The sequence below is a fragment of the Rhinolophus sinicus genome, chromosome 14 (genome assembly GCF_057876585.1).
Source record: "Rhinolophus sinicus isolate RSI-liver-muscle chromosome 14, RSI-T2T, whole genome shotgun sequence".
Classification (NCBI taxonomy): Eukaryota; Metazoa; Chordata; class Mammalia; order Chiroptera; family Rhinolophidae; genus Rhinolophus; species Rhinolophus sinicus.
The window spans coordinates 173,187,086-173,330,302 of record NC_142514.1 but is presented as its reverse complement, the minus strand read 5'-3'; the positions used below and the strand labels follow the sequence as shown (position 1 = coordinate 173,330,302).

The window sequence follows — 143,217 nt, the reverse complement described above, 5'->3', positions numbered from 1 at the left end:
TCCACCTCCTGGGGGGCGGGCACAGAGTGTGTGTGTGTGTCGGGGTGTGTGTGTGGGGGTGAGAGAGGAGAGCAGAAGTCATATTTGCATTCAAATCGCTTGCTCCAGAACTCCTGCAGCCCTCATACTGTGGGAGGTGTGGGGAGGGAGGAGGGGGACAAAGGGAATGGAGGCTCTAGGTTGGGGGGGGCACTGAGCAGACAGCTGGTGCTGGGCTGCCTTACAGGAAAAGGGGAGCATCCCAGGGGTGAGGGAGGCAAAGAGCCAGCTACCCTGCCAGGTGGGCACCAGAGGGGCTCTCAGGAAGGGCCCTTGCAAATCAATGACAAATGATGAAAAATGCAGACGGATAAATAACTTAAAAGACCTAGGCTTGCTGGAAATGGTTTCTGATCTCGGCTCGGATGCTGGGCAGCCAGGCTTACAGGCTCTGTTTTGAATCAGGGGCAGTTTGATGGAAACTACTGGTTCCTTTGGGAGGCTTTGAAGGAGGTTCTGCCTCTGTCTTCCTTGTGGGGCTGCTTTTGCCCTGTCCCCGGGAGCCCCTCTCCCCAGTCCCAGCATGAGAAAGGTCACCGGGAGCTCCTCCCATGTAAGCAGGGGAGGTGGAGAGCATGGTTTGGACTTCACTCAGAAAGAGGTTCAGGTTCTAGCTCTGCCACTTAAATTACATATTTTGGGGCAAATCATTTAATCGTGTAGAATCTCATTGGTTATACCTGCCTTGCAGGGACAGTTTGAGAATTCATTGGGACCCTGTACGGGCAGTGCTTGCACACACAGTACCTGCAGAGGAAGTGCTCTAGGGGAGACTAGAGTGAACACTAGGGAAGCTGAGCTGAAATTCTAGGGGAAGGCCACCTGGATTCGCCTTTTAGCTCTACTCAGCCTCTCCACGCTTGTTTCCTCACCTGTAAGATACACTATTGACTGTCCACCTCCTAAGCAGTTAACGTGAGGATTAGGAGGGATGACGCACGTATGGCCTCTCGCAAGCACTAGAGAGATGGTAGCTGTTATTGTTTGTTGTTATTTCATGAGAAGATTGGGATGAAAGATCAAATAATCTAAAATCACCCCTATGTTGGGGGTCTGAGCTGGGGAGGGGGCTGTTGTAGGCTGGACCCCTACTGATGCTGGTCCTTCATCTCTTATGATCTGAGTAAAAAGTGACGTGGGAAGAGGCCCCCACGGTCATGAAATGTTTCCTTGGGTAGGGAGTGGGTGCGGGTCAGTTCAGTCTCGTGGATAAGAACTGGACAGCAGCCTCGGCATCAGACAGCGTGCACCGGCCATGGATCCTAGAATGACTCCTCTCACCGCCGCTGAGCCTCAGTGTCTTCATCGGGAAGGTTCCTCCCAGCATAGCTGTTATGTTTGCCTGTAAAGGACTCAGGGCCTTACATTAGAAAGGGCTCATAAGAAAGGGTAGTTTTTGTTTTTATAATTATTCCTTAGACAAGGTCAGGGTCCTCAGCACCTTGGAGGGAAGGGAAGCAAATCGTCCCTCTTGAATGTGGAGAGAAGACATATGATCAACATCACTAATATCAGGGAAATGCCAGTCAAAACCATAATGAGATATCACTTAACACCTGTTAGGATGTCCTCTATCAAAAAGACAAGAAATAATAAATGCTGGTGAGAATGTGGAGAAAAGGAAAGCTTTATACACTGTTGGTGGGACTGTAACCCTAGTGCAGCCTCTATGGAAAATAATACAGAGCTTTCTCAAAAAATTTTTAAAAGATATAGCAGTTCCCCTTTAGGGTACATACCGTGTTTCCCCAAAAATAAGACCTAGCTGAACAATCAGCTCTAATGAGTTTTCTGGAGTAATTAATATAAGACCCGGTCTTATATTATAGTAAAATAAGACCGGGTCTTATATCAATTTTTGCTCCAAAAGATGCATTAGAGCTGATTGTCCGGCTAGGCCTTATTTTCGGGGAAACACGGTACATAGCCACAGGAAATGAAACCCCTCAAAGACATATCTTCACTCTTATGTTCATTGCAGTATTATTCACAATAGACAAGATGCAGAAACAATCCAAGTGCTCACTGATGGATGAATGGATCAAGAAAATGTGATCTATACCTATATCTATATCTGTATCTATATCTATCTATCTATGCCTCCCCTAACCATTTATATATGTATAATGGAATGTTATTCAGCTTTAAAAGAGAAGGAAATCCTGTCACTGTGACAACTTGGATGAAACTGGAGGGCATTATGCAAAGTGACATGAGCCATACAAAGATAAATACTGCACGGAACTTATAGCTAGGATATTAAACAAAAAAAAAGTTGCACTCATAGAAACAGAGAGTAGAAAAGTGGTTGCCAGGAGCTGGGGAATGGAGGATGTGGGAAGAGGTTGGTAAAAGCGTACAGACTTCAGTCATAGATGAATAAGATCACAGGATCTAAGTAAAACATGATAACTCTCGTTGATAGCACTGCATTGTACAATTTAAATTTCCCAAGAAAGTAGAACTTAACTATTGTCACCAAACAAAGGAGGTGGGGTAAAATGTGGGTGAAAAAAACCAGAAGCATGCGAGGTCATGCTCACGCCCAGTGAACAGACTGCCCCAAAATGCCACGGACAGGAGGAGTCGGCTGACTCTCTGCCCTCCAAGGGCCTGCATTTCCTAGTTGATATCACACATATGGGGCAGGCTGAGTTGCCACAGTGCCTCCCCCAGCCAACTGGATACCCCTGGAGAGCAGGAGACCATGTGTCCCTTTCCCCATCTCCACATCTAAGTCCTGGACTGGTATACAGTCAGTGCTCAATATGGAATTGCACATTTGTGCATGGTGTTGCCATTTACAAAACATATCCACATCTGTTATTAGCTCTCAGTTCTCTAGGATTGGCTTTGCCACCCCAATTTTACCAGCTCACATAGGCCAGAAGACTTGTCAAAGGCCACACAGCTGGTGGAGATCTAACTATGCTCCCATCACCTTTGGATGGTCCTTTAAAATGATAGCTGAAGTGTTTTGTTTTGTTTTTAACCCTTACTGTGTCTCAGACCTCGTGTGTTTTATATCTGTCATCTCACTTAATCCTCATAATAGCTTTGTAAGGAAGTGCTACTATTGTTCCCATTTTACGGGTATAGAAACTGAGGGTCCTGATATAGAATTACTTGCCCTGGGTTACACAGCTACTGGAAGAGAGCCATGACTTAGGAACAGTTCCATTCTTCAGAGCCTTCAGAGCTCATACTCTCAACCATCATCCTCTACTGACCAACACTTTCTTTCCCAACTCCAAAGCCATGTTTGGTGACTACGCAACATGCCTTCCTATAAGACGTCAAGTACTGCATGTCCTTTCACCTCATCCCTCATACAAGGCACGCCAGAAGGAATAGGCAGCGGTGGACACCATGAGCAGAAATTACATGATCAAGGTCAACACAACAGTTAAGCAAAATATCCAAGATTAGGATGAGATTTGTGGGATTCCAGAGTCTGCACGCCCAAATATCACATAATATCATCTCCAATCATATTTAATTTGGTATTTAACCTTATATACGTATATCTGATAGTGAAATACTTATCGTTCTTATAATTCATTAATCTCCCATTTACGGTTCTTACACATAACATTATAATTAAGAATTCATTTGTCGTAGTTAAGGCTAAGGATGCAGTGAGGTGACGTACACAATGCGTAATGCACGGAGATCAGGGAGGGCTCATGTACTTCTGAGTGTCTCTGGAGCAAGAGCTGGGTCTCATTTACCTTTTTAGTTGTGTTTCCTAACACAGTGGTACTTAGGGAATAAAATAAAGGAGTGGAAGAGCTGAACTCCCAACCACATTTTCTGAATTTTCTTTTTCTGATTTCTATGCTCTTTCCTTTGCATCACAACCTCAAGGATCTAGAGTTGCTGGAACGCTGAGTGGTCAAAGGCACAACCCAGGAGAGATGGGAAGTGTCAAGGGACGGACTGTGTACAGCAGGTTGGCAAGCGTGTGGACTCTGGACCCAATTTGCCTGGGTTTAAATTCTTTTTTTCTTTTTTAATTGGGGAATATTGAGAACAGTGTGTTTTTCCAGGACCCATCAGCTGCAAGTCAAGTCATTGTTTTCAATCTAGTTGTGGAGGGTGCAGCTCACTGGCCCATGTGGGAATCGAACCAGCAACCCTGTTGTTCAGAGCTCGCACTCTAACCAACTGAGCCATCTGGCCGCCCGCTGGGTTTAAATTCTGACTCTACCATATATTAGTTATGGGACCTCAGGAAAATTACTTAGTCTCTCCCATCAGTAGGAGGGGTTGCCACAGGCAAGACTTTGGGGATAGAAGTCACCATCTCCTGGGTGAAAGCATCTGGGGCTCCAGTGATGGACAAGGCAGAGGGAGTGGGGGGGGGGGGTGAGGGCAGGGATGTGGGGGTGGGGTGCTGTTTGCAGTCAGCGCCTTAATGCTTCTCTTCCATCAGACTCCCCTTGCGGCCAGCATTGTACTCCTGCCTGGCCAAACGCATAAAGCCTTGTTAATAATGAATAGGACCCCGTCTGCCTTACTTAACACTGAGCTCCAAGCAGATGCACAGCCCTTTATAAATGTTCCAGTCCAGCTGATTAGGCCTCACGGGGCAGGTTCCTGCAGCCAGCCTCTTGTTCCCTGTAATGGAATCATAATGTTAATGTGATTTCAATTAGGGCTGCGTTACAGAACACAGGTGCTGGACTGAGCCTGCAGGCAGGGAGGCCTCCCCAGGGACTCATTTTCCCGGGAAAGGTACCTGTGTTTCCAAGGGCTCTGCCAACCTCAAGAAAAAGCTAGTCAACCCTGCTGAAGGGAAGCTGTGAAAGCAGAGATGAGAGGTATCCAGAACCTTCATTCCCTGCTCTTGGGGGGCTCTAAACCTGTTTCTTATTCAACCTTGACTCGCGGGTAATCCCCTTTTATCGAAGGAAATGTGTTTGGGGGCTCTCCGAGGTCCGAGGTTCGCAGGCTCCAATTTGAGAAATACTGGCCCAAGACCCAAAGTCTAACTCTAGGAAAAAGTCTTCATTGTACACGATCACTGTAAAAGAGAGGCATTGTTTTGATAAATGGCAACCAGCATTTTTTTCTTGATAAAAATAGCTCACATATGAGGAGGGTTTACTACGTCCCAGACATAACTCTTAGTATTTTATGTGTATGAGCTCATTTCTTAGAGTTTATCATCAAAACAAAAACATGAAAACGTTTTTGGAAAGTTTTCAGTTTTTGGAAAATTTGTAAAATTTTTCAGTGTTTGAAAATGTTCACACTTCCAGTCTCCACTTTGAGAAACCTCAACGTGAAACAGCCAGTCCAGATGGGACCTGAAGTCCATGGGGCCAGTTCTCACTCTCCAGATCAGGAAGCAGAGAGTCAGAGGGGGAAGGGACTTGTTCAAGGTCTAGCAAGTCAGGGGCCAAAAAGAGACCAGTACCCAGGTGTCCTGGCTCCCAGCCCAGGTTCCTTCCACCATGCTCTTTGTAAAGAAAATAGAGAAGAATAAAAACCATCCAAAATTCCACCACCCAGAGCTCTCCATTGCTAAGATTCTAGAATATCTTTCCAGTCTTTTTTCTATAAACATATATACACTTAATAGTCTAAAATAGGATAATAATGAATAGACTATTTCATAATCTGGTATTTCCCATACCTAAATATAACACGTGAGCCAGGCAGCACTGGGACATTTATTTCTGAGACCACGTCCTTCTAATGACCCCACAGGCTCAGGGTGGCCTTTCTTGAAAGCCTCACGGTGCCCATGTTCTCCCACAATTCCTCTATTCTAAACATCGAAAACGATTTGCATTTCTCTGATCACCTCTTCTCAATTCATGCCTCCATGCCCTTGCACTCGGCCGTGCCTCCCACTTGTAAAGCCATTCTCTGCCTAGCAAATTCACACTCAGTTCAGGTATTACCTCTACGGTGATGTCTTCCCTGATCTCTCCCTCCTCTTCCCACCCCTCCTCCTCTTTCAGTGCTTCTGCAGGACTTTTATTTAAGTCCTGTTGGAGCATCTATCAATTTGCATTTCTACTGTGCAGAATATGTGTGTGTGTGTGTGTGTGTGTGTGTGTGTGTGTGTGTGTGTGTGTGTGTAATGTTGTCAAGGACATCTTCAATCAAATAAATAAATAAACATCATCGATGCTTCTGGATTCCCTATATTTTCAAAGATCAGTCTCCACTCCGTGGTGAGCACTGGAAGTTAGAGAAATGGTACCTTCTTCATATTTCCAACCTCAGGGAAGTACTTAGGTGATTGTTTCCCTCAGTTTCCTCAATTGTAACATGAGACCCATTGGATAGAGGTGGATTAAATGAGATAAAGCAAGTACAGCAATTAGCACAGCACCTGACACATGATGTCAATAAATAGTGGCCATTGTTGTTCATAGTAGTCTTGTTTTAATTATTGTTAAGCTGATGGTTTTTTGAACAAGGGATATACAGAGTGAGGGAGGGATGACTAAATGAATGGAGGATGGATGGACGGATAGCCTTAGAATGGACGAATGAATGGATGGATGAAAAGTCTATCTTTTCCTTTCATAAGTAAGAAAGGAGACAAGAAAATGACAGGAAGATCAAAAGGTCTTAGTGACTAGAGACAAGACTCAAGGTCTGCTTGTCACCCAAGCCTCTGTCCACAGCCCAAGCCTCAACTAGGTCCCATAACTTAGCTTCTCACTGGCTGCTCCTGGGCCAACTTGAGGTTATGTCCCTGGAGTAAGTAGACTTCCTTTAGAGCATCTGAAGGACCGAATGCTGGGCCACAAAACTGCCCTTGGCTTGAGAGTCTCCGTCAGAGCCTTTGGAAACCCAAGTTCAGCAACTCTGAAGTTGCTCTTTGAGGAACAGAAGCCCTGAGCCCCTCCCCCACTGGCAAAGAAGAGTGAATGGTCATGGCGACCTGAGGGTCTCAAAAACAAATGCCCCTGTGCTGTCCAGCTGGCCCCAGCCTCAGGCTCTGAGGGGCCATCTCAGAAACACCTTAGAGAGGTCTCATAACAATCCCCACCCAGCTGCTTAAACTGGGTTACAGGAAGAATTGGGAGCAGGGTCAGACCCCAGGAAAGGCCTTGGAGGAGGGCCCAGAATCCTGAAGCACCAGCATCAGCAGGGACTCAGGGATCCTTCAGGCCACCCCACCCACTGGACAAATGGAGACACAAAGGCAAGAGAGGGCATTGGATCCCAAGGTGCCCCACGGGCCAATCGATGGCAAAGTAGGGCTGAAATGCAGGTCCCAGGCTCTGGGGTTCTTTCCCATCCTCACTGCCACTAGGCCCGTTATCTATTCCTTGACTGAGTACTGGTACCAGATAGGAGGGCCAGGACTCCCTGAGGCCTCTCAGTGGGACCCTGGCTGGATACCATTTCCTGAGGGCTTATTTATATTGGGAAACAGCTATTCCTTTCCCTGCAACCCCTGTAATGCTCCAGGGCATCAATATCCAGGATTCCTGGATGCCAACAGACCCCCTCCCCGCAGGCCATGAAGCTAATGGAAGAAAGTGGGACAAGTCCGTCTCCGTCATACTAGCCCCTGGTTATTATTTCTGGGACTCTGACCTGAGAAGTGAGCGAGGATGGCATAGTGGTTCCTTGGAGCTGCAGGTGAGGCAGTGCCCAATGGAAATTAACTCATTCTCCCAAAGCCCCCATCCTTAGTGGTGGAGCCACAGTGCCTGGGGTTGGAATCCTGGCTCCTTCCCTTGCCAGCTGTGTGGCCTTCAGCAAGGCACCTCCTTTCTGTCTACATTGCATGGCCTGATGGAGAGGGAAGGGACAAGGGATGACAACAAGGGGTTGCCTACAAGAAAAAAGGAAAATTAGGTGTGTATTGCAGGTGCTAGAAGCCAAGAGTTTTCCAAGAAAGCAGGCGTTTAAAATGGCAGATTAAAGTCCTATTTACTCTGCTCCTTGAACCCAAAGCCCACCGAAAACAATGAATTTGAAAGAGGAAAAAACAAAAAGGGCAAGACCTCCATTTTTTATTAAACCAGAAAGTATGACCTGCTAAATGCTATAAAATACGATCTCAAATAAGAAATAAGACAGAGCCCTGAGGAGGAAGTGGGTATTCCTTGTGGAAGTCACCGTTGAGAGGCCTGCCTGGTGGATGACAGACAGGGTCTAGGCTGAGTTCAGGCCATGGAGGCATCAGGCCCAGTCCAAGGCCACAGGGCAGTGTGGGAGGAGGGACAGAGTTTGCTGACGTGCTACGTCTCCGTGACCAGCTCCAACACCTCCCAGCACTGGGAGACTGCCAGGTGAGGCAGAGAAAGAGGGAGGCAGGTAGAAGTTGCAGATTACACTCGGGAACCCTGCAGCCTAGAGGTCTTTCCTGAGAATCTCGGAAGCCTTAGGGCTGAAAGTAGGGGGTGATGTGCCCCAGGGAAAGAAAATGAAGGATTTAGTAAGAGTGTGTTGGACAGCACAAACCCTAATCACTCTCCCAGATTACCTACTCTGTTCCTTTCAACATCAACCTTCAAGAAATGTCTGGCCTGATTCCAAGATGAATGATAATCACAAAGGAACATCATGCAACTGAAAAAAACAAAAGAGATGAAAAGAGGAAATGGAGGTAAGGAACATAAGCACAAAGCAAAAGAGCTTACATCACAAGAGGCATTATTTAAAAAAAAAAAAATGGAGGGAGAGTTCAAGCACTTAACTCTCCATGGACTCAAAGAGATTGCAGTCTGACCTCTCTGAATGAGTTAAGCGATGTCAAGCGTTCCTTGAAGAGATTGTAAAGCAACACACAGAAAGCGAGTTGGCAGCACTCAGGAAAAAAGTGAAAGCAACAAATAAAGACATTTAGAAATTAAAAAGATGAAATACAACTCAGAATAAACAGAGACATAGGACAGGGAAGAGTACATGGCAAACACCTGGAGAAACACACAAAAATAAATGGCAAGGAACAAACTGTTAATAAAAAAAGTTTGAGTGAATTTGAAGATCTAATCGGCTTTATTAAACAATTCATGAATTGGGCAACATCTCATCTAGCAAGCAAAGATACTACGAGGGGTTATATAAGGTTGAAGGCTTTTCTAGAAAGAATTGTGGGACAAGAAAGTAATCAGCAAGAAAAAAAATGAAAGTTTATTGGAGGAAATAAGAGTTCAGGTGACAATAGCTTCTCATTGGCTGAGCTGTGGAGTTTCCATTGGCTGGGTTTGTTGCTGGGTGAGAGGAAAATCTTCCTTCCTCCTACTGGTGTAGTAAAGTGGCTACAATTCCTTTTCCTCTTCCGGAGTGCAAGGCACATCTCTCCCTGTTGGGGTCTTTAAATGAGCCTCTTCCTTTTAGGGTCAATAAGTAATGTCTTCCTGGTTGGTGTGATTGACACCGAGTGGTAGGGTGTGAGAGCTCCCTCTACAGGCCGTCCAGACTCCCAATTTTAGTTGAGGTTTCCCTTGTTCATTTTCATAAAATAAACATATAGTATATTAGTTCCCTAGGGCTGCTGTAACAAAGTACCACGAACTGGATGGTTTAACACAACAAAATTGATTCCGGACCATCAGCATCAAATGTGATATTCTAATGAGGTTACTGAACTTCAAGTCTAAAGACAGAATCTTATGAGCACCCAAGCAAAAACCTCGAGTTACATGAATGGAGGAACCAGGCTGGCTACAGACTTCTCTCTAGACATGTTCTGTGCCAGGATCAATGGGCAACATCTACAAGGTTCTAAAGGATGAAAATCGAGATCCAAGGAATTTATACCCAGATAGGTTTCCTTCAAATAGAAGGGCCACAGACAGACATTCCCAAGCACCCAAGAATTTAGGGAATAAATGCCTCCTAGTCCTTCTTGAAACACACAAACTATTGGGCAATGAAATCTAGTCAACAAAGGGATTTATTAAAATAAATAGCTCAGAACGGGGAAGCCAGGGTAAACATATTGGTGACAAGCACCACATTCATTTAAATACAGTAATAAAAATCTTTGTGAATTTGAAGTATAGAGCACAATATAACCACTGTAAACATCAACAATAAAATAATAATATGACTAACAAGAGCTGGGAGATGGAGGGGAGAAGGTAGCAGGAACTGTAAATGTGGTAATTTCCTCATTTTTCACAGCAAAAATCAGGAGATATTTGGAATACAGTTGAAAAAAATGTCATTTTCAAAATAACAATTATTCTAATCTCATAATTAATATTTTACCTAAAAGGGACTGTAAGAACTAACATCACTTGCAGTAAAAAAGCCTTTTATCTAAAATTGAGCGATTTCTTCTGTTTCAATTTGCCAATTTATTTTTAAGCATTTTATTTTGAAATAATTTTAGATTTACAGAAAAGTTGCAGAGTGTTCCCCATAGGCCCTTTCCCAACATTTCTTAGGGTTAATATCTTACACAACCATGCCACATTTGTCCAAACTAAGGCACTGCAAGACTATTGCAGTATTGGTACAAGACTATTAATCAAGTATAGACTTTATTAGGATTTCACCCGTTTTCCCACGAATCCCCTTTTTTTGTCTCAGGATCTAATACAGAATAGCACCATACATTTAGTTGTTATGTCTCCTACTCTCCTCCAATCTGTGAGTTTCTCAGTCTTTCCTTGTCATTCATGACCTTGACACTTTCGAAGAGCCTTGGTTGGGCATTTTGTAGAATGCCCCTCAATTTGGGTTTGTCTGATGTTTTCTCATGCTTGACTGAGACTGTAGATTTGAGGGAAGAACACCAAAAAAGCAAAAGTGCCCTTCTTGTATCCTATACCTACTACTGGTGAAATGAACTTTGATCGCTTGGTTAAGGTGAGGTCTACCAGGTTTCTCTGTGAAAAGAAACTGTTTTCCCCTTCCATCTTCTATTTGACAGAAGTGAGTCACTAAGTCCAACCCTTACTAAAAGGGGAGAGGAATTCATCTCCATCTTCGGGAGGGAGGAGTATGAAAGAATTTGCAGACATATATTAAAATCACGATAGTAATTAATAAATATCTTAGGAGAGATACTCTGGGGACATTCATTAGTAGATCTTCCCTGCCGGTAATTATTACACTTGTGTTCTCACGGTAATTTTTCTATTGCCCTCCTTCCGTCTACATTTGTTAGTTGGAATTCTCTATAAGGAAGATGTGTCTCTTCTCCTCCATCTATCTGTTCAGTCAGTAATTTCTTTATGTCAGTATGGACTCATGATTATGTATTTTATTCTTTGGGTGACAAGCAACACTATCATTATTTTATTGCTCAAATTATTCTAGCCTTGGCCATTGGGAGCTTTATCAAGTTGGCTCTAGTCTCTCTCTCTCTCTCTCTCTCTCTCTCTCTCTCTCTCTCTCTCTCTCTCTCCTCTCTCTGTTTTTTCTTAATAAACTTCATATTTTAAAACAGTTTTAGGTTTACAGAAACTTGAGCAGAAAGTACAGAGAGTTCCCATATACTCCATTACACATGCCCTCTCCCCTCCCCGCACAGTTTATTTTATTATTAACATCTCACGTTAGTGTGGTACATTTGTCACAATTGGTGAGTCAATATTGACACAGTATTATTAACTAAAGACAATAGTTTGCATTAGGGTTCACGCTGTGTGTTGTATAATATATTCTATGGGCTTTGACAAAAGCATAGACATGCAGCCACCAGTACAGAATCATACAGAATAGTTTCTGCTCTAAAATTCCCCTTTGCTCCACCTATTCAATCCTTTCTCCCCCTCACCTCAGGCAACCACTGATCATTTTACTGTCTCCACAGTTTTGCCTTTCCCAAGATGTCATATAGTTATAATCATACAGTATGTAGCCTTTTCAGATTTGCTTCTTTGACGAAGCAATATGCGTTTAAAGTTTCTGAAAGTTTCCTTGTGGCTTGATAGCTCTTTTTTTTTCTCTTTTATTGCTGAATAATATTCCATAGCATGGGTATGTCACTGTTTATCCATTCATCTATCTATTCACCTATTGGAACATCTTGGTCATTTCCACATTTTGGCAATTATGCATAATGTTACTGTAAACATTTGTGTGCAGGTTTTTGTGCAGATATAGTTTTCAAACAAATTGGGTAAATGCCTAAGAGCATGATTGCTGGATCATTTGGTAAGACTATGTTTAGCTTTATAAGAAGCTGCCAAGTTGTCTCCCAAAGTGGTTGTAATGTTTTGCGTTCCCACCAGCAATGAATGAGAGTTCCTGCTACTCCACATCCTCACCAACATTTTGTGTTGCACGTTGGATTTTAACCGTTCTAATAGGTGTATGGTGATATCTCATTGTTGTTTTAATTTGCAATTCCCTAATAACTTAGGATGTTGTATATCCTCCTGGTTCTTTTGACACGTTCTTTTCTTTCTTATTTTTGGTCAGCACTTTCTTACTTTCTGGCACAACAAGATGCTCCAGGCTCATCTTATGTTTTCTCTGTTTCAGCCCTAGAATCAGCCATTTCTCTGAGGAGTCCTGGTTCCTTTTATTGGAGAATGGTATTTAGAGATCAAAACCTGGGTGCTGAGTGTGCTTATTGTTACTGGGGTGTCGTTGTCATTGCTTCCAGGTCCTCTCAGCAAACAGAGCTAGGAAATAAATGTCTACACACATACCTGTATTGGTTTCTATATCGCCCTGTGTGTGTATTCTAATAAACATGAGTTCATGCTGATATCTTGACTGCAATCCAGCATTACAGCACTCATTCTAGCCTCCCCTCTTACGTACTTGTGACTTCTTTCTCTGACAGTGAAAAACCTGGCTCTGATAGTCTAGAATATACATATACTTTATTTGTTCGGCCCTAGTGCACATGTAAAGTACTTTTAGGAGGCTAACCTAGACCCCATGAGGAACAAATTAATGAGACTATTGTGTCCCTGTGGGGTTTCCTCTTTAGTTTTAGGTATCCAGTCAAAAAACTGTTGTCAAAGTTATAACACTTAAGTCAGTTCCTTTCTTCCCACTGATGTTTGTTGTTGTTGTTGTTTTTATATTAAAGTCAGGTAAAATTAAATGCAATACTTTATATTTTAAAATAGGATATCTGTTATCCCATATTATTACAGTACACCTCTCTATTTTTCTATTATCTGCCCATCCTTTTATCTGTATGTATACACAAAGCGACATCTGGAATTGTATTAATCAAACGGAAATAACAGTTACTTCTGGGTAATGGGGTTCGGGTGATTTTTTTTACATTATTCAGGTCCATATTCTGTAGTCAATTTTTATAATAAGCATATATATTCTTTTTACAGAAAACATGAAATTGATTTCTAATATGAGGGAAGGAATTCTCAGCAGGTAGGACACTGCTGAGGGGTAAAATGCCTATTGAATTTAGTAGCTAGGAGGTCAGTTTGGAGTCTGATGAGAGAAACCACTTTTGGAAACATGAGGGACGGCAGCCAACCTGGAGAGGTAGAGAAATAAATGGAAGGCATGGACAAGGCAAGGGCGAGTGCTTGCTTGCTGGTTGGGAGGTGAATGGTTCCAAGATACAGTAGGGCACTGAGGGTCTTATAAGGGCCAACTGAGGCTCCTGCCTTTCATTCAATTCAGATGACCAATTCATCCGAAGGGGTGATTTTCTCCTGCTGTCCTGGTGCCAGCAAAGTGAAAGCTGAGAATGAACTCATCTAGGGTTGGAATTGTGCAGGGGGTATGAAAAATAGATGGAAGACAGGAATCAGGAATAAGCAAGAGTGTCATTGAAATGGTGGACCACTGTGAATTCTAAGTTGGATTCGGAAGAGAGAGGAGGTAGAAGACGGTTGCCAGAAAGGAACTGAATAGAGGGTGTAATGGTTAATTTTATGGGTCAACGTGACTGGATCATGGGGTACCTAGAAATTTGGCTAAACATTACTTCTGGATGTATCTGTAAGAGTGTTTCGGGATGGCATTAGCATTTGAATCTGTGAACTGATTAAAGCAGTTTGTCCCCCCAGTGTGGGTGGGCCTCATCCAATCCATTGAAGGCTCTAATAGAACAAAAAGTGGAGGAAGAACTAATTAGGCCCTTGCTGCCTTACAGCTTGAGCTGGGACATCATCTTCTCCTGCCCTCAGGACTCCTGATTCTCAGGCTTTCAGCTCCAGACTGCAATCTACACCATTGGCTCCTCTGGTTCTTAGGCCTTTGGACGTGGATTGAATTACCACTGACTTCCTTGGGCCTGCAGCTTGCAGATGACAGATCATGGGACTTCTCAGCCTCCATAATTGTATGAGCTAATTTTTAAATAATATATTATATATGTGTGTGTGTGTGTGTGTGTGTGTGTGTTATATCCTATTGGGTCAGGGCACTCAAAACCCCAATGAAATTAACGGATAGTTGTAATGGGAATAGTTCATCAGGCAAGATGGAGACCAGGAACCTGAGCCTCCGGGGAGAAGCTGTATGAGCAACACTGCCCATAGGGTAGGGCATTTTTACGTCTGAGGAGGACTTTCTCCTACTGGCTACTGATGATTGTCTGTCAAATGTCAGTCTTCCCTGATCTCTCAACACCAGATATAGGCACCCTTCTCTGCTCCCTGCCTCCCTCAGTCAGGAGCCCTGATCACACAGAATTCTCTTTGTCTCTTCTCCATCTGCCTTTCTGTGCTTTGTTCATCCCTGCGCCCCTAACACCTGGTCTGGCACATTCTGAGGCCCAGAAAACATTTACTAAATGACCCAGTGTAAAATGCAGGGACTGATGGATGGACCCCAGAGTCCAAGGGGACAGTGGAGGAAGTCCAGCACCCTCTCAGCCTCATTATTTTTCCCCCTTTCCAGAAGGTAAAACGGGAGACCAGGGAAGGTAGAAGGTCTCGTCACACAGCAGAGCAGCCCTGGTGACTGAAGGTTCAGCAGAAACAAAATCAAGAAGATCAAGGGTGAGGGTGTGTGTGTGGGGGGTTGCAGCTGGAAGGAAACCCAAGGATCCCTGCTGTGCAATGTGCCAGCCGCTCCCTGGCCTGGGGCAGACTCCTCTCTTCTCCCATCCGTCCCCCTCCATCGGCTACGGGGAGCAAGCCAGCCAGGGGCCGGGGGTGGCTGCCCCAGAATGTTTGGCAGCCTGTTAACTTAATCCTCACCCGGCTGGGGGTGTCTGGGGGCAGCTGGCTGTCACCTTGTTTCCGAAGCAGCTCCGGGCTGCTGGGGAAACAGCTGGATTGGCCCAGCTGTCTTTCCCCCTCCCCCTTCCTCCCTCCCACCCCACAAGCAAAAGGAAAAGGACAATTAAGAGGAAACCCAGAGGCAGGAAGCCAGGGTTGGGGCTGCTCTGGGAAGGGGAGGCACCCTGAGGAAATCCCGGTCAATGAATGTTAATTTTAATGGGAGGTAAAGGGAGAGGGGCTGAGAGCAATCCTGGGGGTGGGAGAGAGGGAGGGGAGAAGAAGCAGGTCTGTGCTCACAGATGGGCTTTTGTGAGCTTCCCAGAGGCTGCCCATCAAGTGAGTAAGTGGCCAAGATGCAGGAGGCAGACAGCAAGGCGAGGTGGCTGGTGCTGAGGCTGCCATCTGGGGGTGGGGGCGGGGGTGGGGTGGGGCTGGGGGGTGAGGAGGCGTGGCACTGATTCCTTCCTCCTTCACTCACACCTCCAACATCCCCTGGGTCCCTATGACATGACTCTATGCTAGAGGCTGGGCAAATGATGACCAGTCAGCCCCGGTTCCCAGCCTGAAGCAAGGGGGAGACCCGCAGCTAGGCAGGCAGTGGTAATGGGCAGGGCAAGCACTGGGCAGCCAGATGCACAGGGGCTGTGGGAGCATGAGAAGGCCCAGGGGCACAGGGTAGGCAACCTTCCCAGGGTTTGCCCACCTCATGGGACCCAGGGTCCTAGGGAAGGAGTACTCTGGGGCCTGTCCTTAATCCCAGGCAATGGATTGGAGGGCAGCCACAGCCTGAGTGCCCAGAAACCTAAGTGGATACTGGGAGCCCCTCCCCCAGCCTCTCTGCCCAGGTGGGTCCCTGTCATCTTTGATGGAACTGAAGGCCTTGCTGATGACCTGCCAGAACCTAACATTGTTCAGGGCAAAACTCACTTCCCTCCCTCCCACTCACTCCCTCATTCAGGCCACAGCTCTTTATTGAGACACTATGGGGGGTTCAGCTCAAAGCTGAAATGCTGCATGTATTTGCTCATTGATTCATTCAGTCATTTAACAAAACTTCATGGAGTATCTTCTCTGTGCCAGGCACCATCCTGGGTACTGGGGATTTACAGTGAACAAAAACAATTAAAAATCCCCGTCCCTGTGGAACATGTTGAGGATAGAAATAATAAAGAAATAAGTAAAATATATAGAATGTCAGGTACTGGCAGGTGTCGTGGAGGAAAACAAGACCAGGGTGGCAGTATCTCAGGGCCTGGGCCTTAGCAGGAGCCCCTACCCACATCTTCTACAATTGCTCCTGTGAACATGAGTGCATGGGCCTCCCCCACATGCACACCTGCTGGAATCAGGCCCCTTGGAGCACAGAGGCCCTGTTTGATTCAGCTAAGAACCCCTCCCAACTCACACAGACACAGATACACAGACACACATACTCCTACCCCACCCTCTGGGGTGCTTTACACATCCCTTAGTCAGTGATTAAGACATATTTGCTAAATAATAAATGAGCGCAAACTCTCGGATCCAGGAAACCAGAGAGCCCGGCTGGGCCCTGCCTGTCTGCAGCTTCCTTGGCCTCCCAAGCTGCCCGCTGCTGCCCGCTGTCTGCTGAGAGGGAGAGAGAGAGACCTTGCGGAGCTGGGGCATGGGGCAGGGAGAGACTGCTGAGCTGGCGGGTCTTGCTGGGGCTGGCCCTGGTTTCTTTTGCAAGTTTCAAGAGGGGGAAAGCCAGCAATGGCTGGGGGGTACTGAAGGGGGAGCTATGTCCCAGGAGGGGATTCTAGAAGCATTGCTCTGGCCTGGGAATGTCTCTGATTCCCATGCTCCCACTGCCTCTAATGGACACCCCACCCACTGTCTGGCAGGGCCTATGAACCCTCGGGGTCCAGACCAGCCAGTCCACATATGCTGAGGTTCAGTAACCTTCAATCATGTCTTATATGGTCTGACCCACCCAGCCCAACGGGGCTGCTCCCATGTTGAACTTGAACTTGACTCTCACAGCCCACATCGGTCCTGGGACGCCTCTCAGGACTCTGGTCACAGGATCATCGAAGGAGGGAACAGATCCCAGGTGAGCGGAGTGTGGGGAACGGGGGATGGGGAAGTGGACTGACCACCACACGTCAGCGCTGAAATGGCTTGTTGAGGGCAAGGCCTAGTTCTGGTGCAGTGAATGTCCCTGCCTACACCTGACCCCCATGGCACTGCTGCCTCCAGGGGCAGGTTAGGTTCAAGACAGAAGCTGTAGGCATCAGGGTTCCAAATCTAGGCCTGGTGGGGGCGGGGAGGAGACGGGAGCAAGGGAGGGGTTCCATCTAGGACAGAGAATTCCCCCCAGCTCTGGAAGGCCCCTCAGGCCTCCACTCACCAATCCAACCATCCATCTATCCATTCATCCATCTATCCATCCTTCTATTCCTCCTTCAAACTGTGCTGCACAATTTGGGGTTTTGTGAACCCAGTAAAAAATTACACAAATAAAAGGGGCTTGTCTGACAAGATTCTCTTTACTAGTCCTTATTTCATAAAAGAAATGGCACTCTTTAATGCCAAAACTGTGAGAGAAAGGCGGGCACGATTTCAAGATAATGGGCAGTGTTTTACATGGAAAACACTGGGCTTTTTGGAAAGCTCATTACACAGTGCATGTTTTTCTTACTTGGTCATGAACCCGTCCTCGCTGACTAGCGCCAGTGGGCAGGATGGTGTTTGGAACAACGTGAAACTAAGGCCCAGAAAGGAGTGACGTATTCGAGGTCCCATGGAAAGTGAGTGGCAGAGTGGAGTCGGAGTCCACGGCTCTTTCCACAACACTGATTTCTCAGAGCTGGACGGGCTCTGAGGGCCTGGTTCATCTGGTCCCTGCTGGAGACTTGGAGGGGTAACTGTGCCTAGAGCCCTGGGGTACAGGAGCACAGAACCCACCTTTTCTCAGCTTCCCACAGTCCCCCACTCCCACGCCAGGCTCCAGGCTGTAGCTTTAAATGCTTGCCGCCTGCCCAACTACCAGTAGTTCCCTCTGGGAACGCTCTGTGCCCTTGGCTGCCAGCATTCTTGGCATGATGATTCTCCAGTGCCAGGAGGGAGGGGGCCACATGTTCCCCATATGTCACCAGGGTGGGAAGTTTACACTGAACAGCTGAACTGGCCTCGCCTCCTCTTTCTTCCCCCAACAGATTTCCCTGCCTCTCTTCTCTTTGTCTTCCTCAAAGGACCTCCTACTCCCGACCCAGGAAGAATTAAAATGGGATGGTTGAGCATTTGCAGGGACCCCAAACTTTCCAAAAAATGTCCACATACATTGGTTTCAATTAAACAAATATGCATACCTACCTTGAAGTCAAACAGACACATACCCCGTGCCAGGATCTGCAGGGACAGGTAAAGGTGAGCTCCTTAGAGGATGACCAGACCTTCATCTTTTCACCCATGTCTCCACCCCATTAGCCATCCATCCATCCATCCATCCATCCATCCATCCATCCATCCATCATCTTTCCATTTCTCCCTCCCTCCCTTCCTCCCTCCCTCCCGCACCCTTTATCCTTCTCTTCATTCATCTCTTTCTCTTTCTACCTTTCCATCTCTTCATCCATCCATTTCTCTATTCCATCGTCTCTCATTTTCTCTATTCCTTCATCCTTCCTTCCATCCCTCCACCCAAACTTCCACCCCTTCACATTTTCTTTCATCCAGCCAGTCATTCATTTTAACCTCTCTCCTCCATCCATCACCCATCTATCTTATCACAGATCCATCCATCCATGCATCCACTCACCAATCCAACCATCCATCTATCCATTCATCCATCCATCCATCCATCCTTCTATTCCTCCTTCAATCTCTCCATCCCTCCATTCCTCCATCCACTTCCCACCCTTCCATCCCTTCGTTCATCCATCTATCTCTCCATTCCTTTGCCCACCCCTTTATTCCTCCTTCCTTCCCTCCCTCCTGTCATCCCTCCCTTCTCCCCTCATCCATCCCTCTACCCCTTTATTCTTCATCTAGTCAAACAGCCCTCTCTCCATCTCCCCCTCATCCCCTTCCATTCCTCCTTCCATTCCTCCATCCCTCCACCCCTCTCTCCACTTGGTGAGAGCTTTCCATGAACCATGCACTACCAGTATGCAGCACACGGTGATATCTCAATAATTGTTCGTTGACTGGACCTAATGGCACCGCTACCTCTGGAGCTTACACCACAGTGAGCACTCTGTCCACAACTAACTCGCTTTCTGCTGAGTCTGCTGTTGGGACTGAGCCTGTGTGGGGGAGGTAGTTGGACAGAAAAGAAATATTAGAAGGACCCTGCTTTCATAAGCACTTACAGTGAGTCATGAGCCTTACCTACCCTCTCTCTTTTTTGCCTCCTACGAGTCCTGAAAGGAAGCTATGATATATTCCCATATTATGACTGAGGACCTGGGCCCAGAGACCCTGGCACAGGAAGGAAATCTGAGACCAGCTCTGCCCTACCATCAGCTCCACTTGTGGGATCAACCGTGCGGTGCCTTTTCTGGCTTTACTGTATATCCCTCCTCCAGCAAACCCTATATTCCACCAAACACAGCCCATACTTGAAGGCTGATTGGTTTTTGTTCCCGCATCTTCCCACAGTCTGGAATCCCCCAGTCTTCTTCTCCACCGGAGAAATCCTGTCCACTCACAGCACTCATCTCCAAAGATACCTTCCCCAGGAGGTCTTCCAAGATTGCCCCCACCTCTATCACCTTCAGCAAGAGGTAATCATTTCCCTGTTCCCACAAAACTTTATTTAGGCACCATTTACACAGATCACATTCTCTGCCTTGCCTGAAGATGTGCTGTGTGAAGGGTTGTGTGTCTGTCTTCTCCCTCTGAGCTTCTTACAGGGGCTGGGGACCTGCTATCTGAGTCACGTTGGTCCACTCCTGAAACCTAACACTAGCACAGGCACCGTGGCAAGCAATAAATGTCATGCACCATCTCATTTAATCCAAACCACCCGTGGAGATGGCTGCCGTTGTTATGCCCATTTTGCAGGTAGAAAAATGAGGCAATTCCCCCAAACTTCCCAGCTGGTAAGCATATGGCCAGAGTTGGAATTCAAGCAGTGGGACACCCCCCAGGGCACTAGCCAGGAGAGCACCCCCTGAGTCAGCAAGGAAGGAGGAGGAATGAGTGGGGGAGGGGAGGAGAAAAAGAATGAAGAGAGCCCAGCTTTTAAGTTTTTTTGGGGGGACCCAGAAACTTGACCTGAACAGATAATGCCATCCCCATGCTAGCGGCCTCTCCTATTTCACAGCCTCCAGACAGTTTTCTGCCCCACGGATCTTGTAGCCTCTGACAGGTAAAAAGAAAAAACAAGGCTGGCTAGAAACGGAGGCTGGCTTCCTTCCTTTGGAGCCTCCTCCCCCTTTGATCCAGAGCAGGAGAAAGGCAAAGTCAGCAGAATCCAACCCTCCGCCCTGCAGCTACCCCTTTCCCACACCCCAGGGGCGGCATACTGTTATGGAGCTGGGAACCCCTGGAAAAAACGGTGTCAGGGATGCCATTCTCAGGAAGGCAGGGAAACCAAGCTCTCAGGCATGGGGATTTCCAAAGTACCCCTCACCCAACGGTGTGTGGTGGCTGGGGCGGGGGTAAGGGGACAGAAGGGAAGTAACTTTCTCAAACCCGTTCGGTGATCAGCCCTTTATGTCTCATTGAGCTTCACAATAACCCTGTGGGAAGGAGTCACTGACCTCCGTTTATAGATGGAAACACTGAGGCTCAGCGAGATTACGCACTGATGAGTGGGGTTGTTGGGATCTGAGCTTTCATGTGTCTTCCTTCCCACCCAGGTGGGGCTGGGTGCAAGCCGCGCTCAGTCACGAACTTCCTAAGTCACTTTGATGCCTGTTCTGGGTCAAGAGGGTCCCAGTGAATCTGCTGGACCATCTCTGAAATTTCTTGAGAGTCCCATGTCACGTCATTTGAGAACTCTAACCCAAAGTAACTCTCGTCCCTGCAGGGGATTCTCCGAGCGATGGTTTTGTACAGGTAACACAGATGACCTGAACAGAACTTCTTGGGGTCAGCCCCTCCAGGCCTTGTCACATGGCATAGAACTCAGGGCCCATGGCCACTGACAGGTGGCTGCAGCGTGACCATCCATGGGGATGCCTGGTACTTAGGATACACCCCGTGAAGGATGAGCAAGATGAAGCGGGGGCTGGACGAAGAAATGTGCCAGGAAGTGGAGGCTAGATTCAGGAGACGTGGCTCATACAAAGCTGTTCAGCCATGCAAGGGATTCAGGCCGGCTTTTCTGGGAGGTGTGACTGAAGTTTGGGGCGGAGGAAGCCCTTATGAAGGGCTCCCAACAAGCTCCAGGCCAGATCGCCACCCTCGCTGGCCTTTTCCCTTGAGGAAACAAGGTATCTCCTGTATTCTTTGCTCAGAAGATATCCTTTGCATTAATCCGAGTTACCTGTAACTCCTGATGATTTATACGTCACTGTTTGGTAGGGGCTGGTCTGCAGCCCAGGTCTCTGTGGAGCCCCGTGGCACAATCCTACCTGTGTGCCTGCACATTCTACTCATAAACCCACTTAGGGGAAAACACAAAACGCTTTCCCTCAATAATCTGTCTGAGAGCAGAAAACGCCCTCCAGCCACAAAGCTCCAATAAACAACTGTTCGACTGGCAGACCCCCAGGTAGGAAAGGGCAGCTGAGCCTGAGCCCGGAAGCAGGGGAGGGAAGAGGAGAATGGGGATGGCAGCCCCTGATCCACCCCAGCTGTTCAAACATCCAGGCCCCCTTCCCTCTTCCTTCCAAAGTCCCGGTCAGCACTCAGGCCTGGATCACGGCCACCCTGGGTCCCTGCAGTAAACCCCTTGCTGAGATTTCCTCTCCTAGACAGAAGGCCTCTCTGTAAACCTCAGAAGCCAGAGGGCCACCAGCTCTGGGGAAGCCACCAGGGCCAGGTGGAGCAGGGAACGGAATAGATGACCCTGCTGAGCTCAGAAGCAAGCAGAGGAAAGGGCATGGGAAGAGGTGAGAGACACAATTATTGGCGGCAGCCAGCACCAACTCCACACACCCTCCCATTCTCACCTCCAGCCATTGTCCACAATGGCCCCTCCTTCTATCTCTTCTCTCTGAGTATCTATATTCTGCCCACTTTCAAGGCCCCCAGTAAAGTGTTTCCAGATGGAAAACATCTCTATCTGTCCTCTGGCTCTGTGGGTGCCTTGTCTCCTGTGGCACTGGTCATTTTCGGCCTTACATGATAGATATTTGGATGAGAGTCATACCTGGCTTCCTGCAGCTCCAGAGGCCAAGATGTGAGTGGAGTCCTGCCATGTGGTCCCCAGAGGATGCCTAACCCAGTACCCCGGGGAGCAGCAAGAGGAAATCACCGGTACTGACTTAGTAACTGTGGACTTGCTAGTACTTTTCTTGCTTCACCTCCTTAATCTCCACACAAACATGGTGAGACAGACCATTCACATTTTATAGATGAGGCAACTCTTATAAACAGTACTGTTTTTATTGTTAACATTTTCTAATTGTTCATCCTGGGACATAGAAACGTATGGATTTTTCTATGTTGATTTTGTACCTAGCAACCTTGCTAAATCCTAATGCTGTATGCATGAATTCCTTTAGGTTGTCCATGAAACAATCACATCATTTGCAAGTAGTTATTATGTTTTCTTTCTTTCCAATATTTATATCCTCTAAGCTTTTAAAATTTTAATTTTATCTTATTTTCTGTCTTACTGTGCTGTCTGGGACCTTCAATAGAATACTGACTAGAAGTGGTGTTAGCAGGCATCTTTGTCTTATGCCCAATTTTAAAGGAGGGCGCAGCTCACAGTGGCCCATATGGGGATCGAGCCAGCAACCTTGGTTTCTTAGCACCATGCTCTAACCAACTGAGCTAACTGGCCACCCGCTAAAGGGAAAGTTTTAAATCATCCCTCAGGCTTTACATTGCTTGCTCTAAAAAGATGCTACTTTACTAGGCTAAAGAAAAATTTCTCCCTCTCCCTAGGTTTCTAAGAGTTGTTTTCATGAATGGAAGTTGAAATTTATTGCATTCTTTTTCTGCATCTCTTGAGATTATTATATAACATCTGTCCTTTGACTTATCTAATGTGGTAGATTACACAGATCTATTTTCCAAAGTCAAACCAACTTTGCATTCCTGGGATAAACTGAACACATCATGATGTGTTGTCATTTTTATTCATTAGAAGATTCAGTTTGCTAATATGTTGTTGTCCGGAGTTTTGTCTCTATATTCATGAGTGAAATAGTTTCCTTTTTCCATCATGTCGGGTCTGGCTTGGATACCAAGGTTTTACTCATCCCATAAAAATGAGCTGGGGATTATGTTTTTTATGAACCCTGGAGTATTTTGTGTAAGATTGGAATGATCTAAAACTTGACTGGTAGAACTTGCCTGGAAAGCTGTCTGAGCTTGGTGTTTTCGATTGTGCAAAGTCGGAAACTTTGGATTCAGTTTCTTTTGTGGCTGTAGGGCTACTCGGGTCAGGGGCCCACATGTACACTTTAGAGGACACCATTTTGCATAGCATTTTTTCTGATGCCAATTTTTAGAATTCATTCATGTCCCATAGTTTTTAATATGTATTTGGAGAAAGCTCATAATATCTTCTGATAATTTTAACAGCTTAGTTGAGGTATAATTGACATAAATTAACGTTACATATGCAAAGCTGATGATTTTGACATATGTATGCAATTGTGAAGCCATGACCACTTTCGTGATAGAATATATCTATCATCTTTCAAAAGTTTCCTCATGCCCCATCTCTCCCCTCCCCTCCAGGTAACTACTGATTTGCTTTATGTCTCTATACACTGGTTTGCATTTTCTAGAATTTTATAAAATGGAATCATACAACACATACTTTATTTTGTCAGCTTCTTTCATTCAGTATAATATTTCGAAGTTCATTTAAGTTGCTGTGTGTATCAATAGTTCATTCCTTTTCGTTGTTGAGTAATACTCCATTATATGCATATACCATTATTTGTTTATCCTTTCACCTTTCAATGGCCATTTGGGTTGCTCCCAGTTTGGGCTACTGGAAATAAAGTTCCATGAACCTTGGTGTACAAATAGTTGAATGAAACATATGCTTTTTTTTCTCCTGGGTAAATAGAAGTGGAATGGCTAGGTTGTATGATTGGTGCATATATTTAACTTTTCAAGAAATTGCCAAATTTTTTCAAAGTGGTGGTACCGTTTTACATTCCCACCAGCAGTGCCTGAGAGTTCTAACCTATCCTCACAGCATTTGGTAGGATCAGTCTTTTTCACTCTAGGAGTTCTAATGATGTATAATGGTATTTCATTATGGTTTTAATTAGCATTTCTCTATTTGGCTAATAATGTTGAGCATCTTTTCATGTGCTCTTTGACATCTATATTGTATATCTTCCTTCGTGAAGTATCTGTACAAATTTTTTGCCCTTTTCTAATTTTTATTTGTTGAGTTTTAAGTGTTCTTTGTGCAATCTGTCGATTCCTCAAAAGATTAAACAAATGACTCGACAATTCTACTCCTAGAGAACAGATGTCCACACATAACATATGAAAAATAAAACATGCTCACACGAAAAGTTGAACAGTCAGGGCGGCCAGTTGGCTCAGCTGGTTAGAGTTCACTGCTCATAACAGAAGGTCACCAGTTCGATTCCCACATGGGCCAGTGAGCTGCACGCCCCCCCCCCCCCACCCCACAACTAGATTGAAGTCCCTCCTTGGATATGTGATTGGCAAATATTTTCTCCCTGATTGTGACCTGATTTTTTAAATTCTCTTAACAGTGTCTTTTAAAGAGCAAAAGGTCTTCATTTTGATGAAGTCCAGTTTTTCAGTTCTTTTCTTTAATGGCTCAAGGTCACACATATCTTCTGTTATGCTTTCTTCCAGAAGTTTCATAATTTTATGTTTTACATTTAGGTCTGTTATCCATTTTGAGTTAATTTTTGTATATGGTGTGAGGTATATGGATCAAAGTTAATTTTTTAAAAATATGGACATCCAATTGTTCCAGCACCATGTGGTGACGAGACTATGGTTATGACTTTGTTCAATTAACATTTCTTAAGTGGAACACAGGGTACTAGATGGTGAGTCAAGTTTCAACAATACGTTGTAAGAGAAATTGAAATAGGGAAGTTTATTACTCACATGTCCTGGAGAAAGTACATCGCGTGTGTAAAGGAGCCACATGGGGATGTCAAGGCAGAATGCAGATTGACTTGAGCCTAATCTTAGGAGGGAAACATTAAGTCTTTCACCATTAAATACAATATTAGTTGTAGGTTTTTTACCCTTTATCATAGGGAGGAAGTTCCCTTCTATTCTATTCTATTCTATTCTATTCCATTCTATTCTATTCTATTCTATTCTATTGCTGAGAATTTTTAGTAGGAATAGTTGTTGGATTTGACAAATGTTTTTATTGCTTCCATTCAGGTGATCAAATGGCTTTTATTTTTTAGTCTGTTAAAATGGTGAATTACATTGATTGATGTTGGAATGATAGGCCAACCTTATGTTCTGTAATGAAACCCTACTTGGTCATGATGCATTATCAATTTAATGGTTGTAATAAAAAAGTCAGATAATAACAAGTATTGGAGAGGATGAGAAGCAATGGGAGCCCTCACATAGTTTGAGTGGGAATGTAAAATGGTGCAGCCGCTTTGGAAAAATCTGTCGATTCCTCAAAAGATTAAACAAATGACTCGACAATTCCACTCCTAGAGAACAAATGTCTACACATAACATATGAAGAATAAAACATGCTCACACGAAAAGTTGAACAGTCAGGGCGGCCGGTTGGCTCAGCTGGTTAGAGTGCAGTGCTTATAACAGAAGGTCCCTGGTTCGATTCCCACATGGGCCAGTGAGCTGCATGCCCCCCCACCCCACAACTAGATTGAAAACAATGACTTGACTAGGAGCTGATGAGTCCTGGAAAAACACACTGTTCCCCAATATTCCAATAAAATTTTTTTTTCCTAAAGTTGAACAGTCATTAACTGCATAACAACATTTTGGTCAATGGTTGACCACATATGTGACGGTGATCTCCTAAGATTATAATGGAGCTGAAAAATTCCTATTGTCTAGTGACTTTGTAGTCGTCATAACATCATTCCTCATGTGTTTGTGGTGATGCTGGTGTAAAATCTGTGCTGCCAGTTGTGTAAAAGTATAGCACATGCAATTGTGTGTACTACGTAATAATAATAATATGCAATTACATTACTAGCTTATGTATTTACTACACTCTATTTTATTGTTGCTTTAGAGTGTACTCTTCCCACTTATACAAAAAGTTTGCTGTACAACAGGATGCCCTGTTACCCCGGCAGCCGTCCCCTACATCTCATCTCGTGTTTACTCTGGCTCTTGAGCGCATCATTTTCTCTTGTGCTGATTCAATCCCGTGTTGTTTTGCACAGTAACGTGCTGCACAGGCCTGCAGCCCAGGAGCAATAGGCTCCACCACGCAGCCTGGGTGTGCAGGGGGCTGGACCATCTAGGTGTGTGTGAGGTGAGTGCACTCTATGATGTTGGTAAAATGATGGAATCGCCTAATAACGGTACATGAATATTCATAGCAGCATAATTTATATCCAAAAAGTAAAAACAGCCCAAGTGTCTTTTGGCTGATGAATGGACAGATAAAATGGATAGATAGTGTTCCATACTGTGGAATATTATGTGGCAAAGAAAAGAAATGAAGTACTGAGACACTACAATGTGGTTAAACCTTGGAAAGATTGTGCTGAATGAAAGAAAGAAGCCAGACACAAAGCACCACATAGTACGTGATTCCATTTAAAGGAAACGTCCAGAATAAGGAAAACTATAGAAATAAAAAAATAGGAAGAAGTGGTTGCCTAAAGCTGAGGAATTTTGAGAGAAATGGGGAGAGACTGCTAATGGGCACAAGAGTATCTTTTTGGAATGATGAAAATGTCCTCAAATTGATAGTTACACAGCTCTGAATAAACTAAAAACCACTGAATTGGACACTTTCAATTGGTGAATGGTGTGGTATATGAATTATGTCTAAATCAAGCTCTATTTTAAAAGTGAAACAAAAAGGCAAACATAAAAACAAACCTAGGCTCAGAGATTTAAAAATAATTAGCTTAGAGCTGGAATTTAATTTTTAATTTAGCTTGAAAATTTTGTCTTCTAACGAGAACAGTTAGTCCATTTATATTGATTGTAATATTTGGGTTTATTCCCACCTTCTTATTGTGTGCTTTCTGCTTGTACAGCTTTTTCTGTTCCTTTTCTTTAGTGCCCCATTTTGAATGAAATGGATTTGATCCTCACTGAAAAATGTAGTAACAGAAGAAAACCAAACAGATCTGTCTGCTTTGAGTTGAGCTGTGCCTTCTCTGTGGAATTCTGCCCACAGGTGCTGTCTTCTGTGACCTGCCTATACCACCAGTGATAAGACGAGGGCCAGATGTCTATGTGTATTGGGTTTCATTCTTCCTTCTACTAGTGAAGCGGTTTTATTTTCTTTATCTATTCTTTCAATTGTTCCCCTTACTATTTTCATATTCTTACTTAGCATAACAAAGCTATGTAAGTTCTACTTTGTTATGTTAGACGCCCCCACATTAGACGTCATTACTGTTATATTATGTAGTCACTGTGTTTTGAATTTAACCACATATTTATCATCTTTGCTCACCATTCTTTCTACATCTCAGGCCTTCCCACTCTGATATATTTTCTCTTCTACCTAGAATACGTTAAAAAAAAAAAAAAAAAAAAAAAAGCTTGATTGAGCTAGAATTCTCATACCATATAATTCATCACTTAAATGGTACAATTCAGTGGGTTTTGGTATAGCCAGGGTTGTGCAGCTGTCATCACAATCAACTTTCCAACATTTTCATCACCCCAATAAGAAACCCTGTAACCCTTAGTAGTCATTCCATATTTCCCTGGAAGTCCCCCAGCCCTAGGTAACCACTAATTTATTTTCTGTCTTTATAGGTTTGCCTATTCTGAACATTTCTCATGAGCTGAATTACACAATACGTGGTTTTCTGTGACGGGTTTCTTTCACTTAGCATAATGTTTTCAAGGTTCCTCACATTGTAGCATGTATTAGTACTTCATTCTTTTTTATCGCCAAATAATGTTCCATTGTACGAATACACCACATTTTTTTTATCCATTCATCAGCTAAAGGATATCTGGGTTGTTTCCATTTTTTTAATGAATAATGCTGCTATGAACATTCATATGTAATTTTTTATATGGATGTATGTTTTCATTTCTCTTGGGTATATACCAAGGAGCAGAATTGCTGGGTCATATGGAAACTCCATGTTTAACATTTTGAGGAACTGCCAGGCTGTTTTCCAACGTGGCTGCTCCATTTTATATTCCTATCAGCCATGTACGAGGGTTCTGAATTCCCCATGTCCTTGCCAATACTTGATATTTTCTTTCCTTCTTTATTTTAATTTTATTACAGCCATCCTAGTGGGTGTGAAGCGGTATCTCATTGTAGTTTTGATTTGCATTTCCTTGATGGCTGATTACGTTGAGCATGTACTTCAGGTATTTATTGGCCATTTGTATATATTCTTTAGAGAAATGTCTATGCCCTTTGCCTATTTTTAAATTGGGTTATTTGTCTTTTTACTATTGAATTGCAAGAATTCTTGATCTATTCTGGACACTGGTTCTTTATCAGGTATATGATTTGCAAATACAGTCTCCCTTGCTGTATTTGTCTTTTCACTTTCTTGATAGTATCCTCTGAAGGACAAAAGTTTTAAAATTTGGTGAAATCTAATTTATCTATCTTTTCCTTTGTTGCTTGTGCTTTAGGTGATGTATCTGCCTAACCCAAGGTCATTATGATTTATACCTATGTTTTCTTCTAAGTGTTTTGTAGTTTTAGCTCTTACATTTAGGTTTTTGATCCATTTTAAGTTGATTTTCAGGTGGTGTAAGGAAGGGTTCCAACTCCATTCTTTTGCATGTGGATATCTAGTTGTCCCAGCACCATTTGTTGAAAAGACTATTTTTTTCCTTCATTGAATTGTCTTGGCATAAATCTAGTTTATTTGGCATAAATCCCTTCTGCATAAATCTAGTTTATTTCTGGATTCTCAATTCTGTCCCATTGATCTATATGTCTACCCTTATGCCAGCACCATATTATCTTTTTAGTAAGTTCTGTAGTAAGTTTTAAAATGAGGACGTGTGAGTCCTCCGACTTTGTTCTTTTTCAAGTTTGTTTTAGCTATTCTTGGTCCCTTAAATTTTTGTATGAATTTTAGGATCCATTAAATTTTAAGATCAGGCCAATTTCTGCAAAATATTCAACTGCAATTTTGATAGAGGTTGCATTGAATTTGTAAGTCAATTTGAAATTTAGCATGATTTTAACAATATGAAATCTTCAAATGAATGAATAAAAGATATATTTAGGTCTTCTTTAATTTAGTTCAACAACATTTTATAGTTTTCGGAGTGCAACTTTTGCCCTTCTTTTGTTAACAGTATTTCTATGTATTTTATTCTTTTTGATGCTATTGTAAGTGGAATTGTGTTCTTAAATCCATTATTTAATTATTCATTGCTAATATATGGAAATATGATTAATTTTTGTACATTGATCTTGTATCTGCAAACTTGCTGAATTTATTTATTAGTTCTAATAGTTTTTTAGTCAATTCCTTAGGTTTTGTACACATGAGAACATGTCATCTGCCAATAAAGATGGTTTACCTTCTTCCTTTCCAATCTGGATGCCTTTAATTTCTTTTTCTTGCCTAATTGCTCTAGCTAGAGCCTGCAGCACAACGTTAAATAGAAGAGGTGAGAGCAGACATCCTGGTCTTGTTCTTGACTTTAGGGGTAATGTCCTTCAGTGAGATCTGTTGGTGGCAAACCCTCTCAGTTTTATCACATCTTTGTTCTTATAAAAATAGATTCATTAGAGAATTCTAGTTAACAACTACTTTATTTTAGCAATATGAACTTCAGATATCCTAAAAATATCATTCTTCTCTGTTCTGAATTGAATCGTTGCTGTTGAGAAGTCAGCCATCTGCTTAAATGCTGTTCCATTGGAGGTGATTTTTTTGTCTCTCTAGCTGCTTACATTCTCTCCCCCCCCCCCACGCTGGTTGACTTTATAGGTATGGATTTCTCTTCCCTTTCAGTGCTTAGGAATGATTGGTTTTTCTGAATGTAAGTTTTGCTATCTTTCAACAATTCTTGAAAATTTTTAGTTATGATCTCTTAAAATATTGCCTCTTTCTTATACTTTCTTGCCTTTCTGTCTAGCATTCTAATTAAACATGTTAGATGCTCATACTCTCTCCTCCACATCTTTTTACTTCTCTGTTAATATTCTCCAACTCTTTTTCTCTTTGAGCTGTAGTCATAGTAATTTCTGCAGCTCTATCTCATGTTTTACTAATTCTGTCTTCAGCTCTTTATAATCTCCTAGTTGGCTTTGAATTCTGCAATTTCAGGGATTATATTTTTTTATTTCTAGAAGTTGTATTTGATTAATTTCCAAATCTAGTTAGTTTATATGGGCTCTTGTTACTTGTCCATATTTTTATGTGAGCTGAGGAACTTCATCTCCAGCTTTACACATGTCTCCATTGTGACTTTATACGTAATCCTGTGTTATTATTTTTTTATGTATATATTTTTAAGGGGTGCAGCTCACAGTGCCCCATGTGGGGATCAAACCGGCAACTTTGTTGATATTAGCACCACGCTCTAACCAACTGAGCTAACTGGCCACCCCAATCCTGTGTTATTTTAATAATAAAAACACCAATGAAAACTTGCAATGTGCATTGTGAAAAGCTAAGGTGAGGTTGGGTAGATAGGGGGTATGTAGCGAGGGTATATTGCATTATTTCCCAAATTTAGTGGACCAAGTACCCTCACTACTGTTAATTTATTCTTTTTTTTTTAATTGGGGAATATTGGGGAACAGTGTGTTTCTCCAGAGCCCATCAGCTCCAAGTCACATCGTTGTCCTTCAATCTAGTTGTGGAGGGAGCAGCTCAGCTCCAAGTCCAGTCACCATTTTCAATCTTTAGTTGCAGGGGGTGCAGCCCACCGTCCCATGTGGGAATTGAACCAGCAACCTTGTTGTTGAGAGCTCATGCTCTAACCAACTGAGCCATCCGGCCGCCCCTGTTAATTTATTCTTGGTGGTTGTGGCATGTGTTGGTGTGTCTCTTAGGAATGAGCATTCTATAGGCAATGAAGATGGACCCAAATTCCCTATCGTAGGGCAGGGTCCTGATGGCATAACCTCATTTAAGCCTCACACTCATCCTCTGAGGCAGGTCTGATTATTATCCTTGTTTTAGAGATGAGGCCCAGGGAGATAAAGGCCCTTGCCTAGGGCCACCCAGCTGGTGAGTGGAGGAGACTGACTGAGTATGCATTTGGTTGGCCGGCTCAGTCTCTGGGACCAGAACTGCTTCAGCCAGGCAGAGCAGCCTCCAGCTGGGGGGAGACGGGGCAGGCTGAGTGTGCTAAGCCTGGAGCTGAGGACCTTCGGGTCTGTCCCAGGGGACAGCCCCCTCCCCCACCCAGGATGTGTCATATTCTCAGGGGCAGCCAAGGGTGAAGGGTAAGCAGGGCCTGGGGTGGGGTGGGACCAGGGAGGGTGACGTCACCCCCACTCTTAGTAATGCTTTGGCAGAGCCTGAAGCTCCCACCTTGGGAGGGAGAGGAAGGAGGAGGGGCAGTGCTGGAGCCAGCAGCTAGGTGGCTGCCAAGTCCATGATCAGGAATGGGCACTCTGCCAGGAGCACCCGAGACCAGGCCTCCTGGGGAGGGGCGCCTCTAGTAGAGGAAAGACATTTTCAGAGTCCTGGGAGGCGACTGTAGAAAGTGGTGTCCACGTCAGATTGAGTGATGTTTGGACCATTTGTCTGTCTGTCTGACTAGCGAGGCCAGTAGCCAGCTGTCCCTTGATCAATGCCCGACCGTCTGATGGCCTAACCATTTATTATTCTCACTGGTTGGTGGACTATAGGATTTACGTGACTGACAGTTGGAGATGTCAGCAGGGACAGGCCAAACCTCTGTCCACTTCTATGAGAGCTTAGGGTACCCTCCCACAGGTGCCTGATGCACCCTCCCCCCCACCGAGCACCCAGGCTCAGGTGGAAAGAAGGGAGGCCAGGTGCTAGAGGGACAAAGTTGAATATGACAATGGCCTGCCCTCAAGGAGCTTGCATCTAGGAGGGGAGATAGAGTCACACCCGTGATGACTGAAACCAGATCCTTGGACAAGTTGGACCACAGAAAACATACATGTGTCAGGTACTCTGGCCAGCTCGGGGGTCCAGGCCCATCCTACCGACCGTAGACACGTCTCCTTCTGCTCATCCCTAGCGGGTAGCAGCCTTTTTTTAAAAAAAAATATTTTATTGGGGAAGGGGAACAGGACTTTATTGGGGAACAGTGTATATTTCCAGGACTTTTTTTATTGGGGAACAGTAGTGTGCTTTTCCCAGGACTCATCAGCTCCATCCAAGGCAAGTTGTTGTCCTTTCAATCTTAGTTGTGGAGGGCGCAGCTCAGCTCCAGGTCCAGTCACAGTTGTTGGTTGCAGGGGGCACAGCCCATCATCCCTTGCGGGAGTCGAACCGGCAACCTTGTGGTTGAGAGGACCAACTGAGCCATCTGGCCACCCGTGAGCTCAGTGGCAGCTCATTGACTTCATTCTAGTTGTGGAGGGCGCAGCTTGTTGGCCCATGTGGGAATCAAACCAGCAGCCCTGTTGCCCAGAGCTAGCGCTCTAACCAACTGAGCCACCCGTCCGCCCCTAGCAGCCTTTTTCTGACCCTTTTTGATTTTCCTGGTGGGAGTCGACTATGTCTAGGCCACTATGTGCCTGAGCCACTAGAGACACAAGTTACCATTGTTTCACGGTCCATGGGAAGCCCCTGACCAAGCCCAAGGGAGGGGCAAGTACTCCCACCTCCCCCTTTGTAAGGGAAGAAATCCAGTACCCTTAGATCTCGCTCCAAAGAAATCCTTTTACAAAATCTCTCACCTTCTGTCTAGCCACCTGACCCTTTAACACCCTCTGCATGGTGTGTCGTTAACCTGCTTTTGGCCCAAACTTCCACTATGACTCTTGTTCCACCATGACCCCCTCCCTGTCCCCAATCATGCTTCTCCTCCAGGATCCCCAGGCCCATAAATGGGACTTCATCATACTCAGCTGCCCTCGCTGGAACCTGGGAGCCTTCTCTGAACCTTGCTCTCTAACACTGATCACCCCCCTTCTCTGTGGACTCACCCGTCTTAGGGCGAGACTTTCCAGGTTTAGCACTGACAGTCCCACACACCCCGGGGAATGCCTCAGTCCCAGGCAGAGCTCAACGGCTGGTCACACCACTCCCTCTGCCCTGCTACAACCGGTCCAGGTCAACGTACCTCTTGTTCATACATCTGGTGTCCCTGCGCCAACTCAAGCCCCTCCAACCCATTCTCCACATAGCAACAGGAGTGATTCTTCAAAGATGTAAATATGATCATGCCCCTCGCCTCTGATTGTCTGCCCCTAATCCTCACTTGCTTGGTCCTCACTCACCTCTCTTCCCTCCTCTCTACCCCGACCCCTAACTCTGCACTTCCTGCCCCAGTCAGGTCCTGGAGGAGCATCTCATACTTCTAGTCCTTACTGCGTGCTGTGTCCCTTCTAGGGCCTGGCTAATACTGCTCGTTTCCATAAAACCCTTGACTGTCAATGATGGTTCTCTGTCTCCTGCACACAAATGTTTCCTGTCTCTCCAAACAGCCTAAACTCTAAAGACATAAACAGGTCTTGTCCTGCCTGGAGCTCTCTGATGGCTGTTGGTGAGTTTCATCTGACCCTGCATAGTAGGAATGACATATGCAGACACACTGGAACTTACCCATTCATTTCTTGAGCACCTTCTGCGTGCCAGGCACTGTGCTAGCCACTCAGGATACAGTGGTGAAGAATCAACAACATCCTTACATACGTTCAGGAGCCCTACAGTGTAGCTGTGGCCACACACACACACACACACACACACACACACACACACACAGAGGCTTGAACAAAGACCTCAGCTTGAAAAAGCTTTCCTGGAAGCTGGACTTCATGAGAACCAAGATCAAGGCCAACACCGAGCAACATGTCCCTCCCATTGCCTTCCCACCCTTTTCAACCCCTCTCCGTGCTCCAGGATATAGTCCGAATGCCTTCACTGAGTTCTAGTCTTAATGCCTATCATGTAACTCTACATGGGCCACTTCTCGTCTGGACCATGATAGAAACAGGGAATGCTGGCCGTTACCAACCCCCTCTCCCTCCACCAGACCTTCAAGAGCCAGGGGGCGCCTCTTCCAAACAAGGCCCATTGGACTCGTCACAGGCCCAGGGCTTTTTCCTGACTGGGCTTACAGTAGAAAGTGCTGCCCCCACCCCATTCTCTTGCAAATAGGGCAGACAGAGGACATCACACATGAGTGTTCTCCAGAGGCATCCTGATTCACAGGACCCTGGATTTAGCACACATGGGGCTGCAGTCACCTTGCTCTGTCTTCTCCAGGTGGTCATTGTGAGGAGGGAGTCGGAGCCCCATGTTTCTGGGCCACCGCTGGCAGCACCCCACACTCACCTCCTCATTTCCAGCTCTCAAGGCTGGCCACCGTGCCGTCTTCTTCAGGAAACCCTCCAGGCTCCTCTCCCCGTTCCTCTCCTCTCAGACAGGAGGACACTCCTGGCTGCAACCCTTTGTGACATGTTGGTAGTGTATCTGCTCCCCTCTTCTGCCGGTTTCCTCTCCAAGCTTTGCTCTAAGCCAGTGTTTCTCAACCTGCCCATGTATCCACACTGACAGAGGTGCTTGTTGAAAGCACAGATTCCCAGAGCCCCTCATACTCAAGGAACCAGAATCTCCACAGGTGGGGCCAGGAAGCTGGGTATGTATGAAGAGGCTCAAGTGATTGTGAAATCAGGCAAGTCTGCGGCACTGCTCAAAAGGGACCACAGCCTGACTCCTTTTCGTCATCACCTTATTTCATCCTGGACTGAGAATAGGGTCCTTTATATTTATCTATTCATTCACTCATGCACTCATTCATTCATTCACTCATTCATTCATTCAACAAATATGTCTTAAATGCCTTTTATGTGTCAGGCATTGTGCTCCAAACTGGGGACAGGGCAAGGAACAAGCCAGAAGCCCTGCCTGCCTTCAAGGAACTAAGAGGTGAGCTGAGAAGACACAACCCCTAATCAGCAACTATAATTAACTGTCAGGAGAACAACCCCCAGAATTGGGCGTTGAGAGTCTGCTCCACATCAGGCCGTGGTTCTAAGCCTGCCCATGTGCTAACTCATTTAGTCCTGGAAGCAACCCTATGAAGTTGGGATTATTATTGCACCCATTTTTGAAGGGAGGAGCGAAAAGGGTAACTCACTTGCTGATGGTCAGACAGCTCAGGACGCAGGGTCTGGCTCTGAACCCGTGGCCCATGTGTGGATGGAGGACAGGGCCACGGGAGGGCACACTAAGGCCACCGATGTCATTAGGGTGTGTGGTCAGGGAAGCTCCCTACAGGCTGATCTGAAGGAGGAGCGGGTTAGGCAGAAGACCAGAGGGAGGAGCAGGACTCATTTCTGAGGGGAGAGCCAGGCAGAGGAATTCAGGGCACTAAGGGAGTGAGGGGCCGGCAACTTACTCCAAGACATCAGGCAAGCAAGTGTGGAAGAGTGACCTGACCAGTGGCTGACGAATCTAACAGGGCATCCAGGCATTTGTAAGTGTCACCTCCTCTGGAAGGAGGCCAGCAGTGATGAGGATGAGCCCCATGCCTGGCTGAGTTCAAATGCCCCATGGCCATCCCTTCACCAGCTGTGTGACCCTGGGCAAGCTATTAACCTCACCTGTGTGACCCTGGGCAAGCTATTAACCTCGCTAAGCCCCATCAGTTTTCTCATCTGTAAAATGGGGATGATGCTAAGAATTCTTAGGTCTTAGTGTTGTTTGGGGGAATAACTAAGGTAATGTGTGCTAAGTGCTGACACCTAAGAAACATAAGTTGTTAGTGTTTGTGGGGTGTGGCTCTGAGTACTCTCTCCAATTGAAAGATGAGAAGATGGAGGGCCAGAGATGTAGAGTGACTTGTCTAGGGTTTCTCAGCCAAAGAGGGCCCCAGTGTAGGATCTTTCCAGCATCCAAGTTGCCGCAGGAGAGGGGAGCTTGTGTAGTAGTGAGATACAAGTTCTTCCCATTACCTCGAAGACTCTCAGGCCGCCTAGTCTCTCACCTTGGTACCTCTTCTGCTCCCACAGACACCTGCTTGAGCTCCTGGGCCATACAAAGGCTCCTAGCAGCTAGCTTCTCATTAGGTGGGGCACTGGATGGGGCCTGCTGCCAGCCTGGAGGAGGCAGCCTTGGCAGGGAACCTTTGGGAGGCCTGCGGCTAAGCCCCCACCCCGGGGTTGTGAGCACTCTGAGAAGAAGAGACAGCCCGACTGTCCCTGAATTCCCCGTTTGTAAATAGTTCAGCCAGGAGGCGAAGGGCAGCACGCCCAGTGCCTGGTGCGGGAAGATGGCTGCAGTCCAGCAGCTAAGCAGAGGGGTGGGGCAGGTGGGTGGGGATGAAGGGTGTCTGTGACTTGTCAGCTGTGGACACAGGGGAGCAGGATGGAGCCAGTGCTTATCTCTGCCTCTCCAGCACCCGCCACCTCCTCCCCGGCCGGCTGCCACTCACAGAGCCTGAGCAGCGTGTCGAGAATCTGGCCAGCTCTCGGAGTTGGGGGACACTTTTTAAAGCCCCTACTCCCCTTTCTTTCTCCTCTCCACCTCCCTGCCCCCTACCTGTCATTTACAGGGAACATTTAAAAATCTCTTTTTAAAAAAGCCACAACTGTGATGATAAAGTAAGAAGAGGACCTTCCGAAATTCAGCCGAGACTGGAACAAAATCCTGTCCCGGCCACTTATTATTTGGTTGGTCTCAGGGCAGGCACTGCACTTCTCTGGACCCTCAGTTTTCCCATCTACAAAGTGGGGAGGATCCTAATGACCCCAGTGTTCCTGTGAGGATTGTGTGTGTTGAGTGAGGGCCTGGCATGCAACAGGGCCCAGGAAATGCCACAAAAGGAAGAACACTATGGAATCGGTACATGACAGGCGCTCAGTAAATATTTACTGATGAAATAGGAGGTGAAATGAAAAAGGAATAAACGAGCCCAACATCTGTGCCTTTGTCTTTCTTTCTCAAAGCACATGGGAATCAGAGGCATTGGCTGAGGGTGAGAGAAGAGCAGGGTGAGATGCGACATAATTCTTGGGGAAGGAAGGCTGAGAACATTCTTAATGACGTCAGCTCCTGTGTGCAGAATACATTACGCTCTCTCAAGTGTGCTGGCTTTCTCTGACATTGAAGCTCCTCTGGAAGGAGATTCAGAAGTAAGTCCACGAAGACAGGCTTTAGGTTTCAATCTTGTCTCTGCCTCTTCCTGTCAGGCCCCCTTAGGCGAGACCCATGTCTTCTTCAAGCCTCTGTTTTCTTGAGTATAAAGTGAGGCTCTGAATAAGAACTCGGTGGCTCAGGAGGTTGGAGCGCCGTGCTCCTAATGCCGAAGGCTGCCAGTTCGATTCCCACATGGGCCAGTGCCAGATGGCTCAGTTGGTAGGAGTGCGTCCTCTCAACCACAAGGTTGCTGGTTCGACTCCTGCAAGGGATGGTGGGCTGCGCCCCCTGCAACTAACAACAGCAACTGGACCTGGGGCTGAGCTGTGCCCTCCACAACTAAGATTGAAAGGACAACAACTCGATTTGGAAAAAGTCCTGGAAGTACAAACTGTTCCCCAATAAAGTCCTGTTCCCCTTCCCGCACCCCCCCGCATGAGGATTCAATGAGGTCGTCTATGTGGAGAGCTTGGACCTAGGCCTGGTGTACTCGGCCAGCGGCAAATGAGAGCTGTTATTATCTAAGATCATCATTGTATCAATTAGTTAGTGCTGTGTAGTAACTACCCCCAAACACAGGGACCTGAAACCACCACCATATATTTAGCTCACAATTCTGCATGTCAACAATGCAGTTTGGGCTCAGCGAGGTGGTTCTGTGGTCCTCCTCTTGCGTCTGTGGTTGGCTGCAGGTGAGCTGCACAGCTCTGCTTTCAAGGTGGGCTGGCTGCTGGTTGGGGTGGCGAGGAGATTGGGCCACTTGTCTTTCATTCTCCAGCAGGCTAACCTCGGCTTGTTCACGTGACAATGGCAGGGTTTTGACAGAAAGTGAGAGCGAGAGTGAGAGCCAGAGGAAGGGCGCAATTTCTCTTGAGGCTTGGATTCAAAATTGGCCCAGTGCCTCCTCCCCCACAGCAAGTCACAAGGTAAGAAGATTCATGGAGGGGCTAGCTGCACAGTCACGTGGCAGAGGACACCAATATGGGAAGGGGGATAGCGAGATCATTTCTGCAGACAACTTACCACAGGGTAGCTAACTGGCGGACGCCTGGCACAGGAACCAGGTCTCCTTGATTCCCAGTGCAGTGACCCCAGCTGCCTGTGGGACCAGCAGCAAAGCCTGTTGCTTTCCCAGATGGCTGCACTGCTCCATTCTCCACCCCTGGTCGGAGCCAGGTTGCCACCTTTAAATCCCTTTCCCCTTAGGAGATGGAGACAAGACTCCCCACAGGGCCAGTCACACGCATCCCACACACGGATCATGGAGAGCTGATGGCTCACGTCGCCTGTAGCAACCCCATCGCGCCCCCTCAGCCCTCAGAGGGAAATACACACAGCACACCTGGACACCCCTCCCCACAGGGCAGCCCTGGTGTCTGCTCAATAAGTAAACTATCCCGCGAGGTGTTTTGGACCACCACAGGTGACAGGTAAAACCCTCAGCCGCCTGGAAAATGTTTTCCTGCTCAGGTTGAATTGGCAGGAGGCCATGTCAGTTCCCCATGGGGCTAGGAGGTGCCTGGTTCTCATTTTTATTCACAGTGTGATTGGTTTCTATGCGTTCTCTCCAAGTCTCAGCCAGACAGCGCCCACAGTGTCCCAGGCAATGAGGACAGGAGGTGACAACAGCCAGTCTGGGGACAGGCTTCTTCCATCTTTTGTGCATTTACTGGTGGGTAGAGACAGGATCTTGATCATCTGATTGGCCATGGGGTACATTTTCCAGTTTCTGTTTGTGTCTCCCCCTCTACACTGACAGCTCCCCTACATCAGGGACCTTGTTCACTTTGGTTAGCCCCAACTCCTTCCACAAAGCCTGGTATATAGAGGGTACCTTATGGTTATTGCACGGATTTGTGGATCGGGTTTGATTGAGTTGTGCCGCCTCAGAAAGGGCCCACCTCCTCCACTCCCTCTCTGAACCACGGTCTGTATTGCCATTGGCCTTGAGGCCTAGGGGAAAGGACACTAGACCCAGCGCCACAGGCCCCGGGGCCAATCCTGACTATGTGACTGGGGACACGAGGCCATCGTGTACAGTCAGACTGGTTGTTCGCTGCCAGCTCCGGGGGAGCCATTTATTTAGACTACAATGTGAATGACTCCTCCTGGGTTTGTACAGCAGGGCAGGCCTGCAGCAAATGACTTAGCTTCTCCAAGTCTTGGTTTCCACACCTGTAAGGGAGCAATCATGTCTACTTTGCTGACGTGTGAGTGTTAAAGGTTGACACTAAGTAAATGGGGGCTGTTGTGATGGTGATGTGATGATGCCGAGGAAGGAGGCAGGGTGCGAGGGAGGTGCCCCATCGGTGCCTGCCTGTTACTCTCTCTCCTCTTGCTGCCCTGCCTGCCCCTTTGCCTGCTGCCGACTCATGCGTCACCCTGCAGAGCTGGCCCAGCTCTTATTCTCAGCTCCTCCTCTGTCTGGGGTCCCGTTCTCAGCATTGTTCCCACTCTCCTCCGCCCTCTCTCCTCTTTGTGGGCTCCCTCAGGTTTGCAGCCTGCCTCTCTCTTCTCCCACCCATCCTGCCACACTTGAGGACATGCACACCTCCTGGACCCTAAGGCCCTGAGTCCTCCATGAACCAGGACCAAGAGGGTTGGCTGCTGAGATCGCAAGGTCTCTGTCACTCTGGAAGCCCCAAGCTGGGCTCGCCCAGGTGTGTGAGGCAGGGGCAGACTCTAGACCCCTCACTACTGTCAGCTGCCACTAACACCCCTTCCACTCCCACAGCCTGGTTCCAGGAGGCTGCTGGGCTCTCTCCAGCTCCTGCCTTCCATTCTCCCCTTCTCTCCAGCCCCTCTGCACTTGCAGCTATTCCTGCCAAGCTCCCACACCCCCAGTCTCCTGCAGGAAGCCCATTCCTGTCCCCAGGGGGTGCTGCTTGCTTCATCTGAGGTAACACAGGGGCGGGGGTGGTGGGGCCTGGCTCAGGGCCTAACATTGCCCCACTCCAGAAGGCAGGTGCCGGGGAAATGACTTCAGAAGGGGCAGCTGGGGTTGGGGGGTGGATGCTCACAGCTCAGGTGTCCTCTAGCAGGCCCTCCTACCTGGCTGCACCTTCCCAGAAGCTAGGAGGCTCCTCCCCACCGGCCAGGGGGCTGGGCACAGATTTCTTCAGTCCCAGCCTCTGGGATCAGCCAGCAGTTCCTGCCCTGGAGACACCAAAGTTCTCTGCCTGCCTGTTCCTGTCCAGGGAGGATGGGGAATCCCACCAAAGCCAGGAGCAGTCCTGGGAGCGAGTGCATTGGGAGCGGCTCGCTGTGTGCACGTCCTCACTCAATCCCCACAATAACACTGGGAATCAGGAACGACAATCCCCATTTCACAGACGCGACTAAGAGAGGTGAAGTCACTCTGCCAATCGCTGTTTGGATTTTCCTTTTTTTTCTTCTTTTTTTTTTTTTTAAATTTCAGTTGGGAAGGGAGTTGCCAAGAGAATAGCTGATTCTGCAGTGTGGCTAGAAGGGAAGGGGGCTGAGTGCTGAGTGCTTCCACCCCCTTTCCTGTTTGTTCCACTTGCTGGTCATTATTCTACTTCCTTCCACAGGATGCCAGAGGCTTAGATGGGCCTCAGGGGTCCTGCAGCAACACTGAACATGGATGGTGCTGTCAGCAGTTGGCTGTTGTTTGCATGTGTATACTGTGTGTGTGCATGTGTCTATTGTGTAGGTGTGTTCAGGTGAGTGTGCAAGACTCCCTACATTCACCAGAACACAGGTGCCATGTAGGTTTCTTCACTTCTGTGCTCTCAAAATGGCACATGGTAGGTGTCCATTAAGTATTCATGGAATGAATGAGTGAATGAATGAATGAATGAATGAAGAAATGAACCTTAACCCACAGGTTCCAAAGACCCCAGACTGTAGCCAGATATTTGCCCTGAGGCAGTGTGACAACTTTGGTATCTGTCCCTCTTCAGGAGAAGGAGGTGGTGACAATTCTGGCCCGGGAGTTGGCCTGGTGGCCGGACACGCCAATGTCATTAGTGACGCCCCCCCTTCACCCTGCTGCTCTTTGGCCTGGGAGACTGGCTCATCTGGAAGAGCCCAGGACAGGGCTGGAGGGGGCTCTGCTAGGAAACAGGTAGGATTGGGGTTGGCGGCTGAGGTGCTCTGCTAGTACAGGCCTGGGACGTTCCAGGCTGGAAGACATTTGGCCTTTCCTGCTCACCGCTGGCCACAGCTCAGAAGAGCTGGGATCCCTCACACCTGCAAATGGACTGAGCTCTCAGGGGGGATCAGGGCGTGTGTGTGAGTGTGTGTGTGCATGCACGCACACACGCACATACACGTGTGCACATACACGTGTGCACACACAAGTGTGCTCATACATGTGTGCACATACACACGTGCACACACATGCGTGCACATACAGGTGTGCACATATGGGCGTGCACATACAGGCGTGCACATACAGGCGTGCACTTACTGGACTGACATTCAGTGGTGCTCACGCATACAGTCAATTATCAAAAGATTGAAATATTTCTCTGCTGGCTGACAACAATCCCCCAGGCCAACCTTTAGGCGGTCTCGTATCTCCGGCCAATCCACACAGGAGTCCAGCTCAAGTTGGTTTCCATTCCCTTTGGTCAGGGTCCGCGCGTCACACAGCCCCTCAAAGTCCAGCTTCCTAGACACTTCCAGAGCACTGCTATTGGCTCCCCAAAAGACCAGAGCACAAGCTGGCACCCATCTATGCTTCTTGCCTGCCCCAGGGAGCTGTAGGTGGGCACTGCCCAGGGGCACCCTTGCCTTCTTCTGCCCACTGCTCAGTAGCCAGGCCACCATGAGCCCATGTGCCAGACCTCTGAACAGCATGTCCCTTGGCCTGGACACTGGTGGGAGAAACGGCAGCCTAGAGGTGGCCCCTACCCCCTCAGAAGGTGTGGTAGCAGCTCAGCTGGACCAGTAGCCCAGGGAGGGCAGCAAGAGGAGGGAAAGCCCATGCGGGGTCTGGATGGATGGCCAGCTCTAGGGGCCAGTTCAGGAATTAGAAAAGCTGGACTATGGTCCCACCCTGTGGAACTTCAAACTGAAACAGGGTCCTCCCCAGGAGGAAGGAGTGAGGGGCCCAGCGGAGCAGCGCTTAGTGACCAGATTTCACAAAAGTTAGAGCCATGGGCTGACAACACAGTATGACCTTGGGGTTGGCACAGAAAAGCTAGGGTGTGGGAGGCAGTGATGTGGAAGGAGGTCTTTAGAGTGAGGTCCACGTGGTTCTAATCCTGGCTCTAGCGCTTTCCAGGCGTGAGGCCGTGGGACCTGCCATCCAAGGTGGACCTTCCAGAAGAAGAGGCTGGGGGATGGAGCCCACCCCTTTAGTAACCGTTGGCATTTTCTCAGTCTCCTCCAAGTATTTAGCAAACACAGTTTTCAGCCCCCCGCCCCCACTCTGTGTGGACCAAGGCCACACAGAAAGACAGAGGTGGAGCTAGAGTCAAACCCCAATCCCCGGGCTCCACATGACAAGGCATTTTATGAAAAGCCGTCCTGAGAAGCATCCTGTACCCTCCCTGAGGGTGAAGCTGGGAGGGGACCCACCACGATGACACAGCCCATGAGAACAGGCCAGGTAGAAACTCTGATACTCCTCTCCACCCGCCCGAGAGGGAAGTGGCCAAGGCCACAGAGGGGACCTTCAGCTAATGCCCCTCAGCTTGTCCCATTTAAGTTGGAGGTCAGCAGGTGACTGAACAGGGTTACCTCAGGGCTTCCTTGTACCCCATCTTCTCAACACACCTGGACATCAGGGCCTGACCCACTCAAATGCCATGCTCCATTCTTGGCGAGCTACCATCTGCTGCTGCTTTTTGGGGAGGAGGATCTCAGCTTCCTGAACCATCCAGCACCCCCATTCTTCCCACCACCCAGGCCTAAGAGGCTGGGGAGGAAAAATGCACATGGGGAAAGGGGCCACCCCAGTTTGTCTGTGCTCATCTGATTGCGGACCCCAACCTGGGTACCATTCCCGTCTCCATGGACCTGATGAAACCCTGAGAGGTGGCCTGAGCAGAACCCCCTGTCTGGAACACCCAAGTCCCCCTCATGCTTACTTCTCCCAGGCGTCGTGCCGGGGGCTCCCTGCAGGTGTCACTGAAGGGCAGGAAACTGAGCCATCTGGCAGCCCGGACTCTCCTGCCACCTGCCCCAGAGGGCCCTGTGACTCAGTCCTCGCCTCCTGCAGAACTTCAGCCTCGCTAGGACTCCCACGCCCTCCGCTGCCATGGTCTCGGAGAGAGACCGGAAAGATGTCTGCTCAGCTGGGAGTACCGTGAGGTGGGCCAAGCCAAGGGAAGCAGTTGCTCCCTCTGGGTTAGGGTTCCCGGGGGACAGGCACCTTGCTGAGGGCTGTCTATCCTCCATGTCTGTGGGGACAGAGCTAGGAGTGCAGTTTCCAGGCTCTCGGCCTCACGTGAAAAGGTGGTGGCTCAGGTAGTAAATGGCCATCAGCTGTGGCTAGTTGGCCGTCAGCTGTAACCATTGAGCCGTTGGCCACTAGTATAACTGCTGCGGCTGCGCTGGGGAGTTGAGTGGAGGAGAGTCGAGGGAAGTCAGAGTCGTCGGTCGGTTGGCAGAAAAGCGGACAGCAGGTCGGTCGCACGTCATGTGAATCCAGCCTCCAGTGAGACTATAGTGGTATGACCCCCCTACCTATGGCTCCATGGGTGTTCCTTTTTGGCCTCACCATATCCTGTGTTCTTGTGTGGGAAACGGGACCAGAGACCCCGCCTGATGACTCCCTGCATGACAAATGGTGCAGTGAGCAGGGTCCCCCGCGTGACAATGTCCCAAGCCTCACACAATCCTGTCACCATCCCAGTGTTCAGATGAGGAAAGGGAGGCTCCAAGAAGTGAAGGGGTTCACCAGGGGCCACCCTGCTACAAAACACCAGAGCCTCTGTTGGAACTCTGGTCTGCCTGACCCTCGGGCTGAGCTCTTCTCAGGGCAAAGGGAATGGGCGGCCGTACCCCTTCCGAGACCTAGTGATATGGAATTGCTGCATGTGCACCGAGGGACCCCCAAGTTAAATCAGACCTCACCCCTACCACACAGCCCCAAGGCCAGAGGAAGCCCCAGATTCTCCTTGTCTGCGACCAGATGCAGAAGGTTGAGGATTATTTAACTTCTTGTTTTTCATTGTCCTATCGGTAAAGTGGGAATAATGACGAACATGCATCTCATAGGATTGCAGTGGGCAAATCAGTTAATATGTCGATGGGACTAGTACAGAGCAAGTGCTACCTAAGCACCAACTGTATGTAAAACGGTCGCCCAATTGTTACGTGTGTATTCACCAGGTCTCGCTGGTTCCTCCTTGGCAGACGCACAACTTCTGTCCTCATTGCCAATATCAATACAAGGCCAGGCACACAATAGGCTCATTGATGCCTTTTGCTTCCGTCATGAATGGCTGTCAAGGTCTGTGTGTTGGAGGGTGATCTTGAATTCTACACTCCAGCCAGCCACATTCTTCCCCGTAGCTAGGCAGGAGGAGTCTTTGGGAAACCAGAACTCGTTACTGACAAAAAGGTTTCCTTCTTTGCTTTGACCACTGGGAAGCTCAAAGGCAAAATTGGTTCAACTAAACTGGAGCTCAAGGATGGCAGCTGCTTTTGTTTTGCATTCCAACCAGACTGATCAATACGTGCTGAGTAGAGAAGGCTTCTGAGGCTGCAGGGAGTGATATCAGCTGTAAGATGCCCAGGGTGCATCTGGGCTGAGAAAGATGAGAACAATGATCAATTATCAATGATCAATGACGTCTGCTTTGAGCACAGCCATGGAGAGCACACTGTGTGCATAGCACGCATTTGCCATCGCCAGGCTGGGCAGCTCAGCTGTGTTTATTTTATCCACATCTACCCTTCCTCATAAATTTATATTTTCTCTGTTATGTTTTATATTTTATTATACGTATACTTCCTTTGTGGAATTAGGTGGGTTTTAAGTAAAATAAGCTGGAACAGCTTCATTCGGACCCCTCAGCCCTCTGAGCATAGTAAGAGCTCCAGGGAGGGTCCCTGATGGTGGCAGAGAACAGTCCCCATGGAGCTTAAGGCTTCTCAGCCCCCAGTATTGGCCCTGGATTTCAGCCACAAAAAACTTCTTGCAAGAAATTAATTAGGTTCAGATCTAGAGTTAGACCATCACTAAGATGTGTCCCCTCCATCCTCACTGAAGACAAGGTTGTCTGGCTTGGGCCCTCCAATTGCATCTCTCTTTGGGGTATGTCCGTGTCTATAGTGTATCGGGGCCTGAGAATCTAAAGCAACATGATTTAGGAGGGCTATTAACAATGCAGATTTCTTGTCCCCAGCGCAGAACTACTGCATCGGAATTCCTGAGCTTTGGAATATGCATTTTCACCAGTGCTCCCATTGGAATGAGACCCCCACAGGCCTAGGGGCTGGTGAGGCACCACGAGTAACTGGAACAACCCTGGGCTCCTACGCTGGGGCAGCAGCGCCACCTGGTGGATCCTTTGGGAACACCTCTCTCTGCTGCCCTGTCCCACTACCGCAGGGAGGCAAGCCCCCACTACCCCATCTCACCCCTTCCTCCTCCTCCAGGCCCTGGAGATTAGAGAGTCGGAGTCTTCTGGGCAAGTATCCTCCTATGTCAGCCTTTCCCCTCGTCTTCCATAGCAACCCCACCCCAGAAGGATTTCCCCATCACATGCCCTAAAGCAGCTGTAGAGAAAGGCAGTGAGTCTGAACCCCTCTGGGCTTCGTGACACTGGGCATAGGGCATGTGCTGGGGCTCACTGTCTGTGTACAAGCAAGAGCTTCCTTTCAAGTCTCACAGTGCGTCTCTGAAGCTCCTGAATTCTGCACATCTTACTCCATCACATTGCTCTAATACAAACACGTTTCCTTCCTTCGTCTAAAACAGATGCCCTAGAAAGAGGCCTGAGTTTATCCTGTGGCTTCACTGACCACACTTCACCAGCCCACTTTTGTGTACCTTTTGGGGACACCGGTACCCTGGCCTCAGAGGCAGGAACTCAGAGGTACGATCTATACCTGTTTCAACACACAAACCAAACTCCAGCCATGGCTGCAGCCAGGCAGTTGGACCACAGCGGGCCTCACGCTCCTCAGGCACCAGGCGGGATTGTTACAAATCCTCTTTAATAGTTAGTCATCGAATCTCGAGTATGCTTTACAGAACTGTGCATGGAGCCCCTCCCCACTCCCCTACAAGGCACAGCCTCACCCACCCACTCCCCGGGGGACAGAGGAGAGGAGAAAGCATCCTCCCCACTTCCCTGAACAGTTCAGGGTCCTGGTGAATGCAGGGTCAGCTCTGAGTCACACCGCGACTATGCACCTCTCTGATTCCCTAAGCAGCCCAGGGCCTGGCCAGACCCCACTTTGACTTGGCTCATCTAGGCCCTGCCTCTACTCCGTGGCCCAGGCAGATCTGAGCTGCCTGGGCGGGGCTGGGTCAGGCCTGGGGAATGGGTGCCACCCCTAACGTCAGGTAAAGCCCACCCTCTCCCACAACCTCTAATGAAAATGTAAAAACCACAGATATATGTATCATAGTGGAAAAAATGTAGACCCACGCAGTGGGCAGTCCCCTGACAGCCCAGGGTGCCTTATCCCCCCACCCCTTATTTCCCACATACAATATATACAGCCCTGAAGGCAGGGAGAAAGCCAGACATGCTGTGGGAAGCATTTTCTCTGAGTTGCTCCGAGAACCCTGGTGGGCAGTGAGCTGAGGAGTCACAGAAGGACGAAGGCAGAAAGGCAGGGAAAGGGGTCCAGGCTCCAGGAAGCCCTCCACTTCCAGCCAGCGCAAGATGGACAGGGGGCCTTGGCAGTGAGGTGGGAGGTGGGCCTGGAGGAGGCGCCAGGGAGGCCCCTAGGAGTCCTGGGCAGGGAGGCAGGGAGCGCCGCTGCCTTAGTACTTGGGGACCTTGCTGTAGTCTTCGGAGTGGACGTGCCGGCACAAGCAGATGGACAGGAGCATGCCCAGGAGCTGTGGGGGGAGAAGGTGAGAATCAGAGGAGGTAGGGCTGCCCAGTCCCCCAGAGTCCCCTGCTGTCCAGGTCAACACACAGAGTTTGATCCAGATTCAGTGGATCTTCAAGTAGAGCCTCATGACCAGCCTGTGATTCAGGTGGCAGAGGGGCCAGGGGGCCAGGGCTCAGGCCAGGCCTGCTGCTGGGCCTCTGGAAGCTGACAGGCAGGCCCCAGCCTCCCGGAGCACATCCGCAGAGCAGGGGCAATATGGGAGGACAGAGTGTGGGGAGCGCTGCAGGGAAGGGGGCGCAGACCTCAATGACAGCAACGCCCACACACACGCCTAGGATGATGCCCAGGTTCTCCTGCAGCCACGCCTGCACCTTCTCCATGCAGCCCTGCAAGGGGAGAATACAGCCAGGTCAACCCGTGTCGTGCCACTTCAGCTCTCACACATAACCACCAGGAGGGGCCACCCCCAGCCCAGGGGGCCTGCAGTGTACTGTGTGCTCCTTGAAGGGACAATGAATGCATAGGAGGGTACCAATGACAAGGGAACAAACGGGTCAAAGGCAGGAACAGCTAAGGGAGGGAAGGAAGGAAGGAAGAAAGGAAGGGAGGGAGGGAGAGAGGGAGAGAGGAAAGGAAGGAGGGAGGGGGGAGGAAGGAAGGGAGGAGAGAGGGAGGGAGGGAGGGAAGTGAGGGAGGGAGGGGGAAGGAAGGGAGGGAGGGAGGCAATGAGGGAGGGAGAGAGGGAGGAGGGAGGGAAGAGAGGGAGGGAGGAGGAAGGAAGGGAGGAGAGAGGGAGGGAGGGAGGGAAGTGAGGGAGGGAGGGGGAAGGAAGGGAGGGAGGGAGGAGCCCAAGCCCAGGGGAGCCTGGGCGGCCCAAATACCTGAACCCATGGGCACCCCCAAACCCAGGCTGTGGCCCCACAGCCCCCACATACCTCGTGGTACACAGGCCAGTCCTCAGGACTGTTGATGCTCTCTGTCCTGTTGGCATCGGGGGCCTCGCAGAAGCCCTTCCTCACGAAGTGGCTGTCATCATCCCCCTTTTTCTCGCAAGAACAGGGGTAGGTGACGTTGGTGCGATTCATGAGCTCAGCGTTCTCTGTCCAGTTATAGAAGCTGATCCAGCCACAGCATTTCCCCTGGGCAAAGAGGCGACAGGCTGCTCATACCCACTGCCCATTCTGGCAGGGCCCCTCCTGGCAGAGAAGGGGCCTCCCCAGAAAGAGGCTTAGATCTGCCACTTCCAGGCCTCCCTGGTTCCAGCCAAACCACCAGGATTTGAGTTTAGGATTCATTTTGGCTTCTGTGAGCCACAGAGGATTTAAAGGGGCTTTCAGAAAACACACATTACAAACTATTAAACAGTAGGAAGGAAAAATCAGGAGCCGCCAATCTACAAGGCAGAATAGGAGGGAAGTTCAAGTTGAAAGACAGAACACAGGAGTGGAGGATACAAGGCAGGCAGATGGCATACACGGAAGAGTGTGGGGTCTGCAGTCAGGTTACTGGGTTCAAATCCCAGTTGCTCTGCCACCTACCAGTTTTTCACTTTGGTCGAAGTACTGACCTAAGTTTCCTCATCTGCAAAATGGGGTAACAAGATTTCTAACTCACAGGGCGGTTATGAGAACTAAACGGGCCCAGGTCGGCAGCGCCCCCAGTGCAGGGCTGGAGGGCACAGTAATTGGTCAGGAAAAGGCCGGCTCCACTTTTCAGCTGAACACATGCTGGAGTTGCAATCTGCCTCTGAGATTCTTGGTTGCCAAAGTGGAAAAGATACGTGGTCCATTCTGCCTTTTTAGAGGAGAAAATGCTCTAGTTCCAGCAGGGAAGAAAGCATTTCTGGACTCTGTGTGCTAAAAGGGGCCTCCGTGGGGCTCATGAAGGGGAGCCCGAGAGGCTTCGGATCACATGTGGGCTTGAGTCCCCAACAGGATTGGGATCTGAGGGACTGGGCTCATGCTGGAAATGCCCCCAGAAGGTGGAGCAGAGTGGGGGAAGGGCTCCTTTCAAATCCTGGCCCTGCCCTGTGTATGTGGAAGCCGCTGCCCTTTTCTGAGCCCCCGTTTCCTCATCTGGAGAATGGGATCACAATAATCAGTATACTAGGGTCCCTGGGAAAACTAAATGGGTTGCATGGGTGGGCTGCATGGGTAAGCTGCATGCCACCCTGCCCAGCACAGGGTCAATTCCCCACCTGCTTCCTTCCCATCTCAGGGTGGCCGAGTCCCTGACAAGTAGCTCAGTGGCCAGCAGGGGGCGTGCCAAGCATGCTCTGACGTTCTTGGGCTCCAGGTTGTATTTTTTATCTTGCAGTTGCCTGGCTGCCGCCTCTCTGGCAGAAAGGCTGGCACATAGAACCTCTCACACCCAAGCGAAATGAGGCAGCTTTCCTTGGCCTTTCTACTGCACCAGGCAGAGCCCTCTTCTCCAGGGGCTCCTGGCCTGATTCGTGCCAAGGTCTGTCCCCAGTCACTACCCACCCTGTGTTTTAGTAAAACGTCACCACATGATAAGTGCTGCCTAAATGCCACGGGTTTTAAAAGTCCATCTCACAGTAGTATGGATCAATAGTCCCATTTTATAGATGAGGAAACTGAGGCTTAGAGATGATCTGACCAGGAAGTGGTAGAGTTAGTATTCCAGCTTTCAGGAGCCTGACTTACAGTTTGCTTTCTTAACCACCATCCCAAGCAGCATCTGACAGACATCAGAATCATCTAGTGGCCTTTCCTACTACAGGAACCCCCCAGCCAGCCAACTGCCTCCCACGGTGGGTTGCGCCTCATCTCGCGAGGGACCCACCCCATCCCCAGGCATTTGTTCATCCTGGGACATCCGTCTCTCTCTAATCTTAGCAAAGGGCCTCAGGTATTATGGGTCAAACTAAAGGTGTGATGAAAAAGTCTACCTGTGTGCACCAAGCCCTCCTACTTGGCCTTATCTGGTCCTCACAAAAAAAAAAATCTGTGAGGCATGTAGGCCAGAAAACATCAGCCTCCCCTTTTCACAGTTCAGAAAATGGATGTGCCCATGTCTCCTGGACAGAGTCCATCTATAGTCTCCAAACTCTCCTGATGGCAGGTTTTCTCCAGCTGTCAGTTAGTGCCAACAGATCCTACGTGACTGCTGTGACCCATGGGAGAGAGGAGGAGGCTGCAGCCCAGAGGGGGCAGGTACCAGCCAAGGGCACAGGGCACCTGGGACCATGAAAGAGGGGCAGCCAGGACCTGATCACTGAGGGCAGTGTGTGTGGGTGTCACTGGTTCACCATCAAGGTGGGCTGGGAACCCAGTGAGATGGTCATTCATTCATTCAGTCATTCATTCTGTCAGTCATTCAGTGAGTTATCTATCATTCATTCATTCATTCATTCATTCAGTCAGTCATTCATTCTGTCAGTCGGTTGCTTGGTCTGTGGCTCTCCCACTTTAACTGAGGTGGAATATACATACAGTAAAGTGTACAAATCCAGCTTGATGAATTTTTATACACATAGTGGCATAACCACCATCTGGATCAAGATTTGAATAGAGCATTCCTTTCACCCCAGAAGGTTCCAACATACACTTCCCCGGAGGAAGCCTCCTCTCAGACGTGTGTCAGCCTATGAGCCTTGGAAGCCTGTTTCTTTACCTCCAGGGTGGAGCTCCCAATACTCGCCTGCCTGGCTTGAGATGAGAGGGCCAAGAGCTGACCCCATGCTCTCTGGCCACAGATGGCAGCACCGTGAGCCACCTCCAAGGCCCTCGGGCCCCTGAGCACAGAACTCTGGTGATGCCTGGGGAGCCAGGCAGGGGGACTGCTGGGGGGGCCCGCCCCGACACACACTCACAGAGTCGCTGACACGTTCTGTCAGGCACATACAGACACACAGATGACCAGACCCGACGCACAGACACACGCAGGCCATTCAGCTCAGCTGCCCGGCCCGGCCCTGCCCTGCCCTCCGCCCTCCGCCCGCACTTACCTGAGCCTGCACGTAGTCCCAGCCTTCCTGCAGTCTGTCCTCCTGGTCATCCTTGTAGTTCCGAATGAGCTTGATCACAATGCTGCCGATCTCCTGCTTCACCTGCAGACGGGACAGCAAGGATCCAGGTCAGATTTCCTGAAAACCGTGCCCCACCTCTGGTCACATCTACTTAAACTGCCTCTCCCCACCCTGACCCCCGAACCTGGGGACACGCTCACGGTGCAAACACTTCTTGTTTTCCACTCCAGCCACTTTCCTGGGACTTCCTCTAGTCACCACACTAGGCCCGTTGCAGTCAGGACCAACCACTCCTGCTCTGCAGTCCATTTGGCATTCAGCAGCCACGTGACCCTTTAAACGTGAATCTTTCCATGTCCCTGCTAAAAACCTCCCAGTGGCTTCCCACCACTCTCAGGAAAAACGCCGGTGTCCTCTCGGCGGCCCACAAGGCCCTGCATCATTTGGCCCCTGCGCTTCCCACACCTCATTTCCTCTGCTCTTGCTTCCTCTGGTTCTGTTGCACAGGTCTCCTTGCTGACTTTGTGCTAAGCACACTCCTGCCTCAGGGCCTTTGCCCTCTCTATTCCATCTGCCTGGAATCCTCTTCCCGTATATTAACATGGCTCACTCCCCCACTTCCTCAGGACCCCGCTCAAACATCAGCTCCTTAGAAAGGCCTTCCTGGAACAGCCTACAGAATACCATCCCTTCCCTATCCTCCCCCACCGCCCCCCACCCCACTCCTCCCAGGCCCTCCTTATCCTGAAAGGGTAAGCATGTTGTATTTTCTTCATAGCATTGTCATTACATACTCAGGTGCTTTCAGGATTCATTCTCTCTCTCCCCACTAGAATGTCAGCTTCGTGGGAGCGGGGACTGTATCTGGTAAAGCCTGGCCAGAGCAGCTGTGCAGTATACATGAATAAGGGACGTGTGCAAAACCACCGCTCTGTGCCACACACCACGGAACTCCTCATGCATTCTCCCACGTGACCCTCATGCCTGCCCCAGGGCTCCACCAAGCCTACATTCTGACGGGCTGTCACTGAGGAAGAGAGAACCGCACCAGCTTTTCACTAACCCCACGCAGAAAAGACTGATTTACAAATAAGGCAGACAAGGGACGCAGGGATCAAAAAGATTCAGCCCCAAAGGCCTTTCGCTGGAGCCCAGAGCAGAGCATCTCACTACAGCAGCTTTTTAGGAAAATCAGCTGTGCAAAGGGAGGCCAACCTGAAACCAGCCTAGAGAGCTGAAGACAGGGCTTCCTTGGTAACGAGAATGGCCCCAGGTGGGAGGGGAACCCCCAGAGCCAGCCCTGGCCTGGCCCCACATGGGCTCTCCTGTGGATCTTGAACAAAGGGCTTCTCGGCACACAAGCACGGACAGGCTGGTTGTGGTCATCTGCTGTCACTGTGGAACTTCAGGGCGAGGGGCCCAAGAGGGGCAGGGGCACCCAGGACACAGCTGCACACCTGCCCCTCAGTTTCTGAGAAAGGGGAATTGGGGAGCGGGGACAGGTATTTCCAGGCAGGGGCTTTCAGAGCCTGGCTGGAAGCCCTGTGCTGGGGCTTCCTTCCACCAGCCCTCTGTGCTCAGACAACCACATCCTCCGGACGGACTTGCAGTCCTGGCTCCGGGCCTCTCCCCTCGCCAACCTGGGGAAACCAGCTCCCCAGGACCTTGCTCTGTCCCTCTACCTTCTGATAAAAACTCTTAGCATGTTGCTTTTTGTCTTACCCACACACAGCTCTACAATTTACAAAGCTTTCCTGTCAGTAACTAACCGCACCGGTAAGAGTGGCTAACTTTGATCAAACGCTTATTCTGTCTCAGCGCTGTGCTAAGTAAGCACTGTTAATGCAGTAATCTCACTTTAATCCTCAGAGCAGACCTGTGGCCTAGGTAGGTATTGACCTCATGCCCTCATTTTGGAGATTTAGAAAACAAGAGAGGTTCATTAAGTCGTTCAAGTTCACATAGCCGACAAGCAGAAGAGCTGAGGTTTGGACTCAGGCTTGTCTAATTTCAGAACCCAAGTTTTCACCCATTCGACTCTAGCAGCATTTAAACCACACGGCTATTCCTAGGTCAGAACACTTTTAAGAAGGGCGTAGAGAAGCCAAGTGGTTTGCCTATGACACACAGCGGGGCTGCCCACATGTAGATCTTGACTCTTTCTGCCCCAACCTTCTCTGCTCCCCAGTGAGCAGATGGTCTCTGACTTGTGCGAAGGAGGGAGTTCCCCAGAGGTATTTGCTTGGAGACCCACCTCTCCCACATCCTTCTCACCGGCCCTCCCCTGCGTTCACCTAGGCTCTATTTATACCCCAGTTGGTTGCCACAGCAGCCTGGACTTCCCTGTTGCAGGCCCTCCTGAAATGAGAAGGTGATAGAAACTGTGTGCTTTCCATTGAGGCTGGGTGGTTTCCATGGAAACACCACATCATCCACCAGCTCAGAATGTGGCTAAGGGATACAGCCAGGCCACAGGGACCATGGCTGTAGGGGCCGGTTCAGCTTGGAACTGATGCCTTTGGATCCCAATGCCCAGGACGCTGTGTTAGGAGCCCAGGACCATGGCAACCAGGCTGTTCCTGAGACAAGGAGGGGCAGGGAGGGAGAGGGAGACGATGCTCACCCTCTTACTTCATCCCTGCAGAGGCCGCCTCTGTGGTTTCCGACTGCCCTGCACCCATTCTCCCTTCTTCCTTTCCTTAGGGCTCAGCACTCCCCAGTCCCTCCATGTCGTGGGAAGCTCTGCCCCCTTCACTGCAGTGGGCAAACAAAGAGCCAGGCTGCCACTTAACGCCTTCCACACCGTGGGCACAGTGAGTGGTTCAGGGATGAGTACATGTCCCAAGGTCACACACCTGGGTCCTCTCTTTCCATTAATATGCTGAGAGGAGGGCCTGAGCTGCTGGTGGCCACCTTGGGCTCTACTGGGGACAGCCTGCCTGAGAAGGGAGCCAACGGAGGAGAGCAGGGACAAGGACGGAGAGGGACAGAGTCCTGGTGGCAGCCTTTGGAAACCTGGATCCAGCTGAGCCTGCAGCCAGCCTGGCTATTTTTAGTTGGGTTACTGCCCAGGACCAACTATATAATTTACAAGCCCCAGCGAAATGCAAATGCAGGGCCCTTCTTTAAAAATGATTAAGAATTTCAAGACAGCAGCAGCAGAGCCTCAAACCAAGCACAGGACCCTCGTAAGTGTGGGACCCTGTGTGACTGCTCAGGTCACATGCCTAGGAAGCCAGCCCTGGTCCTGCCCGGTATCATCCTGCCCAGAGACTCAGAACAACTTCTCAAGATTGCACAGCTAGCAAGTAGCAGAGATGTGACCATAACCCTAATGCGTGCAGCTCCAGAACCCTGAGATCTCAACCACATCAGGCCTCCCACTATCTCCACCTGACCCAAGATCCCAGCATCCTCCACGGTGACTTTCCTCTCCTCTCGCCAATGCTGTGCTTTTATTTCACCTTGAGTGTGACTTTTCACAGACAGGTAGAATGAGAAGAGAACTTTGAGTCCAGCATATCATCCACTGTGAGAATCCTTCCCATACTTTTCCAGGTTCTGCTTAAATGCTCCAAGGGATGGGGAGCTCAGTATCTTACAAAAGAGCACATTACACAGTTGGGGGGCGCGTGATACAAGCAGTTCATTTTAAATTGAGCCCAAATGACTTTTGCTCATTCGTGTTAGTTCTCATTCTCCCCCTGCCCCCAAGTCCCCACTGAGACCATACAGGCCAAACCAAATTGTTCTCTTCCAGGACAAATATTATTCAGATTATTTGAGACCACACCACGTATCCCTTTACCCGTTCCTCTCCAGGGGAAGTTGCCAGGCTCCTTTGACCACCCCTTGAGGTGGTGTCCAGACCTCTCTCCATGCTCTTTACTCTAATGTGTCAAACCCCCTTAGATTGAGGTGCCCAGATGCAGTGTAATGGACCAAATCTTCCAGTCCTGTCTGCGGGGTTCCCACAGGCCACCATTGCCAAATGCTTTGAGGTTTAATTCTAGTATCCTGATAGGAAATGAGGACCCTTTGTAATGCTGAATGTGGAGGGGGTGGCATGTTTACCTTTAGTGACCACCCAAGTCTTTCCTGAAAGTCAGGCTGCAATCCACATAACCAGCTCCCCAGAGTTCAGCAGGAGGCCACGCCATGTCCCCCCAGCTCCCCAGTAAAACTCCTGGGGGAGGGGGTGCTGCACTGGAGCCGCCCAAGCAGGTGCTCACAAGTCTTTTTCCCATTTCTCTCCATGATCCCTTTCTAGAAGGATAGTCTGGATGCCTTCTTCCCCTTTCCCAAAAGGGAAGAGAAAGGTCACCTCTCCCTGTCCTGGTTCCAGCTGCCTCCCAGCCAGCGGACCAGGAAGTTTCCATCTCAGCCAGCAGGCATCTCACAGAACTGCACTGTGCTCGAGGAACCCGTTTTACCACCTGTACCTTGTGCACAGTGCCTATCTTGGTTTCTCAGGTGGGAGAAGGAAGGAGAAAGGGAGTCGCAGTTCTGCTGACCACTCTCTCTGGGGAGCACACAGCAGTGCGCCCAGCCACTGTCACCACGCCCCACCCCAGTTCCCACCCAGGTCATGCAAGCCCTGTCTCCTCCAAGCTCTCATGCTTTCTGGTCGAACCTCTGATAGAACCTGTCAGAGCCTTAGCAACCAGAGCCTTAGCAACCTCGCCTGTGCAGGCTGTAGGGAGGGTTAGCAGTGCGGCCTGCAGGAGTGCAGCAAACCCAGCACCTAGCACACCACAGGGAGCAGTAGCAGCTCACTTCCTTCCTCCCAACCCCTCCTACCCTCCACTGCCTGGACAGAACCAGTCAGAATCCCAGAGTGGCAGAGCTCAGAATGGCCCAAGAGGTCACCTGCGGCTCAGAGAGGCTGGGTAACTTGTCCAAGGACACACAGCAATCAGTGGCAGAGCTCATCCTAGAACACAGGGCCCCTGAATCTCAGACCTGCCCTTTGTCCACTAAATGGAGGCTGGATAAACAGATGAGGAAGCAGTCAAAGGAATCCTAACTTCACACTTCCTGGTTCCCACTGCCCTTGCTAATACTAATACTGACAACAACAGGAACAGAGGCCATTTATTGAGCCCTTACTAGGCATTAATAAAGTTAGTAATGATGATGATAATAATAACACTCGCATGATGCCAGCAAACATGGGCACTACACTATGCCCCTCCCACACATCGGTGCTCTTGACGCTCGCCACCACGCTCGCCACTTGGGGCCAGTGTGCTCGGGCACAGAACTGCTCCAATGTGAGACAGGAATTAGGATGTGTGTTGCAGCCTGCAAGCTCTCCCACTCCCATTTCCTGAGGGACACCAGAATGGGATACACAAAGGTCATAACTAGTTTCCCTTCCCTTCAAGTTCCACCACCAAATGACTTGCAAATGGTTTTTTGGGGGGGCGGTTTCCAAAGTGGTTTTGGGTTTCAGAATTGTGGACATGGGATGCGGACCTGTATGGTTACTGCCCTTTGACAAACAAGGCGACTGAGGCCGAGAGGCTGAGTAACTTGCCAAGCGTCTTAGCACAGGGGTTCCAACGTGGGCAGTTCGGTTCTGGAGTCTAGGCCCTTGGTCACCACTTTATATTTTATAAACGTGTTGCAGCCTATGCTCCTGGGTGGGGGTGGGGACCAGGCAGGTTTATTTTCCTTGATTGATAAGCAAGGAACCCAAGGCTCAAGAGGCCACGTGTCTTGCCCAAGGTCCCCAGCTGCCCCCTGTTGCTGCTTTGGGAACAGTGGCTGCTGGGAGCATGGGGCGGGAAGAACAGATGGCAGCCTGGAGACGACTTCCGGGGGAGCCCAGGAGCTCCGTCCCTCCCACCTGCCCAGGAGCCCTGGAGAGTGGGGGAAGACTGGGCCCACCGCCTCTCAAAAGGCCTTTTCCCTCCAGGCTCACACAAGTCCCACTTCCCCAGCTGGGCCTCATCTGCAGGAATAAACACCATCAAGGGCATGTTTAGTCTTCCACCAGGATTTACAATGTGCTGGGAAAGAAAAAATAAATCATTCATTCCAACTCGGAGGATAGAGTGGCGCCAGAACCTCCCTAGCAAAGCCAGAAAATCTCCCTGCCTTTCAGAAGAGGAGGCGGCCAAGGTGAGGGGTCTGGGGCCCGGGGGCATGAGGTGTGGAGCCTCGGGGTGTCGGGGGAGGCAGAGAAGGGGACAGTGGGTATGAGGGACAGAGTCTAGACTAGAGTCAGGAGAGCTGAGTCTTTGCACAGGCCCTGCTCGGGGGGGCTGTGGGGCGCCTCTGAGACGTAGGTCCTGGTCGTCAGCCAAGCAGAGATTATACCAGCCCGTGGGGAGGCAGCGTGTATAGAGGGAGGCACGGGCCTTGGGGCAGAGGGACCGGGATGGAAATCTCCACTTTGAGGCCTCAGAACTGTGTGTGACTGTGGTGAAAACTCACTTTGCTTTCCTGGGCCTCAGTTTCTTAAAGTGGAAAATGATTGTAAAATGGAACCATGCGTCAGGTTGCTAAATCAGCTCCTGGCATGTGGTTGGTGTCCACGGATAGGCGCCATCTTCATTATTGTGAGATAGGGAAATGCATAGGGGGTGAAAGGTGGCCGGCCCGAGACCCCTGCGGAGTTGATCAGCTTCTGAGTCCTAGGATCCAGTGCACTGGAGCCCAGTTCTTGGCTGCCCTGATGATAAGGTACTACTGACCAGGTCCCAGAGAAGCCCAGGTGCTGCAGAGCAGCAATGAAGACCTGATCCTATAACCCTTTCTCTGGGAGAGGAGTATCCCCTCCTAAACATTTGCTTCCTATCCGATAGCCAAGCAGCTTCATTATGCTACTGAAACCGTATTTCCCCTTTGCCTTGGCTGCCAGGACGTTCAGTGTCAAGTTAGCTCTCAGCTGCGAGAGAATCTCATCCTCTGGCTTCAGGAACAGTGGTCTTCTTCTCTCTCAGTTTGATTTTGATTTCTGATCTCTCTCACTTTGATTTTATCTACCCTGTGCCTGTCGGACGTCAGCTCTAATTCTCCTAGGAAACAGGCTGGGTGTGGATTATGAATAAGTAAAGCAGATTCAGCTAGGAACCACCATAGTGAAAATTTCACCACCATGAACCCAGAAGCCAGGCTGCCGGGGTTCAAATGAAAGCTCTGCCACTTACTAGCTGTGTGACCCTTGGCCAAGTTGCTTAACCTCTCTGTGCCTCAGCTTCCACCTCTGAAAATGAGGGTATTCGTATCTATGACCTCACAGAATTGTCGTGAGGACCAAATATTAAATGCAGTATGTGCACAGCATTTAATGCTACTATTATTCTAAGTTCTATTAAGTGTTAGTTGTTGACAGGGTAATGTTTTCTCAACTTCTTTTTAAGAGGGATCTGGGGCAACTTGACCTTCAAGTGGTAAAATGCAGGAGCCTACCTGGTGCCGCCTTTGCCACCCACTCGGTGTACAAGAACTGTAGCACTGGAGGAATGCAAGCCCCCAGGCTCAGCTGGGCCACAGGGAAACTCCCACTGGAGTTAGGGAGCCTGTGCTCTCACCTGGCCTGGCCATTAACGGGCCAGGTGCCCTCGTCCCCTCACCTGTAGGATGAAGATTCTCATACTATCTTGAGAGAGTGTTGTAGGATCAATGAAAGAATAAAGGTAAAGCAGCCAACACTACACCCAGTATATGGCATGTGCCAATCCAATGTTGGGATGGTGGGGGTTAGAGTTACTGTTACTAGTGTTGTGACTGTTATTCATTTCTCTGAGCACCTGCTTCCCTGTCTGACAACATAACACTTACTATCCAGAGCTGTTGTGAGGATGAGACAATGTGTGTAAAGCTTCTAGAAGATACCATGTGCATGTAGTAGGTGTTCCATAAATAACTGTGATAGTCACAATCGACTGACTCACCCAACAGCCATTCCTGGCTCCTTTCTCTCTTGTGCCTCTGTATGTAGAGTCTGAAAGCTAGATACTCACTTTCTCAGCCTCCCTTAAAGCCAGGGATGCCGTTGGAACCCAGTCTGGGGTAGACTTTGAGGGGGCTTGCTCTTCTGATGAAAGGGATGGCACGGCTAGCATTGTCCCATTCCCCTCCTCCTGGCCACAGAGCACGAGATGGTGCAGTGGCAACCACCTTGAGACCATGAGGTGAGTAGCATGATGTGGAAAAGCCATCAGGACGAGGATGACATGACAGCTAGAAGCAGGGTCTCTGAACTTCCAAACTTGACTTCAAGTCAAATGTCCTTAGATTTTAAGACACAGTAAGTCTGATTTTCTAGTCCTCAAAGCTGAGCACCTTCCCTCTGACACAGGACTAATGTTTTCATTGATAGTCTCCTCCCTGGGTCTCATCTGTGGATGAATAGCATGGATTTAAGACTTGCGGTGGAGTGCACTAGCTCTTCTAATAAACTTTTTTCACCACTTTAAAAAAAAAAAAAAAAAAAAAAGACTTGCTAAGGTGCCTTAATAATAACAAGAACAACAAACATTTATCGAGTCCTTACTGTGCCAAGCACTGTGCTAAGTGTTTTACTCACATAATCTCACTGAAATCTCGCAACAACCCAGAGAGTTAAATTTTATCATTGTCCCCAGTTTACAGAAGTTGCAATGGGCACAGAGAGGCCAGTAGCTTGTACACAGCGGCCACACAGCTAGAACACGGTGGGATAGAGAGGGGTCCAGGCCCAGCAGTGACTCTGCCCACGGACGCTACCTTCCTACTATCTGTCTACCACTTGGTAGCGGGGAGGCTGCCTTGGCACCTACTGGGTCTGTCTGCACCACAGAGAGGCTTCTTGTCCATCCCCCTCCCCCAGGCCAAACCCTCACATGGCTTGTCCAGCACAGGTGGGGAGGGGTGGGGGAGGGGGTAAGGAGGGAGGGAGGGAGGGAGTGCTTACCTTGTCCATGTTGAAGTAGAAAAGGACTCCAGCGGCCACCTGGGTGATGAGGATCAGGAGGAGGAAGGCAAAGTACTGGGGACACAGAGCAGGAAGAGTCAGGTGGGGGTCCCCCGTCAGGTCCCACTCACCTCAGAGGCTCCCCCCACCCCCAGTCTGAGGGGGCAGCAGTGGAGGGCCTACTCACCAGCCCCAGCAGGCAGCGGACCTCATTCACGGCGCCCACGCAGCCCAGGAAACCCATGAGCATGGTGACAGCCCCCACACCAATGAAGACGTAGGCCGCCACATTCAGCGAGCTGGAGGAGTTCTCTGGGGAGGGAAAGAAGGCGTTCGATCCAGCCTGGCTGTCTCACTCTCATAAAGTACAAAATCAGCGGCAGGGAGCAAAGGCCCAGGACTGCTCCCGAAGGCCCTCCTTGGAGTTGGGGTGCTAGGGTCAGTCCCCCAGCAAGGAACCTGCTGCTCACTCCCTTTGGAGTCTGCCTCCCCTGGATGTGCCCCCCCCCCCGCCACCCGCAATCTATTCTCACCCCAGCCCTGCTTTAGTTGTTCTCCTCAGCACTAACTGGGATGGAAAGCCTGCATTTCACTAATGCGTCTTGCTTGTTGTCTGCAGCCCCATAAGAATGTGAGCTCCAGCATGGCAGGGCCGTGGGTTTGCTCCCATTAAGCCCCTGGCCCCATGAGCAGTGTCGGGCACAGCAAAGTACTGCATGGACATCTGCTGAATTAACAAACCACAGACTAGCGGGCTCTCCTGGGGCCACAGACATCGCAGGCCTGCCTTCCTCCTTGTCCATACAACAGTAAGCACCAGCCTCTCCTGCCCACTCACTGTGCCCCAGGGGTTTCACACACACTGTCTCCAGCTCCGACATAACTCTGCCTGGCAGGCACTAGCGTGGCCATTTCACAGATGAGGACACTGAGGCTCAGAGGGGTGCACCGGCACGGGCCACAGCTGGGATTTGGAAATATGTGGCCCTCCAACGCCATACTCTTTCCACAGATGCTCAGGGCACACGTACTGCCATGATGCTTGTTCATTCATTCAACCAACAAGTATTCACTAGGCGCCTAGCATGCGCCCGACCCTGTGCCAGCTGCTGGGGATACAGAAGTCAGGCTGATGAGGTCCCTGCAGCAAGGAGCTGGCATGATGTGGGGAGGGGAGTGGGGACAACAAGTAAACGCTTCTGGCTGTGTGAAGGCCCGGGAAGGTGCTGCTGGGAGCAGGCTGTGGTGCCGGGAGGGCTGGTCGGAGCAGGTGACATCGAGCTGAGATGAGAAAGGAGAAGTCAGCCCAGTGCAGGTCTGAGGGAAAAGCAGGTGCAAAGGCCTGAGGAAGGAGTAAGCTTGATGTATTTGAGGAACAGAAAGAAGGCGAGAAAGAATGGACCAGTGTGAGCGAGAGAGGAATGTAGCAGGTAGTATTTTGAGGCGTAGAGAGAGGAGCCTGATGGCAGGGCTGCTGGCAGGCAGAGACCACTGGTGGGTAGAGGTGAGGAGCTCAGTAGGGGCATTTGACCAGCATTTCCCAAGAAGCCCAACAGATCACACAGGGCAAAGCTCATGTCCACCTCCAGCCAGCCTGATGGTGTGGGGTACACTCTACCCCAAGGCTGCGCTACTCCAGGGGGGCCAGGGCAGATGTGCCTGCCCACAGGCAGGGGACTGCGGGCTCACTCCCATGACAGCTCCAGCACTCCTGGGAAGCAGCCAGGGAGGAGTGTTCTCAGAAGGCCGGAGAGCAGCCTGGAGCCCATCAGCTCCTAGGGGTACAGGATCAAAGAAGCTCCTAGGGGTACAGGCTCCTGGGTCCATCACAACTGGACAGACTTTCCTGGGAGACCACCTGGAATCTGCATTTTCAGTGTGCTTCCCTAGTGACTCAGGCACAGCCAGGGCTGGCGGTTACCCATCAGCAGAGAGCACAGGACGGCTCCCTGGGGGACCTGAGAGAGGTTGAGATCCCCACCTTGGCGGCCCCCTTGCTGCCACCAAGGGGGCGTTAGTCCCTTTAGGGAATAACTACAAAGCTGGGGTGTGGGTGGGACGAGGGCCAGCTCCACTTCCTGGTCACAGACAGAATGTTCTGGAGCTCAGGAAGAGCCCTGGCCGGCCCACCCTACTCTCCGGGTGCCAGGGCAGGTCTGCCTCTGCCCAGCTCCTCACAGGAGCCCCCAAGAATCCAGGCAGAGCCCCTGTCGGGTGAGGGTGGGGATTCCTTTTCATTCCAGGCCCTCACCACTCTGGCTCTCAGCAAGCACCAGGGGCTGCAAGAGCCATCAAATTTCACTTTTCCTAAACTTCCTGGGTTTGGGTTCCAACAAGTCCTCCCAGCGACTACTCCCGGAGAAAAGGAATTGGCACCGCCTGGAAATCCACTGTACGCCAGCCTCAATAAGGCCCTTTCTCTGAATCATCTTGCTTAACTTCCACAACAGCCCCATGAGGGCAGGTTTGTATCCTGATTTGTCCCTAAGGGCCCAGAAGCCCAGAGAGGCTAAGAGGCCTCGGAGCTGATCAGGAGTCAAAGCCCAGGGCTGAGACCCCAGCGCAGGCCCTTCCCCTGGGAGGCCTGCCCAGCTGCAGGTTGTCGGCTTCTCAGAACTTTTCGGGGATACCCATCCTTGTCCTCGCCCAGGGTTTCAGGCCAGCCCAAATCTGAGAAACTTGACATACCCTAGGGGGACCCATCCACTGTGCACGGCAGAAACATTTTGGTCTCACTGGGCTGAGCAGATACTAGTGAAGGGGGAGGAAGTGGCCTAAATTGAAAGGGACCGGGGATCACGAGAAATGGGTTCTAATCCCAGCTCTGCTACTAACAGCCTCTGAGCCTGGGCAAGCCATTCTCTGGCCTCTGTTTCTTTCTCTGTAAAATGGAACTACGTAAGTCCTCCTTCTTAAAAACGTCATAAGGACTAGATGGTATTATAAACATATTTAACAATCATAACATTATAAACATTATTATTTCACAATCACTTATGTAGGGTTTACTATTCACTAGGAGATGTTCTAAACTCTTTTCAGATATTAACTCATTTAACATCTCACAATAGCCTTATGAGGGACATTCTAGTATCACCATTTTACAGATAACAAGGCACAGAGAGGTGAAATAACCTGCCTAAGATCACACAGCTAATAGCATTTGAACGATGGCAGTCTGTCTCCAGATTCTATGCTCTTAAGCACGACGCTTACTTCTGCTCGTTATGGTGCAAACCTGTGGCGTGCCACAGAGCCCCGTGGTACAGGGGCTCAGGAAACGAGGGCTCAGGACCCATGCCACCTGGCTCACATCCCAGCTCCCCACCTTCTAGCTGCGTGCCCTTTAGATAAGTTACTTCCCCTCCCTCTGCTTCAATTTCTTCCACTCTATTATGGGGACAGTAAGGCAGTGAGAACTCAGTTAGGTGAAAGGGGGGAGCTGTGTCACGCAGCCTGGCACTTAGCAGCTCAGGAGCCTAGTGTTCCCAGCTCTGACCCTCACTTGCTGTAGAGCTCTGAGCAAGTCTTTTTCCCTTGGCTGAGCCTCAGTTTACCCAAGGGTATAGTGACTGGGCTAGCAGGGCAGATCGGTGTTTCTGAACCATGGCGGCCTGGGGAACCGCCCCGCAGAGCGGTATAAAAACCACAGTGCTTCAAGGCTCCCACACACACCAAGAGTCGGATCCCTGAGGATGGGGCCTGAGCCCTGGTATTTGTAAAACCACTCAGGGTACATCGAGGGGGCCTCTAAAGTCTGGCCAGCTCAAGATTCTCAGGCCTGAATAGGGAGGAGGCTGGAAGAGGCCGGAGGAGCAGTGGGCAGTCCCTGGAGACCTAGGGCGGGGTGCAGAGGGCAAAAATGCAGTGGGCGGGCTAGGCCTAAAGACTTTGCTCTGTGGCACAGTGCCCGCTGGGTGTGGGCCAGGGCCCAGGAGGCCTGGGCCTGGTCAGGGCCAAAGAGGATGTGTCCCACGTCGGGAGGGCACGGGGAATATGGGTACCCAGCTGAGGCCGGAAACCCAGGCCCTAGCCCCAGAACGGGGGTACAGTCTGCTACCCCTGAGTAGGAGGCAAGACTGACAGCCCCTGGCTGCATCGGATGTGGCTGGAGGGTGGCTCATCCTTGCTTCTCTTCCCCTCTGGGGAGAAGAGGCCTAGTTCCCTGGGGCCACAGTGACAGGTGTGACCCGTCTATCACCCATCTTATGCTGGTTCCGTTTTATTCAAATCAAGCAGCTGTCATAGGCCTGCATCCAAACCTGCTACCTCCGGCAGCTGCTGGGAGGGGAAGTGAGCCAAGGACAACGCATCACTGAGGAGCGTGGCTGCACTGTACTTACTACTTGCAGCCGTGTGCTAGGCCTGTCTCCCACCACCGGGCCTCCGTCTGTAAGAGGTCAGTGCAGCAAGCCCAGGGGCGTCCTGGAGGAGACTGTGTGGACTGGGAAAGGCTCTTATCATCTGGCAGGAGTTCCTTGGGCTTCTTTCCTCCTGCTGCTAAATAGTGAGAAGGGGCTTCCACGTTGTGGCTCCCTCACCCTGTGCAGCATTTAGGACCCACACTCTCAGGGCCCACACCTATCACTCAGAAGCTGTGTGAACTTGAGCAAAGGACATCAGTTCTCTGAGCCTCCTTTGTTCAGGCAGGAATAGGAGAATTCCTACCTCGCAGGGCTGTTGTGGGATCAAGATCATTTACTTTATGGCTCAGCAAAACGCTGAGCCCCACGAGCATGAACAGTGGGAGCTGTTCCTGGTGCCTCCTCCTCAGTGCACGTGTCCAACCCACCTGGCCAGTGCCAAGCACACAGTAGGCACTTCATCAACACCGGACAATCTGTCCTTCCTGACCCTTTCTTACCTTTCTCTGAACTGGAAAGGGGAGGGACCCTTGCTCACATTTTGCTGAAGAAAAACATGGAGGGGCCGAGAATGTAAGGCTTTCTCAAGGTCAGGGCTAAGGGAAGGGACCAGGACAGGAGAACAAGCCTCCCCATCCCCCAGTGTTCTCTAGACAACAGCTGCTTTGTCTGGGGAGGGAAAGAAAATTCCTCCCAGAACCCCCTGCAGAGGTCAGCAGCAGGACCTGGGCAGGGCCCTGAGGTCAGCTGGAAAAGGGACCAGTAGCGTTGAGGCTGAAGTACTGTGGGGGCAGCCCTGCCTCCTGCCTGACCCTCCCCTCCAGAGCGGGCTGGGTCAGGGGAAGCAGAGGGCTCCTTACGTAGCACAAAGATGAAACTGCTCCTGTCTGCCAGGATCCACACCCCGAAGCCCAGGATGACCGCGCCCAGGATCTGGAAGGAGAAGGGGGCAGTTAGTGTGTGTGTGTGTGTGTGTGTGTGTGTGTGTGTGTGTGAGAAAGCCTGAGAGCGGGGCGGGGGAGGGGGAGTGAGAGGACACTACCCAGCTGTCCCTATAGCCCAGGCCAGGGAGACGCAGGGGAGCTTCCTCCATCTTTGCCCAACCCAGAGATGTCGCAGTGGCCTCAGGCCCCGAACCCCAAGTCCCAGTGAACCCCAGCAATCCAGACACCAGGGCCACATGTGGGGAGTCCCTCTTGATGCCAGTCTCCCCCTCCCATGCCCATGTGTGGCCACAAACTGAGCCTCCCAGCTCTGTGGGGCTCGGCCTCCTCCCAGGGGTCCCCTCCTACTTATATCCTGGCCCTTTCCCGTGCTCAGTGCTCTTCCCCTCCACTCCAGCCCAGCTTGGGGACTAGGAGTGTCCCGAACAAGCCAGTCTCTGGGGAGAACCCTCCATGAACTTGAACATCAAAGCCCCACCTGTCCTTCAGAGCTCGGCTCCAAGGCCACCTTCGGCAGGAGCCTTCCTGACTCCCCCAGGCAGACTGAGGGGACCCTACTTCATGGCAACCACCGTGGACTCCTTCTTACTAGCCATCGCGCTGAGTTTAACTACCAGGTGTGTCTCTCTGGTTAGACTGTGAGCTTCCGGAGGGCAGGGCAGGGATGCACACAGCTTATATCTGAGAGCCGACAGCACCAGGGGCTGAGGCCTCAGGGAATGAATGAGTTCATAAACCCAACTGTAAATGCAGGAGTAGAAAGGCAAAAAAATGGGGGTGCTGCCAGAAACCCAGACCCAGGAATCCTCTGCCTCTCTCTCTCCACCAGGGCAGGCCTATAACCTAATCCCACCTCCCCACGTAGAACCCCAGCCAAGATCCACCATGCCACCCAGGCAACTAAGGCTGGAGAAGTACATACAGTCTGGGCAAAACTACAGGTTCTCCTGGGTGTGGGTGTGCTGCATCACCCTACAAGGTTGGCCTTTACCTGGCCTGGGCCCACCTGGGGGAAAATCTACCTTGCAGATCCCAGCATGTCACCACCACCTCTACCACCAGCCCTGGATCCCCCCTCAACCATCACCCCGTTGCCTCAGGTGCAAGGCCAGCAGCCGCCCATAAGCCCTCAGCCTGGAGTGAGCCCCTGGCCCAGGGTCTAGAGCAGCCCTGCTCTACTGTCATTAAAGACCAGACCTGGGACTCTGAGGAAGGCAAATAGCGTACTTGCTTCAGGTGTAAAAATCAAGGGGATACCAAGAAACTCAGTAACCAAGATAAATAAGAATTTATAGCAATCTTATTTAGATTGCTATAAAAAATACTGGGGAAAAAATCCATGATGGACAAAATATCAAACTTTTAAATAAAAACAGGCTCAATATTACTGATTTTTCCTTTTGAAAAGGAGTGGAGCCCCAGTGTGGTGCAGTGTGGCGCTGTTTCAGATCCCGAAGTGAGCGCCTCTTAAAGACAACAGCAGGTGATGACCACGAAGGTGAAGGCGTGACGACCACCCCGCATTTGTCCCCCACTATCTTCCAGCAGCTCACTTGTCCACTCCTCTCTTCTTGGCAGATGGGCCCTGTTATTGTCCTCATTTTACAGATGGAGAAACTGAGGTCCTGACCTTGCTTAAGGTCACCCAGTTCATCCATCAGGGGCTCAAAGCCAGTTCTGACTACTACTCTGGGCCAGATGGGGGCGTGTCAGATGCAGGGAGTCCGTCCTGGGCTTTAACCTAGAAACCCAGTTTCAGGGCACAGGAAGGCGACTGAGACCCTGGGGAGGGGAAGGGTACATCCTTAGGCGGGGGCACCTCAGACTGCAGTTTGCTGGGAGGGGGGCATTCTGTACAGGACCTAGCAGTTAGTTTCCTAAAGATTCCTGATCCCCTGCCCACCCCACCCCAAACTACACACAGCTGGGCAAGGGCCACTGGTCAGGCCCAGCGTCTGCTCCTATCACCTCAGACCCACGAGGAAGAGCCTCTGCCCCACCCACCTCCTGCAATAACAGGGCAGGGCACGGGGGAGAAATACCCGTCCAAAAAGGAATGGGAGGCAGAGCAGAAAATTCCCTCTGGGCAAATATAATCCCTAATAGAGTAAAATCCCGGAATGTCCAGCTAAGCTCCTCGGCTCGCCTAGAGAAACCCAGAGGGAAGTCCCTGGTGCTGCCCTTTCAGTTTCTCTGCAGGTCTGGTGACCACAGCCTGACCATCAGGTGTGGCTGGATCAGCTACCAGGTCATGGGACAGCCCGGAAGGAGGCCGGGCCAGGTAGCAGAGCAGAATGGGGGAGGCACCATAGTACACCCTTTCTCTGTGAATCCAGACTGAGGCCCTGGGACACGCCCCCCATGAACCACCCCTAGCCCTGCCAGAATCTCCCCACAGGGCTCAGCCAGGAGCTGGGACCCTCACAGCCAGCGTCGTTTCCCCAGTGCGGCCACAGCATCAGCAGCCTCAGGGTTTCTCTGGAAGTGAGAAAAGCTGACAGGACAATTTTCTGGGGAATCTGGGGTCAGGAGGGCATGTAGGCAAGGATGTACACGTGTGCACATGTGCAAGTACGAGCACACATGGCAGTCAGAGAGATTTTTCCAAACCACAAGTCTGATCATGTATCCGCTTCCCACTGTGCATAAAACAAAGACCAGAATAGTTTCAGGAAGTCTGCAGGCCGGTGCCCTGGAGAGACGCTCTGCCCCACGCCCTCCCTGGACTTAGGTGCCTGCTTCTGGGACCCCTGTCTCCCCAGCCACAGGTAACTCCAGGAAGCTTTTGCTGACCACTCTGACAAGGTCAAGTGGCTTATTATCTACTTTCCTAGGGCCGTACCCTTCATTCCCAGCACTACCTCAACTGCAATTTTAGCATCCATTTGAGTATTTGATCGCAGCCCACCACCCCTCAGAACATAAGCCCCATAAGTGCAGAAACCATGGCTCTTCTGCTGGTTAGTGTCTACCTGGCACCCCCATAGGGTCTGAAAACACAGAGGTGTCAAATGGGCATTTGGTGAATGAATGAACAACAAACACACACTGTCGCCTCTAACTCTCTCCTTTCCCTCCCACCCTCCTGTAATAAAAGCTCCCCCCACCCTCACCCCTCCCTACATACACACACATCCTGATGGCCCATCCTGGGCCCCAGCACACAGAGAGTTAACACGTGACTCCCGCCAGCCCTCTGGAGCAGTTGGGAGGAAGCCAAGCCCCCAAGACCAGCCCCCAGAGCTCTGGCCCAGAGAAGTTTCCTAGTCTCTGGCTCTATAGGGCAGCCTGGAAGTAGAACAGAAAAGGATACCTTGGCCAAAGCCATAAATCCCGCTCCCTTTCTCCACAGTCTCTCCCCTTCCTTCCCACTGTATGTGGGGAGAGGGGCTCTCTACAGCCCTGAATCCCAAGCCCTGTCCCCCTCTCTCCAGTCCCCAGGGCCCCCAGGATGGAGCCACAGCACTCCCACGCCCTGTCCCCCAGTTTTGGCCACTGGCCCTTGGAGCCAGGCCTCGGCCTGGGAGCCAAGTGCCTGACAGGGAAGGCTTGGCTCCGGCTGCTTGAGCAGCTGCTTTCCAGAGGCCTGGGCCAGCCAGGAGGGACCTGACCACCAAGCCGGGGCAGCCCAGGTGCCCAGGCCCTGCCTGAGGTGGCTTCTGGACCTCGCTGCCATTCGTGGAGGGCTACAGCCACAGCACAGACTGAGCGTGGTCCTCAAGGAGGGAGCTGCGCTGGGGCCAGGGTGGACGAACAGCAGGGCAGGTAGCCCCAGGGCTGGCCATGTGCGTGTGTATATGCACGTGTGTATACATGTGTGCTTGCATGTGCCAGGAACACACTTTTAAGCATCTGTGTGTTGGGTTAAAGTTATGGGGGGGAATATAGAATGATTCTTTATTTTCCAGACTTTCCACAATCATATGTAACTTGTAACGTAAACTGATTCCCTCCCCCACAAGTAATTCATGTCTATTATAGAAAATACGGAAAATGCAGAGGCATAAAGAATAAAACCAAAATTTCCAGGAATCCCAATGTTCACATTTAGAGGTATTTCTTTCTCGTCTCAAAAATATTTATGTTTATGCACAATTTTAAAAATAAAATTGGCTCATAATAAACATCTCATTGTACAACCTGGTTTTTTAACAGCACGGGGTGAGCCAACATGGAGAGGCCAGAGCCTCCAGCAGCTCTGTGGGGCTATGGAGGCCACTCTGAACCCCAGCCCCATCGCACACCCACAGTCACCCTCACACATGCACACGCACATTTTCATACACACATTCTCTATCTCACACACACACGTCCTCACACGTACACACAGGTACTCATACACACACACACACACAATCATCCTGGCAACTCCAAGGCAGCAGGAATCAGTCAGTGCCAGGCCAGAGAGGAAAATCAAGGCCACAGGAAAACCAGCTCCAGATGTGCCTGGAGCTTACAGCTGGGCGTCCCCCTGGCTCAGGGGCCTGGGGAGGCCTGCCAGGCTGGGTCTGAGGAAGGGGGACGATGTCTCCACTCTGGCCCAGAGCCCAGCCTCCTCTTGCTCACCTTCTGGGAGCTTGGAGCACATGCTCCACGGAGCCAGCTGGGAATGCCAGGCATCTCCTCTCCACCCTCCTCCCTCCAACCATCCAACCACACCCCACCAGCGGGCCTAGCATCTCTGGAGGGTCTCAGGCTGGGATGCCCCCAGGGGTGTCTCTGTGGGAGGCAGTCAGGAGGCGCTTACAAAGGTCATACTTACAAAGAAGAGCAAGTTGAAGAGGAAGAGAAAGTATTTGGTGACTTTGATACAGGTTGATCCCATCCTGCTGGTCCTGGAGCTTCCTTGGGAGAAGAGAGAACAGGCAGGTCAGTGCTGGTGGGACAAGACGGGGCCGGGGAGGGGAGAACCAATGTGGATGGGCGGACGGGCAACCACCATCTGCTGGCCTCAAATACTCCCAACTCGCCCTTACAACAACCCCAGGAGCTAGGTAGGTACTAACATGATGTCCTGTTTTATGGCACCCTGAGGCCCAGGGAGGATAAACTGATTGGCCCAAAGCCCCAGGGCTAGGAACTCTCAGCTGCTTGATGCTTACAACTTAGGCTCTGGGTCAGCCACTCCACCGGCACCAAGCCTGGAGGGAAATTATATAGGAGAACCTCAGGGTCTGAAACTTGCCCAGACGGCCACTGGGAGAAGCCGGGAGGCTGGGAAGTTAGTGAGTGATTGCTGGAGACCCAGAGGTGGGACCTTTGGCTTTTGCCACACATCTTCAGATCCCCTCTGGGCCTCGGGGTCTGCGGCTGTGGGGGTTGCTGCAGGGAGAGGAGGGTTTGACTTCTCAGAAAAATGGACCGCGCGCTCTCTCCACCTTGTTATTGCAAAGGGAACAAATAAGCATTGTGGAACATCCAACAAATATAGAAAAACACAAATTCAACAGAAATTTTTATCTCACCCCAGATATAAAAACGGCCGTAATTTCAGTAACTATACTTCCAACATCTGTGTGTTTAACAAATGGTTTTAAACAAAACTGGGTTCATACTGTGATTTGTTGCCTGTTTTTTCCATTCTACAATATACTATCTCTATGTGGATAAACTGTTCTCTACAACACAGTTTTACACATCGCATAGGATTTCATGGTACTGATCAGCATTTATTAACATTTTTTTTGGGGGGATGTCACAGACTCTCTCAGAAAACTCATGTATAGGTAGCATTTTGCAAATAATTTCTGGGGTTCATAGACCCCATGAAGACCATTCAGGAACCGCAAAGGTCCTCAGGTTAGAGTCCCAGATAAAGATACACCACAAAGCATTTCATCAGTACTCAAGATCGAACACACAGGTTGCTTCCAGTTTTTCACAGTCACTCTGGATGACAGAACTCATGCTTCTGAAACAACGCAAACCATGTTTGAGCATGATGTATCCCTCTACACGGAAGGACCCTAGGGCAGGGCAGGACTTGGCGAAGGGGGGAAGCTGGAAGCTGGCTGCCCTTGCACCCTCTCTGAGGCCAGACAACCCAGGAATGACAGCAGCCGGGCCTCAGGCCCTGTGGGGTGAAGGGAACCAGCACCAGGCAGCTGGGGCCAGGACACATGGCCAGGGACAGCTGCATGGGCACAGCCCGGCTGGGGGGCAGGGGCAGACACCAGACCCAGACACGTTCCCACTGCCCTACGGAGGGGGAGGCCACAGCGCAGAGAGAACAGAGGACCTGAGGCCCCAGGTGTGGCTTTCACCCCTTTCTCCTCCTTGCAGGGTGAAAGGCGGTCCTAAGTCATGGGACTCTTCCCCGTCCATACGGCGGTCCCTCACCTTCTCTGGACATAATAACAATCTTTCATCATCCTTGCCGAGTGGGAGCTCAGCTTCAACTTTACACACCTACAGTAACAGGGGAGGGGGAGTTTAAGGGGAGGGCTCACCACCTCTTAAGGGGTGCAGTGCAGTTTTCTGATCTCTCTGTTAGACAAAGGTGCTTTTTAGCTGCCTTTCTGTGGGTCAGATTTGGGTACAATATGAAGCAAAGCTGTCCAAAGACGAGAAAGGCTACCCGGGTGGTAGTGAGCTTCTGTGACAAGTGGCATGGAAGTACAGTCTGAACAAGGACTTACGGGGAGGGGGTTCAAGCGCTACATGGGGAGATTACACTGAATGGCTCTTCCAGGCAACCAGGGCCCCAGGTCTTGTTCTGAGAAATGCAGAGACAGCAGTGACTCAGGGACGTAGAAGTCTGGCCTCAGTGACTCTGCCTGGGGCCAGAGGGGAGAAAACACCTGCCTCCCCAGTCAGGAGATCTAGAGATCTGAGTAAGGCCTGCCAGGGGCTGGTCCACACACAGGAGAGCTACTGTTTTCCTCTCTGCCCTCCCAGCACAGTACCTGACAGACCACAGGCACTTCGTAAACGTATGCAATAAACAGCAAGAGAGGTAAGATCTTCTCAGGGAGGGACGCATGCTTTTCTTTCCTAGCAGGGACCTACCTGCCCGGCTGGATCTCCATCCAGTAAATGACATGGGACGCCCTGAGGCTGCCGCAGGCTCTGCTGACACAGCCTATAGATAAGCCATCCCTTCACCAGAAGAAGTTCAGGAACTACCTCCCAGTGACTGAGCAGCCCAGAGGCATGAGCAGCGGTGCCAGTGGGTTCTTATGAAACTGGAGAAGTGTGGAAAGAGCTCTTTGGCAACTGCAGCAGGCCAACACTGTTGCATAGTTCTAGAGAGTCCGGGAAGGGAGTTTGTCCACTTTCCTGCTCCCACTTCTTCTGTTCAGGCCAGGTCTCCAGGACAGCCTTGCTGGGTTGGGGTTGTTTGGAATGGGGCAGCTTTTAAACAAGCGTGAGTACCTGGCCTGCTGAAGAAGAAGGAGGGGTCGCCTGTGAACAGCACCTATTCCAGGGAGCCATCGGCCTCAGTCACCCCCTTTAATCCTCACAACCTGCCTGGAAGGTACTCCTATCCTGTGCAGGGGAAGGGCAGGATCAGGAAGGTGCAGTAATTTGCCCAAGTCACACACAGCTCTTTCAGCAGTGGCAGCTTGAGAGACTGAGATCTTTCTACTGTGAATTGCTGCCTTTGGGGAGTGGCCGCCACTGTGTAAATGGATCTGGAGATGGCTGGGATTCCATTGTCCAAGCAGGTGGCGAGGATGGAGGTGACTGCTCAAAGGAGCCCTGGCTGGGTGGGCAAGAAGGACACAGAGGCTGCTGGGCTAGCATGTCGATACTCCAGACCCCAGACTACCTCACTGGCCTATTGGTCACTCACGTAAACTGTACCAGACACTGGGCAAAGCCCTTCAGCATCCATGAGCAAACTAAGGCACAGAGAAGTGAAGGAATATGCCCAAGGTCAACAGTACATGGACTGGCAAGGACAGAGCCCAGGACGCTTAGCTCCTTAGGCCACCCCATCCTCTCCAGGAAGCAACTAGGTGGGTTCAGATAATAGAACAGGAGCCAGGCAGCCCATGACTGGTAGGCAGCTTGGCCAATCGGGGCAGACCCAGAGGCTACGTGGGAATCACCTGAGGTAGAAGGTGCTGCGAGCCAGAGCCTGGGGTGGACAGCTCCAGGGCATGCGGGCCAAGATCCAGGACACAAAATCTCTCTGCCCTCAGAAAATGTGCAGACATTTCCCCCTCATAGCCACAGGGAGCAAGGGATGAACACACTTCTCCACACTCAGCAGAAGATGGGCAGTGCCAAGAAGGGCAGGGAGTCAGCTCAGGCTGGGAACACACCCAGGTTGCCCCACGATGGGGTGTGGGATCAACTTTAGACAGCCCCTCACCACTACCACCACCAAGCCCCAAGGAGACCCCAAAGTTGGAATCAGAGGGCTTGGGGCTACTTTCTAGCTCCATCCACCCATACTGAGGGGTCTGAGGCTCAGTGTCTTCAACCTTTAGATGGGAATAAGGTCTGGGGCAGGGCAGGGTGTGGCCAGTGGACCTGTGGATCAAATCCAACCCACCACCTACTTTTTTGTACGGTTTACGAGCTAAGAACAGATTTTACATGTTTAAATAGTTGGAAAAAATTAAAAGAAGAATAGTTTGTAATGCATGAAATTCAAATTTCAACATCCATAAATAAAGTTGTGCTGGCACACGCCCACTGGTTTTTGTCTTGTCCACAGATGCTATGGCACGGCAATGGATGAGTGGGGCAGTTGCGCCAGAGGCCGTTTGGCCCATAAAGCCTAAAACATTTACTGCCTAGCCCCTCACGGTAAAAGTTTGCCGGCCCCTGGTGTTGGCGACCAAATGGTGGTGACGCAGGGGCCCCAGACAAGGTTTCAAGTCCTAGCCAGTGCGTAGCCACAGAGAAGGGACTTACGGGGCCTCATTCTCCTCACGGGTAGAGTGGGGCTCCCAACTGAGCCCCGTTACAGACATAGTGAGGTTAGTACCTGGCACTGTCAGGGGTCAATGAGTGGGAACTGGGGCAAGCATCTTTATCACGTACTTCCAGAAGCGGTGAGGGTGAACGTTTCATTTGCAGATGAAATTAAACAGAGAACATCTCCCAGCATTATGCTTTCTTGCATACACTTTTGGTAAACACTGGGGGGGTCTGCCTATGATGTCCTACGAAGATGTCCTGACAGCCACAAGACAAGCGCCTCTTGTTTGGAAAATTCTGGAAGTCACTAATTAACAGTCACTAGCTGTGTGAGCGGTAGGAAGAAGGTGCTGCTTTTCTGTTGTACTTTATAGCAGGTGAAGTGACCATTCCCAAGCAACTATAATTTAAATGGACCAAATATATAATTTTGTGCCGAATCAGTCTGTACAGTGAAATTATTATACTAATGTTTTACTAAGTCCTACTCATCCTTCGATTCTCCCCTCAGACATCCGCTTCATCCAGTAAACCTCCTACTCTAGCCAGCCATGTCACCACCGCCAGGCCACCCTCCCCTAGCCAACACTCTCCCCCTCTCTGCTTCCTTCCAATAGCAATGGATGCTGGAGCAGGACCTGGAACAGGCTCTGGCATCAGACTGCCTGCATTTGAATGTAATTCTATCACCTCCTAGCTGTGTGACCTTGAAAAAATGACTTAACCTCTCTGAGCCTCACCCCACTCATCTGTGAAAAAAGGAAAATAAAATCTATTCGGCAGATTTACCCAGAGATTAAATTACATAATGTGGGTAAAGTGTCTGGCACGGACTAGGCTTTCAATAAATGGAGGTTACTGTTACAACTCCTGATGCTCCGGACAGTAATTTTCTGCTCACTTGTCCATCTCCCCTATGGGTTGTGATACCTTGAGGGGAAAGACACTGTATTATTTATGAGAACAAAGTAGGCTCCCAGAAAATGTTGCCGACTGGAAGACGGGTGGATAGAGGGATGGAGGGAGGGAGGGACGGAGGGACAGAGGGATGGAGAGGTGAAGGGGAGGGGGAGGAACGTCCACGTAAAACACCAGGACTTTCAAGTGCTCAGCCACCTGAAGGGGGTCTGAGAGCCACTGCCCCTAGTTCAGCTGAGACTATTTTCAGACCTCTTTTGTCCTTGCCCAAGAAGTGGGGACGGGGTCATGTAGGTGTGAGCACCCTGAGCCGGCTCACCCAAGACCCACTGCCAAGGCGCCCTCACCTTCCCCAGAGCCCCTGGGCACAGGAAGTGGGACTGGAGCGGAGCTGGTGTCTTTGAGAGAACCCCTTCTCTGTGTTGGCCCCCTGTGAGTCTGCACCCATAGAGTAGGAGGTTTGGTTTGTCCCTCAGCTGAGCATGGGGGAGGCGCCTTCCAGCCTGACCCTCGAACCTGGATGCCCCCACACAGCCTTGGGGAACCCGAGTGGTGCAGCCGCATCGCACCTGATCTGGCGGGACACTCAGTAGGAGACCCAGCACAGGTGACTGCCCCCCACCCCCACCTCCTCACCTGTCAAATGACAGGACCACGGCAGCGTTTTCCAGAGCGGTTCCTCAGAATACGAGTCCTAGGAGACGTGCTGTTAACAGAAAATGTGGCTGTCACCGTTTGTGGAGCGCCGATTCTCCTCCCCGAGTCACTGTCCATTAGGCTGTAAACACTGCTGACTTGAAACAGTTTCTCGCTTACTAGCCCTCAACACCACGTGGAACACATGTTAGGAAATGCGAAACCACAGGCTCGAGGGCCTTGGGGGCTGGCACTCCAGGATTCTAAGTGCTGCGGATTCAGAGGAGGGGATCACATGGTCCTTCAACCCACCAGCTCGCTCCGACTGGACGCCTAAGAGCCTCGGCAGAGTCTCCCTCTTCCTCATCCCCCTCATCCCACAGCCCAATCCAGCACCTCCCCCGGCCCCACGCCTCACCTCCCGCCTGGACCAGTACAGCTCGTTGGCTGGTCACAGGTTCCACTCTGCCCTCGCTGCTCGCCAATCCATTATCCGCACCTCAGGAAGGGCTTTGAAATATGCAAACTGGACCTTGTTACCCCCCTGCCTGCAACCCTGCAATGGTGATGTAACCGACATGTTTGCCATAGAATTAACGCTCTCATGTGGCCGGAGGGGCCGTGCCTGGTTTGCCCGGCCCCTCCTCTGTCCAGCACCTCCCTCCTTCCCAACACACCCATTCCTCAGGCCACAAAAGCCACTCTTTCCTGTTGTTCAGGTACACGGTAGCAGGCCCTTTCCCACATCAGCACCTTTGACCTGTGGTTCTTCCAAAAGCACTTCTCCCCCAAAGCCCCAGGCTGGCGCCTTCCCTCCTGTAGGGAGTTCCCTCCTCCCAGAGGCCTTCCCTGAACACCTGGTCTACACAGCGGGCCTCACCTGCAGCTGCACATGAGAATCAGAATATGCCAAGGCCCAGGGCCCCGTCCCTGCCCCACCAACTCATCAGAATCCCAGTGACTCTTAAGGAGCAGAAGCTTGATACCTGGGCCTGTCACGTGCCCCATTCACTGCAGTTGTCTTATTGGTTCACTAGTGTGTCTGGAGCCCCCATTAGAATAAGGATCCTTAAGGGGAGGGGCTGCGTCTGTCTCATTCACCCTGTATCCCAGAGCCAAGAACAGTGCCTAGTATGTAGCAAGTACTAGATATACATTTGCAGAAAGCAGGAAAGGAAGCGGGGGAGTCTGGAAAAGTTTCTTAAAGAAGACAAGACAAACCAACTTTGATCCTGCAACTGGAGGTTTCATGTCCTTAGAAATGACATTGCTGGCTTGGGGGGGAGGGGGTTGCTTCCCCCCAAGATTGGATTTCAATCTCCTTTGGGTCAGAAAAGCTGATGGAAGTTGTGAACCATCCCCCAAGAAAGATGCACACAGCTGGGCAGGCACATGCGGTCATCAGGTCAGGGGCCATTAACCCCAGAAAGCCCGGAGGTTCTTACTGTACCCATCTCCCATTTGTTTAGCGTAGTGGTTCCCCATCATGGAGGCACCCTGGAACTATGCCGGGAACTCTAAAACTTGTTGGTGCCCGGGTCCCTCCCAGATGCTGATTTAATTGGTCCTGAGGTACAGCCCAGGCACCAGGGTTTTTTAAGGCTCTCCTGGGGACTCTAATGTGTGACACCCAGCATGGCTCAGTCCCTCTGCTCAGCGTGGGACGCAGGGCCTGATCAGGGAGAATCTCACACATGAAGCTCCTGGCACCTCTGCTCCATCCCTGACTTCCTGGAGGCACCAACCCCCAGAGCAACGTCCACTGTGCAGGAGAAGACTTTTGGGATCAGTGCATTTTTTCCATCGGGGCCGGAGAAAGCAAGAGCCTTCAGGTCACACAGGAAGATCGGGGCTGAGTACTCAGTGGAAGATGTGAGGATTCTGAGCCCAGAGTTCTTCGCTCTCCACCTGCTGCCCTGACCCAGCTCACCAGGCCTTTGGCATAGAGAGGTGTTAGAGCTGAACTCAGAGTCACCCGGTGACCCTTGGTACCCTGCCCTGGATCTGCCATATATCAGCCATATTACCTTGGGAGACACCGCAGAGCTGCCTCCTTATCAGTGAATGGGGACACTAAACCCACACACCCCACCCTGGTGTGAAGGTGCCCGGCAATCAGGCTAGCACGTAGTAGGACTTTAGCCTGTGCTGGCACCCTGACCCACTCCTACTCTCCCTGCTTGAAATGCCAAATATGCCACACACATCTGACGGGCTGTGTGGCCTCGGACAATCACTTCACCACTGTGTCTCAGCTTTCCCACCTATAAAATGGACTTAATAATGGGTTATGGTGAGGCTTACAGGAGTTAGTATCTATAAAGCGCCTGGCACCCAGTGAATGTGAAATAAATGCTACCAATTATGATAATGTCCTAAGCCTGTTGGTTTCCTGACCCACAGTCTGCAGCCCCTGGAGGACTGATCCAGCCTCCAGATGGGGGCCTCGTCTGGAGGTCTCTGTGCCAGAGGCTGACCGCTGCTGCTCTGGGGCAAGGGAGGTGGCATTAAGGTAAACAGGGCTGGGCTGAGCTGCCCAAGAAAGGGGGGCCTCTGCTCTCCACCTGGGCGGGGCCTATGTCTCAGCCTCTGGGTTGTGCCCAGGGGCCTGCCTGAGGCCTGGAGGTCCAGCCAGTCTGGTGAGTTGGACAACTGATCCCGTGGGAGCTTGAGAGAGCCTGGCTGCCCTGCTCTGGAAGCCCGTCTGTCCACAGGCGCTCCACCTGCAAGCCAGTTCTTGGCCACCCGCCCCTCCAGTCCTCTGGACTTTGCCAGGTTTGCCCACAAAAAGGGGCTGGGCACAGGTGGCTGTGTTTGTTTTCATGTGGGACAGGTGATGTGTTTCCTGAAACCCCGGCTGACTCCCGGGGCTGGCTTGCTGACCTCCTCACTATCTTATTTTTCATCCTCTGGTCTTACTTTGTTGTTGTTGTTGTTATTAAAACAGGAAAGAAAAAGGCAAAAGTAAAAAGCTGTCACTCTGGGCAACAGGAAAATCATGAGGCGTGATTGGGATCTTAAGATTCCGCCAAGACCTCGGTTTGAATCCCAGCTCTGCTTCCTACTAGCTGTGCTGTGACCTTGAGCAAGGGAGTTATTGCACCTGAGTCCAGCATCTGATCTCTTAGCACGGGGACACTAGCTCGCCGGGCCCGTCTCACAGGATTGTGGGAGGACCGAGATAAGGTGCAGAAAGAGCTCTGGGGGCACTGTCAGGGCTCACAATACAAGTGACCAAATCCCACCACCGCTGCAATCATGGAAGCAACGCATCCAGACATGACCCTCCCAGGAATCAAGAGCTTTAGAGCCCAAGTCCTTTTCGTCTTACACATGAGGAACCCAGGGCCCAGTGAGAACCAGCTCCTGCCATGGAATTCCATGAGCTGGCGTGACAGGCTCCCATTCTCCTAAGGACTTTACACCCTGGAGAGTGGGGCCAGAGGTACCACAGGAATGCAGACAGCAGCCGCCCCCGGCCAGACTGTGGCAGAGGAGGGACAGCACTTTATAGTTTGTATCATGCCATTCACATTGTCCCTCGTTTAATCTCTCTAACACCCCACCCCTGAGATATTATTATTCCCCATTTAACAGATGAAGAAATTGAGACTCAGAGGTTCAGTGGCTTGCCTAAGGCCACACAAGTGAGTGGCTAAGCCCTGATTAAAATTCAGGTCTGACTTGAGACCAGAACTCTTTCCTTCTCACCTGTTGCCTAAGGGAACGAGGTGGATGGTGGAACCTGCCCACCCCACCACAACTCTGTTTGTCTGCCTGGCCCCATCCTGCCCCAGCTCTGAGGCCTGACTCTTGGTTTCCTGTCAGGAAGGAAACGATCAACCCTGCCAAATTTGGCCACGGTATTCCTTCAGTGTGGTTGATGAGGCTGATACATGTGGCCCTTCCCAGCAGGCTTTGTTCTGAAACCCAAGCGATGAGACTAGAGGGCCTTCAGCATGAAGAAGGGGGCTACTCTGATGGGGATACATCCTGGGGAACAGCAAACACCTGGAGCCTTTCAGGCTTCCCACCTGGCTCCCTTGCAGCCAAAGATTCAAGTTGAGGTGGAGCCATAGCCTCAGGTCTCTCCTTTTCCATGGCTCCCTTTCTCAACTGCTTTTGGTTCTCTTGGCAGGCTGCTTGGACTCCATGCCGACCCCACTCCCTCCCAACACTGGGTACTAAGGCTCACACACTCAGATTCATAGTGCCAGAAAGGCTTTTGACATAACCTACTTCAGTCCCCATTTCTCAGATTGAGAGACTGTGGCCCAGAGAGGCCCATGACTCCCCACCCTTCTGGGGAAAGTGTATTTTCTGTACGTGTGGTAGGGGCGGGGGGGGGATTGGTTAGAGCATTAGTGCTTCCCAACCTGTTTCACATCATGATATATACAGAAGTATATGTATTTATTTAGCACACTGGGGTGGAGAGACAGGATTGCACCTGGTCTGAAGTGACTGGCCCAGGGTTCTGTCCCCAAGGGCTGAGATACCTCAACACATCGGTAATCCATTTGGGCACATCAGTTGGGAAGCCCCAGGTTGGAGGCATCTTTAGGAAGATGAGAGGCTGGCCAGGAGTCCCAGATTCCAGGGGCCCAAACAAGAGGACTCGGATTCCCAGGTACGTTCTCAAGAGTCAGCCACCTTCCAAGGACCCCTCCCTAGCCCCATGGGCAGGAGGCAGAAAAATAAACCACATCAGAGCATGGACTTTGAATTGAGAGAGACCTAATTCTAATCCCATTTTGTAGAGCTGTGTGACCTTTGACAAGTTGCCAACCCACTCTGAGCCTCATGTGTAAAAAGGGGATATCAAGGCTTGTCCAGGAAGATGGCGGAATCAGCTTGCCAAATTCCAGAATGTGAGGATGACAGAGACTGAGCACTCTGGGAAGACGTTGTGTTAGGCAAAGAGTCTCTTTTTCACATGGCAGGAGGAGGGTATGCATAAAGGCTGACGCCTGAGACATGCGACACACTCAGGTTCCTACAAACTGCCCAGGAAAGGTTACCATCACCCAAGGACTTAAATGGAAGTTGAGCGGAGGGAGGACTGATGAATGAAACGAATATACCCCAAAGCACCCCCCCGGGAGTGGTTTCACTCACATTTTCTCATTTAGCCCCACACTAGCCTGCCAGGTGGAGGGCATGGCTTCATCATTCCCGTTTTATAAGCGGGACCTCTGGGGCTTAGGAAGGTGGTGGCATTTGTCCTGGTCATATGGGGGACAGTGGCCCAGCTAAGCTTTGCTCTCCAGACCCTCTGACTTTGGAGCCCAAGGTCCTCAGCATTTTGTAATACTGCTTCCTACCACAGAAGGCCTAAGGCGCTGCCACTCCAGGGGTCTCCCAAGTGGCTATCCTCTGCTCAGAGGTTCTTTCCTGAGCCACTGCCCATTGCAGTTCATTGAAGCCCCACTTCAAGTGGGCTCCGAGTTGGATGCAGGAAATGGATGAATGAAACCCATCACTGCCCCCAGGGTGCCTAAACTGAAGGAACAAAGACACGAAAATGAGCAATTATACACCAAAATAGTCATAAAGCACCATGCTGATTCCAGCCTCCAGCTTCCCTTTTAACAGACAAGATGGGCTCTTTAGAACATTGTTTCCAGTATTTAATAACAAAGCTAACATTTTTACAGTTACTACTTGCCAGAGATTGTGCCAAGTCCTTCATGATGTTCAGTTTATCCTTGTAATGACCCTCTGAGGTAAGCACTGCTTTTAACCCCATTTTATAGTTGAAGACACTGAGACTCAAGGTCCAAGACCCAAGGTTACAGTTTATGGAGCTGGGATTTGAACCAAGGTTACAGTTTATGGAGCTGGGATTTGAACCCCAACAGAGCCCCAGTGCTTTACTGTCATGCTATGCCGCTTGCAGAAACAAAGTTATAAATGATACATAACTGAAATACCTCACCAAGGCCCAGCCTACTTTAATTGTATTTCACAGCCCGACCTCTGAACCCAACCAACTGCAGACTTTCTGTGGCTGCACCAGGTAGCAGCGGCCAGCTTGCACACTCACCCGAGAGACTGGACAGCTGGGGCAGATGGATAACAAAGGGTTAACATCTGGGCCAGAGCTGGGGGTCCTAAGAAATGGAGGCTGGGTACTGGGTGTGGGCCCTTAGCAAGATGATTAGGAAGAAGGAGGGGGATGCTAATCAGGGACCCCACATGGCAGCACGCAGGCTCTTCAGTCACAACATACCCTCCCCAGGCACTGGGCTCAGGAAGGAAGAGATGGGGCTCCTGAGATGCCACTTCCTCCAAACAACCTTCCTAGAACATTCTCCTGCACAGACCCTCACAGAGCACTGACAGTCCTAGTTAGAACAGACTTCAGATGGTTGTGGGTTCGAATCCTGACTCTGTCCACCCCTAATTGTCATTAAACTTTTCTGAGCCTCAGTTCCCTCATCTGTAAAATGGGCTAATACTTCCTACCTCCGAAGGCTGTCGTTATCAACACCTCCCTAGGCCTGAGAGGCACTTTGGCTTCAGGGGCATTTGATGGAGAGGGGTGGGGGGGTCCGTGAGACACAGTCAAGACAGAGTGCTACACACACAGGTACAGGGACTCTCTCTCTGTCATGGATTCTAGGAGGAAAACACAGAGAAGATGTGGAGACTCTAAACTCCAAGAGCTTGAAGGAGGCTGGGGTTAGTTTTCCTGGCTGAGACCCAGGTGAGGACAGGACAGAGCTCTCTGGGGGCTTACCCCTCTGTCCTTCGGTTCTTCCCCCACCTTTCTCTTCCCTTCTGCATATGTTTCTGTCTCTGTCAGTGGCTTCCCCTGAGCCTTCCCCTCTGCCTTGCCTCTTCCTGTTTCTGAGACCATCTCTCAAGTCTCTTCTTCTCACATCCTGAGAGCCTCTGAACATCCAGAGTGTCCAGGGCCACCTCACCCAGCACACAGGGCCTGGCTGCAGCCTAGCCAGCCCTCTCCGTGGCAGGCACCCAGTGCCAGGGAGGAGTGGCCCCAAACAATCCATTTCCACAGTCAACTGCAGGGTTCCAGGCCCTCTGAGGCTAGGATAAAGGGTTGCACCATCCATGGGGCATGTAGAGCCCAAACTTCTATTCCCAAGCAAGGCAGTGACCATTTAACCAGACACCTGACAGTTGGGGTAGGAAAAGGGTAACAGGAGACCAGCACAGCCTGTCAGGGTTCCTTGCCCAGGGAGAGAGGCCTGGACCTCTCAGGTCCTCTGGGATTGCTGAGGAGCTGGGCCTGGGCAGCGCCAGTCCCCTTAGCCTGGTCTCAGCCAGGTGGCCTCGGGCCCCAGCACCTGCTAGACCTTCCTGAGACCCTCTAGCTTCAAAGGGAGACGGATGGGGTGGGGGGTGGGGGCATTGGTGGGAGGTCAAAAGAAAAATAGGGGAGGATGGGGAAAGGAGAGTAAGAGAGGCAGACACAAAGAGATAAGGAAAGAGAGACCGAGAATGACAGGGAGAGGGGGACAGAAAGACAGATTCCAGGTGAAGGGAGACGCCTGTGAATCCTGAGCCCTCTCTGGTCTCCATGGAAAGCCCCCAGGGGAGCCTGAGGCAAAACCTGCCCAGGAATGCAGCTCTGCTGACCCAGGCGGGATCCCACCCTGGGAGCCAGACCAGACTACCCCAAATGCGCACCTTCACCCTCTTCTGTTGGTCTCTTTGAGGGGCCAGAGCCCTCTGGTTCTTACCTACACCATCCTCCCCCCACCAGCCATCAACAATGGCCCACCCCATTCTTCTCAGCCTTGGCCTCCCCCCGATACTGCAGTGCCTTGGACCGAAAGCCCCCCTCCGCCCCATTCCTGAGAAGGCTGGGTCTTTAGCACCAGAAGTGCTGCTTAAGTCACTCACAGGCCCCTAAGGGAGCTGAAGCAGAGAGAGGGACTTGAGCTCAGCCAGCAGCAATGAAGCCAAAATGAGCACCCAGCTCACAAACAGCCCCATGGAATCCCCCCAACGGGAGCCCTCGGGGCCCTGGGGAGGAAAGAAGAAAGGGACCATGCCCAGCTGGCTCTACCCTGTCATCCATCACTCCCCTCCCCTAAATCTCAACTTCCCTATCTGTGCAATGGGAATGGTCCCTGTGCCAGCCCCTAAGGCAGGGTGAAAATCTAGGACCCTCCACCCTGGAGACCTAGGTCTCTGCCACCCTCACCTCCTCTCAATCCACTTCCCACTCTGGATTCAAGGGGCCTGCCCCTGGAGGGCAACATTTTGCCAAGAACGTGAGCAGCGCTGAGTCGGGGAATGGGGGTGGGTGGAGAGGTGGTAAGTCCCAGCTGTGGGCCTTCACAAGTCCCCTTCCCTCTCTGGGACAACAACAGTTCATTCCTACCTTACAGGGAGGTGTGAGGTTTGAGAAACGAAAATGCTCTGGCACAATAAAGGGAAGTGTGGTGATTATTATCACCGTGAGAGGTTCCGGCCCCAGTGAGTTGGGAGGAGGGGGAGTGTACAGACGGACACACAGACAGAAACAGAAAGGAAATGTGCTCGGTGCCCTAGGAAGGAGTCTGGCACGGGGTTCCAGGGCCCAGGCCTGGGGTTTCAAGAGTTCTCAGCAGGAGGGCCAGTGGGAGCATCACGTGGGTCTCAGAACGTCAGGCAGGGCCTGCACAGGATCAAAATGTTCAGAGAGGCTGCTTCCCCGAGGGGGGGCCCAGCATGCCAGGCCCAGAACCAAGAGCACAGCAGCCTAGTGAGCCTCCGGGTGTCCAGAGGGAAAGGCGACTGTTTGCTTTGCAGCAGGAAAATGGATATGTAAATGAACCCACTACTGGCTGGACTCCAGGCCCCGGGAGGGCGCTCTCAGGGATTCAGTCATCTGGATTCCCATGCCTACTCATCCGCTCCACCAGGAAGCCCTACGTGATCCTGAGAACACAGGAGATATATGGACCCCTTCCACAGATCTGGAAACTGAGGCTCGGGAAGGTATTAGGTTGGTGCAAAAGTAACTGCAGCTTTTGCAATTATCTTCTAACCTGGTAAACTGCAATTACTTTTGCACCCAATCGAATACTATGCCCAAGGTCACAGCTCGGAACTGGCACAGCCTGCTAGGAGCTGAGTTTGTCCCTCGGCCCAACCCTTCCCCCATTATCTGCCTAGAACACCCCATTGCCAGAGCAGATTGAGTTCAGGTCTTAGACCAAGGCCCAACCAGACACCCCACTCAAGGGGGCTGGGTGGGTGGAGGTGGAATGAAGCCGGAGCTGATTGCAGGGAAGGGGAGAGAGCGGCATTTCCTGAGCGCCTGGGATCCCCCAGATGTCAGCGGTAGGTGTTTTGCACACTTTATCTCATGCAAGCCTCACAAGGGGTCAGTGAGGAAAGCAGCTTTCATATTGTCAGGAGAACAAAGCCAGCGGTCACAGAAGATAAGTAACTTGCTCCAGGTTGCAAAGTGTGAATCACAGGTCTGAGGCTGACCCTGAAGGGGTCAGATGTCCCCAGCCCACGAGACATAGCGCCCTGACCCCTGCCAACCTGGCTGACCCCAAGGGGCTCTCGGACCCACAGCAGCCACAGCCCTTGCTCTCACGGCCTCGTCGGGAAGTGAATTAAGTGTGTTTGCCAGTTCATCCACTGGACAGACCTGAGACAACTGGGTTGGCTTGGCCAGAGCACCAAGGCTTTCCCGAGGGAAGAAGGTGACTCGAGCTGGGCTTGGAATAATGAGGAAGACTAAGTCAGGTCAGGAGACAGGAGAGGAGGTGAGGGCATTCAGGCCGAACCACAGGGCCTGAGCACTGAGGTCTGAGAGTCTGGAAAATTCTGTACTGTGCATTTGGAGGGCAGGCACAGTTCCCAAGGGAAGCCAGGGGCTGAGGTGGGAAGAGAGAGCTGAGCTAGACCCCTCTTCCCCCCACAACCCAGGTTCTCAAAAGTCCAGGCCTGGGCAGCAGCCAGTAACAGACACAGCCTGGACCACCCTGTCTTCCTGGTTCCTGGCCCAGAGCAAGAATCTCAAGCCAGCCTTTCCTGGAAATCTGGGTGCCTTGCACCCAAGACCCCCTCAGCCCAACTAGGAGTCCTGGAATCCCTAACCCTGAGGCTGAGAATACAGAGGAGCGCAGAGTTCTCCTTCCTTACTTAGGAGGCAGGGCGGAGTGAGGGGGCAGGCTCGGGATAGGGAGCAAAGACAACATAGTTCAAGTCCTGGCTCCAGCACCTCCTCAGCTGGACGATCCTGGGCATCTCACTCATAGCCTCTCTCATTATCTGTAAAATGGGCTCAATAATAGTACTCCCCCTGCCTATTTCACAAGGTTCTGGAAAGCTCACAGGACTAATTATGTGAGAAAACGTCCACTGCTAAAAGCTATAGAGCATAAGGTATTATTATGAGAAATGAGGACTCAGACACCTCAAGCAGGGGAGTGATTTGCCCAAAGTCACACAGCCAGGTGGCAGCAGAGCGCGACCTGAACTGGGTATCCTGATGGCTCGGCCAGAGCCCTCCCAGTGCAGCACCCCAAATCCCAGGGGAGCCCTGCCCCTCAAGCTGACCCTCTTTGCATGGGTGGTGGGTGGAGCACAGCTGCTTCCCCCATATGCCAGCTCCTTCAGTCCAGACCTGTTGCCACTCCAGACGAGGGGACCCAGCCTTGGAGTTTGGGATTGAAAGCCCAGCTCTGTGACTTTCAGCTGTGACCTTGGGCAAGTAGTTTCAGCCCTGGGACACTGAGTTTCCTCATCTGTAAATGGAGGCTAATGGTAACCTCTATCTGGGGCACCTGGTGGGAGGATGACCTGATGTCACGGCTGCAAAGTGCCCAGGGCAGGGTCTAGCTCATATTAGATGCTCAACAGATGAGGTTCTCTCCTCTCCCTCTGCTGTGCCTGCCAGGCAACTCCCAGGCTGCAGGAGAAAGTTTCCGACCTCCCGGAAAACCTGCCCAGAACAATAACTGGGAACATAAACTGGCTGGAGGACACTAGATCTTGGAAGAAGATCACGTTACTAAATGGCTAGTGGGGGGCAAAAGTAGAGCCAGACCTTGGCTCAGAGATGGTGTGGGGGAACCTGCCTTCCCAGCCCTGTCACTCAGGGTCCCCTGGGGCAGGAACAGTGTTCAAGGAAGGCACCTCTACTCCTGCAGGGGGGAAGCCCAGAGTGAGGGGACGGCAGAGAGAGGTGACAGGCCAGAGTTCCTGTGTCAGTGCTTCTGTCAACTTTCAGGAGACCTGTCAGAGCCTCAGTTTTCCTTTCTGTAAAATAGGGATGGTGATCATCATCTTATCCTCCTGCACATAAATATATACGTGCACATACTAAAGAAGGGGTAATGAGGTGGGGGCTGGGGAAGGTGAGTTCAGGTCTCACACGAGCCTTTCTCAAATGTGACAAGGTTCCTACTGTCAGCAGCACCAGAAGCGGAAGCTCACCACACACACCCCCTCCCGGCCCCATTCCACTACTCCATTGGTTCTCAAAGTGTGGTCCCCGGACCAGCAGCAAGATCTCCTGGGAACATGTTAGCAATGTACATTCTCCAGCTGCACCCCAGACCAACAGAATCAGAAACTCTCGGGGTACGATCCGTGCTTTAACAAACCCTCCAGGAAACTGACATGTGTCAGAGTTTGAGAAGTACTACGCCACCCCATGACCCATATGCTACTCCAGAGAAACTTCCTCCCACAGACTCCTCTTCCCACTCCCTGACTCCCATAAGGCTGCTGGGGAGGAAGGAGTCATCATGGAGAGAGGTCATTAAATAGTAACGAGATCCCATAATTAGTTAATGACACCACTGGCTCCCAGAAAGGAGGGTCAAAAGTCAGACTACAGTTGAAAAGGAAAAGCTCCCCCATATCTTTCTGTCTCTTTCACACACACACAAACATAACATACCTCAAAGAGCCCGCCCTCTCGCTTCTGTGGGTCTTCAAACTAGCACTGAGGGGTACTGACTGTCCCTTCCTCCAGGGGGGCTGGAGCTAAGTGTGGGGGTACATTCTGGTGAGTGTCAGGGAAAGGGCTTTTGCCTGAGAAGGTGACTCTCAGACCTTGAATTTAAAAACCACCTGACTGGAAAGCCACTTCTAGCAATTCACTCAGTGGAAAGTTGAGCACAGAGCTGAGCATACGTCTGGACGAGGTAGTCACTGTAGCAATGTGGATACTAATGAAAAATTCAAAACGGCCTAAATGTGCAACAGCAGGGCAATGCTTAACTAGGTCACAGTAGATCCATGTGACATGATGCTAAGGAGCAAGGAACCACGCGGGGGAAGAATATTGAACAACGTGGAAAAATCCTCCCTTACAATGTTAACCGAAAAGTGGCAGCACAGGAAGTGGTTCACACGATGATATGATCCCAATCGTGTGTGTGTGTGTGTGTGTGTGTGTGTGTGTGTGTGTACAAAAAACTGTTCACTCAACTTATCTCTGAGTGGTAATGTCCTCCTTTGCATCTGTTCTTTACCCTCTAAATTTTTCGACAAAAACTATTTCTTTGATAACTAGAAAGTTATTTTTAAAGTGCTTACTTGGTTCAGATAGAGATGAAGTTTTTTTAAAAATGGACAGAAACAGCTCTTTCCTACATTAGAATCACTGGCCGGGGGCAGCCCTGCATAAAAGGGAGACTTGGTCCCTTTAGGGGGTGTCTACATTCAATGTGGCCCCAGGATCAGGATCAATGAGTGGAAGCTAAGGGAAGAAGGGTTTGCTCAAATTCTATACCATATTTCAGAGTTAGATCTGTCCAGAAAGGAAAGGTAGTGAGTTCTCCAAGCCTTGAGGTATGTAAGCAAGTCTGGATGTTGTCCATGGGATCAGACTGGGGAGGTAGGTTGACTCAATGGACTATAGAGCTGCTCACAAGACCACGCTCCTCTAGTCACAAGCACCCAAGTTGGCCCTCAACTCTAAGCCAAGAGCATTCAGGTCAAGGCTAGGCTCACACAGTCTAATCAAGGACTAAGCCTACAGAGGCCTAAGACCCTTCTGACCCCCAGAGAGCTCCAAACAGTCCTGGAAATCTCTTTCCCTCCAGATCAAGGACCTTCGTCCTTGGGCAGGAGGATTTTTTGTCATTTCCCCAAAGGCATAGTAGGAGCAGCCTTTGTTCATCATTATCACCCGCTGGCTTGTACGAAGGGTCCGTTCTGAACTGGGCCCACTACTAAGCATTTTACCTACACCCATTATCTCATTTAATCCCCATGCAAGCCCATTAGAGAAGTACCATTACATTCTCCATTTCACGGGTAAGGAAACCACGGCTCTGAGAGGTTGAGAAACGTGCCCAAAGGTGAGCAGATAGTGGGAGGAAGAGCTGGCCCATACCTCGGTCTGGCCACCCTCAAGGCCTGAGAAGCCGGAGGAAGCCCACGCTGTGCGGATAACCCCAGTGGTCCCCTCCACGCAGCTCACCACCTCCCAGATATGCACAAAGTTTGAGAGGCATGACACAATGCTCTGCAGTCTCCTGGCAAAAAGGAGCCTGCTGCTGGATCCTGCCAGGACAGGGTGCGGGGCAAAGAGAAAGGGAATCAGAGAGGATTTTGGAGACCCTCTAACTGCCTAGTGCCAGATTAGATGATACATCATCCCTGTTCCAGTTTCATCTCTGCTGTATATTCAGATGCCAGAGGTCAAGGAGGTCGGTTGTCTGTATGACCAACAGTGACCTAAGGCCTAACCACTCACTCACTTGCCACAGGACCGCATACATATCACTCTTCCTACTCCCACTGAGTTTCCATTTCCTCTACATGGGAGGATGTCTCATCAGCCCCCATTGCAACATTCTAATATTCCATCCCCTAAGACAGTGAGTGGAAGAGTAATTTTCCAACCATTGTAATAGAATGACTTGTTGTTATCACTATCAGCAACGACAAATTAACATTTATTGAGTGGTCACTGCACACCAGGAATCATTTAAAGTGCCTCACATTTATGGGTGGGAACACATATTCCCCTCTCCACTTGTTTCCATGAGGAGGGACCTCTACCGGAGGAACACCTTTGGCCTCGCTCCGCCCCTTCACGCTTCCTTCACGCAGGGCCAAACAGTGGGCATGCTCAGTGGGGCCCCGCCTCAGGAGAGCCAAGTGCCTGCTGGGAGTGTTCCATCAGGGCTGCTCTCTGCTGCTACCACCTGCTTCTGCAGGGTAGCTGGCCCCTGTCAAAAGCTGCTTGTGACAGGACAGGTAACAGTGCTAGTGCCAGGGCAGACGGTTAGCCAGCCCTCTGGGCCCCGGACCTGAAGCCACGTTCTCTGGCCTGCCTGCTCAGTAATGCCGCTGACGTTTGGAGCTCCATCTTTGTCAACTGTTTTCTTTTCACTTCGTTCAAAATTCAGGAGAAAGGGTTTCCCTCTAAAACCTCAGGATGTGTTCAGCTCGTTCAACCGTCACAGCACTCCCCTGAATTAGGTATTATTTTCCTTATTGTCAGCATGAGGAAATGAAGCCCGTTGGTGTCACAGACTGTTGAAAAGCTTGTTGAAAAGCTTTGTAAACATCAGGCAGCACTCAGGGTGCACCACAATGGGAGCTGGGGGACACTCCCATCCCTATCAGACTCTTGTCTCCGAGGCGGTGGACATAGCCTCTCCCTCCATACACATTCCCTCAGTCTTTTGACAAATTGATACTCACTTGAAACCAACACCCCACCCCCTTTTGGAAAAAAAAACAAAAAACACACAACACTTTATTAACAACAAAAAGCTCAATGCGATCCCAAGTTCATATAATACATTTTTGTTTTACGTATGTATAGTAAGATTTTTGGTAGCTTTATTGTATAAGTGTGTCCTTTCTTAAGCATAAACATAATATGGCCTCACTACAGAAGATTCAGAAAATAGAGGAAAGTAAAAAAAAATAAAGGTCTGTAATCTGATCTATATAATCCCACTGGTATGTGTATATTTAAATGGATTCATCTACTTTCTGGCCTTGTTGAGTACAGTTGTCGGGGGTGGGGCAGCGCTGCCATTCTGTGTCTGAAGTGCCTCTGTGACAGCACTGAGACCTGCCTACAGTGGCTGTCTCAATGCAGGAGAATGGGCCAGGCACCCAGAAGTCCTTTCAGTGAATAAAACACTGCAAGTGCCCACTGTGACGCTGTGCCTCGTTTACAAATGCCAAGTGCAGCAAATGCAGGATAATTATATTTTTGCAGCCCAAGAAGGGTTGTAACTTGCCCGAAGTCACATGGAAAGTAAAGGATGAATAGGATCAGAATCCAGGTCTCCTGATCCTCAGACAAAGCTAATCACCAAGCTTTCCTGCCCCCAGAGACTTAAATCCTGCTTCCTAATAATAATAGCAACCCCACCAAAAACAGCTCATACACGTATAGCACTTACTCAGTGCCAGGCACACTTCAGAAATGCTTCACATACACTCATTCATAGCATTCTCAAACAACTCTGTGAGTTATGTACTATTATCATTTCCATTTTAGATGCTGAAACTAATGCACAGAAAGGTTAAGACACTTGCCTAAGGTCACACCCAGCAGTAAAGTAGCAGAGGTGGGAATCATTCTCAGGCAGTTTGGTTCCAGAGTCCATGATATTGCCTATGGTTCCTTCCCCGCTCTCCTGGGTCAAGCCCAGCTGGACCCCAGGCAGGGTTCTGGACCACTTGCGGCCTGAAGAGTAAGAAAACCAGTCTAGAGGGTCACCTCCCTAGAAAAGGTCACTCTGCAACTTTACAACAGAGACTGACTTTGAAACCAGGCTTCCTAATGCCCAGCCAGCACTTTATCCATTTCTTTGCATCGGCTCTATGAACCTAGGTCCAGAATTCTCAACAATTTCCAGCCAAGATCACCCCTGAATACATCATGGAAAGTCAGGGGAGGGCCCCAAAGAAAGGGCAGAAGTCCCTACTGCAGGGAAAGCAGCCAGAGGGGGGTAGTGGAGGTGCTTCCCAGAACTTCCCACCTGGTAGTCTGGAGTGATAATATCAGGAGTGGGCCTTCTGGAGGCCACATTCCCATTCCCCCAGCCCTGAGCCCATGCCCTCACAGAGCAGTAGCACCTTCCACAAATAACTGCTGACTTGAAAGTGCCTTTTCTGGCTGAGTCAGGGTTCACTAAGGACTAGAGTGACCCCTCAACAGGCAGGGTTGGAGGAAGTTGGACTGTTCCCCTCTTAGGAGGGGAAAGGCCAGACCTTACAAGGAAAGCCAGAGCCAAAGCCCCAACTGAATTAATTCCAGGCCAGCAGACCTCCTGGACCCAGGTTCCAGGAGCCAGCCTAAAGGGCAAGGCAGGGGCATCCAGACCCTGCTTCCTGGCTCCACCTTTACCAAAGAGTCACCAACGATCTGGCACCAAGTGGGGTCCTGCTGGGCCACCCCGAGGAGAATCACTTACTTATTCATTCAACCACCGTTTCCTGAGTACCTGCTGTGTGCCAGGCCTTGAGCCAGGAGTCAAGGATACAGAGATGGAAAGGGCAGCCCCTGACTGGGAAAGTTCACAGAGACACCCCATAGGCCACAAAACAGCAGCAAAGAGGAAAGTACTCTGTGTGGACAAGCACAGAGGAGAGAGGGGAAGGGAAAGGAGGGGGTATGGAGAAAGTCTGCCACTGACATTCACACTTAACGTACTTCCCCCCTCAGGAAACTTAGCGTCATGTTGGGGAGGCCCAACTACCCCCAGGAAGAGCCGAGGAGCATCACACAGCCGGAAATGACTAGCGTCTTGTGGCACGCACACACACGTATGTTGGAGAGGGCCCACGCAGAAGGTAGATGCTCTGGGGAATGTTCCTGGAGGCCTAAGAAGCAGCCTGGTACAAGCTTTGAAAGACGGGTCAGAGGCAGAAAAGAATAGCTCTCATTTATGAAACACTCACTGTGTGCTGGGTATAAAATTGCCAAGCTTCACATGCACTTTTTGGTCTTATCTCACATTCCCCCACAAGGTAGTTACCATTACTATCCCCAATTTTCAGATTCAGAAACTGAGGGTCACACAGCTAGGAATGGGCAGAACCAGGATTCCAGCTCCAAGTCCAACTCTTGACCACCATGCTGTATGCCATGTCCCTATTCTGCAGACAGGTAGAAGATAGGCAAAGGTGCTTCCGGTGGGGAGTAAGCAAGGGTCAGGAGGTGGGACAGATTACATGTTTGAGAGGAGTCACCCACTTCCACTCTTTTTGAGAGCCTGTATTGTGTACATGTGTGTGCATGCATACACACACACATGCACGTGGGCGTGCGCTCCCATTTGCCCTAATGTACAAATGACAAATCCCGAGTCACAGAAACCCCCGAGAGCCAAGTAAAGAATAGTCCATTAGCAGAGCAGGGAAGGGAAGCCCAGGTCAAAGAGCCTGTAAACAGAGGAGCTGGAACTAACTTCACCAGAATACAGGCCTCTTCCCTCCCCTCAGCTGCTTCTCCATGGTCAGCACAGAGTGAATCAGCTGCTGACAGGAAACCCACCGTGTAGGGGGAACCCCAGGGGTGAGTCAGAAACTAGCCTGCCACCAGATACCAACTGGGCCTGTGGTTGGCCTACTCCTCAGAGGCAGCATCAGGGTGAAGGGAAGAGAAGCAACATGTACATGTACCACACCAATATTTTTAACTTCTGGGCTTCCCTCCTGGCACCTCAGATCTGGCTTAGAGGGGGGGAAGTGGTGGGCAGGGCAGTTCCTGCTGAGATGAGACCAGCCCCCTACCACCACTCCTGGCCCTGCCCTGTTCCACAGAGAGGCCCAGCTCTTCCCTCCCTCCTGCCTCTCCCAGAACCAACTCCTGATGGTTTGATGTCCTTGATTAAATCATAACCACCCCCTCTGAGTTTCCCATGGGGTGGAGGACGTGGGTATAACAGCTTGGAGCAAGGGGTAAAGGCCAAGCCAAAACCAGGGGGTTCCAGCTGGCCCCAGATGCTCCAAACTGAAAGGAATGCTCAGGGCTTGGCCTGGCTCATCCCTGTGCCAGGAGAGGGCTGTCTGGTCCTCAGGGGGGAACAGGAGTTGGGTCTCAGGGTGGTGGGAGGCAGGGGACAGGCTTAAAAGTGTGAGGCCTCAAGCGAGAGGGGACTGCCCCACATGGCAGAAACTTCAGAGGAGCCCTGGGGAACCAAAATCCACACCTCCACCCCATCTCTGTACACGGGAAATTTGTACCCCCACTGTCAAACCTCTAACCTTGGTCCTCCCTGGGTAGGGGTGTGAGGGGGAAAGCCACAGGCACTTCCCCTCCACCCTGCTCCCAAACCTACCACTGACCAGCTCAAGCTCTGCCATTTGGCCCAGGTGCTTCACCATCATGGGCAAACACAGGGACAACTTGGGCGGCTCCCTCACTATCAGTCGTTAGCACTTATCACCCTCCCCACCCACCCAATCCAGCACCTTCTTGATCCCCTGCTATGCACCATGGTCTAGGCTGGGTGGGAAACAGAAAGAAACACAGGGCATACACTAGGACACTCTCTCCTCTCCCACGCTCTGGGTCCCCTCCCACTTCCCTGATGGTGCCTTTTCTATCCCCCAGTTGCAGATATCTCCAAAGCCCTCCTTCCCTGTCACCACCAACTTCGGTTCATTACCCCTTGACCACTGGGTCACCCTCTCCGGCACGCTTGGCAGACTGCCTTTCCTGAAGTGCCACTCTGACTGTGTCACTCCCCTACTCAGAAACCTTCAGTGGTTTTCACTTTCTGCAAATCAGAACAAATCCAAACGTCTCACCTTGGCATCCACGGCGCTCCCCGAGTTGATCCAACCTACCATTTCCCCTTCACCTCCCGGCACAATCCCAACTCTTCAGCCAGACTGAGAAACCAGGCAGTTTCTTAAAAATTCCCTGAATACTCTAACCTCCTTGCTTTTGCCTAGCTATTTCCCTCTGTCTTTCTTGTGGCTGCGGAAAGCCTTTCAATCCTTACGGCTCACCCAAAATTCCACCTCCTCCATGAAGCTTTCCTGAAGAACCCTTTCATCTTGTCTTCATTACGTCCTATCAGAGTCACTGGTACTCTTGTCTTAGTTCCTTCCCAGACAGTAAACAACGAAAGAATGGGATCAATGTGTCATCGTTTATCATTCATCACGTGGGATGGAGGGTGGTGGGGAGGATTTTCCAGTAGATGCTCACTAAGCTCGGTTTGAAATGAACATCTTCTCCCCCAACAGGCACCACCTACTGACCCTCTCCCTGCCACACCAAACTCTAATCTTATGCCATTCAAATGCTTAAAGAGGGGAGTCTGTGGCCCCAAGTTGATCCAAACTCAACCGGGACTTGGGAGCCCAGACAAAAAGTTCTGCTCAGGTCTCACTAACTCCAGTGTCTCACTTCTTCTCAGCACCGATTCTAAGCACACAAACACACACTCTCTCCTCCACATAGTGCAGCCTTCAGTCAGACTCTGTCCCATAGTACTTTCCAGCTGGTTCTAAAGTGCAGGGCTCGTCTCCCCAGGAGATGCAGGGAGCCGGCATGCAGCATTCCATTCTCCTTCACTGTCCAACCCTGATCAAACAGGTAACAGGTGCCCACACTGCCCCTCAGCTTCAGCCCAAGCCAAGTGTGCAATAGAAGGGCTGGATTCAAGCCACCAGAGCAGTACAGACCCATGAAATCTCATTTAGCCCAGAACCCTGGGTGTGACTTATCCTCTCCAGCAGGGGCATGGACGGGATGGGAAGCCCTCACTGTCAGCAACTCAAAATGAGGGCAGAGCCCATCTCTGGATGGTTCACCTCTGTACCCCTGAGCACCATCTAATATACATAGGTGCTCAGTAAACATTTGGGGGTTTACTTAATTGGACAGCTGTCAACCTCAAGCAATATTACAGAAAATTCAGCCACTCTTTGGTCCAGATGACACTCTGAACCCCACCCTGCAATGGACAAAGTGATGCTGGAGACAAATGGCAATTTCTGGCTCTCACAGGTCAGGAGGGGATGCAGCCAGCATCTGACCCTCCAAAAACAGGCTCATTCCCAGGCAGGAAGCCAGCCTACCACCTGCCCAGCCACATCAGAGCAGCTGTCTTGTGGTGAGGCCTCGCTGGACGCCTGGCGCCTTGCTAAGTACTGTATACCCATTATTCCATTAAGTCCTCACTACTGCCATTGGGTACTGTTATTATTCCCATTTTACAGATGGGGAAACTGAAGCTTGGAAAGGGAGTGGAATCCAAGTCAGTTTGGGCCCAAAGCCCAAGCTCATGACCACTGAACTAGGCTGCCCAGCTACCATGGCCCTGGCACAGAGCACCCGCTACCACTAAGGACAGAAGCCTCCAGACCCAGGAACTAACCCTGGGTTCGCAGCAAGAGCCCCAAGCCCTGGGCTTGACTCTAAGCCCAAAGTTTCGCAGGGTTTTTCACTTCTCTTCCCTACTCACCGAGATAAGAACTTGTCCCCTGCTTTCCACCCCAGGCCTCCCAGGCCAAGGCACCTGGAAAAGCCCTTGGAGAGGGACAAAAGCCCCGTTGAGTTTCTGGCCTGCACTCATATGGGGCTCTCAGAGTTGGGGGGAAAGGGAGACTGAAACCTTCCTGACTTGGGCTCAACTCCCGCTTCATGCTCACAGAAACTTTGCTTTGCTCAGTGCCACTCCGCAGGCAGAGAAACTGCAGCCTGGGCAGCGCGATCTGAATACCTGTGGCTGAACTGCAGTCGTTCTCACCTGCCAGCCCTCACCTTCCGGGGTTTTACTGAGAAAGGGCAACTCCACGGGCAAACGGGAGTTCACCTGGTTCAACCTCCTCCTTTTACTGGAACCCTAGAGGTCCAAAACCGGCTGGGGGGACGGGCCCCGGGTCACACAGCTGGTGCATGGCGGAGCCGGAGAACTTAGGCTCCTTCTCACCCACCCACCAGCTGACTTCGTGGCCCGACCTGCCACTTGTTCCGAGAAAGCTACCCAAGCGCGCTTAGGAAGTGGGGGCGAAAACTAACTTTGCTACTGGTTGTCCAGCCGGCCTCCCCCCGTCCCTTCTCACCTGCTGGCTCTGCTTTTTGCTCGGTCCTGCAAGCCTGGCTTCGCCCGCTCGCGCCTCAGTCTGACTCCGACTGCGCAGCGCTGGGTTCAGTCACTCGACAGTGCCCCCCCAGCGGCCCTCAGGGAAAGCAACGGCCTTAGCCAGGCCCCGCCCCCGCTTGAGGAAACGCCCCTGACACGCCCCCTGGCTTCCAGACTCTGGTCCGCCAGCCCCGCCCCCGGGCGATGCTGGAACGTAGCCTGACTCCTAGCCCTGCCAGGCTCCGCCCCCCACGGCTTCCCTACTCTAACGCGGCCAGCCCCGCCCTGCGACCTACTGAGGGTGGGGCCCCGCCTTTTGCCCTGCCCCACTGTGCCCTCTCAATCGATCCCGTCAGCCCCGCCCCCAGGCGCGCAGAAGATGAGGTCCGCTTCTGGGCCCGCCTCCTAGGCCCTGTCCTCTGTGCGCCTCCAGCCCCTCGGCCCTTCCCGGATAAAGCCTGAATCCCGGCCTGGCCCGGCCCTGCGCTCAAGACCTGCTGGATGGGAAGCCCCCCTCACAGCGATACCTAACGGTCCCGCAACTCTTTGTCCTTCCTCGTACTCCCCAGGCCCCTCTCAGGCCGCTGGCCCTACTCCCCAGGCCCTCCCACCGCCCCCATCACATTCTCCTCCCCGCCTATCCCGGCCCCCAGGCCCTTGTAGAGTGAGACCACGCCCCAGGCATGCCCCTTCCCTGCCTCAGCACCTTCCTAAACCTGCCCTGTCCTGCCAACCCCAACCCCCGGCGGGCAGGCCTCTGGCCCCCACGCTGGCATTCCAGGGCGGTTGTATCCGGGTACAACCTGGGAACCCGGAACGGCGTGGGAGCGGTTTGCGTTCCAAGTCCCGACCTCTGTCAGGAGGCGGCTAGGGCCCAAACACTTTTTGAAAATATTAACAGCTACCGCTGATTAAACTCTCGCCAGGGGCTGGGCTCTATGCCATGCACTGTAAAAACTACTGGCTCTTGAATTTGCAGGACTCCATGCAAATATTGCGTCCATTTTACCCAAGAGCAACCTGAGGCTGAGAGACGGGAAGTCATAGCCTCTGAGTCTCACACTGGAGGTGAGTGGGATCCAGCCCCAGGCCCTGAATCACAGGCTAGATGCTGCCCCAGCCTGCCTGGACTGGCCGGCCCCTGCAGAAGTGGCCCAAGCCAGCCAGCTGTTGGGGCAGTGCCCAGCAAGCTGCCTGCAGTGACGGAGGAGGCCTGGGGTGATGAGGGGGGTGGCAGGAGGGGCTGCTGGCCTGGGCCCTCAGAAGCTGGCTTTCGCCTTTGAGAAGTGGCCCAGAATTAAGATGGGCTGCAAAAGGTCTCCAGATGTCATTGGTGGCCCCAACCTGTATCCCAGCCTGTGCATTGCTAGACCCCAGGGACCAGCTTCAGACAGGTTACCTACCAGGGCCATTCACCTGTGCAGCTGACAAAGCTTTCACTCCCATTAGCTCATTGGCATCTCACAAGGACGTCATTGTGGGGATGGTATGATTATTACCTCCCTGCATGGGTGAAGTAGGGTGGGAACTGGATCCCGGCCCAGCAAAGTCTCCCAAAGTATAGTCCTTAGAGCAGCAGCAGCAGCAGCAGCAGCAGCTGGGAACTTACTAGGAATGTGTGTTTTGGGGCCTCATCCCAGACCTACTGAATGAGAAACTGGGGAAGAGCCTAGCAATTTGTTTTAACAAGGCCTCCAGGTGATTTGAACCACACTCAAGTTTGAGAACCACTCACTGTTCAGCAAAATGGCGAAGAAGTTCGGGTGGTCGGACAATCACACAAACCAGGTAGACCCGTGGGAGCCTTGTGGCCCAAGGCAAGATAAGGTACTGTCGATGTAAGAAACATCCAAACCTGTAGAGAATTTTCATGAGCTTATTTGAGCCAAAACTGACAATCACCAGGAAGCAAGATCTCAAATGCTTTGGAGAAGGACAGTTTTGCAGTTTCTTTTATACATTTCAAATTAAGGAGGGAACTTGAGGAAGATTGCATGAAGGTGGGAGAAAGGACAAGTGGGGGTTGGATTACAGGATAGTTACCAAGATTATGTGCACTCTTGAGGGTGGTTACAATTACTTCAAAGGTGTGTTAACCTAGATGCACAGAAGCAATGGACAGGGCTTGCTGAAGACAAAGGTAAACTTTTTACTAAAGGAGTTATAGGCCTAGGGCATGACTACCCACCATGACCTGCCCAGTTAGGAATTTAGGATCAGATCACCCTGTGAGGTTACTTTCCATAGAACTGCTTTTTTGACCATAGTACTTAACCTTTCTGTGATGAGCCCTTAAAAGGGAATAATAATAATACCAATCTTGAGGGTAGCTGTTGAGAATTAAATGTGATACTGTTCATGCAGCGTTAGCCCATTCTTGGGCACTGTGCATGCTCAATAAACGTTTTCTTTCCAGTAAAAAGTCTTCATAGAATTTCCACACCAACTTGTTCTTCCCACAGAGGGACACCATCTATCCTGCAAGAGGCCAAGAGCCTAACAAGCTCCAGATGACATCAGTGCTGCTGGTCCAGGGACCACACTTTGAGAACTACTGTGCTAGTCTGTCCTGGGCTGAGTTCCTAGCCAACCTATGTAAAATGCGCATAGAGTGCTCTCTTCTACTCTGGTCCAGGTCTCCTCCCCTCAAGCTGGGGGTGTTTGTGATGGTGATTGGCAGTTGGCAAAACAGCTGGATCCCATTGGCCCCTCCTTCCCCCAGGCAGACATTTGATCACACTAGTCCCATCTGCTACCCCTTCCTGTCTCTGTCACTCCAGATTAGAGATGGGGGCAGCTGTGGCAACATGGAGGGCACTCTGCAGTCAGCTTCTGGAATTTCCCCCATCCTCTGCAGCCCCATAGAAGAGGATCTCCCTATAGCCTGGGGCACTGGTCCTATACCACAGAATGACCGACCGCAGCATATTAATAGTGCAAATTAAGGCCGACATACCTTATATATAAACATTTAACAGACTGGAAAACAAAACATGTTTATACTCCTGCCTTGAGAAATATTCTTTATAATGACCAAGAAGGCTGTGTTCAAATATAGAATTCTTGGACTCTTTGGAATTCTATGCAGGAACATGACAGTGTGAGGTGGTGGGCCAGCCCTGACTCCAGCCCTCAGCCCACCCACCCTGATTCTCTTCCTGGCCCCATGTCTGTCCCGTGTCACAAGTGGCCTAGAACCCAGGCATGTGAACACCCAGCCCATGTGCCCAAACGGTCCATATACCTTGCCTACAGCTACCACTCAGTCACCCCTCTAAGGGTACGCTCAGGGGCATGTTGTACCCCTGGAAGGATGGACCTGGTGCTTGTGTATGCCCTAAAACTGGTCTTGGGTCATTTGGCAGAGATTTCCAGGGGTTTAGAAACCTAAAGCATGCACACAGGTGCAGGCTCTCAGTGGACACAGACGACCTCTTTTGCCCAGGTCTATGCCATTTGCCTTTCTATCCCCAGCACCTATCACAATGCCTGCACAAATTGAAAACTTAAGGGACAGTTATTGAGTAGATGTGTGTCTGAGTTCTCTACTGAAATATCCTCTTGGGGCCCGGCCTGGTGGCTCAGGTGGTTGGAGCGCCGTGCTCCTAACGCTGGAGGTTTCCGGTTCGATTCCCAAATGGGCCAGTGAGCTGCGCCCTCTACAGTTAAAATTGTGAACAACAGCTCTCCCTAGCGCGGGAGGTGGAGGGGGCGGTGGTGGTAAATATGTTGGGTTGTTTCTCCCAGCATTTCTTCTCTTCCAGCAGGAGTCAGACTTGTCATGGCTCACCCTGGGCATTTTGCCAGGTACAGAGCAGGGCCGCCTCTAGGGAGAGACTACTTCCATCTTTTGTGAAATTCTTCAGTTCATTCAAAGGTGAAGCCAGGAGGTCTGGAGGTGGGAAAAGGGGCAAGAAGAACCACTCTAGAAAGCCTTGAGAGAAGATATCAAATGGCCAACTGGGAGACAGGGGAGATCCTACAACAATACCTCAAAGGATATGGCCATGGCGTTCCCAGCTTCTCAGAAGAGCCCCCACCTGAAATGTGGCCCAGTAGCGGCAGAGCCAGAGACCTGAAGGTTCTCGTGGGCAAGAACTTGGCTGTCCGGGTCTCACTGGTGCCTGGGCTAGGTAAGGCTCCAAGACTTTTACCCAACTCCGGGGGGGAGGAGGGAGGGAGGGAGAGTGGTGCATCTGTTTCCTGTTGCTCTGTAACAAACCACCCAATCACTTCGTCCATAAATCTGCAATTTCAGGGGGATTCAGTGGGACGGGCTCATCTGTGTTCTGTGCAATGTCAGTTGGTTGAGTTGCAGGTAGAGGATCCTGTGGGGACAGAGCCCCAGAGAGCAGTTTCCAGGCTCTCGGCCTCACATATACAGGTGCTGGCTCAGGTAGTAAATGGCCATCAACTGTGATTGGATGGCCATCAGCTGTGGCTAGTTGGCCGTCAACTATAACCAGTGAGCCATTGGCCACTAATATAACTGCTGTGGCTATGCTAGCAAAAAAATGGGGGCTAGCAAGAAGATGGTGGCTGAGCCTGCAAGCGGCGGAGTAAGGGTTGAGAATTGTGTGGCTCCTGTTTCCTGTGTCTCCAACCCAGCCGCCAGCGAGAATATAGTAGTATGACTCCCCTACCTATAGCTCCGTGGGTGTTCCTTTTTGGCCTCACCATGTCCTGTGTTCTTATGTGGGGAGCGGGAGCAGAAACCCCGCCAGACGCCCCCCACGACAATCCATTTTCAAAATAGTGCCCTCACATGGCTAGCAAGTTGGTGCTCAGCCAGAGCTGGAGACCAACACCTCAGTTCTTCTCCATGAGGCTTCTCTGCAGGCTGTTTGGGTGTCCTCATTGCAAGACAGCTGGGTTTCGGGAGCAGAGAACAAGATAGAAGCACATGGCATTTTCTGACCTAGCCTTTAATCGTGTCACATCGCTTCCTTTGTATTCTATTAGTGGAGACAATCACAAAGGCCCACCCAGTTCAAGGGAAGGGGACATAGTCTCTCTGTCTCAATGTGGGGGTGGCAAAGTTCTAGAAGAGCTTGCAGGATAGACAGTATTGTTGCACACGTTCTTGCTGGCAAGGGCTTCAATCTAGAAAATACACCCTATTCCAAATAGGTCCTCAGAATGACGGGAGTAGAGATGCCTCTGATGAGAACCAAGAGTCTGAATTAAGCTGATTTAAAGAAAGAGGTGGATAATATTTCTCACACAACCATTTGTGCATGAATGAATACGTCCCAAGTGGACAATGAGCCTTCAGTACTTGAGTTATTTATCTTCCTTCTTCAGTTCTCAGAATGGAGTTAGCACCTCCCTCCCCTCCACCTGCACTGTTTCCTTAAAGTAATAAATCTAAATAGCACTCATTCGATCCTCATAACAATCACCCTATGAGGTGCAGACAATTATAGTGCCCGTTTCCAAGATGTAGAAATGGAAGCACTGAGAAGTTAACTTACCCAAGGTCACAAAACTAGTGAGTGATAGAAAAACAAGACACGAAAGTTGATCGCCAACCCAGTTTTCTGTTCTAGAAACTGAGTCCCAGGGGAAAGGCCCAAGCTGGGCAGGACGTAGGTACCCAGATTCTGAGCACCCAACAGAGAGCCCCATGGTCTATCCCTAAAGGCTCACACTGGTCAAAAATCTCTGCGCCCCCCCACCCCCCCCAGAGTCTTCAAAGGACCCTGCTTCCTGTTGGAGAAGCAGAAAGAAGGCTGGTCCCTTGGCACAAGTCTGCCCTGCATTTTGTTCTCTTGCTGAGTCTCTGGCTCGGAGGTGGTTAAAAGCATTTCCTCAAGCCTGGGTTTATTTCTAAGCATGATAATTCCTGCCTTTGAATGGGCTCAGCAGAACCCCAACTTTGACTTTCTTCTCCAAAGGCCTGAATGAGGAGCTGGACTCGAAACCCATTACAGCTGGGTTGTAGCTGGGACAGGACCTAAGTGCCCACCAAAGAGACCGAGCCATTGATTCCTCCCAGGCTCAGTCATTTAAGGAAGGTCATTTAGACCCCTGCTCTGACCCACCCGCCCCTGCTACGTCTGAAAGTCCAGGGTTAATCCCACCCAGACCTGGTCTCAGGGGGCTTTCAGCACAGTGGGGAAACTGACCCATAAACCAGTGCAGTGGTGCCCTGCGATGTTACAATAACAATAGCTGTGACACCAGCAATAATAGCAGCCTTCATTGTTGTTTTAAAGTAAGCTGTTACCATGCGCTAGATATTTTAAAGAGGAATTTGAGTATATTTAATTAATTTGATAACTAGCATTTGTATCGTACTTCATATATTATGAAGTTTTGGTTAACTATTTGAAACTATCAAATGATGTCTCCCCATCGATAATTCTCTGTTTTACCTGTTATTTTCATTTTTTTGGGTACCAGCCCAACCCTGTGGTAGGGGTTGGGTACCTCAGTCATGAGCCCACACTCCAATATATGCTAATTTATTCATTTATAATTGAGACGTGTGCACTAATTTGCTAGCCATTTTGCATCCTTTGAACCATACACAAAAACAAAATTTAATAAGACAAAAGTAAAATGTTATTTAAAGCATTCAATATATACAAAAATAAAAATAAAGAAATTCTATTATTTTCTCCTTGAACTCCAGTAGATCATGTTGGGGACCATCTACCATGGCCTCCATTTCCACAAGGAAGAGTTATTGGAGCAGAAAACAGAGAAATTGCCTTTGGGCAATACTTTTTCAGTGTCTCAAGAGATTCATGAGTCCCTGAGATGGATGGGGAGATGCTGCAGAAAGGGGATCAGAAACAGGAGCTCTCAGATCTGCCATTGGGTGGAGTTGCACAAAACCAGGGTGAAGTCCCTCCCTGAATTAGCCCAAGGTTAAAAAGAACATTGCTGTGGCCCAAGAAGCCAATGTTGTGGACCTTTCCCCTATTGTACAGTTGAGAACACCAAAGCTCAGAGACTTGAGTTGAACAGGTGTTGAATTTGTCGCCAGCATTTCAAAATTAGGAAATTTCACATGAACATTTAGATTCACAGCTTCTGTTGAAAAATAGAAAAATCCAGACACCCCAATGTGTATTCTGACAGGGCAACAATTGGCTAGGCGTGAGTGTGGCTGCCCCTTTTAATTGTGATCTACACCCTCCAGCTGGCCACAGTCCCCACCACTCCCTGTTGCCCACCCCACCTGCTTCTCTCATTTCTGTGACCTGTCTAGTCCCCGCCGTCCCTGAGTTTGCAATCCTGGTCTCAGCAGATACCGGTTGAATTGGCCTTCATACTGAGAGCTTTCGGGGTAGCAGCAGTGCCCCACAGACCTTTGCAGGAAGACAGGGACACCACATTCTTTTTTCTCCTTCTCTCCACCATCCTCCCTATGAAAGCTGCAGTGTTAATACAGCCCTCCTGTGAGAGATGGTTTAGGCTCAAGTCTTTGCTGTGCTAACTTTCTAGCCAGGTGCCCGGAGGCACGCCTCTTCATCTCTCTTGGTCTGTTTCCTCACCTGTAAGCTGCGTGCAATGCACGCACAACATTGCTATTTTGGAGTTATAAGATAGACTAGTTGTCTCCAAGTCATTACTTTCACCAACAGAAATGGAGAGAGGAAAACAATAAATAAAAATTATTAAACCTCTCCACTCTTCCATCCAAAATGAGCATTTATCGCCCTCTGGTGTCCACAGCGCTCAGTGCAGCCAATCAAGAGAAGCCTGGAGAGAGACTAGGAGAGGAAAGACTGGAGGGAGATGGGAGGGAGAGGAGAGGATTCCCACCCCCTTCTGGCCTTAGGTTAATTCAGGCCGCAGGAGCAGAGTGGAGCCCTGGCAAGAGGGTCAGGTGAAGATAGGCATGGAATTAGGTCTCCTTAGCAGGTTCCAACTGCAGATTCCCTATCCAAGGAAACCTGAGCTATGGGAGTTACAAGCCAATGCTTACTTAGCTTACAGTCCCCTGGGTGGAGAGGCCTCAAGGGCCCATTTCTCTTATTTAATAATGGCGATGAAATAATATTAACTATAGCAGGCATTATAAGCGTAGGAAGTGGAATCTGGTTGTTAATGCAGAAAGATTTTCTTAAAGGCACTTGGAAAGCCCCCTGAATTGTTGAGTACGGGGTTGGGGTTGGCTGGAGAGTCAGGCTCAAGCTCAGTTTTCAGGAATAAGGCCTCAAACTACATGCAGAACTAGCCTAACTGTCATCCTCCTCCTCCTCCATCTGACACCTATTTGTCCCAAGAAGTCAACTTTGGAACCAAGGTGTTCATCTCTGTCACACCAGCAAAACCCAGAAGTGCCTCACAGAGCCTGTTCCCCCCACCCCCAAACCCCCCAATCCAAGGCTTGCATGTGAGCATCTGACTGGAGGAGGCGAGGCCACTGCCTGCAGGCTGGCTGCCAGGGAGGCTGGGAATTACAGTTCCAGAGCCCACTTTGGGAGGTAGAACTTGTAATGTGGGGATTTCATTAAATACAGAAAGACTATTCAAAAGATGCAGCTGTGAGTATGACAGATGTCCAACACAGCTTCTACTGCTGGAGGGCATGCTACGTGCCACGCTCTGGGCACTCTCTCATCTGATTCTCACACTGGCCCACTGTGATGGGAAGAGTTACCATCCCCATTTTATTGAGAAGGAAACAAAGGCTCAGTGAGTTTAAATAATTTGAATAAGATCTCACAGCTGGTAAGTGGCAAAGGCGGGAGCAGGCCAGGCCTCTAAAACCCAACAAATGTGCTATATTGCCTCCCTAAAGGGCCTCCTTTTTTAGAATTCACATCCCATTTGCTAAGAATGGGCCATGGAGCCTAGGACGAGGGCACAGAAAGGGCTCCAGAGGTCACCTAACCTAACTACTTTTCCAGTGCTACCCCTTAGCGCTTTATTAGTCAGCTTTTGTGAAGGTATGCTGCAGTAACAAAGAACCCTGACAATCTCATTGACTTAGAACGAGAAAGGTTTATTTCTCATTTATGATAAATGACCACTGAGGATTGCCGTAGGTCAAGTGAGGCTCTGTTCCTTGTGTCTTCGTCATTCCCAGATTCAAGATGAAAAGTTGGCCCCTATTTGGGATATACTGCTCTCATGGGAGAAGGAAAAAGAGCAATGGCCAAGCTCCATGATGGCCCTCAAAGCTTTTGCTCAGATGTGGCATCTGTCCCTTTTGCCCACATTCCACTGGTTAAAAGCAAGTCACACAGCTGAACTCCATGAACTCCACATCGTTGGGAAGAAAAGTGTTCTCTCTCAGGTTAGCCAATCACATGACAATGAGCAGGACAATCTAATCTTCTTACAGGGATGGGGAGAGGATAATTGGGAACAAAAGACATTCTGCCACCAGCCCCTCCAGCACTGGTAACTGGATTCCGGGTAGCAGAGTTACCACCTATGCCAGTTACAAAGCAACTGAATGCAAGAGATCACACTGAGTACTCACATTTAACTACAATTCATTCCTTCATTCCACAGATGTTTGCCGAGTGCCTCCTGTGTATTGGATAATATTCCAGTACTGAGGAGACAGTAGTAAACAGTCAAAGGCCCTCTCCTTTTCAGCTTTTTACCTTCCAGTGAAGGATGGGCAATAATATATAATATGGAGGATGGTAGGAAGTGAACAGGAGACTAGTAATGGAGGGTAAAGGGTAGGAAGAGGGAAGTTGTTTCGTATAACGGGTCGGGGAACCCATCTGAGCAGATGATGTGTGAGCAGAGACCTGAAAGAAGTGAAAGAGTGAGACCTTGAAGATATCTAGAGGAAGGACATCCCAGCAGAGGGGTTGCATGTGCAACGGACCTACGGCTGAAGCAAGGTTGGAATAGGTTGAGTGTGGGACAAATAACAGGAAATGAAGCCAGAGAGGTGTCAGAGGCCCGATGACAGATGGTCTGCCAGGTTTGCTTGGGCTTTTACTCAGAGGGGAGGATTTGAGCATGGCAGTGGCACGATCCAACTTGTGTTTTAACAGGATCCCTCGGGCTGCTGGCTTGAGAACAGACCTTAGAGAGGTGACCAGTGAGGAGGCCATTACAACTAATCCAGGCGGATGTTCCCTGGAGCAAGGTGGTCCAGGGAGTATTCAGGACACATTTATTGATTGTGACTGTGATTGAGGCCAGCAATCACACTGGGAGGAGACTGGAAAATACCACCAACAAATGCAAAAACCTGGAAGCCCTGACTTCCTTAGAGGGAGAGGGAAATGATATTCTGTAAAAAGCCCAGTTCAGAAAAGCTCTGACAAGTGAGCCCAAAACGGAGTCCTGGGCTTTCTGGCAGCCACTGCAATGCTGGAAATGTAAACGTAATCTGGTTCAGTGCTCTTCAAAGCAAGCCTGATGGTGACATACGTCTTTATATATTTGCGGATGTGCCTGGAATCCACCTGGTGGGTCCATGGGGAGGGGCTTTGGTCTCCATAGCTCCTTCTTCGAGGAGCTCTGTTCCCAACTGTTTTGTATATATCAATAAGATTTCTTCTGAAGAAAGTGTCACACACACACACACACACACACACACACACACACACAGACACACAGGCTTCGAAAAAAGTGTTTAATCAAAACTCACTCTCTGACTAATGAACAAAATGCCTGCTCTAATGATTCTGCAGGAAAAAAATGGCATAAGCATGTTTATGCTGTGGGTGGATCCAGTGAGAAGACTCCTGTGAGCAGGGTTTGTATCTCAGCGGTTCTTCCCGAGATCCACGTCCAGTGTCTACACTGTGTAATGGGCCATGAACCAGACACCACGATCATCTTCCCCACGTTATTAAGAGTAAATATTTTCTATCAAGGAGATAAAGCCTGTGAAGAAAGAAGGGGAGTCGAAAGAACTCGAAAATCTAATCTACTAATAGAAAAGTTTGGTAATGAAAGAAAGAAACGGATGAAGCCATTCACAGGACCACAACGTGCTTCCATCTACTACGCATATATTTTTTTTCATGTATAAGAAAGTAAAGAACGATTATAAATGTGTTGGTGGTTCTGGAATGCATTACCGCATTTCCTGAGCATGACAGGGTGGTTTTGAAAACACTAGAGAAAGAGATGAGTGGTTGACTGACAACCTTCAACCACCAAAGGAGCCCCTTTTCATCGTGTCTACACAGTGTGCGCCCAGCGGATAAACAGACCCACAACTCAGTCCATTAGGGGTTGCGTAGTTAGGCAATTGGTCTTTTAGCTGCTTTATGTTACGCAGAAATCCTTAGTGGATTATTATATGTGTTTATATAATATTGGGGGAACTGGTTGAGAATTTTGGATGGGTTAGGAATGCATTATTTTCTCACTGAAAAAAAGAAGAATGTAGTCCCTCATTATGCAAAATTTACTATCTAACACTTCAGGCCTGGATTAGACTTTTATGCTGAGGCATACCTCTATGTATAAAATTAAAGACCCAATCATGATATCTAATATTAATGAGTCTTTCCCATGTCCTGGGACTGTGCTAAGCCTTTACAATGTTGTAATTTATTTGATACTTAAAAAAGGCCTATAAATTAGATACGTATGTTTGTTATGATTGACGCTAGTTTAAAGATGAGGAGAAAAGAGAGAGACTGAGTAACTATCCCAAGGTCACAATTCCTAGCTTGGTTTGACAGACATTTGTTTCTAATATTGTCCTTATAGTGGACATGTACATTTTTTACAGACACTTGTGTTATAAATTTCATCATAAACAAAAGTAAAAGAAGGTAGAAGCAGAGGGAATCATTCCTAACTCATTCTATGAGGTCTGCTTTACTCTAATACAAAAACCAGACACAGACATTACAAAAAAAGAAAACTACAGAGATCAATATCTCTCACGGACATAGATGTAAAAATCCTTAATAAAATATTAGCAAATCAAATCCAACAATGTATAAAAAGAGTTATAAAACACGACCAAGTGGGATTTATCCCAGATATGCAAGGCTGGTTCAACATTCAAAAATCAATCAATGTAATCCATCACAGCCACAGGCTGAAAAATAAAAATCGCACGATCATATCAGTAGATGTAGGAAAAGCAGTCACCTGCCTGGAATTCTGAGGAAGAAGAACCAACACCCATTCATGATGAAAAAATAAAAAACTCTCAGTTAACCAGGAACAGAGGGGAACTCCCTCAACTTCATAAAGAATATCTACAAAAAACCTTACAGCTGACATGATACCGAATGGTGAGGAACTTGAAACTTTCCCACTAAGATGGGTACAAGGCCAGGATGTCCCTTCTCACCACTCCTTTGTAACATTATATCAGACATCCTAACTAATGCAATAAGATGAGAAAAGGAAATGAAATGTACACAGATTGGGAAGGAAGAAATGAAACTGTCTTTGTTCATAGATGACATAATCATCTATGTGGAAAATCCAAAAGAATAAAAACAATAACAAGTCTTGGAATTATCAGGCAATTATAACAAGGTTGCAGGATACAAGGTTAATAATACAAAAGTAAACACCAGCAAGGAATACATGGAATATGAAATGAAAAACACAATACCATTTCCATTAGCCCTTCCCAAATGAAATACATAGGTATACATCTAAAAAATATGTACAAAATCTATATGAGGAAAACTACAAAACCCTGAAGAATGAAATCAAAGGAGAACTAAATGTGTTGGTAATATGACATCGATGGTGGTGGCAGTGGTAATGGTGACAGTGAACGTGATGATACCAAAGATGATGGGGACAGTAGTGCTGATTAGGAGGGTGGTGACAGTAGATTGTAACAGGAGTGGTGAGAATGGTGATGGTGGTGACACTGATGACATCAATGGTGACATTGATGATGGTGGCTGGTAATGGTGATGGTGGCGATTGCTATTGTTGTTATATAATCTAACAATATTATATGCTGAAGGGTTCTTGAGGGGAAATTCTCTCCTGAGCTGCATGTTCTTGAGGGAAACGATCCCGTTTGTTTCTGTGTTTCTAACATCTTGGACTGTGTCTGGCACATAGTAGGCCTTGGGTAAATATGCACTGAGGGAGGAAGTGAATAGGCCCTGGCATCTTCCAGGGCAACTCCCCTATTTATCAGCATGTGATGTCATAATCTTACACCAGGTGTCGCCCTTGTCTCTGAAATTGGACACTGCCAGGTCCTCTGGGCCAAGGGCCAGGCTCATGGAGGGGCAAATGACACGGGAGGATGATGCTGACCCAGCAGATGGGGGACAAGGGAGGGGTTGGTCTGCCTCTAGGAGGAAGCACTGGGAGAGATAGGAAAAGCCCCACCATAGTAGGCCACAAGGGCTGTGGAGTCTCAAGTCCTGGGTTCTAGTCCCAGCTGGGAACACCAAGACAGTCTATTCACCCCTCTGTGCCTCAGTTGCCTCATCTGTCAAGTGGGAGCAATAATGCTAGGGTAGGTTGGTAGGCCCTATCTGATAGTCCATTGGGTTTGATTTGCTTCCTTGCTTGTTGACATGTTTTTAAGTTGACCTCTCACCTGTGTTTACCATAGAAGGCCTGGCATTTGCAGACCACCTACCTCACCGATTATGGCTCTCTGAGGGGAAATGAAATGAAAAATTCACCAGCTTGGAATTCTGAGGAAGAAGGGACAAAGAATGAAGAATAGATGAGATTATCTGTATTCCCCAAAGATGTCAGAGAGCCAGTGGCCCAGGTGGACCACATTTCTGGGTCACTCTTCTGTGGCTGCATGAGCCCACCCAGGGAGACTAAGAATCTTTCTTAAGAGGACAACATGCTGGAGTTAATGGGATAACCGCCCTACCGGTGTGACTCAAGCAGTTCCCTTCCCCTCCGGCTGTTCTCTCTGTGAAATGGGATGGGCCTAGGTCAGCAATTTTCAAGCTGATCTTTAACTGTGGAAACCTGTTTTGGGTTTTCTGTGGGAGTCTGAAGTGGAAGCAGATAAAGCAAAGCTGTCTGGGTCCACCCCCTCGGACCACTCATCTCCTGCAGGGACCCTGAGCAGCTCCAATAGCTCAAACCATGGGCCAGTTCCCCCAAGGTCCCCTCTAAGTGCAAATCTTGATGATTCTGCAGGTCCTCTCTGGGCTCACCTCTGTCCTCCCACAGCCCAGACCTCCCCGGCCTTTCCCCACACTCACAGGCCCAGGGAATGTGAGGCATAGAAGGGAGCCCATGGAAGGGACCACCAGCTTCACCCACCTCCTTTCATATGTGGGGAAACTTGTCAAGAGAGGAGCAGGATCTAGTCCAAGGTCACCAAGGCCTGGGGCAGAGCTGGGGCTGGAAGCCAGGTCTTCTGACTCCCAGGTCTGAGCTGGGCTCTCTCCGCCTTCACCCCACCCCTGTTTCTCACCGCAGAGCCTCTCTCCAGGCCAGTCTGAGAGTAGGCCGGAAGTCTGTGGGTGCTGGGCCTGGTGCTGAGGCCTGCCTCCGAAGGTCAGCGCCCTCACGCACCCCTCCCAGTGACTAATTAACTGGAGGCCAGGCCCCCCACAGCTCCCAGGAAGCTCCAGAGCTGGGACCTGGTTCCTGCCAGCCCCTCACTCCCCAGAGCAGGGGTGAACCAGCCTCCAGGTGCCAGCCCCACCCAGCCCATCTCTCCCTACTTTGGATGGAGGGCTCTCCTCCAGCTCCCCTTTTATTTCCCAGAGAAGGAGCAGGGTGATCCAAGTCAAGGTCACACAGCAAAGCAGAGACAGAGGCAGAGCCCAGAGCAGACCTGCCCTGACCCTCAGCCCAGCGCACCACAACACCCTTCCTCTCTGCCAAAGGGCACCCCAGCGGCTGGACCAATGCTCCACTCCTGCTTCTACCACCTCCCAGCTATGTGACCTTGAGAAAATCACTTCCCCTCTCTGACTCTCAGTCTATTCATCCCTAACAGAGATAATAGTTGCTGATAACAAGAGGGTTGTTCGGAATATTAAATGAGATAATATGTATAAGCACCTGGCACATTATACGCTAATGTTAAACCATTTTATTGCTTTTTTCCCAGGGGCTCCCAGTGGGAGAATCAAAATTTCTCTTCTTGGCATTCAAGGCTCTTCAGCCTAGCCCCAGGCCCTGTGTCGAACTCCTCCCTTTCCTCACCACCTCACTAAACTCTTGCTTCCAGGTACCCACCAGCCCCTTCCCTCCTCTAGCAAACACCCACCTTTGCCTCTGCTGCTCTCACTCCCTGAACCTGCCTCCATGCAAATCGAGTCGCCTCCTTCCCTCCTCTCCTCTGCTTGTCTTTTTTCTCCTCAGCCATCACCATCTGCTCCAGGTTCCAGGCCATGGGCACCAGCTTGATTTTCTACCCTCTGTTCACTTTCCCAGTTCACTTGCCAGAAAAGGAATAATAACGGCGGCAACAACATTTATTGTAAAAGTGAGGATCGGCAATGACCCAGGCCCTATCACAAGTGCTTTTATGTGTATCAGCTGGTTTCATTGGCTCAGCAACACTGTGAGGCGGGAGCTATTATCTGCCCCATTTTACAGATGAGGAAACGGAGGCACAGAGATATTAAGCAGCTTGTCCAGTATGGTACGTAGCAAAGCCAGCCTTCTGTCCAGCCAGGCCAGCTCCAATCTGGGCTTTTCTGAGGTTCTGGTTGCTGTGGAGGTGGGGGTGAGGTGGGGTGGGGGCCAGTTCCCACTCTCCCAGTCTGCTTTATTCCCCTATACTCTTTGGAATTCTGCCATCTTGTGGACACGTTAGGAATTATCAATGCTCTGCTGGGCTTGCAGGCTATTTAGTTACCTTCTTACACACTCACCTGCCAGATCTCTCAGGGACGCACAAGGCCCAGTAAGACCCAGCGCTGCCCTCAAGTTGCTCAGACCCCCCAGTAAATCCAGGAGCACAGGTAGGTCCATGCAAACTCCTATCGATCCCCCGTCAAATGGATGCCTGGTCAGAGTCCCCATCCCATCTCTCCCACCTCCAGCCCAGCTACCGGACCATCTCACCATCTAGACAACTGCGGTGCCTCCCTGCTTCCTCTAGTGCACTTTCCGGTCCATTCTCAGCCAGCATCTGTTGAAGAAGATCCCATCCTGCTACAACTCGCTGAACGCTTTGCCCAGGCTCACATTGTGTGCCCTGTCCCCTGCTCTCCTCACCACCTTGTCACCTCCCCGCTCTCCGTGTTCTAACTGCACTGGCCTCTCTGTTGTGCACATGCACCAGATTTGTTCCTGCTCCAGGGCCCTTGCGTGGCTGTTCTCACTGCCTGGAGCGTGCTTCCTCCAGAATGTCATCATCCAGGTGTCAGCTCAAATGTCTCTTCTCAAAGAGGCACCTTTAAGGACCCTAAGGTGCCCCTGCCCCTCCTCCAGTCTCATACCATAGTGTCTTTTCCTCACAGCTCTTGCCATATGTGCTGTTTCTTGTCTCTCACCTACCCACTAGGGTGTACGCTCTGTGAGAGTAGAATTGTTGCTGCCTCCTTCTCTGGCTATGAACGTAGAACACTTCCAGACCCTCAGTAACTACTCAAGAAATATGTGTTGCTTGATTGGATGGATGAATGAATGCATGGATGGCATTTTTCTTAGGGATACATAAACCCAACGACCGTCAAAGCTGGAAAGCTCGAAGTAGCTTGCAGACTGGATGGTCCATCAACTCAAAATACAGATTTTTGGGCCCTTCCACCCTGCGACTCTGGTTCAGTAGATTTGGAGTGGGGCCCTGAAATCTGTAGCGCTTCCTCTCCCCACTCCTCCCTGTGTCCTAAGTGGTTCTGACTGTTTACTCTAGTTGCAGGTGGGAAAACTGAGGCTCAGAGAGAGGAGTAGCTGGCCTGAGATCACACAGAAAGTAGATGGAAATTGATTCATGAGCAGTGTCAGCTCAGCAAGCCTGAGGCTCTGAAGCACTGAGCTGACCGGTGGACAGATTCCTTTCGCCCTGGGGCCCCAGTTCAGGGCCAGACTGGAGTGAGGCAAGCCGGACACCAGGGAGCAAGATGTAAGGAGGCACTTCTCTCTGTGTGTGCGAGTGCCCACCCTGCCAGCAGTGCCTCCCTCAATTCTCTGCCCTGGACACCTGGCTTGCCTCATCCTGGTGCCAGCCCTGGACCTCTCCTTCTTCCCCTCCCCCAGCTTGGATCCTTTTGGAAAAAGGGGTTTGGGGGCTGTCTCCCTACACTGATGACAGCACAAGAGGGAACTCAAGGTTTTGATTTCTTTGACTTCTCCAGTCCTGGCAGTCGCACGGAGCAAGGATCCCCCAGCTCACTCCACACTGGGCTCCTCACAATTCCTCAGACACACGGACATATGGCTGCCTCAGAGCCTTTGCACTTGCTGTTTTCTCTGACCCGAGTGCTCTTTTCTTAGATACCTGCATGACTCAAGCCCTCGCTTTCTTCAGAGCTTTGCTCAGATTCACACTGAGACTTTCCCCGACCATCCTGGGTAAGGTAGCGACCCCTCCTCCAATTGCTTTGCTTTGCTTCCAGAGCATGGGCCTCTACCACGCTGTGTCTATTTTACTTACTTTCTGTCTTGCTCCACCAGGGCAAGAGCTCCATTGAGCAGGAATTTTTGTCTATCGCTTTTTAATCGCTTCATCTTTAGGGCCAGAACCATGCCTGGCACATGGAAGGAGCTCAAGGAACATTTATTAGATGAATGACTGGGAGAGAGAGCAGGGCTGCAGCCTTTGGCAGGGAACAGTGTCCAGTGAGGCTATTAACGTTATTTTGTCTTCATTGTATTTATTTTTCCGGTTACCTTTTATTTCTTACGGCAAATGACACTGAGTGTTTTCATTTGTGGAAGTAAGTTAAAATTTCCTTTTAAAACAAATTTATTTAACTGGGGAAAGGACATTTATTTAAAGACTAATATTCAGTTCATAGAGTTATAGGGGGTACGTGGACATGGCAAAAATCAGGAAGGTGAGATAAGAGCGACCGAGGCTGCATGATTGCTGAAGTCCAGGCCTCCCTGGACAGATGGGGAAGCTGGGGCCCAGAAGCCGAGTGACTTGTTCAAGGTCACACAGCACGTAATGACAAGGGGAGCACTTACACCCTGGTCTTCTGATTCCAGGTGTGGCTTTTCCATGTCCCTTCTAAATTCTCTGTTTCACCCATCCTTGGATACACAAGGGGGACCTGGGGTCGCCTATACTGGAGATGATAGGCCTGAGGACATATTAGGATGACTTTATCTCCAACACCAGAACAGTGCCTGGCCGGACGCACTTGTTAGATGCAGGACTAGAAGAGAGAACAGCAGACCCAGTGAACACCGAGTACTGCTGGCGAGAGAGACAAGGCCTACAGCAGCAGCGTCGGCCTATGGAGGGAGGTCACCTACAGAGGGTACGTGCCCCAGGACAGAGGAACTACGGACGAGGTGGGTGCTGTCACTAGGGAGCTGGGCATGCCCCTTGTGACCAGGGGGAGAGCTTGGGCCACATGGGGCCGACTGGGTTGCAGGAGCACAAAGAGCAGAAAGTGGGAGATTCCTTCCTCCTGAGGACGCCATGGCTGTGGGCGGTACCGCATAGTGGGGAGAAGACTCAGGCCCCGCATCGGACAGCTCTGCCTTGGAGTCGGGCCTCTGCCGCTCACTGACACCATCTTCATCATCCTCATTGTCTTCCTCCCTCTCCAAAGGGCTGAAGTCAAGACCGAATGAGAAATTCTCCAGCGCGCTCGCTGTATCATGTGGTCCCTAGGTGGAGCTCGGAGAATGCTGATGGCTGGTATTTCAGGGTAGGGGTCAGGTTCAAGGATGGGTTAAGGGCACCAGGCTGTCGGCTATGCACGTTTCTTGGTAACCATTTTCTAAGGGTGTCTATTTTTATTTCTTTGAGGAGAATCAGTGACACTAAAGGTCCTGCCCCTTTGGGGTTGGGGCTAGGGAAGTGGGAGGCTGGGAAGCTGAATCAGGAGGCTGGAGAGGGCCCAGGAGTTAAAGGAAGTTGAAAACATCTCAGAGGGATCAAACCCATTTTCATGACCACACAGCTGGTAGGGGGCAGAGCTGGGACTGGAGGGCAGGTGTGTAGGTCCCACACTCTGTGTTCTGCCCAGAGCTGCTAGCAGCTTACAGACTCAAGAATTAGAAATTCACTTGCATTTGAGACATGACAGCTCCTCCTGGCATTGTTGCCGAGTTGGACCTGAATGACTCAGGGCTGAACTGGAGCCTCAGTTTACCCCTCTGCCCCATGGGGAGAAAGGGACTGCCCACTTCATCTCATTCCAATGAAATAGTTCTTATTTTCCTTTTATCCGCTTCTAGTTATTTTGATTACTCTGATTTCTTAGTTGCCTGGCTCAGCCTCTGGAGGTCGGGGGACACCTGAGGACAAAACAGACACCCCTGACTGCTTGGAGACTTGGGGAACAGGGTCTCAGAAGCCAGGCCTCAGGGCTCTGCGGAAACATGGGGAGACCTTTCCCAGGGCCCCGCCTAAGGAGGATTTATGGCTTGGCCTGCAACGTGGTGAATTGCTAAATATGCAGATTATGGGTACAAATCTGGGGGTGGCAGGAAAGGCAGCCAGGCAGGGTGGGGGTGTGCTGGAGGTCTGGCTGCAGGACCATGTGTGTGGGTGGGGCCCGGCTGCTCCAGATGGAGCTGCACATGTGCCTGTGGGGGAGGGGCCGCCACAGCAAGACCTCCTCCCCACCTCCTCACCCTCCTTGGTGCCTCCAGGCCAGGCCAGCTGACTGTTCTCCCCCAGGCAGCAGCCTCCGAAACCCTTTCATGCTGGCTCCTTTGAGTCTCTGAGACAATGGGAGAAGTGGGTGGGATGGAGAGGAGGGACCCTTTCATGGTTCAGATGGGGAAATCAAGGCACAAAGCTGTAGAGTTATGTACCCCGGACCACACAGCAACTTCGTGACCAGGTCTGAAACCAAAAGCTGGTCTCTTGGCTCTTGGTCAGCACTGGGCATGACTGGGCATGAAGAGGGATGACTCAGACCGTGGCAGCTCGGGTTATATCCCAAACAACCCTGTGGACCAGGTTTATCGTTGCTGTCACGCACACAAGGAACCTGAGACACCCTGCCGAGGGCCCCGGCTGGGATGCCATGGAGACTGGTTTGTCCCCAGGGCTGGCCATTGCTGGGAGATTCATGTGGCCCCCTCACCAGAGCTGGGGAGGGAGTTGTCAGGGAGCAAGGGAACTCACACAGAAATGCAGGGGTGGCGTGTCTTCCTTAGATTAGCTGGAAGTTTCATGGCAAAACACACTGGGTTGCTGGAGAAGAGAGGGATCGGGAGGCAGTCCTATTTTAGGGGAAAGATTAGCAGATGAAACTAGAGAAGATCCTACAGTCCCAAAGGGGTGGATAGGGAAAGATATCATCCCTCCCATTTTTCATGTAGGAAAAACAAGATACCGAGAGGGACAGTCATTCATTCAAGGACCACAGCAGTTGGATGGACTCACAGCAAATGAACGCGATATCTTGGGTTTCTTCCCAGGCTACCTGGGGAGAAAGAAGACATTTCTGAATGCTGACACCCAAGCCTCCCTTTTCCTTAATGAAGGTGTAGTTTTGGCCAGTGTCCCCTCCCGGCCCCCCAGCCGGACCCGACCCCATGGCCAGTCCTGAGAATTATGCAGCTGAGGGGTGAGTAGAGCTCTCTCCCCCTCCAGCCAATTCCCCTCTCTCTCCAACACTCTAGGAGTCCCAAACCATAGGAGTCCCACCTCGTGCCCTTTACTACAGTGCAGAAGAGATGGGCCAATGAACTCAGCTCTTCTCAGCTTTCTGTTTTGGGCTCCTAACAGGGACCAAGGTGACGTGCAGAATGGATCATAGAGGCTCAAAGTGGTAGGAGGTCAGAACGTAAGGGCGAATCCATCAATAGGAAATCAGAAACACTGGGACCCCGAGAAACAGACGCCCCTCGGCATCTGAGTCAACAAGATGTTCCCAGGACACGTGTTTTCCCTCAGGGAAAAGTGGCACTGCCAACAACATGACAGTGACAGGTAAAAGAAGATTCTGCCATCACTGCTGACCCCTCCCTCCATCCTCCCACCCTTCACAGCAAGATTCTGACCAAGGGGCTTCTTCTGACCCACCCACTCATGGAGCCCCCACCATTCATGGCTTTTGGAGAGGCATTCTCAAGAGTGGAGTAAACTAAGCATGAAGTGGGGACCTGATGGGCCTATGTATGAATCTGAGTCTCTTTGGTTTGCTGTGTGGCCTTGGGCAAGTAACAACTTCTCTGAGCCTCAGAGAATAAGAGCTGCTGTATACCCGACACGAAGTAGGTGTTCATTAAAATAGTTATCCCTTTCATTTGTTTCCTCTTGATGGTAAACTTCTGCTGCCTTGGTCATCCTGTTGTCACTATCCCATAGACTCCTTCATCTCCCAACTTCCTTCTTCCCCAGTGATCAGAAGACTTTAGGGAAGTAAGTAGCAACAATAGCTACCATGCCCTGTGCTGGGTGTTCCCATCACTGCTGAGGAAACTGAAGCACAGAGAGGTAAAATCGCTTGCTCAAGGTCACACAGCACCGAAGAGACCAAGGAGACACGAGTCCTTATCTGTGCAAGTCCAAGGCTTTGTCCCTCCAGTCCACGCTGTCGTCTACCCCTGAATCAGAGGCAGACTTCAGACTCAAAACAGATCACGGAGGTGAGGGGCGGGGGCGTCGCTGGAGCCAAGTGGATGAGGGTGCAGGCTGGTGGGACTTGGAGAAGGGAAGTGGCGGTCTGAGGTGGAGGCACCAAGGACAGAGTGTGTCTCCGCCCAGCCGAGCCCACACCTTGGGCATCCACTGCCCCAGCTCTTTGCTCCCAGGAGGGCAGAGGTTTCTCCTTTGCCTTTGGGGAAGCTGGGCTCCTGTGTTTCCAGAGGAAGCTTTGAGTGTCAGAACGTTTGGGCCCACCCACTCCAAGTTAGCCACAAAAGGAGGGCTTTCATCCTGAGAAAGGAACATATTCTCCCCATGTCATTTTATTGAATTCAGCAGAGCCTTTTATTTCTAATTCAGGAAGTGTCCTGACAATAAAGACATCATCGATATATTAACTCACTTCTTCAAAATTTCAAGCACATTCTGGAGAGAGATTTTCCAAATGGAAAACAACACGGCCATAAAGTGAACCGTGTGGTCCTGGCTGTCACCGCTTTTATGGTTGGGCTTTGAGCAGGGAGGGAGTGCTGGAGGAGACAAAAACGGAAAAACCCTCGGACAAACCAACCGGGAAGGGCAAACTCCCACCAGCAAGGCGTTCCTTCCAGAATCAGCCTCCGTGACTAGGCATTGCTTCATTTCCATCTGCTTTGGCAAAGAAATTACAAGAAGCAATAGCTATTTGTGAGAGCCCTTGGCCATGCTTTTAACTCTATTGACAACCCCACGGGAAGACATTCTGGCTCATTTGCTAACTTCCCAAGGTCACTGATATCTGTGAAGCCTTTTACCGCATACGAGGGCTGTGTTAGGGATTATGTGCAGGGCTGTTCAAGTCAGGCCTCCCAGCACACCATGGAGGGGGTGGTCTCCTTGTTTCACAGGTGGGGAAAGCTGAGGCTTTCAGAGGCTACTGGCTTGTCCAATGTCACACAGCTAGAAGGCAACTGAGTCAGGATGGGATGCCAGGTGCTCTGACCCGAACCCCTGGCTGAGAGGATGTGGGAGGGAGCTGACAGGGGGAAGAGGCGCCTGAGGCTTTGGTTCTTGGCGGGCAGCCAGGGGGCCCCTCCACACCGACACCCCTCTTTACCCTCAGTCAATGTGGGGCCAAGTTCTCCTTAGTGGGGATTCATTTTTCATGTATTCAACAGATACTTTGGAGAATCTTCTAGAAGCCAAGGCTTGTGCAAGTGCAGTGATAAAGTAATAAAAACAGCAAGACCCCCAGCCTCTTTGATTTTCAGGGGTCAGGCCCCTGTCCCCTGCCACCCCCAGGGCCTTTCCTCACTAAAAAAGGGGCAGCTGTGGCCCTGATCTGCCTCCGATTGATTTCTTCTCCACCTACCAGGAACTGTCCCTAGGGAGGCGTGGGACTAAGGCCCGCCCTGTGAGCATGTGCTAGTACCTCTCACTCCCTCCCCACACGCCCCCCCTTTACCCCCACCCCCACCTCTGCCCCAGACCTTTTTGGTTTCAGCTCTGCCTGGGACAGGCCAGAGGCAACAGAGCCCCTAGGGAGCCTGGAGCAGAGGCCACGAGGGGGTGGGGAGAGGAAAGGGGGGCAAGCAGAGGTGTGTTTTGAAATCTGCTTCCTTTTGGCCACGCTTGAACTTCCAAGCACTGGGTTTGACTGACAGGCGCAGAAAGGGAGCTGTGGCTCCCCGCAGAGCCCAGGGCTGAGATGGAGGGGCTCCACAGGGGCTGGGGCTCCAGGGCCAGCCATCTCTGCCCTTCCTCCCCTGCTTTCAGCCTGAGAGAGCCTGGGGATCCGGGTCCCTGGAGGCCAGTGCCCTGGGGGAGGTCTTGGAGTCAGAGACAGGAAAGTCCCAGAATCACAGCATGTCTGAGCCCGTTAGAGCACATCGGACAATAACAGTCTCGTCAGAAACAACAGGCAGCATTTATTGAGCACTTACTGTTTATACTTTAAACAAAGCCTTATTAAATGAGTTCATCTGTGTAAAAAAATCTTAGAATAGTACCCAGTGCCTAGTGAATTCTAGATGCATATGCATTTGTGAATGAAGAATAATTCAAGGCTTGGGCCTGCCATTTGTCCGTTCAACTCAGATCTGTCCCCTGTCCTTTCTTCATCCTACACTGTGTCTCAGGGCTGATACCTGCCAAAGGACATCGCCCAGGCTCCCTTGCCAACCAGCTTCCTGTCAGCCTTGGACAATGGGAAGAGCTAGGATACTTCACCCCAACCCCCCTTCTGCTTTGGTGGCATCTTGCCAGTGGTTAAGTCACCTCTGCTGTTTCAGGTCCTAGAGACAGGCCCTCCCTCCAAGGCCCCTGCTTGACTGTGGTTCCAGTGTCCCCCACTGATCGTGGCTCCTGACTTCTGCTGTCATCCCTTCCTCCTTGGTCCTTCTAGTCCGGGAAATGTTGAAGCTGCCTGCTGTTCCTTGTCTCTGAGTTGCCTCACCATCTCCTCCCAACCCCAACAGAGCAAGTTCCCTGCACTACATTCCCTCTGTTGAAATACCTGCATGAGTTCTGGTTTCCTGACTGGATCTAATCGAAGCCCCTCTCTGTCACGTTCAAGTGCCTGCCTTCAAGAAGCTTATAATCTAGTGGGGAAGAAGGCCGTTCACCCAATGGCCACATAAATACACATGTAGTTACAGACAGCTCAGAGTCGGGGAGAAAAAGCTCTATCCAGGGGGTCTGGCTATCCCCTGGGGTCAGGCAGGCACCCCCAGGAAGGGATATGTTTTCCAGGCACTGCATTAGATGCTTTCCATGCACCATTTCTCAACCTCGTGGCAGTTTTACAAGGTAAGGTTACTATCTTCCTTGCGTGGATGCAGGCCCAGCAAGATGTAGTCCTTTTACCACCAGCCGCACAGCCTGAGGGGCCTGGGCTGTGACGGGATCTGGACCAGCCCGCTCGTTGCATGGGTCACGCTCCCTCCTTCCTGGAAGCAACACTTCGCACAGGAAGGAATAGGTCTGGAGGACACAATGGCTTCCGCCATTGTTTCGTAGTCGCCAAACCAGGAAAAGCAAGGTTACCTTGTCCCGGCATAGGCATAGATCCCAGGACCACCTCTGCCCTGTGAAATGTTCCATGTCACTGCTCAGCTGCAGACTCAGCGTTTTGTCTCCTCTCTTCCTCCCCTCCCCAGCTTCCCTCCAACCCCACGGCTGAGGCAGCATCTGAAACCACAGTTCTGGGCCCACTGCCAGAGCCTGCCCCCTCAGTGACCCCCTTCCCACTGTCCTGGGTTTCTGAAACTCACTCTCTGTCTCAGGGGAAAGCTTTGCAGACCTCCTGAGGCCGTGTGTGTGTGTGTGTGTGTGTGTGTGTGCATGTGTGTGTGCGTGTGTGCGTGTGTGTGTGTGTGTGTGTCTGTGCAGTTACCTGATGTGTGTCGCCCCTGCAGTAGAAGGTGGGGGCAAATAAGGCCCTTTCTAAGATTACAGGAGCCCCCAACCCACACTGGGAGTCAACCGTCCTAAAATTAATGACTGAAAGCATGGGTATGACCTCCTGCTGCAGAGGGCATGCACGGGTGGGAGTTAGGGAATGTGGATGTTGGGGAGCCTGGGGGCTTTTCAGGGCACAACAGTCCCTGTAACAGGTGCTGGGGACATGGGGAGGGGTCATGGCTTTCTGGCTAGGAGCCAACAGGGACAGAGAGCAGGCCCAGAGAGAGCTGCAGAGGCAAGACTCCAGGACATCTGGGCTGGGGGAAGCTGCAACATGCTCATGCAGGAGGGGAGGCCGGGCTGTGCCTGGCCCCGAGGTCTCCAATGGGGAGTTAAGGCCTCAGGGAATGGGGAGCTGGCTGAGAAGGGGCTGGGGGTCGGACCCTCAGCCACTGAGAGAAGGAGGCTCACGCCTCCTCCTCGAGCCAATGGGGACACTGAGGCTGAGAGGCGGATGATTTGTTTGAGGCAGACCCTGGGAATGGACTAAATCTCAGTCTTTCCACCCCATTCCTAGATTGAAAGCAACCAGGAGCCACCTCTTTAAAATCCTAAATGCCTTCGCCTAATTTTCTGTGGAAGCCAAGAAGCAGCCCTGGGCTAGCACAGCCAGCATTTACTAAACTCTCGACATCCAAAACACTTCACAGCTGTCCTTCCATGTGTCCTCAGAGTAACCCCATGAAGTAGATGCTATACCCCTCTCCATTTTACGGACGAAGAAACTGAGAATAAGGGAGGTTAAGTACTTGCCCAAGATCACGCAGACAGGAGGTGGCAGATCCAAGATTTAATCCAAAGAGTGAGAGCCCACTGTGGTGCCACCAAAGGCTTCCTGGGTAATAGCCCCCCACACGTGCCCTTCCGGCAGCCACTCTAACCTAAACGGGACCATCAACAGGGGCCTTATCAGTTCTCCTTGGCATCTTGGGCTCTGTACACACTGTTGTTCCTCTGTCTTCATTCATTCATTCATTCATTCAATCATTCATTTCTAATTCAACAGGTATTTATTGACCATTTACTATATGCCGTGTGCTGGAGACCGATCACAAAACAGTTATCATCTCCACTTTCATGGTGCTTATAGCCTACTGGGAAAGAGGAAAATAAACAAAGAAATACATGACAGAATACGAAATACTCATTAGAGAATCAAGAAAGGGGATAGAAATGGAAAGGTGGTATTTTAGACTTGGGGGTCAAGGAAAGTCTCTCTGAGAAGGTGACATTTGAGCAGAGCTGTCAGGGAAGTGATTTATCCCAGCATGAATTAATTATTCTCTCGTGATCTGTCTAATGTCTGTCTTTCCCACCGGACGGTTGTTCCATGGAAACAAAACATTGGCCTGTCTTGTTCATGATGGTATCTCAATGTTTAGAAACAGGGCCTCGCACATAGTATGTCCTCAACAGTGTCTCGCACAGTAGGGGAATGGGTGAATGAATGACTGAATGATGGATGAATGGACGACGAAGGAAAGAAGGGCAGAGGCAGAAAATCTTTGCAGGCTCGAGTTCTAACCTTGCCGCTGCCCCAAAGAGGTTGCAGACATGTCAGTTTCCTCCTCAGAGCCTCCCTTCCTTCTCAAATAGTGAGTGAAGGGGAAGCTTGACTGATCCTTTGGGACAGGTGCTGAGAATCCCAACTTATTAAACATCTGGACCCAAAATAGACAGTTAAGAGATCCAGCAAGCAGCAAGGCTTTAGGGACTGGAGGGCCGAAAGGGAAAGCTGGAGCCAGGACCGGCTTGCCTTGCTCCAGCTCCTCCCAGACAGCCTCGATGGGCCATCATCCACACCCCTATTTGTAGCGGAGCCCCCGCCAGGGAGGCTGAGGTGGTGGGAGAAGGCTGCTTGCTAACATCTGTGCCGACTCTGGAGCTGCAGGCCTGGACAGGAAGGGGACTGCAGCGGGCACCTCCAAGCCCAGCACAGAGGGCTGTAGGTGGGCCGAGGGCTGTAGGTGGGAGCATCCTGAGCTCAGGAGAGATAGGTTGGCTGGTGGCCAGGGGCTTTATTCTATCAAAAGGACAGATCCCTCCTGGGATGGGGGCTGTTCATGAGGGCCTGGGTTTTGGGGAGGCTCCTCTCCTCCCCCAATGGAAGGGAGCTCTAGCTGAGTCCCAGCATCCCCCAGGTTGGCTCTCCGGAGCTGAGATTGGCCTGAGAGGGAGGAGGTGTGGGCATAGCTGAGAGGTCATGGGGAGGGGGTGGGACACATAATAGCCCTGTCTCAGCCACTGGCTGGCTGTGACCCTGGCAAGGCATGTCCCCTTTTTGGACCTCACTTTTCTCAGTCTGTAAAATGGGATGATCACACTATTGCTGACCTCACAGGATGGCTATGGGGATCAAACTGGAGAACGTATGTGAAGCCACATTTTTGTGCCAACGCAAAGTGTAGGCCGTGTGTGGTAGACCCAGGAAAAAGAGAAAACTTGTTCTGTGTTTGCTGATTTTTTTCTCCCAGGCTGGTGCTTAACTGAAGAGTCAAGCACTTGTGTTTTGGACTCAGACAGATTCCATTTGAATCCGGCTAATGATTCTCTGAACCTCAGTTTGCGTGCCTATAAAATAGACGAAAATAGTTAAAACACTTCCCACAGCCGTTGGTACCCAGGAAGAGCTCAATATAGGTGTTTCCTTAATATCCCAGGGTACATCCTGAGGGTGTCCAGATGAAGGAAAATGGGCTCCCTGCACTCAAGCTCGTGGTTATTTCGGGACAAATATCAAATGATCATGGAAGAAGTTGGTAAGGACTGTGAGGGGGTAGGACCCTGAGGAAAAAGCCCCCCACTGCCTGGATGGAGCAGGGGTGACAAAGGAAGCCTTCTAACAGCAGGTGGCACAGACACCAAGGCTGCAAGGAGGAGTGGGACTTCTCCAGGGCAGTTGGCACCAGGCAGAGGGACCTGCATGGTAAAAGCAGGCTGGAAGAGCAAGTGGGGCTAGGCCAGCACTGAGACACGTGTTGGCTAAGGGCAGGCAAAAGAGGGAGTCACCTGGAGACTCTCTACGCAGAAGTCCTCAGGGGGCCGACAACATAAGGAAGGAGGCCAGGCCTCACGCCCCTCTCTGCGTGACCCCAGTCACCGCTGCCCTGTGGGGCCTGGCCTGGCTTCCCCTCTAGTGCGCAGGGCGGAAATCCAGCGGGGCAGCCAGGCTGACATCAAACCCTCCCACCGCAGGCCTGGCCTCAGCTGCTCTCCAGGCCTTAACGAAGCCATAAATCCTGGGGCAGGGTGGTGGGCGGGGCAGCCCCCCCCCCCCCACATGTCCCAGCGGCCGGACAGAGGCCGGCATCTCTGGCTGGCGGTGACTGAGCGCCCCGACACCCCATCACTCATCCCCCACGCCCAGCCGCCCCCACCTCGGCAGCAGCCCATCCATCTCGGCCAGAGGCTTTCAAGTCCAGCCCCAGGCCTCTCTGCTTAGTGTTAAGATGAGCCCCGGCTCACGTGGACTGTTCTTATTTATCTTCGCGTTCGTCCCCCTGTGGCCATCACTCTGCGAGTTGGCCCCAGATCTCAGGACAGGCCCTCAGAATGCGATCCTCCTCTGGCTTCGTTTCCCACCCCCACCTGGCAACGCACAGAGAAGGACTGCAGCCGAGGGCGATTTCTCTTAGTCACAGGCCTTGCTCGCTGTGCATTTGGACCTCTGCTATCTCTTGGCAGCCTTACAACAGCCCTTTGAAGCATTAGTATCTGTGCTTTGCACCAGGGAAACTGAGGCACAGAGAGGGGAGCGCCTCAGCTCAGGGCTCCCCTGGCTGTCTGCCTCTGCCACAGGTACCAGTGGCCCACCATTGGCCAAATCATGCAGGCCTTGTGGAGCCTTTGCATTGCTGCTCTGTAGGTTTGGGCAAATCAGTACACGTCCACGTCCTCTGCTAGACTGGGAAGTCCTCCAGGCAGGGCTCAAGCTGCCTCAAGACCCCCATCCCAATCTCAGGATTCCAGAGTCAGGCATAGGATGGAGACAGTGCTCGGTTCTGAGCGGTCCTTCTGGAAGCACACAGGGCTTGACCCCTGATTCTCCACATCCCAGCTGGTGACCACAGGGAACTGTGGATGTCTCCAAGGGTTAGCTCCCCCTGTGCAGAACTAGGACAAGTAGCAGAGCCTGTGAGGTAACCCATGGAAATGTCCTGGGACCCCGCAGGGCACAGAAGGCCCGTGACTGTGTTTGTTCTCACAATCGCCCTCCCAGGGACTCTCTCCCTGGGGTCCTCAGAAGGGTGATGGCCGTGGGTGTCATCCATAGCCCTGACCGTTCTGAGGCCCCTACAACCCCTGCTCAGGGAATCCTGGCTGGACAGACAGCATTCTCTCTTGGAGGGGATTGAATTCTCACAGCCCACTGTGGACTCGGCAGTCATCTCAGAGGATGGCCACCGGCGTCTTTGAGGCATAAGAAGGGGGGAATAAATTATCATGTTAAGACAAAGTTTATTTAAGAGATAAGATCTTTCAAATCATAGGCTAATAAAAGCTATCTTCTTTGGGGAACAGGCTAGGAAGCTCTCCTATGGCCCAGCCCCAAGCCCACGCACCGGTCGCAGCTTTGTGTCAGAGACTTCTGTCAGCCCTCTGAGCGTGGGCCCATCTAGAGTGAGGAAGTTGAGAGTTATGGAGGTGACATGACTTGCCCATGGTCACACTGGCACAGGCGAAGCCAGGCATCCACTCTGCAGAGGTAGAGGCCTTAAGGAGGAGGACACGAGCGCTAGCTTTGGAGTCAGGCAGACCTGGATCCCGGCCTGACTCTGCCACCTGCTGCTGAGAGATTTCATCTGGAAAGAAGGTGTGAAACCACTTGAGTGAGTCAAAGAGCATGTCTCTAGGTGATCTGGCTCTCAGGCACATTTTCAGAGATGGGGTCTGGCACTTCCTGACACCCGAGGGTCCAGTGGCCCCGATCCCACATCCTCCATCAGCAGCTGCAATGCCAAGAGCCGTGGCCTGGCTGCCACGGTGAGGGGGAGCGTCCCAGGACACAGGCCCTTGTCTTGGGCTGCTTCCCAGATGTGGGGATCTCATTTGTCACAGAGGATGGCCTAAAAGAGGCTTGTGTCTTTGATTCTCTGGTTATAACCCCCTGTGACCTTGGAGAGAGAAGGAGGAAGGAAGGGGGTGGAGGAGAACTGGCGAGTTTAGCATTAGGCGGCACAGACACACAGGTCTCTGTTTCCACACCTGTAAAATGTGCGACGGGAAAGGTGATTAGATGCTCTCTTTGGACCCGTTCCGCTGAGGGCTGGTATGGTCCTTCCCAAGGCGGGCGCAGGAGACAGGTGTCTCTGTGCCCCTTCCCACCCTGAGACTTGTAGTCCCTGTGAAATCAGCACCAGGAGAAACTCGAGTGACCACCTCCTTTTGCAAATGAGACACAGAGAAGGAAACTGAGTCACCCAAGGCCACACAGGATGTGCATAGAGAAGACCAGGGAGAAGCCCAGGTGTCCTGACCCCATCCAGGGCTTACCACGCTGTGTGCAGGAGAGAGCCCAGTTGTTGACTGAATGAATGAATGTGCACAGAGCAACTCCAATCTCCTCCCTCCTTTCCTCCCTCCCTCCTTCTTTCCTCGATTCCTTCTTTTCTCCTTCCATCCTCCTTCTCTCTACACACACCCCCACCAATCCTGGACACTGGGGCCAGCAAGCTCAGCTGACCTCTTCCCTGTCCTCTGGTGGCTCTCAGACATGTGGGCAAGAGACTCTTGGGAGCCCCTGGACCCTGACTGGCCTCCAGGAGTCCCTCTCTCCCTGCATACCCCACCCGGGATGGGAAGGGGTTAAAAAGCAGGGGGCAGAGCAGGCCCACTTCCAGGCCCACTCTCCTGCCCAGCCGTTCAGGGGCTTGGTGTGTTCTGGGGGCTTGCTGTGTTTCTTTTTCTCCTCCTCCTCCTCCTCTCTCTCTCTTTTTTTAAAGAAACATATGTCACTCGCCATAACTCACGCGCTTATTATAATCATGACCATATGCTTAATGGGATGTAATAAAACCACTGCTAACCTGGCCCTGCTCACAAATCTCTCCCCCTCACTCTCGCTCTGCCGGCCAGTCTGCCTGCCCTTGAACTACTTCAACATATTTCCTTGGCAAGACTGCCCTGAGGAAAAGGGAGAAAAAAGGGGGAGTCAACTCAGTCATCTACTTTTTGTTCATTCATTCATTCATTCATTCATTCATTCAGCATTCATCACTCATCCATTCACTATTTATTGAGGGTTTGCTATACACCAAGCACAGAAGATGTGACAGTGAATGAGGACAGCCATGTAACTCTCTGTCCCCCTCTGTCCTCTGGCAGGAGAGACAGATGTCTTGTAAACAGGTAATTAAACACTCAGTTAATTGCAGCTAATAACAGAGGAGAATGCATTACAGGAAGGCCTGCCAAGACTGGACTGTGGCCTTCAAGAGCAGAGCCCTGACTATCTGATGCCGTCGCTAGTAGATTGTTTATGAATATTTGTTTCGTGAATGAATGAGTGAGCTGTAGATCAGGGGAGGCTTTCCTGAAGAACAGAGGTTGGGTTCTAAGATAATGTCTCCGAAATAGAGTGGACAGGAGGATCCAGTGGGGAACATGCAGAAAACAGCAGAGCTTCTATTGATTTTTATTTCTCAATCTACAGAAGTAAGAAACTAACATTTGCTCTGATGTTTTATGTATAGATTGATGGCAGATCTGTGGTGTATGTATGAAATTTATAAATGGCTATACGTACAATGTGGGGGTGTATGTGCTCAGTGTTTTTATTGCTGAGGAGAGGTGTGTGATCAAAAGAGTTGGCAGACCCCTTGTTTTAGCACGGCTGCCATAACAAAACACCAGAAACTGGGAGGCTTAAACAACAGACATTTATTTCTCACAGTTCTGGAGGCTCGGAAGTCCAAGATCAAGGTGGGCCATTTGGCTCCTGGTGAGAGCCTTCTTCCTGCCTTGCAGACAGATGCCTTTTCCCTGTGTCCTCACCGGGCCTGTGTGCTCATGGGTGGGGATAATCCTTTCTCTCTTTCTCTTCCTATAAAGCCACCCATTTTATCAGATTCAGATCCTATCCTGATGACCTCATTTAACCTTAATTACCTCCGAAAAGCCCTATCTCCAAATACAATCACTTTGGGGGTTAGGGCTTCAACATATGAATGGGAAAGGGCACACCTCAGCTCTAAAGGATGGGAGGGTGAGGCTCTGAGTCAAGGGGGAAGGTACTGGAGGAGGGGAGCCCACATTCTAGAAGCGGCCACAGACTGGCTGATACTGGGATACGAGGAACAAAATTCCTGCCATTACATTCTCCATTCTTAGAAAAGCATTTCGTCCACCTAGTCCATCTTCATGCTGGCGTGAACCTAAGACTTTCAGACGCACAAAACCATGTGGGTGGTAGAGTCAGAGGGTGATATGGGACCCTGGGGGGTTTCTGGATAGCAAGATAGCTCAATGGAGGTGATAGTAACATCACAAAGTAGCGGAGGTGTAACGTCACAGCGTCACAGCGTGTGCCCCAGACAAATACCTAAGGTATAAAACTTGAGTCTGGATCCTTTTGATGCAAGAACCCCTCCCCCTCCTCACCTACTCCTCCCTCTCCAGTCTCTCCTGGTCCCAGCTGAAGCCCAGCTTCTATTGCTCCCAACACCCACATGGGCCCTCCTGTGGCCTATCCCATGGGAATATAGCACACAGAGTGATCCTTTAAAAAAATAAAGATGAGCATGCCACTCCCCAGCTTAAACCATCAGAGCTTCCACCACACCCAGAATACATCCAAAGTCCCCACCGTGGCCCACAGGCCCTGCATGAGTTGGCTTTGGTCCTTTCTTCCGACTTCAGTCCTCTCCTGCCCTTTGCCTGATACACACATGGGCCTTCTTGCACTTGTTTGAACACACCTGTACACTCCCACCCCAGGGCCTTTGCACTTGTTGTTATCTCTCCCTGGAGCACTCTCCCTCCTTTTATCCAAGGGACTCACTCCCTCATTTTCTTCTGGTCTAGGCCCTAATGAATGGCCTCAAAGAAGTCACCTTGAGCGACCCCATCTGAAATAGCTCCCTTTCACTCTATCCCTTAGTGCACTTTCTTTTTATAACCTCCATCACAATCTGATATATAATATATGTGTTTTATTTGTAATGTCATCCCTCTTGCGCTAAAATATAAGTTCTGTAAAGGCAAGAATCTTTGTCTGTTTGTTCCCTACTTACTGCGCTCCAAGGGCTTATAAAAGTATTTGGTGCCAAAGCACAATTATTACATGCAACATACTAGTTACTACTTATTCTAAAAATAAAAACCACCTTGTAAAAAAAAAAGTATCTGGCACCTAGCAGGTGCTCATTAAGCAATTGTCAAATGAATGAAGGACGAAGTGAATGAATGAAAAGCATTTTTGCAATTTATCCAGCAAAGGGGGAGGTTGTACAAGGTGAGATGAGAGAGAAGGAAGGGACCAGGCCATGGGGGTTCTGCAAGACCCTGGTAGGGTGTTTGGAGTTTTTAATAATTGCAGGGGGGAGCTATGGAAGGTTTAACATGATATATATATATTTTTAATCTTAAAGATAACTCCCCTTAGGTGTACTAGGGCAGAATAAAAGGGGATATTTTTTGACTGGGGGAAATTAGGGGCAACCTGATAAGATTATGGGGAGAGCAGCAATTTCAGCCTCAGTCTCCCCATCCATCCTCCCCTTCTTCTCCTCCCCATAAGGATCCCTCTGAGATCTCTTTTTGGTTAAAAATAAAAAAAACACAAAGGAATAAATATAGGGGTGATATAATCTCTGTCTGCCACGTCTCGCCCTCCGTGCGTTTTCTGTCTGTTCCCTGTGTGTCTTCCCCATTCCCGAGTGTGTAAGAAGAGGGTCCGGCCCTGATTTATGCTGCTGACAGAAAATCTAATGAATTGAAGACATAAAAGCATAACAAGGTCCCCCTGGGATGAATCCATTCTGGATTCAGGCCTTTGAGGGGGCGCGTGGTCGTGCTGACAGCCCAGTGTCCGTGATGGATATGGCTCTGGACGCCCAGTTCAGGGGCACTGGGGACCTCGTTGGGGGTGGTAATGGAAGGAGCTGATGTAGACTTAGGAGGCCCTAAAACATCCCAACCTTGTAGCAAAAGGAGCTTAAGGCAAATCCAAAACGGAGATTCCAAGCACGTGTGGTGTGTGCAGGGCCAATTCCTTGTACAGGGAAGGGTGCGTGGAGAACATGAGGCAGATGGGGGAGCCGAGCAAGAACCCAGGGACCTGATCCCGCCCCAGCTTGGCCACTAAATGCAGGCTTGCACAAGCCCTTAGCAGGTCATCTATGTCCACTAGTAAAAAAAGGCTTCAAATGGATCACAGGCTCGAAATGTCCACGCTTACAGGAGCCCGGGACAGGTTTTACATAAGTGAGAGAAGTGGGCTGGGTAGGAGCTGTAGAAAAATGGAGACCATTCACCCTGTTTGTAAGGAGTGGCTGCCACTCAGCTCCAACCAGCGGGGTGATAGTCAGAGTTGGGCCTGGGAAGGGGACGGGGGCAGCTCTCCTGCTGATTGAAGAGAAGTCAGACCGTGAGATTCATTCCTATGTGCAATCCCCCTTTTTAAAAATGCTGACAGTTGGTTCACGTAGGATTTTAAATGATGCTGACGGAATCCAGCCTATGGGCTACATGTTGGGGACCTTTGAACGAGATGACTACTCAGGAGCCCATCTAATTTTAATTCAGTTAATTCAATGACCGTTTATTGGGAGCTCATTAGGTGCCAGGCGCTGTGCTAGGCAGTCTGGATGCTGACAAGATGAACACAGGACTCAACGTTCAACAGCTATTTACTGGGTAGTACAGTGGGGACAGAGGCTCAGAGGCTGGGGGTCAATGGCACATTTGGAGAGCAGTCCAGAGGTGGCCAAAGGAAAGCAGGACTGGAGCTGTGGCCACAAGCAGGTCGTGGCAGGTGGGAAGGGACTACAGGGCCTGATGGAGGAGGAATCCTTTGTCCTACAGGTCACCCCGCTTTGACGGTGAGAATGGGAGGGTCGGTTTCCATGTTAGAAAGCACCCTCTGGTGGCTGTGTGCACGACGTGTGAAGCAGCCAGGGACACCCACCACGCAGCTGCAGTGTTAATAATCTGGGGAGAGTGAATGTGGGCTCGGACCTAGGCAGAGGCAGAGGGGAAGGAAAAGATGGCCCCATTGAGGACTGTTGAGCGCCTCCCCATATTTGTTGGAACATTTCCCCACTGGTTGATGCCAGCTACACAGAGCTGCTGGTGACAAGCTACAGAACCCAAATGTGGCTAATTTAAGCAGAAGAAGCCTGAGCTGGAACCAGGCTCAGAAGCTACGCCGTGAGGAACAATGCTTCAATTAAACTGTAGAACTGGTCCACGGAGACACCACCCTCTTCCCTGAGCAGACCTGGCATAGCCAACTTTCCCGACTCCAATACCATGGCTTTGGACACTGAGTTATCGAGAAAGTGGGGTAATAGTTCTTGCTTCACTGGGGTTGTTTTGAGGCGAAAGGCAATCATATCTGTAAGGCACTCAGCACAGTGGCCTTGTGCTTGGCACACGGTCCCTCAGGAAATGGCGGCTATTTTTGCATCCTTGTCACCATTATGGTTACTCTCTTATTATTAGTCTCAGCAAGCTGGTGAGACTTATTCCCAAGGACAAGTCTCTTATACTGTGCTTTGTACCCTAAACGATACTCTGCATATTTTAGGGGCACTACCCTTCAAAGTGTCATCCAGTGTCTGATGTGAAATGACTCTTGAATGACTGAATTGATGGGGAGATGGACTGTGATGGGAGAATGAATGACACACACAGCGAGTTAAATATTTCAGATGTTTCTCTCCAGCTGAATGACCGCTCCTTGCTCATTCACTTTGACCATGCTCCAGACAAAGGGAGAACAGATGTCCCCTTAGTCATACCAAGGATGACGCAGAATTGAGGAGATACCATCTGTGGCCATCTCCATGTCTCCCACTGGGAAACGGGGATTCCAGATGTTTCTGAGGTGCTGAATCCTCAGCTGAGAGGTGCTGGGTGTGGAGGAGAGGTTGGGAGAGGTTGGGAGAGGTTGGGAGTGTCAGCCGACAGGCGAGTATGAGCAAAGGAGAGTATTTGGGGTGCAACCCATCTTTGGGGCACATCCGGAAAGATGCTGAACGCTTCTGTGTTACCACAAATGCTCATCTCCCCAACATCATGTAAGGGACTGTGTCAAAGACAGGTGGACCCACCACCTATTACAAGTGCTCCTTTGGTCTCCCAGACTCCCTTGCAGCTAGGGCGGGGCCACAGGGCTCCTTCAGCCAGTGGAAACTCATGGGTGTCCCTTCCAGGCAGAATCGATGAGAGCCTGTGTCCCTTCCTCGTCTTTCTCTATCCTGCCCCTCGACCTTGGTGGCCACCGGTTCCAGATGATGCCACTAACACACAGCAGACTTTATGCAAGAAATACATCGTTATTGTGCTAAGCTGCTGAGATATCAGGGTTTATCAGTTACCCCAGCACAGTGTAACCTAGCCTGACTTCCATGTTTCCCCGAAAATAAGACCTAACTGGAAAATAAGCCCCAGCATGATTTTTCAGGAGGACATACTCTGAACATACGCCCTAATGCATCTTTTGGAGTGAAACTTAACATAAGACCTGGTTTTATTTTCAGGGAAACATGATAACAGATTCACACCTAAATAGATCTCTTGCGTTTTTCAGAGATAGTCAAGAGCTCATAGTTTTATCAACATGAGAACTAATTGCAAGGACTCTTGGGATCTTTGTATTCAATCACCCGCTTTTCACAGATGGAGAAACTGAGGCAGGCTCAGAGAGTGGAAGGAACATGCTCAATATGGCAATAGAGCAATGCATGAATGAGTTCCATGGCTGGGTCTGTAGATCTGCAGCTCATCTTGGCCATTCTGATCCCATACAAGTCTCAATGAAAACTACTCTAAAAGCTCAAGAGACTTGTTCCTCAAAAGAGGCCGAAAGAAAGCCTAAGTTGGGTTGGGCTTCACGTCTCCTGGGTGTTGCCTGCCTCATTGAGCTCACTGTAAACCCACCTGGCTTCCTTCGAACCCTGCTGAGAACCCCCTTTCTCTCCCAGGTCCGTGACCACACCGCCCCTCTATTGCCTTCTGAAATTCTGCCCGTTGGAGGTCACAAGTGAAGTTTAATCCTATTGCCGATACTCAGAGATGGGCTCTGCCACATGTGTGTGGCTGAGAAGCCAGCGCTTCGCGAAACTCTTAAGGCCCCTTCAAAGAGACATATGGTTTATCACACGAATGGAGCCCCACCATTAACACATACAAGTCCTGGATGTTTGCGTGTCTCTCTTCAGGACAGAGCAGCACCAGCTGGTGCAGGGCTGTGTGCAGGGATAGACAGAGAAGTTCAACGGAATATTTAGTGGGATACTTCCACCGCCCTGCCCGGTGAACGTGGTACATTCCCTGTCTCCAGGAGCGGGTGTTCTGGCAGGACAGCCAATAATTAATTAATTGTAATACGCTTTATGTGTGAGATGTGCAGGGTGGTGTGGGAGCAAATAACGTTGTCTAGGGTAGGGTGGTAGGAAAGCCCTCTTAAATAGGATGTAATCCAGTGAGAAAGGAGGCAGGGGAAGCAGCCCTGGCAGAGGGAACTGCACATGCAAAGGTCTTGCCACAGGAAGGAGCTGGAAGTGTTTGAAGATGACTTTGAAAGAAGGCCGACATGGCAGGAGGGAACAGAAAAAGGGCGGTAGGGAGTAAGCGCCTGGTGATGGCAGGGCCATGTTATGGATTTGGGACTTTATTATTTTTATCCTGAAAACCACTAAAGGACTTTAGACAGAACTACTGACTTTTAGAGTGATGGCAATGGCTGCTGTGTGGGAAATTGATGGTAGGGAAGCAGGAAGACCAGTCTGGAGGCTACTGTAGCAGACACAGGAAGAGATGGGCCTTTGATTAAGGTGGTGACAGGGGTGATGGAGAAAAGAGGATGGATTCAGGATATATTTGGGGTTTGAAGGGCAGGACTTGGTGATACATAGGATGTGGGTCTTTGTGGAGGATGGGGAAAGAGTTGTCAAATTTCTGTCTTAGACAACTGACTGGACAGTCGTTCCAGTTCCTGAAATGGAGACTAGGATTGTGGGGGTGAGTGATTAGTTTATCACTGGATGTGGGTTTGTGTGGTGGAACCAGCAGGCGGGATCTGGATGAGTTGTCTACCTCAATACCTATTCTCCCATTCCTCCTGAGTAATATAACCCCTGATTTTTATTTGGGCATGTAACCATCTGGAATAAAAGAACACACTTCCCAGCATCCCTACTAATAAGATGTAAGCAGAAATGCTGTGTTTGACTATGGAGCAGTGCCCAGAACAGGAGAAAGACTGCTTTCCTTTGTTTTTCTTTCTTTTCCTACATAACTGGAAAGTGGACTTAATGTCTGGAGCTCAAGCAGCCATTTTGGACCATGAGGAGTGAGTCGTAAGAATGCACTCCAGAAATACTAATGGAGCTGGGAATGTGACACTGTGTAGTGCCATACCAGCACCAGGCTACTTATTTCTGGACTTCTTTGCCATGCACCTGACTTGGTCCTAATAAATACTATGAAACATGACGCCTATTATGGGACTTTACTCATCTCCTACCCTTCTCTCTCTTCCTTACTTCATGCCAGCAACAGTAGCTTTTCTGTTCCTCTAATGCTTTGAGCTTGTTCCCCCCAGAAGACTCTGTACTTGCTGTTCCTTCTGCCTAACATGCTCTTCTCTATATCTTCCCACCTGGCTCCATTCAAATACTCCCTCTTCAGAGAGGGCGTCCTGACCACCTTTCCAACTAACCAAGCTCCTCCCCCTAAGGTGTCCTCTCTCATGTCATGCTATTTCCTTTCTTGCCCAGCATCTCTCACAGTCTGGGCATTTTCCTTCTTTAGGGTTTATGTGGGATTTAATGCTTCTTCCCACTAGAATGAGTACTTTGCAAGAGTAGAGAGCCCTGCTGTTTGTCTACCCAGCATCTCTTAGGACTAAACAGAAACCAGCATGCACCATGGGCTTAATGCATAGTTACTGACTAAGTAACAAAAGAAACTGGAGTGCGTTTCATTTTACAAACAGTCCTGAAGCCAGAAAAGGAAACTGACTTACCCAAGATCACTGTTTAGGTCAAGATCATCCCTGGGGTGCAGGCATCCCAGCACCCAGCTCAGGATGTACCCCCCACTCCCCACATCTCAGCAGAGACGGACAGACTCTTGGATGCACTAGCGGCTCCTTCTCTGCCTCGTGAGGCAGGAATCTCGGCATCCATGACACTCCACCAGCCTGACAGCGCTGACCTGGCTCCTGCGACCTCCGGACACAATCCCGAAAGGCCTTTGGTCCCTCTCCTTCATCTGGCCCAGCCTCACCCTGAGCGGCCTGCGTGGGAAGAGGGCAGGGGGAAAGGGGTCCTGCTGGGGATGGGCCTCAGGCCACATCTGGAATTAACAGCCGAAAACCCAGCTCAGTGCTGATAACGCTTTATTGACAGGAGATGAAAGTGCGGCGGGCAGTACCTCTCTGCGCTCCGGTTTGCAGGGTTTTACGAGGTGTCATACACTGGGCTACCTTCTGTGGGCCCCACCCCACCCCCTGTCCTGCTCTCAGCCCACATTGGAGCCCTTACAGGCAGGAGCACTTGGCCAAGGGGAGGGGGATGGCGATGGGCCCTGCCTCAGAGAAGACTAAGGAGGCCCAGAAAGCGACATCCTGCTCCAGTCCTGCCCCGTGGGAACTGGACTTTGGGAGCTGCCCATTGCCAGAAAAACCTTAATTCTCCTGTCATATAACATATCACGGGTTCTGGGAGTTAGGACATGGACATTTTCTGCCTATCGCACAGGACCAGAGAGAGACTGTCCTGAGTGTCTGTGTGAGTGTGTGTGTGTGTGTGTGTGTGTGTGTGTGTGTGTGTATGTGTGGAGGGGGGCGGGTAGGTGGGTGTGCAGAGAACTGGACATTCTAGCAGGAACCAATTCATGGTATAAGGGGAAACTGAGGCAGGTATAAATTTTACAGTCTATAAACTCAAGTGTGCAAATAAATGTAACTTCTTTATTTTTCTGTGATGAACCTTAAATTTCTACCCGGAACACACACTGCTGATGCAATAAAACATCATCACATCCAGGCAGACACACGGACAGCATAAGTTTCTCAGGCTTTTACTGGGCCACAGTGGGATGCAGGAATGACTCAGTGTGGGTCCACGGCCCCATCCTTCCCAGCCGTCAGCCCTTCAGGCTCAGGCTGTGGAGGCAGGTGGGCGTCCTCTGGCCTCTCCTTGCCAGCTCTTCAAAGCTTGAGGTTCTCGACGCATCCCAGCCAGGCCCCACTTTGGGTCACGGTCTTTCTGTCTTCTGTCTTCTGACTTGAGTCTCGCAGAGGCCGTGGGGAAGTGTCCCTGGAGAACCCCCTAGAAGCTCTCTGAGGCCGTGGGAGACCTCACACAGCTAGCTCTGCGCCCTTGCTCCGAGCCCTGCTTGCTGAGGGGAAGTTGGCCAGGGAGTGTGGGACCCCTCAGGCAGCCATTGTCACAGCTTGCTGGGACAAAGGGCTGCATTCCAGGACAGCCTGGGCTTCCCCCCCCCCCCCCAAGAATGGCACTGCTTCCTTCTGTTTGCCCATCTTCCAGTGTAAAGGGGGCTGTGTTTCTCACCTTCTCCAGATTCTGCCCCATCACTGGCAGAGCCCCCATTCTGAGACAAAGCCTTCTGCTACCTCTCTCAACCTCTGCTGTCCCTGAAACAAACCCTCTTCCCAAGTTGCTCAACTATTCACCTAAACGGCAGTGAATTACAGAGTTTTGAAATCTTTGTTCTTTCTCAGTTGCTTGTGATACCCCCTTGGGAACAATAGCTAAATGTACTTAAGCCAAAGTCACAGTGTTTGCAGATGAAAAGTGGGGAGTGTCAAAGGGTTAAGAAAGTTATAGAAAAACATATTAATAAAGATGTCACATCAGCCTGCCATGATCCTGGCGTGAGGGCAAGTGTGGGCTCCCTGGTCCAATGCTGGAGCTTAGTTTCCTTTTCTATAGAATGAGTATGGGAATATTTCTATCTCCCTCAGAAAGTTGTTTGGGAGCTAAACTGGAATGTGTGTGTGATGGTCTTAGTCCAGAGCTTGGCACCCTACACAGGCTGGCTGCTGCTCATAGCTGCTATTCTCAGGTGACAGGTCAGCTGTATTGGGGGACTTCCCATTAGTAATATGTAATATTTTAAAGCAGTTCATAGTAGATTGAAATGTTGCTCCAATCACATTGATTCTGTGATCTTGCTTATCCTTTTTTTTTTTTTTTTAAAACCCAGAACTGCTATAAAGTTGAAAGTATGGAGCCCATGTACACATGAGAACATCTCCACTTGACAAAGTCTCAGAAGTTACTAGCTGTTTATCCCTCGCCCCAAGAGCAGCGTCCACTGACCATCTGGGCAGAGCATGCAGGGTGTGGTTTGTGTGGCTTTGGGATTTCTCCCCTGCTTAAGCCACAGAGCAGAGGGCACACAATGTATTCAGTGTGCAATTACTTATTGTGTACGTGCTTGTCAGATGCGTTTCCACCCGCATGAAATCCAGGCGGACTTCACTTTTTGGAAAGCCTCCATGGGATTACACTGGATGGATACACGCAACAGCTTGTAACCCCACCTCCACAGAGATCTGCCCATAGTATAGACGTGAACAGTCATGGGCCCAGCTTCTTAGAGTACCGTGGCTGAGGATGTGAATTCTAGATCCAGGGAGACTCAGGTTTACATCCCAGCTCCGCCATTCCTCATCCTGGGTGATCTCGGGCAACTTACTTTACTGACCTCAGCCTCAGTTTCCCCCTCTAACAAATGAAGATACTAATAGCACCTCGTGTTGAGACAACCCCTACCTTACACTGTTGTCAGGAGAATGAAATGAGGTCACCTACAGATCCATTTTACAGAGGGGTAAACTGAGGGCCACAACACAATACCAGAGACTCATCTAAAATTACACAATTCCTTAGAGAAGAATTGGGTCAAGAGTCTGGGTCTTCACAAGAAAACCTGAAAATCTGTGGAGAACAAACTTCTCCTTTCCGAGGCTGTGAGCTGGGCACAGGCCACTCAACCTGCTGGCACTTTCCTTCCCTGCCCCTCCCCTTTCTCTGTCAGTGTCCTCCTGCTCGTCATAATGATGTCATTGGTGTCCATGTCTCTCTGGCTCTTTCAACAAGGCAACCATGCAAAGACTTGGAAGAGGGGCTAGGGCATAGCACGTGCAAAGTCCCTCAGCTGGAAGGACTTGGCGTGTTTAAGACTGACGTGGAGGCTGGTGTGAGTGGCACATAATGGGCTGGTGAGAGAGAGGAAAAGAGGAAGGCGGAGAACTCGACAGGACCAGGTCTTCCAGGGTGTAATTCAAAGCAGGAGAATTACACGGTCTGAATTGGAATTCTAAAATATGTGCTTTCTGTGAAATGTAATGTGCATGTGGGGGAGGGAGAGAGGCAAGGGAGAAAGCAGAGAATCCAGTTTGGAGGTGTATTCATTTGCGAGGGCTGCAGCAATGGGGAACCACAGGCTGTGCAGCTTAGCCAAGAGAAATGTATTGTCTCACAGTCTGGAGGCTGGAAGTCTGAGATCCAGGGATCAGTAGAGTTGGTTCCCTCTGAAGGCCTTAGGGAGAATCGTTCCATGCCTCTCCCCTGGCTTCTGGTGGTTTGCTGGCAAGCTTTGGTGTTCCTTGGCTCACAGAAGCTTCCCCCAGACCTCTGTCTCCATCTTCATGTGGCCCTCTTCTTGTGTGCAGGTCTACGCCAAATTTCCCCTTCTTATGAGGGTACCAGTCACACTGTATTTGGGGCCCATCTACTCCAATATGATCTCATCATAACTAATTATATCTGCAATGACCCTATTTGCAAATCAAGTCCATTCTAAGGTACTGGGGGGCTAGGACTTCTATGTATGAATTCAAATGTTTTTGAAAAATTGAGCCCATAACAGGAGGCTACTGCAATTGTCCAGGAGAGGTAACATGTGGCCTGGATCAGGTGACATCAGTGGAGATGGAGACAGTGGTTAGCCAGAAGACAAATCTTGAAAGCAGAGCTGATGGAATTCGCTGATGGATTGGCTATGTGTTGCAAAGTGGTGGTGGTGGAAAGGGGGACCAACTCAGACTTCAGATTCTGACTTGAAGAACCAGGGGTGGCTGGGTGGGGGGCTGGGATGGAGGTCTGGGGGCAAGAAGTCAAGAGCAAGGTTTTGCAGCCAGCTGTGGCAGACACATCTGGCATTTGCCCTGGCTTACCTCGAGGGTCCACCTTGTCCTGGGCTGTAGGAAGCAGGCCCTAATGAGAGGCAGCTGTGGCCGGGCGGCCGGCTCACATTTGTTCTGCTTTCAGCATCAAAGGCCTGAGAAGAGGTTGTCCAGCCCTGAAGGCCATGGTCATCCATCTTGGAGGCTACACTGCCAGGAATCCAGGTCCCTGCGGCCAGCGCCTGTTCCCTCCATAAGGAGGACACCCCGCCCCCAACCCCTTCCCCGCACAACTTCCCAGCTATAGCTTTGGAAACTTCCCCTCCACCCCAGCCATCATCCCCACCTCAGGCTTGGTTCATTCATCCCTGCCCAGGGAGATCAACCACCTGAGCAAAAGAGGGGCGCCCTAAAGACAGAGCGAGAGAGACTCACAGGGATAAGGCTGACTGTCCCCAAAGTGGGCCCCAAACATGTAAATTCTACTTAATAACAAAGGAAGAGAGCCATTTAGCAAGATCGTCAGAAACATAAGCTGTGACATCATCTACCTGCGTTAGAGCCCAGCTCTGCATCTCCTAGCTCACCTGCAAAACGGAGGGAGAAATAATACCTATATATACGGTAACTGCGAGGCCTAAATGAAGTGTAACATAGGGAAAGTTCTTAGCACAGTGCTTGTTACATAGTAAGTGCTTGTTACTTATTGCAATTATTGTTTCTCTTATTATTTTCTATTAAAACATTATATTTAAAATGTTCACACTAACAAACCAACAAAGGCTCAAACCTTCTGCACTGATCTTCTGCTTAAGTCAGACATTTGAGCAGTTATGGTGTGATACATTCTCAAAATTAGCATTAAAATATTTATACCCAAGCCATGTGCTGGTGTGGAAAGATCACTTACTGCAGTCAGCGGGCCTGGAATTCCAATCTCAGCTCTGTTGTTTACTAGTTGTGTGACCCTGGGCAAGTTACGGCACCTCTCTGAGGCTCTAAATCAGGGACAGGGTGAAAATACTCATGAGTATTGAAAATTGTGTGTATAAAGGACCGGACCCAAGATATGGCTCATGGTAACTGCACAATAAATTATAGGTATAGTGATAGATCAACGGCATTAATAACATCTCTCCTTTCCCCAACTGCCAGATGCTTTACCCTTCCCTGCATCCTCACCCTCTGTACCTCTCTAGTGTCCTTCCTCTCTGGCCATGGCTTGCTTTGACCAAGAGGGTGTTAGCAGATGTGACACAAGTACATACTTCAAAAAGCACCTGCGTATTTCCACTTCTCCCTCGCATCTCTTCACCTGCCACGAGACTACGTCCAGGCTGTCCCATGGGAGGATGCAATCTGTGCAGCAGTGAGTCAGCCCCGTCATTGCAGACGAGGCCCTCCTGGATCAGCGGAGAACCAGCCAGCTCCAGACATGTGCACAGATCCAGCCAAGACGGAACTATCCAGACACCCTACGGCTGGCTGCAGCGCAACCTGTGTTCGCCAAGCCCAGCACAGATTAGCAGAACCCTGCAGACCCTTGAGCCAAACACACATTTATCATTATGTGCGTCCAATTCTTCGTGGCTATTACTCAGCATTATTGTGTCAACGGACAATGGATACAGATTTTACTATGCTGTCGTATTGATGCCTGCTTAGGAAGGACGGACTCTTTTAGATGGACTTTGGGCATCTGGGACCCAAAGATATTGATGTGTGTAATGAGAGTTCACCCTTGTCCTAATCCCCCAAGATAATTTAGCAGTGAACCCATAAATCTCAAAAACTGAAATATAGTAAATAAGCTTCATTGTTTTGTTTTGTTTAAGGTAAAGAGCCAAGAATAAAAATGCCAGAAACATTATGATGTTGGCCAGACAGAAGAAGTGGGATTGGGATATAGGCCAGGTCACCCTCTCTTTCCGTCTTCTAACCCAAATCTTGTAGACTTCTTGGCCCCAGAATCATAAATTAGAGCCTTCTTCTTAGAGTCTTCTTTGCTGATTATATAAATCTGATTATAAGCATCTTACTACGATGGCTTTAGCCACATCTGGGCAATTGTTCACTGTTGAGACTAAAAATGTCCTTATCAGTCTGGCAATCCACTTATTCCATACCACCCCACTGTGGCGGGAGACCAGCATAGAGGTTGAGACCATGGCATGACGTCAGGCGCCCTGGACTTGCATCCCAGCCCCTCTGCTCTCTAGCTATGCAACCTTGAGCAAATCACAACATCCTTGTGAGGTTTTTATAGAGGGTCCTTTGTAAGATGGACATAAACTCAGTACCTGCTTCATAAGGTTTAACGAGATAAAGCAAGGAAAGTGTTAGCCCCTAGGCAGGGCTTAATGATTTGGAGCTGTCATCATGAATAGGTCCCTTTACCCCAGGTACAACAATTAGCCTGTATGCCCCCAAACTGTCCCAACAAGGTCAGTCCTGACACCTGAGGGTTATAATAGATGCACTGCCCCCTCCCTCTATCGGATGTGTTGAGTCTCCTCTCTGAGCCTCATGACAATTTTATTTCTTGGGTTGCATTTTCAGCATAACCATGTGGCCAAGTAACTGG

At 50.4% G+C, this 143,217-nt stretch overlaps 1 protein-coding gene and 1 long non-coding RNA gene across 5 annotated transcripts; one reads left to right on the top strand and one right to left on the bottom strand.

Moving 5' to 3' along the window:
• Positions 1 to 46,772: 46,772 nt before the first annotated feature.
• Positions 46,773 to 97,399, bottom strand: CD82 (CD82 molecule). Of its 4 annotated transcripts, none has more exons than XM_019746449.3 (10): positions 97,259 to 97,399; positions 76,274 to 76,343; positions 70,608 to 70,690; positions 65,762 to 65,834; positions 60,725 to 60,849; positions 60,538 to 60,612; positions 51,612 to 51,713; positions 48,577 to 48,780; positions 47,944 to 48,027; positions 46,773 to 47,645 (listed from the first exon to the last, which is right to left on the bottom strand). In XM_019746449.3, exons 3-10 carry the CDS (start codon positions 70,668 to 70,670, stop codon positions 47,568 to 47,570), a joined length of 804 nt encoding a protein of 267 aa, XP_019602008.1. In that variant the 5' UTR covers positions 70,671 to 70,690; positions 76,274 to 76,343; positions 97,259 to 97,399; the 3' UTR covers positions 46,773 to 47,567. The 4 variants fall into 4 exon arrangements, with proteins under 4 accessions (XP_019602008.1, XP_019602009.1, XP_019602010.1 ...); XM_019746450.3 differs by having other exon boundaries at positions 70,608 to 70,686; XM_019746451.3 differs by lacking the exon at positions 76,274 to 76,343 and having other exon boundaries at positions 97,259 to 97,394.
• Positions 97,400 to 97,489: 90 nt separating this feature from the next.
• LOC148755894 (uncharacterized) lies at positions 97,490 to 100,375 on the top strand. Its single transcript, XR_016018356.1, has 4 exons — positions 97,490 to 97,811; positions 98,258 to 98,346; positions 98,969 to 99,105; positions 99,741 to 100,375. It is a non-coding gene; the product is annotated as an uncharacterized LOC148755894 (long non-coding RNA).
• The last annotated feature ends 42,842 nt before the right edge of the window (positions 100,376 to 143,217 follow it).

Bases quoted from the DNA above. Each gene is read 5' to 3' on its own strand.
- CD82 (XM_019746449.3), bottom strand. From the start codon at position 70,670: ATGGGATCAACCTGTATCAAAGTCACCAAATACTTTCTCTTCCTCTTC. The intron at 51,714-60,537 runs GTAAGCACTCCC...TCCCGTCTGCAG, and splicing joins TCTACTTCAACATGGACAAG to GTGAAGCAGGAGATCGGCAG. The intron at 48,028-48,576 runs GTATGTGGGGGC...CTCCCCTTGCAG, and splicing joins ACTGGCCTGTGTACCACGAG to GGCTGCATGGAGAAGGTGCA.